Raw genomic sequence first — 116246 nt, 5'->3', positions numbered from 1 at the left:
AGGAGGGGGCAGCCGGGGGGGTCGGGCTCTGCTCCCAGGGAATCTTTTGGTTCCAGCCAGGACAGGGTTTTTTGCAGTGGCTGGCAGGGGCATGGCCAGGACCTGGAGGTTATTCTGTACCACCTCACACTGCCAGAGAGGAAGGTGAGTCTCTCAGTCGGGGTGGAGTGGTTGCAGTTCACTGTGCTCCGTGGTGACCACTTTTCACGTGAATCTCTCCCTTTTGTACACCTTTATCAGTACTGTTGCTGTTACAGTTCATTTTCTTTTCTCATTGCTGTTTCCAGTAAATTGTTCTTATCTCAGCCCCTGATCTTTACCTTTTGTGCCTCCAGTTCTCTCCAGCCACCACAGTGGTGGGGATGGTGTGAGGGGGAGAGAATGATTAGTAGTGAATACCATTCCTAAACTACTAAGCAAGAGCAAATGGCCTCAAGTTGTGCCAGAGGAAGTTTAGATTGGAAAATAGGGAAAATTTCTTCACAGAAAGGCTGTCGGGCACTGGAAGGGGCTGCCCAGGGAGGTGTTGGGAGTTCCTGTCCATGGAGGTGTCCAGGGAATGACTGGATGTGCCACTCAGTGCTCTGGGCTTGTCGACAAGGTGGGAATTGGTCACAAGCTGGACTTGATGATCTTGGAGGTCTTTTCCAGTCTAAATGATTCAGAGAGTCTGTGATTCCAATGTTAGCAGGTATTTTCTGTATCTGCTTTAAATCTAGGTGGTGGGTGCTGGAAGGCTTGCCTGGAATTTCTAGGTCTAGGTAGTCTCTTGTAGGAGACTTTAAGTTGTAGGAGGCAAGGAACTCGGGGGGAAAAAAAAGAGGGTGTATCACCTTTGGAAAGAGGGGCAGGCAACTCAGAAAGTGCTCAAGGATGTTGCTAGGTCATACAGAAAGAGAACTGGAGATGAGAAAGCCCAATTAGAACTTAATCTGTCCACTTCTGTGAAAGCTAATAAAAAATGTTTTAATAAATATGTTAATGGCAAAAGGAGGGGCAAGGACAACCTCCATTCTTTATTGGTTGCGGGGGCAGGGAATATAGTAACTGAAGATGAGGAAAAGGGTGAGGTACTTAACACCTTCTTTGCCTCAGTTTTCAACAGAAAGACAGGTTGTCCTTGGGACAGTTGGCCTCCTGGACTGGTAGATGGAGTCAGGGAGCAGAACAGCACCACTGTTATCCAGGAAGAAGCAGTTGGTGACCTGCTGAGCCACTTAGATGCTCATCAATCTATGGGACCAGATGGGATCCATCCCAGAGGGATGAGGGAGCTGGGCAAGGAGCTCATCCAGCCATTCCCCATCGTTTACCATCAGTCCTGGCTCACAGGGGAGGTCCCAGATGACTGGAGGTGCCACAGTGATGCCCCATTCACAAGAACGGCTGGAAGGAGGATCCAGAACACTCCAGGCCTGTCAGCCTGACCTCAGTGCCTGGCAAGGTCATGGAACAGATCATCCTGAGTGCCATCACATGGCATCTACAGAATGGCCAGGGGATCCGACCCAGCCAGTGTGGATTTAGGAGGAGTAGGTCGTGCTTGACCAACCTGATCTCTTTCTATGACCAGGTGACCTGCCTGGTGGATGCGGGAAAGGCTGAGGATGTGTCTATCTGGACTTCAGCAAAGCCTTCATCACCATCTCCTACAGCATTCTTCTGGGAAAGCTGCAGCCCAGGGCCTGGACAGATGCCCTCTTTGCTGGATTAAGAACTGACTGCATGGCCAGGCCCAGAGAGTGGTGCGGATGGTGCCACATTCAGCTGGAAGCCAGTCACCATGGTGTCCCCAGGGATCAGTGTTGGGCCCTGTTTAATCTCTTTACTGATGATCTGGATGAGGGGATTGAGTCTACCATCAGCAAATTTGCAGATGACACCAAGCTGGGAGTGTGGATCTGCTGGAGGGCAGGAAGGCTCTGCAGAGGGACCCGGACAGGCTGGATCCAGGGGCTGAATCAAAAAATATGAGCTTTAACAAATCCAAGTGCCAGGTCCTGCACTTTGGCCACAATAATGCCCTGCAGTGCTACAGGCTGGGGACAGAGTGGCTGGAGAGAAAGTGCCCAGGCAGAAAGACACCTGGGGGTGCTGGTCCACAGCCAACTGGACATGAGCCAGCAGTGGGCTCAGATGGCCAAGAAGGCCAATGGCACCTGGCCTGGATCAGGAATGGAGCGGCCAGCAGGACCAGGGAGGTCATTCTTCCCTGGTCCTCAGCACTGGTGAGGCCACACCTTGAGTGCTGTGTCCAGTTCTGGGCCCCCCACATTAGGAAGGACATTGAGGGGCTGAAGCATGTCCTGAGAAGGGCAACAGGGCTAGTGAAGGGTGTGGAATACAAGCCCTGTGAAGAGTGGCTGAGGGAGCTGGGAGAGGGGCTCAGGCTGGAGCAAAGGAGGTTCAGGGGGGACCTTGTGGCTCTGCACAAGTCCCTGACAGGAGGGGGCAGCTGGAGGGTGTTGGGCTCTGCTCCCAGGGAACAAGGGACAAGACAAGAAGAGAGTCTTAAGCTGCACAAGGGGAGGGCTAGGAAGAAATTCTTTACAGAAAAAGTGATTGGGCATTGGCAGGGGCTGCCCAGGGACATGGTCAGTCACTGTCCCTGGAGGTGTTTAAGAAAAGACTGGACATGGCACTCAGTGCCAAAGTCTGATTGATAAGGTGGTATTGGGGTCACAGGTTGGACTCGATGACCTCAGAGGTCTTTTCTGACCTAATTGATTCTGTGTTTCTGAGCTGCCAGCCTTTTGCCATCTGTCTCCCAGAGCACAGAGGATTCCTGTTAGGAAATCAAGGAACACATCTTCTGTCTGAGAGGACAAAACTTGGCCATTCAGCAAGAATTCTTGCAAGAGCAACAGTGAAGGGAGGCATTTTCTAGGTTAGAAACAATTGTGGTCTAGGCAAACTATAGAAGAACACCATTAGTCCCTAGGTGGCTTTTTTTTAATGTGTCAATGTTTTTGACACAGCCAGGAGTGATCACAGAAAACACACAGGCAACAACAACCACGTAAGGCAAATTAGGATGCAATTTTTATTTTTTTTAATTAGGTGATCGTGCCATCACCACCCTTTGTTAACACTCTGTGTGTATTCAGTGTGACACTCTAAAAAATTTCCATTTCCTTCCTGGTTTTGAGAGGGAACTATTAGGACAAAACTGGGCAGTGCATCACACACCATAAAACAGAAGTGATTACAACTTACCTAGGAAGTTGTCCAGAGGTGGAACAAGCTCCTTGAAGCCTTTGCCTTTACCTGTTGCAGACACAACTTGCCAAGGATCTCCAGGCAAAATCTGGCAATGATCAAAGATGCATTGGAAAAACCTGGCTGCCAGTGTTGGATCTCAAACTGTCAGTAAAACCTAGTGGGAAGGAAAAAAAAAAAATTAAATAGGGATGAGCCAGCTACAGGAAAAAATAGAACTGGCTTATTGTGAGTTTCTGCCTAGACAAAACCCTTGAACACCTTAATGGTAGCTAGGAAACTGCTGCTTTCCAATTAATTCTTTAAAGCAGGTAAAAGTGAAGCCAACTCCCAATTGCAGAAAGATCTCATGTGACCAAGTTAATTGGCAATGAAAAAGGGAAAATTCAATTCAGATAGACAGAAAAGGACACGGAGAAAAAGGTGTTTCACATGTCACAGGAACTGACCTGGTCAGCTTGAGCTCCTTGGGCTATAATAAGCACTCAGAAGTGTTAATTCAATGTTCAGAAGCAGTCAAGGTGAGAAATGGAGTGCTTGCACCTGTTAGGAAAGGAACAGGACACAAAACATTATGTACAGTCACAGCCTGTCCTTTATTATGAACCTGTGCAGTGTAGCTCTATTATCACTGTCTTGGGGTGACCTTATGATGTGTATCCCTTATCGCTGCCTATGCCCAGAAATTAATTCCTGTGCCTTTCTATGCCTCTAAAATGAGCCTGAGAGGGGGAAGGAAAAACTGAGCAAAACTTCTTCAAAGCAGAAGCAATTTGTTTTTCCCACCTGTGGCAGGGGAGGGAGAAAGCACCTGGCTTGCTGTTTTCCCGAGGACAGTTTTTTGGCCAGGGGTTCAGCTGCTTTTTCTCCAGAGAGAGACTGAGAGTTGAATTTTTCCTCCCCTGGAATTTCAGATTTTCTCCCTTTTCTACTGGACTGCTTGATTTCTTTAACATCAGAGCACATTGGGAGGACTTTCCATCGGGCACAGAGGGCCTGGCCCCGGGCCAAGCCCCAGCTCTGAGGAGACCAAAGGGAGGACTCTGACACTTTCCCAGGTGTTTTCTCCACAGCAAGACATTTTATTATTTAGCATTATTTTCCTTTTCCCATGTGTTTGTTAAATAAATAGCTTTTATCTCTTTCACTTTCCTTTGAGGAAAATTTATTTTTCCCAAACCTGGTGGAGGAGGGGTGGTTGTGCCTTCTCTCAGAGGATGTATTTCTAAATTTGGCCAAACCGGAACAATCACCAAAGCAATTACCACAGACAATGTTCCAGAAGGGGAACAAGAACAAAGCCCTGAACACACTCAGGCACCCTGGGCCCTCCAGCGTGGGAAAGGCAGCAGTGCAGTAGGACACATACAGAGGGCTAAAAATTAAACATGGAAAAAAAACCCTAAATACTCAAACCCAGCCACACAAGTATGTAAATTGTTCTTTTAAGAAGTCAGATTGCCAGTTCAGACTTTAAAAGTTGAGCATCTCTTATCTCATCACTGATTACTTGAGCAGGTACCGCAGTGATGCTTCAAAAGGAGCCACCTCCAAAATAAAACATGACATTTCCTGCAGTTTTTCCATGTGGGGAGTTCCAAATGTACCCCGTGAAGCCTCCCGATGTCACGGGATACTCCTGAAGTGCATTTTTAAACAGGAAGGAGTGAAATGGGACACACAAACAAACCCTAGTACCCGAGGAAGGGCTCTGTACCACGCTGGAAAGCTGAAGTTCCAGGGGCAGCATAAGAAGGATTATTTAATTATTTTAAAGGCAGCCTAAGGATTCACAAGGTGATGTCCTGCCACTGAAGCTCCTTGGCCTGGCACTGTGTCCTTTTAAAGCTTCAAATTGCTACTAAATTTTCTACCCTGCTGCTGCTGGTGACCAATTCTTCCTCCCAGTCTTGCTGCAAAGGAAAATCTTTATTTTAAGTGATAGAAACCCAACCTGAAAAGGAAAAGTCTGAATGTGCAGGAGCTGCCACATCTTTCTGGCACCCTCTGCTGGCACCAAAGCCTAGAGGAGCTGGCTGCCAGGAAAAAAGGAGTAAATTATCTGAACTGTAGATGTTCTGAACTGAAGATGTGCAGGACAACAGGCTGACAAGCAATCTGATAAGTATCGTGCCTAAAAACCCATCAATTTGGCTTAGAAACATGGCTACAGCTGCAAAACTCCCCTGCTTTGCCAGGATAGGTCTCACAAGTCACAGAGGTGAAAAAATTCTCCATTTTGCTCTTTTGTCCTTGCGCTCACATCCTTCAGTCCTGATGGCCAAGACATTTTCTAAGCAGCTGGGCTGGTGTATTTCCTGCCCACCACCCAGCACTGTGGTCTGGAATTAATTTTTAAAGTAGGCTTTAAATCTTCTGATTGCTTTTAAGATAGTTAAGACAAATTGGTATGTGAATAGCTGGGCTTAGTGATAAACAAATACTTTTAGGATAGAATGTATTTTCCAGGCTTTTCATGGAAAAATTTAATTTACTAAGAAAATCCGGTTATTTGAAGGCCAGAAGTTAATGTTTAAACAGTTCTAAAAGAGTTTATTTAGAAAACTCAATTCTTTCTGCTTTTTCTGGTTATTTAGGATACCCATTGCTTGTTATCCCAAAGGTTTACAGCAACGGAAAGGAGAGCAGAAAAAAAACCCCAAATGATAACTTTCCCAGAAGAAAGGTAATTTATAAAGAACGATATAATTTACCTACCCACTTACATTTTGCTATTTCCATTCAACCTTTTCATAACTTTAGAATAAAAAGCCTCCTAGAATCACAGAATTCTTGGCTTGGAAGGGACCTTCAAGCTCATCCGGTCCCACCCCTGCCATGGGCAGGGACACCTTCCACTATCCCAGGCTGTCCAGCCTGGCCTTGGACACTGTCCAGCCCTGTCCAGCCTGGCCTCAGACACTGCCAGGGATCCAGGGGCAGCCACAGCTGCTCTGGGCACCCTGTGCCAGGGCCTGCCCACCCTCACAGACAGCAATTCCTTCCCAATATCCCATCCAGCCCTGCCCTCTGGCACTGGGAAGCCATTCCCTGTGTCCTGTCCCTCCATGCCTTGTCCCCAGTCCCTCTGCAGCTCTCCTGGAGCCCCTTTAGGCCCTGCCAGGGGCTCTGAGCTCTCCCTGGAGCCTTCTCTTGTGCAGCTGAACACCCCCAGCTGTCCCAGGCTGGCTGCAGAGCAGAGGGGCTCCAGCCCTGGAGCAGCTCCGTGGCCTCCTCTGGACCCATTCCAATAGGTCCAGGTCTTTCTTGGTTTGGGTGCCAGAGAGGTGAACATAGGACTCTCAGTGGGAATACTGAGTCTTTGCATTACTGATCTAAACAACATTAGAACAGAGCTATTGTGGTTTCCTGGAACTGAATGTGAAAACACACTTAGGTGATTGCCTGTTGCACCTCTGGTTTTGTCACAGTTAGTTTTATAGCTGGATTTGATGATCTTAAGGGTCTTTTCCACCTCAAATGATCCAATGATTGGGCAATTGCAAGCACAAGTACAGACTGGCTGGAGAAAGGGCTGGGACCAGTCCCAGGAGAAGGACCTGGGGGTGCTGTAGGGGAGAGCTGGACCTGCCCTGCCCCTGAACCCCCCGTGCCCTGGGCTGATCCCCAGCGTGGGCAGCAGGGGAGGGGGGATTCTGCCCCTCTGCCCCGCTCAGGTGAGACCCCACCTGCAGAGCTGCCCCAGCCCTGGGGAACAACAGCACAAGGACCTGGAGCTGCTGCAGCCAGTCCAGAGGAGGCCACCGAGATGCTCCAGGGCTGGAGCCCCTCTGCTCTGCAGCCAGCCTGGGACAGCTGGGGGTGTTCAGCTGCACAAGAGAAGGCTCCAGGGAGAGCTCAGAGCCCCTGGCAGGGCCTAAAGGGGCTCCAGGAGAGCTGCAGAGGGACTGGGGACAAGGCATGGAGGGACAGGACACAGGGAATGGCTTCCCAGTGCCAGAGGGCAGGGCTGGATGGGATATTGGGAAGGAATTGCTGTCTGTGAGAGTGGGCAGGCCCTGGCACAGGGTGCCCAGAGCAGCTGTGGCTGCCCCTGGATCCCTGGCAGTGTCCAAGGCCAGGCTGGACAGGGCTTGGAGCAACCCCGGGATAGTGGAAGGTGTCCCTGCCCATGGCAGGGGGTGGGACTGGATGGGCTTGAAGGTCCCTTCCAATCCAAACCACTCTGGGATTAGAGGAGAGCTCTTGCTTCTTTACAAAAAAATTAAGTGGGCTAGAATTTAATCCTAACATTTCTCCATCATATCCCTGTTGATCTCAACCACACACGTTCCCTGAGTCTAAAATAAATACAGTGTAGTTTCCCACACATCAGCATCCAGCATATAAAGACATAAAACAAATTTTATGTGTGGTAGCCCAAGGCTTTTTTGTTGCTTGTTCTCTCTTTGTAATACCCTGTTAAACAGTACCAAATTATTAATTATAACACAGAAAATCTAAATGCATTTTAGGCAGTTTTGCTCATGTGTGCACTAGGAGTGCTGTATTTTTGACAACCCTTGGTATTGTGGGAATATTTTTTTTTTGCCCAAAACAGCTTCATTCTCAGGTTGTCCCTCATAGAGGAGAGCATAGTGGTATTTTTTTGCTGGTACAGGGTAAGATAGGTGAATGGTGGTCATCTGAAGCAAGGCACGTCCAGCAGGGAGCCATCAGCACACCATGCACGATATAAGAACTCAAAATACACATTGAAATTTAAGACTATTTCAGCAGACATAACAACCAACATCAAAATAAACTTACTGGATTCCATGTAGAAGGCCTTGCCTAGGGATTCACTTCCATTCCATTCCATTCCATTCCATTCCATTCCATTCCATTCCAGTTCAAAAGTCATGGCAGCCATTTGAGATTTCCCTATGACTACTTAAATATTTTAAATCTTAAAGCTATTTGTAAATTACTTATCTAGAACAAGCAATTTGGGAAAAACTATGTTTGAATTACTAAAAACCATCACTCATTGCATTCTGTTTTTTCCTTGGGCTGGTGGCTTACATTCCAGCCAAAGGTTGGGATCTTGGGTTATATTAAGCTGCTGAAAAAGAACCATGAATGTCCTTCTCTGTTGACAGCAGATTACAATACTAAAAAGAAAAAGGTCTGTGGATAGCCATATTTTATGGTTGTTCCAAACTCCAATGAGAAGGGGTTCACACACAAATCTTTAGTGACATGCTGTATATGTTACTCCGGGTAACAGACCATTCGGATTTGCTGCCTTCTACTTCTGTCCCACATTTTTCACATTGTTCTTGTTTCTAGTCTCTACAGAAAGTATGGACCTACTTTAGAAGAAGGTTGGCTTTCCTAAGGGTTAACCTGCTAAACTAAAAAAAGTTTACCCTTACACCCTTGCAATCAAATAAAAAAACAGTGTTGTGCCTTAAGGACAGGATCCAGAACTAGCTGGCACAATGTCCTCAGCAACTTCTTTCCATCTGGACTAGCGGCTGATTTGCTGAGTTTTCCAATTGCTGGATCAAAATATCCAAAGAAGATGTTTATTTTTATTCATCCAGTTTGAACTCGCGGAGTATCCACTTCCCCTGCAAATTTCCACTTAGTTATTTTTAAAAGAAAACTTCTCGAAGTTTCACATTTCAGCTGAGATTCAAATAACAGAAGGTGGCTAATTTCAGTATAGAATAGCTGCTAGAAGTCTGGGGAGGCAAAGGACGGCTTTCTGTTCATTTTTGCCTTTGATTTTGATTTTTTTTTTTTTTTTAACTGCAAACACTGACATTAACATGCATTTTCCCAGGTTGGACAGGGTTTGGAGCAACGTGGTCTAGTGGGAGGTGTCCCTGCCCTTGGCAGGGGGTTGGAACAGATGATCTTTAGGGTCCCTTCTAGCCCAAACCATTCTAGGATTCTATGATTTTTAGGCTTTTACAGGGAAATAGTCACTTTAAGCAACCTTGCTATCAAGAATTCTCCTACTCCACCCTGTTATCTGTTACAGTCTTTTGAAGCCTTGCTAAAATCATTTAAAGAAGATAAATCCTAGAGGAACCTACGAGCTACATGAATCAAGATAGGTTAATTTATTGTAAGGCACCAGAAGACAAGCAAATACATTGAACTTTCACACCTGTATAAAGCATTCAGTTAACAGCAAGCTGCATACACAACTAATAGAAAATCGAGCCCGTAGTTTTTGACAGTATCAGGTTCATTAAATTCACAGAAATACTCACTGGAATCATAAGACTGGATTTGGTCCATCATCTTGTGTTTGTGTATTAATTTTTCCTGTGCAGGCCAATGAAATCATTTAGGTTCTGAAGCTGTGAGCGTGAATCTTGTCTCTCTGCTCTCACGGAAAAGACAAAGCACACACAGAATACCTGCACGACCAGCAATTGCCTCTCTCAGTGCCGTGTTTTAACACTCAGATATTTAAATATTTTTGTTGCAGGGGCTGCCTGTGGAAGCTCAGCTCAGCAGAAGCACTTGTATGCACCACTGACATCCTCAGAGTGTCACTGTGGTATCTCAGCATGGATCTGCAGCCGTTCCCTCTGTGCCGTGGTGCTTCCTTTCCACCCCAGAGGCTTCTCACCATCTCTCTCGCATTATTTTAAGCTCCAACCGCAGCTTTCAAGCAAGAATTTCACTCTGTACAGTGGGAATATTTATTACAAAGGTTAAATTAAAACTTGAGAAGTATATTTGTAAGGCTCTAAGTAGGATCTGGAGGACGATCACTTTGTGATGAATGCTAACCGAATTGTTAGGGAACTTCCACTGGAAATTAAAATAGAGGTGGCTCATTCCTGCCACACAGATGGAACTGGCCTGACTTAAGAGTGGCTGAGATTCATCAAGTATAAGAATCAGAATAAAATCCTAGCTGAGAGACCTTTGTTTCGGTAACTAGGGTAAAGTGCAGTCAATTTCAGCTGTAAAACAAGCCAGTACAGGAAATTCCACCTGAACAAAGGGAAACAGGACTAAAAGCTGGTGAGAAAGTCTGTCTTGTACCTGTTTGCTGAAAAAAATAGTATCTGAACCAGCCCAGTTCTGACAATTCCTCACCTTAACAGCTGGACCACCAGAGAAAACTTCCAGTTGGCTTTGCTTTTTTATTTCACAATTCTCATCTGCAACACAGGAAATAATATTTGTCTTTCTATCCAACTATGCTTCCAGAGATATCCAGCACATTATGATATAATTACTGGTAGAAAAACAGAGACTTATATCTTCAGACCAGAACAAATTACATGTCCTCTCAGTCAGGAATAGCAGGAAGGCCACGTTTATTGTGTAAGTGACAGAAGCAGCAAAGTGAGGCACAGAAAGCCAATCTTCTGGCATTAAAGACCCACAGCTTCCCTTCAGCAGTTTGCCCCAGGCAAATGTCTGGCATTTGGGGTCTGAATGACGCTGAGAAACTGGCCTGAGGTTGCACATTTTGTCACTGGAGGATGATCTGCTCTGTGAATTCTCCCCTCCCTCTCAGTTGCTTTCACTCCCCAGTTGGTTGGCCTGAAATAACCTCCCCAAAAGAAAGAACATGGGACAGTGAGGGGGGAAAGGGACTGAAGAATGGCTCCTTCAGGCTGGCCGGACATCTGAACTGCCATAAATGTATGCAATTGTTTCACATCAAGGCTGGTACTCTCCAAAACTGGATTCCAACCACAGCTGAAATTTTAAAGTTTTAATGTCTTCTTTAACCATAACATTACCCACTGGTCCCGTTTCACCTTCTCCATACATGGGAATGACGACAATGATATTTTCCATGACACTCTGGTAAAGTTCCTCCAGCTCCAGCTGCAATCCCAGCAAAGAAAGGTTAATTTAGTTGTCAGTACTGGTTTGATATGTTCTGCAATAGTCTGTCACAGAACTGTCTCTGTACACAAACCCCTAATAAAATATAAGCACAATTAAAACTTGTATTATATCTGGGCAAGACCTCTAATCTACTTGATAGAGTGGTGAGTGGGAAAGTCAAACTGGTACAAAAACCATCATTCTCAGTTACACGTACTTTTCTAATGGAGGGAGAAGAGAGACAAGCAGCTCCACTCTCCAGGATTTTACTGAAAGATCAACTTTATTTCCTGCATTCCTACATTATTGCCTTCATTACTACATACATGTATTTACTCTACGTTCAACCCACAGGTTGGATATGAAATGGTACAATCCCTTAAGATACAGGAAAAACTACGGGCTGAGAATTCATATCAGAATTCATATCACTGGAAGTTAAGCTGTTAGAGAAACAAGCTTCTTCCATCACTTCCCCCCCCCCTTAAGAAGAAGAAAGTGAAATACACTGAGTTCTTTCAGGCTGAAGAGCATGTTCATCTGAAATAGTCAGTCACAACAGGGGCACTGTCAGTGACAGGAGGGCTGCTGTGACTTCAGAGAAGAAATCGACATATCCAAGGAAGTCATTGAAGTTAATAAGAAAACCCAAACCATCCCTACACCATCTGATGAAGGCCAAGGTGCTGTCTGAAAGTTTACAATACATAGAAATTGCCCTGCAAGAGAAGAAAATAATACTAGTAATAATATAATAATGTTTCATTTTTTGCCAATTTTAAAAGTTTCATTGGTCAGGCAATTATTGTGCCAACACTATTACAGTGCCAATACTTCTTAATGCACTTCAATATTCCAATTTCTAAAGTTATTAGCATCTAAAATTCTCCTTTTGGTGTACATAATATTTATCCTTATTCAAAACCAATACCCTAAGATAATAGTGACATCATGACATCACTGTGAAACACTTGTAGAGCAACAACACTCCAAGTCATATTAAAATTTATTCACTTTAAAACTTTGCAGTTGCAGACATCAAAGATAGAGGAAATTACAAGACACGGCCCTCCACAGTAAGAAATCCACTAAAAATGAAGGATACTACTGAATAATTCTCCAAAAGCATCTTCCTCCATACTGAGGAGCAGGTGAGAATGGTCAGTGGGTACCCCCTAAAGCTCTCCCCCAATATTTCCCAGATTTCACTCCAAGGACTGTGAGCTTCTGTTCTGTAGTGCACAGCTTGAGGTACATGTCAACTTAAAAAAGATCTGGCAAGAGGCAAGGCTTTCAGCAGAGCCCTTTTCTGTCTTGAGATTTTTAAAGCAAAAGAAAGGAAGAAAAGATACAAACAGAATTTATGTGGACTCGATTGTGATACATCTTTCTTGCTCTATTTCTGTGAATCAGGTTCCTCAAGCTCTGGCTGAAGAAAAGATGCTCTATGCACTGAGGACTCTGACAAGGTTGATTTGATCTGTTCTATTGTGAAATTCACCCAGAAGGGGAAGGGAAAAAGAAATAAAAATCAGCTATTGTTTTCTTTCAAAGTATACAAATGTTGATGTGAAGTTTCAAAGTTTTGCTGTCATTAAATTCACAACCTAAAGAGGAAATGAGGTTCTTCATACTTTTAAGCTTAGTATTACAAATATCCATTCACATTTTTGGCCTGTTTGTCTGAGCACAAAGAGCGAAGGAGTAACTTAAATTATAGCCCTGGTTTTGTGCCACAAAGTGTCAACCACCACAAAAAATGAAGAATCCACTGGTGGAGACAGAACAGCTCATCCCTTCCAAATGTTCCAGGAGGGTTTGGTGCACACAGCCAAGAGCCGCAGCTCTCACCAGAGCTCCTTCTCCTCTCCTCCCACCTCTGGTCCTCGCCATGCAAGCCCTGCTCCCACTCCTGCTCCCGTCTCCCAGGATGAGAGTCCTTCCAGGTGAGCCCCTCTTCCCGGCCTCCAGCACACCCTGGGTCTCCTCCTCCTTTTGGAGCCAAAACACCAGCTCTAGAAACTGGTGGTCCAGCTCAGCCAAAAACCTCTTAAAAAACATTAATGAGCCAAGTGCAGAACTTTTAGAGCCCTTCTCACAAACTACATCACTGAAAGGAATAGTTCTAATTTCCGTAATTCTTCTATCTTGTGCTAAGAATATTTCCCTTCTTTTGACTTGTAAAAGAAGAAAGGAAAAGAGAAATCTTGACCCCCAGAAGTGCTGGTAGTTACCTGTTAAGTACATGAGACACCTTAGCAAAGGCAGGTGAGATGTTACTAATCTTGGCCTGTCTCGGTCTGTCACAAGTCACCTGTAGGTCACAGGAGCACCTTTAACGTGGCTATTCCTGCAAATCCCTTTAATGCAGGACATGCTTCACAGGTTCAGGGAAAAAGACAGAACTGGGAGGAAAAAATGGTAGGGAGTAGCAAACAAACAAACAGAAACCACATATTTCAGCAGTGGTTTGTACTTGTTGATCAAGTGAAGAAAAATACACCACAAGAAACACCTAAAGAGGTTCCTTGTCTGAGCAGGAGTCACAAATGACAGAAAAATCAAATTAAAAATGCATTTCTATTGCTAAACTAAAAAAAGTTTCCAACACAGCTGGCATGGTAATGAGCACATCTTCCTGGAAGGATAAGATATTAATTTAAAATATCAACCAGCCCAGCTCAAAATATCATTAAATGTATGAGACAAAACAGGTTGTGGGTTTTTTTTTACATGAACAGATACACTGCAGATATCAATTACTGCATGTTCTTGTACTAACTTTGGATATTGAGTTCAACTTTTTAATTGTATGTTTTCTCAGAAATTGGCTCTCATTAAGATAGCCAAGTTCTGTTTGAAAATGAGAAATGTCTAAGCAGCAGCTTGGCCTCTTCATCCCAAAATGTATTATTTCCCCACAGTCCTTTTCATTTATAGTTTCTTTCCTACTTAACAGTCTGCAGAAAACAACCAACCAACCCCTCCTTCTTTCGCCACCAAGGGAAATTTAGTACAAACAAGACGATTTTTAGTGTATGTTTATACTTTTGTCAGTGATCCACCTCATATGAAGGTACTTCATTTCTGAATTTGACCCATTCGGTTATTCTTCACCTTTATAAAGAAACAATGACATTCCTTTTCCAGAAAGTTCTCAGGTATCCTGTCATCCAAAGTCTCACAGCAACATTTACATACTTCCTCTGAACCTTGAACTATTTCTTTCTTCTCTTTCTTCTCCACTTAGAGAAAGTGGCACCACTAGTTTTCTTTTCTACTTTTATAGTTTTCTCTGGTTTTATGTTGTGCTGTGCTAAAAAAATATAAAATCAATACTCATAGCAAGAATTAAGTCTAATGCTGAAAGAGTGCTATATACACTTATTTCATAATCTAAATAAATACCTAAGTGGTGAGAAATTTACCTAACTTCCCTTTGTTTTTGCTAATTATACACTTTCTTAATGGTACAAGTGGAATTCACTCCTGATAAATATTTAACTAGCAAAGATATTGCATTTTGAACTGAAACTTTTTCCATTGTCTTAAATTTTCCAACACATTTACACACACAGGCCACACTGTTGTTTTCTCTTGGGACAAGGAGCAGAGATGGCCACAGCAGCTTATTTTTATTTCATATTTTAAGCCTCCTACATGTCCATTTGCACTAATTCGAAATGTAATCATCATGGACATATTATGCCAACAGGACTGGCTGCTATCCTGTGTCAGGAACTTCAGGACTGTGTATCAGTAAATGCTATCCGCTTCCAAACATTTTATTTGCCACTTCATTTACACAAATGCCAGAACAGGCCTAGACATATGTGCTGTTCTATGAGAGAGAAAGGCACTGGCACCGCAGGTTTTTTTGGTCATACATACAGTTGGAAACACAAATTCAGATTAAAGATTAACAGTGACTTTAAATTATTTTCACTGAAGAGTTGTTACAGAATTTCTGTTCTGCTGTATCAGTCAGCAACCAGATCAAAGGTATCTTGCCATGAAATCCTTGCTGCAGAGGGGTTTAAGATCCTCTGTGTGCTCCAGCAAGCAAGAAATGAATGAGGTGAGAGCAGTGTCTGTAGATGGGAGAAACATCACGCCTTTATTGCAAACAGAACATCACTTTTGCCAAAACTCTCAAGTTTCATGGCCAGTACAGGCAAAAAAATGACATTTCTTCCTTTTAACATCTGTATTACAGTATTAGGGCAGCTCACACTGCAGTGCTGCTGATAATGCCTCCAGACTAGACTCCTTCTTCTTCTGCAGGGCATCTCGTCCTCCTAAAGATGTTGAAATTCTTATTGTAATGAACCACTACATGCTTCACCTCAGAAATAAATAATCTGAAAACCAAAGAAAAATAAGAACACTTACAGAAGCTGACATGGGTAACCAGAACGTCCAAATCAATAAAAAGTAATATTAATACAATGAAAGACTAAGAGAGTTTAAGGGAAAAAAAAAAAAAAAAAAAGGGAAAGAATTTTAATAGCATTAATTATTAAGAAATGCAAAGACATGCAAGTGTCTGTTTATCACTGCACTAGAATAAAAAACAGACTCAAACCAGGTGAAATGTTACAAGAACTGCAGCAATTTAAAATCAAAGAATCATAGAATGGTTTGGGTGGGAAGGGGCCTTAAACCTCAGCCAGTCCCACCCCCTGCCATGGGCAGCAACACCTTCCACTATCCCAGGCTGCTCCAAGCCCCGTCCAACCTGGCCTTGGACACTGCCAGGGATCCAGGGGCAGCCACAGCTGCTCTGTTCAAAAATAATGGGGCAGGCTTGCTAAGGGGAAAAATAAATTAGAAGAAAACCGAAAGACCCACCCTGCAGTGTTTCTAACTTACTGGTTTCCCCTATGAAAATGCCAATCTGATCCAGGTCAGATAATTGATCTCAGAAGTTTTTTCCAACTTAATTCTGTGATTCTTCTTCAAGATGAGTCCATTGCAACACTGTATCATACACAGATATGTGGCCTTTTCCCAGCCTCATCCAAAGCAGTGCTCTTACTATAAACACTGGTGATCAGGGTTGAACCCTAAATCTTACACTTGAACTCATGGCACACATTTGTGGGCAGAATGTACAGGAATGTTCAGATCAGGGACCTGCCCTGACCAGGTGCACTCCACCCACCTGCAAAAGAAGGAGAAAGAGAAGCAGCAACACCCTCCCTACCTGTGCACCTCCTCAGAGTCACAGCCGACTGTAAATACCTGTTCCTGGTGAAGGAGAGGGTGAGGGATGAAGTTGTTGTGTCCTGCAGTGTGCTGGGAGCTCCCGTGTCTTCTCCCCTCCAGCTGCAGGGAAAGAGGAATAGGGGTCTTACCACAAGACACTGCTCCAAGGCCTCATTCTTTCCAAACATAGAATTAAAAAATATCCTGAGCTGGAAGGGACCTGCAAGGATCAGAGCCCAGCTCCTGGCCCTACACAGACACCCCAACAATCCCACCCTGGGCATCCCTGGCAGCGCTGTCCAAACGCTCCTGGAGCTCTGGCAGCCTCGGGGCCGTGCCCATTCCCTGGGGAGCCTGGGCAGTGCCCAGCACCCTCTGGGGGAAGAACCTTTCCCCGATACCGAACCTAAACCCCCCCTGGCACAGCTCCATGCTGTGGTGTTCACTGCTCTGCTCCAAGGCCCTCCCCTGCAGTGGGTTTTCCCTCTGAGGATGTTTTGATTCCTGGCTTGGAGCAGGTAGTCAGTGCTGTAACCCCTGATTAGTTACCTTTAAAAATGTGTTAAATGACTGATCAGTTCCCTGCTGGAATGCAGGGATGGCACTGAGTCCCTTTAAAATAACTCGCTGTCATGGAAGGCACTAAAGTAATAACAGCACTTCACGTTTCTAATACAGACTTTCATCCGAAAACGTCTTTTAGAAATATTAGGTAATTAAATTGTCAAGCACAGAGTGAGCGTGTGAATGACTTCACTGAAAAGCACCAACTTCAGGGACCAAGCTAAGGGAATATTTATACACTAATACTTCCTAAGAACTGAAGGTCAGGAAAGATGACTATAAAATCAAGCATATTATTATATATAAAGCGCTGTGGATGGGATAAATGGTTGTATCAGCCATACAGAATGAAAGGTCCTTTTTAAAACCCCTGTCAGCCTTGGGGGTGGAAAAACGCTGCTGTTACTTTCCACAGAGCTGCCTAAGGAGAACTTGCAGGACTTGGCTGAATTGGATAAAGTTTAATAAAATTAGATAAGTTTAAGATAACAAAATAACAAGAGCACATATTTGGAGAGGGGCAGAATGTGGGAATGTGGAAATTCTGGCCTGCAGGGCTTTTTATTTTTATTAAATAGTAATTTCAGCGGTCATAAATGTTCAGCCAGGAGTTCAGAATTACATGTTGCCTCAAGGGCATTGTTCATTTTATTAAAAAGCAGGTATTTGTTGCACCATCTCCTCAAAGCAGTACCATAACAGAGGAAAAGCTGGATCTGAGAGCTCCAGACCCTCTTTGGCCAGACAATTAACAACTTCACATTGAGCAGGCTGTAAGCCCAGTGTGTTTGCTGCCTTGTCAGTACCTGTATTCAAGACGCAATAATCTATATGACCAAAGTCCTTTACTTGACCGAGAAAGAGAAGGGCTCTTTTATTCATCTCCTTCCCCTGAATGAGAGGAAATGTTCACAAGACACTTCTCTGTCAAGCTTTTCCTGCACAAAGGCGCATTTTTCTTTCAGCATATCTTCGAGGGGTTGTGAAGCAGATACGAAATAGCTTCCTTTAAACAACCTGGTTGTGTCACAGCAGAGGGAAAGTGCTGTTGTTTTGCTCTGAAGAGCTGAGCAGCACTTTTAGGCCCTTGCTTATGCAGTCTGAACTTCAGTTCTGTGCACAGTTCTTTGTCAGCACGAAGAGTCCTTTCTGAAGACTTGATGGCTGGTAACAAAACCAGCTTTTCCTTGTGTCTGTGTGCACGTAAGCACACCAATTTTTACACCATTTTGCAGACCTGGTGCTCAGGCATAGTCCTGTACATAAAGCTGTGTTAAATTCTCTATTTTCCTTTTACCTCTGTTTCGTGAGTTCTTTTACTCAGAGTTTGGACTAAAATGCAGGAGATGCAGGGTTCTTCTTCTAATTGATGTTTATTATTTCTTATCTATAGCACAGCTGCACGGGATGTGCCTCTTAGTTAACAAGGTGGAAAATGGCCCCTGAGAGCTCCCTTCCAAGGTCTTCTAAAGTCCAAATGACCCAATTATGGAATGTCAGCTAATTTGTTTTTACTTATAATCCAATAACTAATCATCTATGATCCGCACTGCGGGTTTTTTGAACCAATACCAGAACAGCCAGATTTGTGAAGAAGAAGGAGGAAAGAAGAAGAACTAACCCACACCCAAATTCCTCCATTTTGTTCCATGCATATTATTATATCCCAGAAGCCTAAATTCTCTGAACCCACAGTTCCAACATAACTGACATTTATTTTCCTCTGTCTTTTATTCCTTTCCAATTTACTCCAATCTGTGCAGGAAAACAAACGTTACAGAAGTGTTGAAAAGTTTCCAAATTAACAGGTTCCTGGAAAAAACCACCCAGTGTACACTGGTGTCATGGGTTAGCAAGCATAGTCTTGGAAGTGATGTTCTTGCAAAGGGATGCTTACAGCTTCCTCTGGGACCTAACAGAACCTATCAGCTGGCCAGTTTGAATATGGACAATTCTTTAAGCCACTTAAAATCGTGACCACCTCTGTGATACACACTTAAGAATAGAAACACCCCCTCCCCCCGAGCTCTCTCTCTCATTTCCGGTGCTGGGACAGGTGTGCGGGGGCCAGCGGGCCTGGCCCAGGCCCTGCTCAGGCCAGGCTGTGCTGGGCCACGGCCATCCTGGAGCCAATGGGCCCTGTTCCACCCATGGAACCCCCCACAGCCCTGCTGTGGGCAGCCAGAGCGGCTCAGCTCCTCCCCGTCTCCAGTGCAGCCAAGATTCAGCTGAAGCTGCCCTGCTGTCTGGCAAAAGATCATGTGACCAACAGCGATAAACAACATTCCAGCTGCAAGGCCTAGGTGAGATTAACCCTTTTAGTGCTGTGAAGAGCTGAAAACCTGAGGGAGAAGAAAGAGGAGATGCTTAAAGCTGAAATTCTGTTGTAAAGCTATGGTATATCAGAGTACCCGTTGTAATTTCATGAAGATAGGGGGGGTGGAGCGTTCAACTTGTACTTGAGAGCAAAAGCACCTGTGCTGAGATAAGCAGATGCTGACACAGCTGTAATTTCATGAGAAGTTTGGACAGGGAGAGATGAAAGCAATGAGGACTTTTGCTCCAAATGGGAAAGGAGAAAACCTCAGTTCCTAGAGATGCTCCCAGAGATAGTCCTAAAGATGAAGATGAGGAGGACCCTTTGCTCCCAGGGAAGGAGAAGGGCCTCTGTTCTTAGAGATGAAATGCTCCCAGAGATGGGTGAAGAGAACTTTTGTTTCTGAATGGCTCAATCTTAAAATTGTACCCCAAAAACCTTCAAGAGTGGACCCTCGAAAGCAGTTGTGGGAAAAGCTGCAAGTCGGGGGGAAGGGACTCACATGTGAGCAGAGAGACTCCTCTTCCTAAATGGATTGAACAAAGTTATTGGGAAGTGGGCGGCTGTCTCGTTGTGATAATGTGCTCATAGCATGGGCAAGAGAGACTCCTCTTTCTAAATGGACTGAACAAGGTTATTATGGAAGTGGTAAACAGACTGAACATCTCAAGGGTTGTCTTTTTACATTGTCACTGGGAGAAGGGAGAAAGGTGGGGGGAGGAGAAGAGTTCTGAAGGTGTAGTATAATTTTTTCTTCTTTTAGGTTTGTTAATAAACTTCATTATATTCTCTCAAGTTTGGTGCCTGCTTTGTGTTTCTCCTAATTCTTATCTCACAGATGGTAAACAGTAATGAGTATCTTGGACCAAACCATTACAACTGGCATGCCATTTTCATGGGCATTTTTTCCTTTGTATGACCTCCTTTCCATTTAAAAATGACAGCTCTTCCACAAAGTGTCTTTCAGCTTGTTCGCTACCTACAAAAACCTTCTTAGAGGTGCTAATCATTCCTCTTCCCACATTTGGTTTTTTTTTTTGCTACAAGCATGGTCTTTTGTGTTTCTGGAGCCATTACTGTCCTTATTCTCTCCTCCACAGCATTGCCTCCAGCCCTGGATGTGGAGAGTGCTGTACTGAACCCGCTCATGGCTGTATCTTCAATCAATATAATCATCTAAATTGTTCCTGAGGAATGAAAGGGCTGTGTGCCATTCAGCACACATTTTAGACGCAGAAGGGAAATTGAAGAGACATTATTTCTGTACCTGCCTTCTCCACAGACTTGATTTTTTTAATATGCTGGGGTTTGCTTAGGAGGAGCATCTGAAATGATTCTGTGTAAGTGATCAATTGTTCTCTGTTTAGGGCGCTGTAAATAAGAACAGACCAGCAATTTTGGGGGATTGGAAAATGTTGAAAAGAGAGGTTTGTCAAAGGGCAGCTGAGGCTTCATGAGGAGAAGCTGGTTGGAACTGTACCCAGTATTTCATCACCATTGTACAGAGGATACAAAGACCCAGAGTCCTTAGTCAGGTATATTGGAACAGTTAAAAAATTGCTTGCTAGTCAACACTTGTGTGGCAGGAGATGCCATGATGAAACGGAGGGAGCCATTTCCCACATCCAGTGTCTCTCAGGATTTTAATCCATTTTCACTTACCCTGTTTTGCACTGGATCCACCCTTTCTTGTACACGTATTCAGATTTTTCCTGTGCATTTCATTTTGGTCTAGATTCTACTTTCTGTTTGATTCAGACAGATAGGTTTTCCTTGATTTGTAGAGCATGGAGTACTTGGCTTTTCATGCCTTGTCTATTCAAACAAATTTTGATAGGATTCAGTGGTTTAGAGGGTGGGTGTTCCTGAAGTTTACTGGTACATGGGCTTGTGTGGACAGGCAGAACTCTCTCTGACTACCACCCAGGGCAGACAGGCAGAAGAAAACTCAATTATCATTACTCTGTAGTTTCCTCATCAGTGCTGCCTCAGATCTTAAGAATAGCAAGTGCATTCCAAGAGCTCAAGTCTGCCTTCAACTGCTTCTACATAAGATTTTGCCCTGAACAATTCAAATTTGAACCCTCGCTGGATAAAAATGGCACAGCCTTAGCTTAAAACATATTTTATTCTGTAAATCAAATGCATTGACTAAAATATTTTCTCATTTGCACTATTTTCTCACTTGCAGTATTAAAACACTGCAGTTAACCAAGGTAAATCTGCATCCTATTTATTTAATTTACCAATTGCATTTCTTTAAACCTACCACTAAAAACTTGGAGGGATCCTATGAAGACAGAAGGTTTATCCACATTTTAGTAGATTACCTGTTTGGATTTCTAGAAATGGTGCATGAGAACTAAAAAACCCACAATGTCATTACTAAGTCAATCTACAACAAAATCTTTCACTGTTGTAAGATACCTGATGGGGGCAACAGCTTCTCTTCAGCTGGTAATTCACATACCGACAGGGAGCAGTCCTGCAGATTTTTCATCAAGGAAGCACTGGATCTCAAAACAGTCAAAATATTTACCTCAAAAATACTCAAAATAGTGCTGTAAATCTTCTGCTTTACAATGTCTCTGTGCGAATAAAAGCCTGTGACGGATGAGTTTATGGAAGCAAAAAGGTACCTGACCAACACAGTGTTAGAAAATCTGCACAACTGATACCAGTACACCTTGTGCAGACCAGAATAAGTCTAAAATTTTTGTTTCTCAGGAGTGGGAAAAGAAAATCATGTTAGTTGTAAATTGAAATTGTATGGCAAAATAATCTCTGAAAAGTAGTGGAATTTTAAGTCCCAGCATTTGGGATTTTCCAGGGTAGCACTTTAAGTTTCCTTAATCTGTTGCCAGTTTTTTTTTTTTAAATTTGGAAACCTGATACCTCAAGCATGTGTGTTTGAACCCTTGACTACCCCATGAAACTTAATTTAATCTTGATAATCAGGGGTATATAGTTATAGATTGTGTGACTTTAACTTTTCTTTCCCTAGTAGACTTTTTTCTAACAGCAAGCCAGTCCTTTAAAGGTATTAATCAGAAAGCTGATGAATTATTTTGCTGCTTTTTTATTATTAGCTATTTCTTTTTAAATTATGCATTGGCTACAGTCAAGCAATCTCCTTGGATTTTGCCCGCACTTCAGAATCACCTCTGTCCACCTCACAAAATATGAGGCATTTGACAGAGATATCTTCCTTGGAGGCCTTACTTAGGAATGGAGAGAGACAGGCACTTCAGGACAGCATTTCAGCATCTTGTTTGCCTGTGATGTGTTGTGACTGAATGACAAGTAGCATGTGCCACATGGTATTATTTCTGCTCCTTCACTGGATGCCGTGCAAGAACATCTGATATTAATTCTAACACATAAAAGCAGTACATATGATTTTCAAAAGCGCTGCCTTAGTGCTGCATTTATTCTGTTCTCCTTAAATGTGGGATTGCTGTTGTCATTTTAAGCAGTTTGTCCCCAAATGACTGTTTTTGAAAAACTGTAAAAAAAGAGTGCTAAGCAAAGACAATTACGTGTAAATTTGAAATGGTTGGTGTGATCATTTGTGCTAGTGAAACACACTTGCTTGCCTGCCTGAACCAAATGAATGAGTAGGTAACTTATCCAAGCTCGTTTAGAGTCTTTAAAAAGCATCTGAATTTACTTGGGAAATGAATTAAAGACATTACTGAAAATTTACATAATTTCTTTGCCAAAAGGTCCCTGCTTGTGAATGAAATTAACAATGCTTCCTCATCTTAAAATAGTTCATTATTATAATAAATTTTATAATTACATATTATTATTTTAAATTGTAATATTCAATATAGTGAAATGGAAGTAGAAGTAGTTCTATTTTATCAAAGATTCAAAAGAGATTAGTTGTAGCATTCATTCTATTCTGGTTGCAAAAGACAGAATGAAAAAGAAGGGAAAGCACAAGGAATTAAGTGTTTTTCTGCTTCAGGAAGGACACAGGCAGATTTTCTACAGTGAATTAAATAAGGGCTACTACTCAGCCTTGTGTCAACTTTGGTATATTGAGAACATCTGCCAAATTGCACTGGGGAGGTCACATCTGTTCATCTGGAGCAGAATGAGTTCTGTGGTTGATTGAAAGGAGCGGTGTGGGCCAAAGTGGCCTCACGAGGAGCCTGTCCTGAGCAAGGCCCACGCAGGGGTCAACAGGTGTCCAGGGTGCTCCATCAGGAGTGAGCAGTCATGGGTGAACCCTGGTGCACAGGGCTTGAAGTATCCAAGGAATCTGTGAATCATTATTTTTCAAGAAATGAACAGATCAAGACTGAAATCTCCCAGCCTGAGCTAGGCCCGGCAGCCACGTTCCCTCAATTCACAGAAGGCATTGAGGGGCTGGAGTGTGTCCAGGGAAGGGAACGGAGCTGGGAAGGGGCTGGAGCCCCAGGAGCAGCTGAGGGAGCTGGGAAAGGGGCTCAGGCTGGAGCAAAGGAGGCTCAGGGGGGACCTTGTGGCTCTGCACAAGTCCCTGACAGGAGGAGGCAGCCGGGGGGGTCGGGCTCTGCTCGCAGGGAACAGGGACAGGAGGAGAGGGAACGGCCTCAGGCTGGGCCAGGGGAGGGTTGGGTTGGATACCAGCAGGAATTTCTTCCTGGAAAGGGTGGTCAGGCCTTGGAAAGAGCTGCCCAGGGAGGTGTTGGAGTCCCCAGCCCTGGAGGTGTCCAAGGAAGGCCTGGACATGGCACTCAGTGCTCTGGGCTGGTGACAAGGTGAGGGTCGGGCACAGCTTGGACTCCGTGGGCTTGGAGCTCTTTTCCAACCTGAATGATTCTGTGACTCAGTCGTAAAACCACTGTGAGCACTTTATGTGTGCTTCGATGGAGGAGCTGTCTCTTCAAAGCCCAGTTGGATCAGCTGCCTGGGGCAATCTCTGGTCACAGCCTGTTAAGGCAGATATGACCCTTTGAGGCAGCAGATGTCACAGGGCTAAGCTACAGTTTGGGGTGGCCAGAGGAAGGGCACCCTCACCGAAGGGAGGTGGAACAATTCCGCACAATTATTAATCCAGGCTGGTGAGGCAAATACAAAGTTTCACCATATTCCTCTCATACTCAGTGGTGGTATGGGGTGGTGAGACTTGAAATAATCAACTTTATGCAGGGTTTTTTCAAATATAGCCCTCTTTTACCGGAAGTGATCAACATACCTCTCTCTGAGCTACTGTGAAGGAAGGTGAAAAGCATTACTGCTACAATGGCATTACTGCTACAATAACATCACTGTTAAAATATTTCTGCTTACCTGAGTGATTATAGGTAGTTATAAGAGCTTTTTGTGTAGTCTCTTATTCTTACATCTTTTAACATAACTACTACTTCCCTCACTCAGCAGCAGTCATGAGCAGGTTACTGTAATATTGAATGTGCCCTCAGTAAAAAATGGAATTTTAAGACCAGCTGTAATCAGGGGTAAAAGCAACTCTTGTGGTGTTGAATACTTGCTCATGGTCAGTTCTTTACAAAGCAGTGTTTTTCATTTCATAAGCAGAAGAATGATTTTTACAAGGTCACTCTCCCAAGACACTTTTTAGTGTCCCTGCCATAGCTGTGAGGCACCAGGTTTCTGGACAGCAGGCAATTTTGTCAGTGAGGCATGAGACAAAGCAGTAGCCAAGCCATTCCTTCAAATTTTCATTTGGTCATAATACCAACAGGTCAATCGACCTGTTTTTATCATTAGTGGGAACAGATAGGAACATTTTTTTCATCCTTGGGCTGAGTATGTTTCATAATCAAATGTTCCTTTAAAGCTGGGAAATAACATTAACATTAGGAAAAAAAAAAAATAAAAAGGAACACTTTCTCTCCTAGGCACTGCCATATGTCTTTCCAGGTGGAAATACAACAGGGTGCAGTAAGGCAAGGATTGTGCAGGGCCCCTGTTGTGCTTGGCTGTTGGAAAGCATATGGTGCAATAATGTTCCAGTTCTGACTGTGAGTTTTCCTTCTCTTGTCTTCTCTGGCAAATATGATTGTTCTAATGTGTATTCAACTGTTCTGTTTGTGCCTACAAATAGTGTGCTCCTCCATCTTCAAAACTACCTGTAAGATCAGGACCTATTTCAGAGAAAACCCCAGAAGAAAAAGAGAAAATGTATGAAAATTTTTTCTTGCTAGTTGTTTGAACCACTTTTATAACGTTAAAGAGTTTTCAGAGGCTTGGATTTCAACAGCCTTAATGGAGACTTTAGGAGGCTGAAATTCCAGAAGGAATCTTTCCCCATCTTGAATGAAAACAACGTTGGTCTTGAGGCAGCCTCTGTGTCCCTGCAATAACACTGACCTGCAGTTGGCTTGGTCTCAGGGCTTGCTTCCTAGCCTTGGAGTCAATTGCTTCGGAAGTATTGCATTTCAGAATTTGTTTATTGCTCAAGTTTCTCAGTACACTCTTCAGGCCATGACGCTGCTGAAGTTTTAGCACAACCTGAGTGCCTGTCATCCTGCTCCCCTCTGCTTGGCCAGGCATGCCTAGGACTGCACAGCGAGCTTCTTTATCCCCAGGGCCTTAATTTCTGTGGGATGTGGTGAAATGCTTTGGACACGTGTGTAATCAGAGATTATGGCAAAAAGCAGAAGTAGTTGTATTCGTTTCAGCCTCATATCTCAGTATCAGGTCAGCGCACAGCACAGTTTCTGAGGAAAGCTGCTGCTTGTGGCTTCTGAGGAAAGGCATAAATCTTGGGCATGTGGCAGTTTTGAAATGAGAAACTCATGAGGGGAAGTTCCTCTGTAATCATAGCCAGTCTAATAACTGGCTTCTGTTCTGAAGATGGAGGGGGTTATATCTCTCCAAAAACATCACATTATTATCTCTAGATCTACTATCTCTAACATAACTGTGGGTATTTCCATTTTAAAAAACCCTATTAGGCTATTGCCCTTTGTGATTTCTGTCTACAGAAAATCCCTTGGAGCAAAATGAACTTCTCACAAAGTTCCCTGCACTTAGGGTATTTCTACACTAGGTTTCTGCATTGTGGTGCCCAAAGATTTAGCAGCCTCAAGGTGTGTTTGGCAGCAGGGCTGAAAGGAAATTGTGGATGCATGTTTGGGCAAGGCTGTAACCTGCCAGCTTTGCAGTGTGGTTGTAGAATGGCTGTGACGGGCGTGAAATATTGAGCTGATCACTATGCTTCTAAAAACTAGCTGTGCCTCCATCTCTCTTCTTCCTTTACTTCTCATGCCTTATCTCCTTCATGCCTGCTGTCCCCAGAGGATGAAAATGCAGAGTAATGTGAACTAGCTCAAACTCACACACAGTAGATGCGAAACAAGTACTGCAGATTCTCTTATCAATTGCAATCCGACCTGTGCTTCCAGGCAGTGACTTGTGAGCATCACCCCTTGTGAGTGGAGCACATTGTTATAAATAAAATACGTAATTCGTGCTATTATATATAAAACTGAAATATAATTAGACCCTACAGAGACCGAGTTTCTAAATCCCTGCACCAGCCTAGCTGAGAGAAAAATTTCACAACACTATATTTCTTTCACAATAAGTGAGGATTCCACCTAGGTGGGGTTAGATCTTATCACCGGGACATTTGCACCATGACGACTTGATCACCACACTCTGATATCTACATCGCATCTGATAAGGAATCGGACATTCCGGGAACTAAAAATAACTGTTCCGGGAACCTGAGATGGCCCATCCATCAGCAGAAATGGCCCACTCATCACCCAGGATGGACAATTCATCAGACCCAGGAGAGGCTTTGTGCAGCCCAACTCCGGGACAAGAAAAGTTCATGAATACGAGAAGAATAGAATTAATTCGGACTCTGCCCAAAAACTGTATAAAAAGGGACCAGCCAAAGCAGCATTCGCGAACTTGGGAGGTCTGATGCGATAGAGATCAGATCTATGAGTGTTCACCCAGCTCTGACCCCGGGCTCGGTGCTGTTTTTCTCGATCGTGGCGTTTGAAACCGATATTTCGGTCGCATAATAAATGTCATTTCTTTATTAATTTTGATTCGGCAATTTTGTTTATATTAACATGGAGCAGCCATCAGATTGCTTATCTGCCCTGCTGCAGTTGTGCCTCTGTATCCTGGTTGAAGGATTTGGGTTTCATCATCATCATCATTGCTGTGTTCTTGACAGGAAGCTTTCTTTTATTTCTCAAATGTTGAGCAGAGCAGAGCTGGCAGCATCTATGAGAATGTCATTTGTGACATTAGTAGCAAAGTGGTATCATCATCTTGCTTTCCCAGCAAGTGTGTGCTCTACTAGCACCCTCCATGTGCTGAGTGTTTATTGCATTTGGTATTTTAATGTTTTTCCTCTAGGGTCAGGGTGCTGCTCCACCACCAGAGCAAAAGAAGACAGGAAGGTTTCTAAAGGTGACAGTGGACACTGCTGTGTTGATAACAACATCCCTTGGAAGCAGTAGGACCTCATCTCGTCCCTGCTCAGAAGCACCAGATCTCTTATAGCATGTCTGAAATCAGTGCCTTTTGATCTGATTTGTTTCCTTGAGATAAAACTCTCTCTGAGTTTTCACTCCTGAGATACTCAGCTGAACTTGCCATTTCTCCTTGATCCTCAGGATCAGATGAGAATATTGTTCTCCCTTTCTTTTCACTGCCATTTCTGTGTGAGGAAACAAAATTTCATCCCTCCTATTCCCATATTTCCCAGGGAATCCTGCAAATATATCTGGTTTGGGATTTCTGAAAGCTGGAATATGGTGCAGCCATTAATTTCACTGAGTTAGAGTCCAGATTTAGTGGTGGTTTGTTTTAAACAGAGCGGGTTGTTCAGAGCTTGGGGAAGACATTCTCTTAACTGCTTTCTAAGTCAAGTAAACTGCTGAATTACTGCAGATTTGAAAAGATCTGGTACAGAATTTCAGAGACCTGGCACAGAATTTTTATGAGAAGTAGGGTAGTCCTGCAATGTAACTTCTTGTCCGCTATCTTATCTGCATGAGTGTCTGTAATCAAGCTCACACATTTACCCAGCTTTAAAACTTCAAACGTGATTTTCAGAGCAAAATGTGATAGAGAGTTGATAAGGCAGGGACATTTCTCCAGACGTCATCAGCAATCTGCTGTGAGTGCTCACTCGCACTGGAGATCCACCCCTGGGGCTTTTCGAAGGAGAAGAAAGCTGCTTTCTGCAGCGTGTTAAACAAACAGCAGCAGTCAGTCCTGGCCTCAATCAGATATTAAGCTAATACCCCAGATTCTGAAAATTTTAACCTGTTTTGTGCTGCCACTATATTCACATGAGTGGCCCCAAACAGGTCAGTGTTTGAATCAAGTTGCTCATGAGTGAATTTGCAGGATTACCCCATAGATTCAGCATTTAACTAAAAATCATGCAGGTAATAAGTCTTCCAACACCATCCTTTTTTTTTTTTTTTTTTTTTTTTTTTTTTTTTTTCTCCTTTTTAGCACTCATAGCCCTAAAAAGTTGCATGGGTTTAAAATGTTTAGATTTAGAATCATGTTATTTGAAGATAAATAATGCCCTTTTAAAAATGGTCTAAGAGTTTCTTATGGATATAAAAATAAAGTCTGATAGAAGAAATGTTCCTTAGAGAAGTTTTCTTGACTACAGGAGATTTCAGTGCTGCTGGAGTAACTGAAAGATCTGTTTCGAGGAAAGGCAAGGATTTAGCTCAAGAAAGAGGCTTCCCCCAGCACAAACAGCTGCTTCTTGTCACATAAAACAGAAAATCTGCAACAGAAATGGGGCTAAAGTACAGAGTGAATAAAACTGCTGCTTTCCTGCAAACATCCCTCACAAAGTCTGGAGCAGAGGAGGATTTTCCAGCTCGTGATGCAAGAGCCGTGGGCTGGGCTGAAACTTGACATCAGGAGGAAATTGAAATCCAGCATTGGTGGAAGCTGCCTGTGATGCAGAGGTGAAGGCTGGATCCGGCTTGACGATCCGGGGAGGTGAGAGAGGGGGACAGCCCGTGATTCAAAGAGCGAGAGAAGCAGGAGTCCATGAGTGGCAGTGGAGGAGAAACACAGAGAAAGGGGCAGCCTGGCAAAACAGGAGGGCAGCCACAGCATGTGTAGAAGGTAAATAAGTAATCACAGTAAAATAAGGGGCAATTTGATTGCAAAACGCCTGGTTGCTGCTGCTTTCCTGGTCTGGCTGGGTTTCTTGCAAAGGGTATGCGCTGTTCTCGCCTCAGCACGTTTCCTATCCATTCCTGCAAGCCTTTACAGGAAACCTGGCTCCACAGCGATCTGCATTAATCTGAAAGCTTGGTTAAAAACTGTGAGTCAACTCCAAACACAAAGGAATTAGGTTTTTTCAAATGGTAATTTTTCTCTTCAAAGTAAAATACCTTTGTTATGTCAGGAAGTGGGAGTTCAGAGTCAGGCATGGCACATCTGTAAGATGCATGCTTGCTATGGGAGGGGGGATTGAAACCTAAAGATCTCTTGCAATTATCTGCAGAACTTCACATGGACTTCAGATTGCTTCCTTTACATGTTCTAGCAAGCTGCTAACACCTGCAGGTAACAGAGTTGCCAAAAAACCTTGGAGTACTTAAATAATTCTAATAATAGTTTCATATGTTAAGAGAATGGTGTGAAGTTGTAGAAGTAGGAAATAAAGAGGGATCATAATGGAGACTGGCTGTGTGATGAAGTGTAAACAAATCAGAAGTCAAATTAAATCCTATTTAATCTGACTCAGAGATGATTTGCCTCAACGTGATTTCTGTGGGGTTGCGGGGTGTTTTCTCCTGTGCTACCTAAATAGAATTTGAGCACTGTGCAGATGCTGCCAAGTTAATCAAAGGAATGTTCATTTGAGCACGAGCATGAGTTTTCAGGGATGCGTGCTCAGGGTGTATGCGAGGCTGCAGGTCACGCGGGACCCCATCAAACAAAATAGCGGGGCAGATGATCCCGTGTGGGGTGGACAGGGGAGGAAAAGGAACCTGCGTCTTGGCACTTGACCCCACGAATGTGACACTGGCTCTGTCCTTGGAGAAGGAGATTTAAGATACTGTTCTCCAGTTTCAAGTAAATCTCTTATCTAGGATCTATTATCCACTTTCCACCAGTTTGCTGAGGGATTGGAGTAATGAATCTTTCCATCACGTGCAGGAGAGGCTGACAGCAGCACTGCACCTCTCTGGCATTACACGCTCTAATTGCAGGCCAGGTTTTCAAGGGTGCAGAGGTACCACGGAAGAGAGAAAAAGACAAAAGCCAAGATTCCAAAAAAAAGATGGGCGAGGAGCAGATCAGATAAAACACAACAGAGAAAATGCAGCTTGTTTCATGGGCAAAAAGAGAATACTCAGCTATTCCTTCAGGAGTCAGAAGCCACAAACACAGGCTGCAGTAATTGCAATTAATTGCACTCCAGAGGGATGACGCAGCACCCACGGCCTATTACAGCTTTGCTTTGAAGAACAAAATTACTCCCCAGCCACCGACTGGACCTGTGCTCAGCACTGTTTGGCCAGGAGGGTTTTTTGCATATAGCTCCTTTCTAAAACGACTTTTCCACAGGTAAATCAGATTGAAAGATTTGATGGACTAATTAAGCATAGTATTTTAAATTAACAGTAACCAAACAAGTCGATTTTTGCTCAAAAATGATCCAAATTTTAGAAAGACCCAAAATAAGCTTGGTTTAGGATGAACATACAGAAGCACCTAAACCTGTTTCTAGAATAATTCTAGTATTTCTAGAGCAAATCAATAGGTATATGAATTGTGGTTTTGAAAAACTGCAACTATTTTGGATTAAACTGTTCAAGGACTACAGGGATTTTAGACCACCTGTTTTGGTTTCCTCCAAATCTAAATCTCTGCTTTTGCAGAGTGATTTTATTCTTGGCTGGTATTATGTTTACTTTAATATTAACTTATTTTTAGGAGTCCACTTCAGGCATAAGTGTTTTTATAAAGTATTGAAAACCAGCGGTGCTTTCTTGTGAGGAAAAATGATAAAATGGGAATAGTCAGGATTTGCATTTATATAGCATCTTCCCTCACAGGATATGGAGGTGCTTTGAAAATACCAAGTTTCCCAAGATCCAGGGAATTTTCATTAAAAGGTTGTGTGATAGCAACAGAGCTGTCACTGACTACAGTGAATACGTTGAAGTAGATGCACCTAGGATCCTCAGAACCCCCGGATTTATATGGGAAAAAAACTTGGAAAAATGGAAAACAGGCTGTCTCATTAAATAAATCAACTGTTCATTCTGGGGTGCCATGCATGGAGAGAGGGACAATCTCAAGTTGTTGCAAAGTTCCCAGATAGAGCTTTGGTTCTATAGACCATATTGTTATAGGGTTGAATTAGAATAACCCCTTTTTTGTTGAGTTTGATGAGTTTACGTCTGCCTCCTCTTCCAAACAGCTTTTACTTGGAAACTTTTTTAAATTGGTGCATGGGAGGCTTGCTAGGTCACTGAAAGTGACAGACTAGAGGTGTAATCAATAGTTCATTTCTGGGAAAGAGTGAGCCAGAGGAGGTGATGCAGGACAGGTGAATTGCTCTAATGGGATTCAGAGTCACAGAACAGGAAAATGACTGTTTATTGTGTTTACACATCATCATCATCATCAGTTCTAACCCTTAGTGTTCATTTATTAACTTTCCAATTATTTCCCAAAGAAGTTGGATGCATTTGCCTTACAAAACTCTCAAGAATGTGATTCTTGCTATTTGGGATTAAGACATGCTGTAATATATATAAATTTATTGATTATAACTGTCAATGCAGTCTCTGTTAGGAAAATTATCTTTAATTAGTACAAAAACTCCACCTCACTAATAATCTCACTGAGTCACTCTGGGTCTTACTAGCAAGGATGTGGAGCCACCAAGGAGCTTCCAGCTCCCTTTTCCAAGAACAGGAAGAGAAGTACAACTTCTGAAGTGAAATCTCACACTAATGTCTTTGACCTTTAAAGTCTGAAGTTCTGGTGTGATAAGTTTAAACTCTGATAGTATTTTTGGTGTTCTTAGCTACTCGTGTGGTTTCAGCAAAATGCCACTTTTTGGACCTCTAAGACTGGGCAGATGAGCATTTCTGGTTTGTGAACTCAGTTATATATATCCCAGCTTGAAATCTCAGAAGGAAATAGCTGTTGACCTGTTTTTCCTGGCAATGTGAGAACTGTGTGCTCAGTTATCAATTCTGTTTTGCTGCTACTCTTGTCAATATCCTGTACGTGATTTTGCAAGTAAAAATTATGTGTGATCAGCTTTGTTGGAGGGACTGTATGTTCCATGTGATCCTGGCAAGCTGTCAATATTTTGTAGCTCCCAAACTATCAACTGCTGTCTTTTAAAGAGCTTTCTTATTTTTCAGCAATACTCATCTTACAGTTAATTCCAAAATTCCATTACTTTTAAGATTTCAATTCTGATTTATTTTTCAGTGTCCTAGTAATTTTTCCTATCAATAATCCATCCTTGCTAAAGTCACGTAATTTATGGCGTTTCAAACATGCAACTTTCTGTTCTGAACAGAAAAGTAGGTATTATTCAGTTTTAGTGGATGTATATGTTTGTACTTACTGGTGTAAAGGTAACCACATATGGGCTAAGAACTTCAAGTTCAATGATAACTGAATTTTGGAAGTAACGTAACAGCTGGTGGAATTTTCTTAGCATGGGCAGCTTCCTAGACCTGCAGCTGAAAGTGATGCATTTCCCAGTCAGGCAGCTAGTAAGAAAAATATCAGTTTCAAAGAGCAGGTTCAAAGCAGTGTAGATGCCTGTCCACTTCACACCTCAGTAGATCTGTTTGGCAGGAAGGTTTTATTAATGTTGAAACCAAAAAATACTGCTGTGTTATATGCTGGAGTAATTCACAGCTTCTGGTGGCCTATACTCTGGAATTAAAATCACCAAAAAAACCCCCAGGATTGTTGTTATTTGCAAAAAAAGATTGAGCTCAGCACAAGTGACACGGCTCCTTAGCTTTTTACCTAAGCTTTTCATAATTCTTAAAGCTTGGAACAGAGTGAGAGGTATAATAAGTTAAGTAAATTAATCTAATCTGCAGCACTTTTCATTTTCTGACCAAAAAAAAAAAAAAAAAAAGTTTACTTAGGGCTGAAAGCAAATTGCTCATGGTCACAGACCACAAAACTCACCAGATTTTCTGGTCCACAAATCAAACTATTTTTTATATGATTTTTTCACTGTTGATTAATTTTTGGCAGCACTAAATGGATAGAAGGAAAGAAAATCCGTCCTTACACAAATTACTGAAGTTTTGTGGAATTTCAAGGCAAATTTATTAAGTGGACTCCTGGGAGCATTCATTCAACATTACAAGAGGCTGCTGGGAGGAACTGTGGAAATTCCTTGGAGATACTCAGACCTTCACTGGAGAAGGCTCTGAGCAAACTGCCACAGTTCCAGGGTGGGCCTTCTCCAAATGACATGGAGTAGGAATAGAGGATCACCAGAATCTCCTGCCTTCAATAAATTGTCCCTGCCTGTGGCAGGGGTAGATTCAGATAGGATGTTAGGAAGGAATTCCTGACTGTGAAGATGCTGAGGCTCTGGCACAGGGTGCCCAGAGCAGCTGTGACTGCCCCTGGATCCCTGGCAGTGTCCAAGGCCAGGTTGGATGGGGCTTGGAGCAGCCTGGGATAGTGGAAGGTGTTGCTGCCCATGGCAGGGGGTGGAACTGGATGAGCTTTAAAGTCCATTGGGACCCAGCCATTCTGGGATTCTGTGATGAGTTGAGAGCTCTTGCTTCTTTACAACAACTAAGTGAGATTAAAACTAAATAAAATAGAGTATCTTCCTAACATCCCATCTAAATTGCTCTTCTTTTAGTTTAAAACCATTCCCCTTGTCCTGTCACTATCTGTCCTTGTAAAAGTTGCCCTTCATCTTTTTTATCAGCCCCTTTAGGCCCTGCCAGGGGCTCTGAGCTCTCCCTGGAGCCTTCTCTTGTGCAGCTGAACACCCCCAGCTGTCCCAGGCTGGCTGCAGAGCAGAGGGGCTCCAGCCCTGGAGCATCTCGGTGGCCTCCTCTGGACTGGCTGCAGCAGCTCCAGGTCCTTGTGCTGTTGTTCCCCAGGGCTGGGGCAGCTCTGCAGGTGGGGTCTCACCTGAGTGGGGTAGAGGGGCAGAATCCTCTCCATTGACCTGTTGTCCATATCTAAACTGGCCATTTAAGCGCTTTCCGTAGTCAATGAGGAGACACAAGCACACCCAAGGGCTGATTTGCCTGACTGGATGCCTTAAAAAGCAATGAACTTTTCCAGAGATGTCTGCTCTCCTCTGCTGTTTATAGCATGTGTCTTCTGAACAGCTTTTCTACAGATCTATCACTGAGAGAGCTAACATTCCATCGGAAGAATTCTCGCTTTTGTGCACCACAGTCATGTTCTGAAGGGTCCCAGGGCACATTTCAAGCTGGACTTAATTTTTTATAAATTTCGGATCAGAAAAAGCACAGAATATATCCTTGATTAGATGTATGTGTAATAGTGATATGAGGATAGAGCGTTAATCAGATTTTTTGCCACTTTTAATATACTATGATTTTTTTTTTTTTAAATCTTTCTGTGTAATGTGACGTCCAGAAAATTTAGTTCCCATTATTTGCAGTAAACAAAGCAGAGGCAGGTAAAGTAGTCTGCTGCCTAAACTCTGGAAGGTGAACCTGTGAAGAGGGGATGTTGCGATTGTGAACTTTAGGATCTGAGTACTTTTTTTTTTAATGCAATATTTTTTTTGTCAGAAGGTAGTCTGATAGTTTAATGTATTATTTGCAGTTTAGATATTTGAGTGAGTGGACATTGCATTACTATTTTGCATGAAGAACTATCAGTGTAAAACAAAAATAGGGCTTGTAGTTTTCCTTAATCTACATATGGGATGTTCCACTGGTTCCCAGGGAAACCATTAAGGTAGGATTTGAAGAGCACAAATGAAAAAATATGATGAAACAGTGTTGGAGGCAAAATCTCTTATAGAAGCCTCTGAGAGTGAGTGAGTAACCCTAACTGGATTTGAGGTGGAGATTCTCATTAGTGAATGAGGACCTAAGGGTTGAAGCTAAGAGAATGCAGAGTATTAAATGATACACAGAGAAGTAATTTTAGGGATGTGACGTAATGTTTTCAGCCTACATAATACTTTAATCCTCAGACCTACTATTCTAAAACTATCAGCTGGTGTTAATCAGGAATGCTCACAGCAGGGATTGAAATGGCCAGTTCACTCCTTTTATTCCAATCAAATTCTGCTCTCAACCACACTGCTGTCCTGTGTACTTGTGAAGGTAGGATTTGGTACATAATTTGATCTTCTTTTGACTGCAAGCCAAATGAAAAACTGCATTTGACTCACTTGCTGTACAGGCTGGTTAGATTTCCCTCTAGATACTCACTAGCCTGCATAAATCCCACCATTCTATAGGTGATTTAGAATGTGTTTTCAGTGTGTTTTTAAGAGATCTGGACAGAGCTGAGTCATTATTCCTAGCCTTGTCCTGCGCTGGAGCAGTTCCAGAGGATGGGGGATTTTTCAGTCTGGCTGGTTCATGGTTGTGCCTCTGACTCCCAGGTACCCTCTTGTCCTCTTCCGGCTTCTCCCACTGAGTTTTCCTTATGCAGGACAGGAGGGATCATGCTGGGCTTCTGGCTTAGTCCCTCCTGGGGACAGGCAGGAAGGCAGGCAGTGGGACACTTGCTGAGTGACACAATTTTGACATCACTGTCCTTAGGTACAGGGAAGCTACATCTCTTTGCTAACTGAAATGATGCTCACCATCCTTCCTGAATCAGGTGATCTCTTTCCTTGAGGGTGGAAGGAGCTGCCTGAGTATCAAGATAAGCAGAGTCCTTGCCTCTATCAGTAGCTGGGCTCTGCTTTTGCTCATAACAGATGACTGTCCAGACTCTCAGAAAGATCTATTGCCCCCTGACGTGAGGTCAGCTCTTGGGCAGTGCTCACAGTCAGTGGCTGTGCATTGCTGTGTGAGCCCTTTCCGAGCCACACAATGAATTATGTGTCTTATTTTTGCTGGGCAGGAACAAATCATAATAAGTTGTCATAGCCAGGACTGGCCATTGCATAACCACACTAAAGGTCCTTCAGCCCAAAGAGGGACTGAAAGGCTCATAAGCTTGATACCAGTTCTGGATGTTGAAAGTTTGCCCAGCTGGACCTGATGGATCTGGTTCTCTCTTTCACAGGATCCCAGAATCCCAGACCTGATAAGGTTGGAAGGGACCAGAGGGGGTTACATCTGGTGCCACCTCCCTGCTCCAGGAGGGCCATCCCAGAGCACAGGGCACAGGAGTGTGTCCAGAAGGGACTGAAATATCCCCAGGAAGGGAAGCTCCACACCCTCTCTGTTCAGGGCTCTGTCGCTGCCCAGGGAATTCCTGTGCAGGGGAATTCCTGGGCTCAGGCCCTGCCCGGTGCTCTGGTGCCACTGCTGGGCCCCGGAGCAGAGCCTGGGCCCTGCCCTGAGCCCTCCCTGCAGCCAGGGACACCCAGGGCTGAGGGCCCCTCTCAGCTGGGGCTCCTCTCGAGGCTGAGCAGCCCCAGCTCCCTCAGCCTTTCCTCACAGGAGATGCTCCAGTCCTTTCATCATCTGTGTCATCTTCCCTGGGCCTACTCTAGGGGCTCTCTTTGCATGGAAGAAGTGAAGAACACCTCTGTCTGCCTGTTTTCCTTTGCTGGAACATCTCTTTCTGACCCATATTAAAAATCTCTGCTGCACGCTGGCATGCCCTGGACTTCCCAGGGGATGCTGTGCACTTTTCCCTGTGAAGGGATGCTGGGTGGACACGCAGGAGCTGCAGTGCAATAGAGCTTTGCAGTGGGTAAGGCTCATAATCAGTGTTGTTCTAAGGGTTTTCAGTAATGGAATGTCATGGATGAATTTTTCACCCCCTCTAACTAGATGATATTTCATTTTTGATCAGAGATCCTTCCTTTTCAAGAGTTGATTCCTTTCCAATTCACGGTTGAAGGCTTAAAAAATAAAGTTCACATCTCGTTAGCTTATTGTCATGTTGAGAACTCATCCTCTGAAACTCAGAGTCATCATTTTGCCTGAATCCCACATTCTATAATAGGGAAGAGTTTGTGCCCTTCAGAGTGGCCTTAAGTAGCAGTCGCACAAAGAAAGCCATCAGATGCCATTAGCAGCCTTCTGCTGGATTAATGGCCAGCAAATTCTGGTGAAGATGCCTGGAGCTTTCTAGCATCACTGTTGTGACTTTGTACATAATTGCCCACGAGCAGCTATACAACATCCAGCTCTGTTACACAACATCCAGCCCAGCACAGCCCCCGCACCTCCCTCCCCACATGCCCATCCCGAGGGGACACAGCGCAGCAGCAGCTCTCCTGTGCTTAAAATCTTACATCTCTAAGCTGGTCTTGGGCTTTCTGTCCTGGACACTTGTGTGACACTTCTTTGTCCTCCTGCCTACTTGAAGTGGACTGGCTTTGTTGGAGAGCCAGCCCATGGTGTGCAAAAATAGAGAGATGTGGTGCGATGCTCTCCAAAGATTTCAGTGGGGCTTTCTTGAGAATGCCACAAATCACTTTTTCAGGCCATCACTCTGCAAACACTTTCAGCTGACAGGAAGCAGCTCCACTGCCAGAGTGTCCAGCCTTCTCACCCTTCATCTCCAAATTCCAGTGTAACATCCACACACCCTCTCTCCTGTTTTTTGGGTCTGTTTTTGTGTTGGGAAACTGATCCATTGAAAACTAACCTTTAAAATTATTTTCCTGCTGGGTTTACACTAAACTGGATTACCTCTCTGTTAATCATGGAAACCCCATGCAAACACTAATGCTGTACAAGATGAGGAGCAGTGCAATAACAAACACAGGTGGCTGAGAGCAGGACAGGTTTGATTTTTCCATTGATATTCCAGTTTAAGCCAGTATGTAGTGCTTGTAATAATGCAGCTTCATGTTTCCTTCATTAAAAAGCCATTCTGCCCTGGCACACCATGAACTTTTCCATAAAATAATGTAGTCTGGAACAGCTAGTTGGAACTGTTTGAGAAAGTGGTATATATTTTTTTATTATTATTTTTAATTAGTGCCCATTAGACCAGATGCTGCACTTTTATTAAGCAACTGTGCAGATGTACGAGAATCAAAGAAAACCCTATCTGCACCTAAAATATAATATAACGATATAATTTAGTCTCTTCCAGAGTCAGGAGATGCTGTTTTACCCTGGGGTAACTTGCAAGCAAGTGCACAGACCAGGCTGCAGACGCAGAAATTGTGAGGGGAGGAGGAGAGGCCTTTGACAACCTCCCCAAGCTGAGAGGCAAAGGTCAGAGAGGGGAAGGGAGCTACTGTACTTTGGATGTTCGACTTGTCAGGATTTGTTTAGTGAAAAAACCAGCAATATTTCCCAAAGCTCCTCTTCTGGTCTCTGGGCATATCTGTTATTTTCAGAAAATGAACTAAAATAACAAAGAGGGGAAAGTTAACTCCCTAACATCCATCACGGAGAAGGAGTCATGTCCATTTCTGGTTATCACATTCTGACTATGATGGGGGGAAACACCACCCCCCCCAGTCCACCCTGAACAAAGATGTTCCAGTAGCAAGTTTAGAACAGGATGATACCATGGAACCTTTGCAAAACAGGATCTGACCAGCTCCTGGGAATGTCTTACACCCACCTCAGTGCCTCTGATACTGATGTAACTCATCTTTAACCTGAGCAGGATTTTCAGAAGGAAACCCAGATTTTTAACAGTGATAACCTGGTTGGAACCAATGGAAATTCCAATTACCTTCCTCTCTTACCTCTCACCAAGCATCTGTAAAAGAGTGGAGCCCAAGCAAAATGAGTGTGGGGTTTGAGACACCAACAGTTCCACCAGGCCTGAAACAGGAATGGGAGCAGGGAAAACGGGACAACGTCACTTGGAAGGGAGCAGAAACTCACCTGCACTAAAAAATATCTTCTAAAGAGCACAGTCTCTTGTGCTTGCTGCCAATTGTACTTGATTAATCAGGTTTCTGTGGAAGTGTTTTCCTTCGCTCCATTCCTAACAGCATATTTTTCCATAAGTGATCTGAAACTTGTTGCAGATAATTCATTGCCTGTGAGATCATGACTCTTCCAAACCGTTGCAACATTTTGCCCCCAGAAACTAAGAAAATTCTGGTTGAAAAAAACCACATAAATACCTTTCCAAGGCATCAGTCCCACAAAGGTGTTTGTTCTTTTAAAAGTAATCATTGTATCCTCCCCACCAAAAAAGGAGGGGTTGGATTTCAACTGGATTTGCTCCTGTGGAGCTGAAGTTTTCCTGCTGGAGTCTATTAGGTAGTTCCAAACCAGAGAGCATTTCTGTGCCACACACCTGTTCCAAGAGCTCCCCCACCTCGATACAGACAGCTGCAGCAAAAAGCCCCATTCACTCTGGAGAAAACACATTTTATAATAGCATCCCATCCCCCAGCCAGACGGGATCAAGCTGAGGCAGCTGCAGTCCAGGTCCCATGAGAAATACTACAAAAAGTGCAATTAAAATAATTAGTTAATGCCTTTTTATCTGGGATGGTAACAAATAAGGAAAAGAGCTTGAAATAGCTATTCTACTTATCAGTCCAGTATGGTATTGGATGCTTCCCAGGGTTGCTCTAAGCTTTCCCTGGGGTTTTAAAAGCTTGTGGGTGGTGCTTGGCCACTTGCTGGATTAAGGATCTCTATTACTGATGGTAACAGGGGTAGGTTAAAGCCACTTGAGCAATAGATTTTGCTGTGAGAACAAAAAAAAAAGTGAGTCTGAGTTGATAATAAAGTGATTTAGATTCCCATTCCTCCCCTGGAAATCAAGATTGCCTCTCATTGATTTAAGTGTGTACTGGCTCAGGCTCTGATTAAGCAGAATTTGCCTGATGATTCAACTTTATGGGGGATGCACAAACAAAAAATACATGGCCAAATACATCCCTGGCGCAACTCAGTGAAATCTGGCATTTACCCAGTTGTTAGCTGCTTGTTGTTTGAGGGATTCTCTGCTAGCCTTCAAATGGTGCAATAAATGAAGATTTCTTTTGCAGGCATTCTAACTCCTTTTATGGAAGTGTTCAAGGCAAATAAAGTAGTGTACCAGGAACTTTAGCTCCAGCAAACTGTGTTTGTTATTGCCACAGCAGATGATATTTATTCTGCAGCCAAATGAGATGGCCAAAGGGTGAAATAAACCTAAAAAACAGGGCAGACTCTCTTAATAATCTTTAGATCCTCTGATTTCATTCTGTGATTTCATCCAGGGGGCCAAATTACGCAAATATTAGTATTTTTTCATTTTATATTCCTGTCGTCATTCCCTGTCATCCCTGTGGGGTAACCTGGAGGTTGGGCATCTTACTGAAGAACATGAAAATATGGAATAATATTGAATAATAAATGCTTCAGGTCATGCAAGCTGTCCCTGTCTCTCACCTTCTTGGCAGATGAATACAGAATAGCTGAGCTGAGGGAAGTATGAGTGGCTCACACAGTGATTTTGAGGTGTTTGCATGCAGTTTGTGAAGCTGTCAGTGATCTTTGCATGGATCATCAGAGGAGTTCTTGAATCTAAGTATTTTGCCTTGTGACAGGGAGGTCCAAAAGCTACTTTCTGTATAACTGGGCATTTCCTTTTTATAGTTTCAAATTATTTCATTTTCCTTGCTTTTAAAAATCTTCCAGTTCTTGGAGACCTGTTATTTTGAAGTATCTGATTCTCTTACGTTGTCTGGAAATGTAACACCCCCCTTCTCCTCATCCCGGCTAATTTTTTGATATCACTGAGGGGGAAGAAGTACCCAAGGTTTGCTTTGTTTTCCTTTCGTCTGTGAGTGGAGGGTTAACAGCAGAAGTAGGAAGAAGGGTTAGCAAAGGAGAGTGCTAGTCATGTGGACAGAATGCCAGCAGCAAAGCTGGCACATGTTGTTCCATTCGCATGAAGTAAGTTTTATTCATTTGCTGATGATCATCTACAGTAGCTATGGGAGAGAAGCAGGAGAACCAGAGTAAAAGTGGAAATCTGGGTAAAATTCTGCAGCTTTGTCCCCCTTCATGGTAGGTGGCTGCAGGAAATGTGATTTTCAGTGGCATTTGCTGGATTTAAGACTGGCACTTTCAGTGGATTAAATATCAAGGGGAAAACAATCATAGCTCACTTCCTAATGTTATTTACCTGACATCAGCTTGTTTCCTTGCTGTTTTCACACTTGGCCCTCTTGCCATCCCACCTGCAGCTGAAATGGTCATCCAAGGCTCCTGCTATACTCAGGGAAGAAAAAGGTGTTTTTGGGATGTGACGCATTTGACATATGTTTGGGACACTTTGGGATTAAAACAGCTGTTTTTCTCTATGGAGTGTGTTAACTCAGTCTCAGCTGGGTGCCTGGAGGGTTTTGGTGAATGTAGGCACATTCATTGATGGTGGGAGTCAGGTGCATCTCTGTTCAGTGCTATGAACACCAAGATTTCCTGGTTTCCATGGGCTGTGTATGATACTTGCCTATCTTCAGCAGGCATGTCAAGGAGTTGAAGATGGGATTGCGTAGGGAAGTGGATCCTGTGCTCAGGATCAGGTAGATCCTACTCTTGCAAGAGCAAGATCTTAGGATCTTAAACTGGCAAAATCATATATTAAAAGGCAGTGGGGTTATTTTTTTTTTTTTGCCTTTAAGCAGTAAGTGGAAATTTGTCCTTGTTCCTTCTGCAGTACACCTGCCAGGCCAGGAAATGCTATGATTGCTGGTTCAGAAACGAGGGAAGAGATGCTGAGGAGGGCAAAGCATCCACCTGCGCTGTATGTGGAGTGTGGGGTGAGCTGACTAAGTGGCAGATGACTCCCCCTCAGCATGCAGATGTCACAGTTCAAGTGCTGAAAGCAGCCACGCTATCAGAGAAGTCCTGTCCTACCTTGCCAAGCCAGCCTGGAGATCTCAGTACTGTGCTGCAGCTGTGCCTGAAGTCAGGAAGGAAGCCTGGTAAAACGTGGAGCTGAGCCCAAACCTACAGCTAATTAGCAAATGATAGTTAAGGCTGTTGTCCCCACTCCAATGAGGATAAATATGGACTAGATTTTTGGCATGCTGGGGGGAAGTTTGGGGTTTTACATGGAAAAAAAGACTGGATAGTTCCACAAAAGTACAAAAAAAATTAATGATTTTTTAATTGAAACTTTTACATTTAATAATAGTAACCTATTAAAGCCAGTGGGGTATGAAACACTTAGAGCTGTCGTTTGAAATCACCTTGGATGGATATTGAACTATAACTTTTTGCAGCTGTGTAACTTTTCTCTAGTTGCTGGGGAGATAAAACTGTTAACAGGAACACATTAAGTTCTGGAGCACAGATGTGTTGTGATGGGAGAGTGGAGATTGCAAGGACAGGCACTGGATATAGAATGCAGAGTTAATGGCTTTTCTGCTTATTTTAGTGGAGGTGATCTGCTCGTTCCAGGCAGCAGCTGGTTAACTCAAGTCTGGAACTGTGCTCTGTGTAGGGCTGATCAGAGCTTGCAGGGATTTGCCAGGTGTGTGGCCCAGAGCAAGGTGTGTATTCCTGTGCTGACTGTCTTAGCTAAGGTCATGTGTCACAGCACAGTGTTTGTTGTGAAAACACTGATTTTTGCAGTGCCAGCTGGTTCTGCTTCATCAACTGGAAGGAGACGTGCTGAGGGAAAATGGTTTGTCCTTCCTTTGCCCAGAAGGATGCTGAATGTACAGATCTGAACTGCAGCTTCCTTGGATTTCCGAGCCAAACCTGTAGTGGTATCCGAGGTGAGGGGATAGCACCTGAGCATGAGCTGCCAGAGGGGAGCTGATGACCCTGCCATAGCTCTCTCATGTGCTGGAAGGACTTGATTTTCCTATTATTTAGTGTTTGATATGGTGTATTTTTCCGATTGGGAAAGGAAAACAGAAAACCTCTACCTGGAGCAGTATATTGTGAGGGATGGCTCCAAGGAGGAAAAGCAAGAGCAACTAGGAGGCTAGAAATCTGTAAATTAAAAAGGAGTAAGGGACATTCTTCATACACCCTTTCCACTTTGCTTTTAATTCCCTTGCCTGGTAAAGCTTAGAGCAAAAGTTGAATCAGTTTATAATGACAGTGTGCGACAGTTTAGGATATATCCTCCCTAATATCTTTGCCACAGTGGGAAAAAAAAAAAAAAAGAACAACTTATTGTGATTATTGCCCCTCTTATTAAACAAGTATTTTGTCTGTGATTCCAGCGGAGGTGAAATCGCAGCATTGTTCTTGTTTGCAGCTGCTTCCATGCACTGCAAGGACCCACAAACACTACTAGTTATGGCTTTTGTTGCCGCATCAGGGAAGAGCTGTCCTCATCAATTAAGCAACTTTTGAACCTCTGAAACCTTCCAAGTGAATCTGACACTGTGGTTCAAATTCTCAAGTGCAGCAAAAGAGAAGTTCTGATTTGGGTGATCCATATATGTGAAAGGGGAACCATGATAACAACACGAAATGCAGATCTAAATGCAGACACAGTATTTAATTTTAACTGTTCATGAAAAGGAGCAGAAAGCTGATGCAGAAATGCCTTCAAGGGTGACTTTTCACTGTTTAATGTCTCAACACACTGAATTACATTTGGAAGTCGTATGCATTGAAGAATACTTTGGCAGACTCTGAGCCCAGACAACCATGGTTTTACTGTGCTTGAGCCCTAGGTTTATCTTCCTTCTTCACCCAGGTCCAATACCTTTCTCTCTCACTGCCAGTAGCCCTTTTCTTGCTGCTGTTTGCTCTTGTGAATATTATTTATTATCGATGGAAACTAAAATTGCAGTTTAGAGAATGCTTTACCAAGAGTAATTTGTTCCCAGCAAGACCTTTTAGCTACATGGTAACATGAAAGCATCAAAATGCCAGGAGAACATTATAAAAATAAACTGCCCTGGTGCTAAAATAAGCTTTAATTGATTGAGAATTGCACTGAGCCTGACAATCTGAAACATTTATTATTATTTTTCTTTCAAGCTTCAGCTGCATGTGATTTAGAGTGACTGAATTATAGTTCCCACATACCTTCCTACCCACAGTGCGTGAAAGAAAACCCACACACAAATTTCTTAGCTCCAGAGGAGCTGCTGGATACACCTGGAAGAAAATAAAAAAGCTGATTGAAAGTGAAGTTTAAATAAAGGTGATGCTGATGGGAATGTTCGGGGAAAAAAAACCAAACCCTATTCTGGCTGAATGCCATGCTGTGCTTCCCTCTCCTCATCCCCACTCTTCTGGGGGTGTCTCTCCCTGTCAAAGGCATTTCCTTAATATCTGCTTGCAGAGCACTGGATCCTGTAGGACATATGGTGTTGGATGTTAATATTGGCTGGGGATAAACTACCACTCTGTCTTCCCCGTTTTAGGTTATTAGAGAAAAAAATCACCTCCAACTGACTGTACTCAGCTATTTACATGAATGCATGTTGCAGGGTCTCCAGCAAGAGGTCAACACCACCACCAAAGACCGTGCACAAAAGTGGAAAATTTTCTGACTGATGGATTGACTGATGGTTCTGTTCTAGAGAGAAATATGTGGAATACAGCACTGGAATTAGTTGAAATATACCTAACATCAGTGGGGTCATCATAAATCATAGAATCACAACTTGGGTTGGAAAGGACCTTAAAGACCATCTTGTTTCAACCCCTGCCATGTGCAGGGACACCTTCAACTAGACCAGGCTGAGTTTAAGATCTCACTGTAAATCTCTACTTGAATCATAGCCCTGGACAAGTCATTTGCAGTCAAGAGCCAAACAAGGATTTTCATTTAACTCCCAACATTACGAGAGGAGGAAGATGCTCAAACACCCTTTTGGCTGTGGCTGTCCATCTCCCTGCCCATGCCAGCACTGCCTGTAATGGTGCTGTAAAAGGCCAAGCTTCTGGCAGAGGCCAGGGGTGATCCAGGCCCTGCCTATGGATGGAGTTTCTCCATCTGTGTGGGTGGCACTACCCTTGAGACTCTCAAAGTTGTTTGGCAGCAAAATGGACCATGGTTGTCTGGGTTTAGCACTGGTTTGCAAGCTGAGCTGTTTGCATGCTACCAAACACAGCTTCCAAATTGCAATTCCTGCTGTCTGCCAGAGGGAGTAATAAATCCCTCTCTCACCTTTCCTTCTTGCCTGCATAAATTATAAATGCCCATGGCAGGAGCTGACTCAGCTGATGCCTCGTTGCAGTGTCTGACTGTTCCAGGAATGGTCTTTGTTTGTTACCCTAACACAGGAAAGCATGACCCAGGCATTCATGGCAGATCACACATCCAAAGGAGGGAATTTGAAAAGGCCACCAGTTTTATTAATAGCCACCTCTGTGGCCACTTGCAGGTCGGACCAAAGACTGCGCAGGGCTTAAAGGCTGAATCCACGCTTCCCCAGGAGGGGTAGAAAGATGTGCCTGGTCACAGCGCCATAGGGATAGAGGTGTCTGTCTTCCAGGTTCGTTGTCCAGGTTCCAGTGGACATTTCTACAGTGCCAGAAGAGCAAATTTCAATATGCTCCATGAAGAACAGGGATTGTTGAAGACCACAGAAGCCACATGGATTTTTTTTTTTAATTAATAGTTTTTGTCATGGACTGAACTAGTAGTGGACTAGCATGGATTATTAAAAAAAATCATGATATGTTTGAATACATATTGGCTTTGGCTAGAAGAGTAACTTGTGTGAACAGGTAGACTAGCAGTTAGCAGTGTGTGTAGCCAGCTTTGTAATCAGTGCTGTTGGAGGGCATAATGAGGAATGGCTCAATGTCCTGTCTGCTTGAAAGGTCGTATGAACTGAAGCCAATGGTTAATTCAAAAGGAATATACTTCATTCCTTTGAATACAAAATCACTGCAGAACTGAGATTAAAAGTTACCCTTGTAGCTTTTCCTGAATAGTTTTCTATAATAGGTCTCTTTTACACCTTGATTATAAGAATAGCGTAAAAATTTCAAAGTTTTAATTAGCTGATAGTTCTGAGGAAAAGTTTCCTTTTCACATTTGCATCAATTTTGATTAATGCTTCTCACTGACAGAGAAAAACATATTCCAAAATCTGATACACTGTCTCTGTGAATTAATCTAACTTTATATGCCATAGTATGTATTTTTAAAAGTATCTATTAATGTTTTCAGTTATGCTGAAAAAATGTATTGTTAAAATAGTGACATAATTATTAATTATGGTTTTCAGTGTTAGATAATGCGTGATCCTTATTCTGGTCATGGGAAATATTTGCTTATTGTGGTGTTAATATTGGAATATTTTCATCAAAGAGAAGTATCAATCTTTCAACACCCATTAAAGTGAGTACCACTGATTCCAGTGCTTTCCAGACTTTCACTGGAAGGTTTTAAATGTGGATTTAGTGAACTAGGTGGGAATTATGACTTGCTTGGGATAGAGCCAGGATCATGTTTCTTCTTTGAGACCAACAGTTGGCCATGGAAAACCTTTGACCCCTCTGTTGTTCTGCCAGCATCTCAGTCCCCTTGATTTGGTGCTAAACCCAGAGCTCCCATGCAGTGCTCCAAACTCAAACTAATATTTTTTACTGGTAATTCCTGTAAATGAATTTTGGTCCTTCTTCTTTTTCCCTGAAGAGAGTCTGGGCTTTCACTGTTCTCAGTTTCTTTCAGGGCTGTGAGCCTGAACAGGACCATAACAATCACACTTAACTTCCTGTATTCTCTAGGAATCTGGAAATGTCACTGGGAAAGCAGGGATGTCCCTAGCACTGAGTTTTGCAGTTTGCTATTCATTTTAGCAGGCTCTGCTATAAGGAACTGTCAACAGTAAATGTACAGCACTGCAGCCACGGCAGCCTCTGCATCAGAGCTTCCTGCCAGAAGACCTTATTCCTTTGAGGAAGACATTATTCCTTTTCCAACAGAGATGGTGTCAGCAGTGTAAAAAAGGGGTATTTTATGCACTGGATTATTTATATTTACATATGGGGCCCTATGTGACCCATAATTAGGAGTAAATTGGTCGTGGTTCAATAGATGATGTAATGTATATCCAGTGTACAGACCATATGTTCTGTTCAGGACATGTCCTCTCATTCAGGTGTCTCCACAGGTAGGAGCCTGGTGCCAATTGGCCACTGTCATCTCCACAAGGCTGAACCCAGCTCAGAAGAAAATAAATGCTCATATCTTAGCTGAATCCTTTCAGCTTCCTTCACTGTCTCAGTTTAAGACATATGGATTTGTGGCAATGATGGGGGACTAGACACTGTGTTAAGCATCAGATTATGCTAATAAATTCATGTTTTATATCTGCAAAAGAATTAATATTGATAAGCATATGTTTATGAGTTTCATATTCAGCAGAACCTTCCAGCCATATACCTATGTGCCAGCTCTTTGCAAAATCAAGGATCTAGCAGTTTACACTAGCATTGTAGAAACTGTAAATAGACATGATTTAATTTTAATTGGGGAGGGGGGGGAATGAGGTGTAAAAAATGTTCTTCTCACACCTTTTACAGCCCATAGTATTCTGCAATGCTGGCTGTGAAGTTCTTTGGTCTGAACCACAGCCACGAAGATGAGAGTGGCTGAGCAGGCAGGAGGAGAAAGAATCCTGAAGGGGAATGTGAAGCATATCTTGTTTTACCCTGAACCTGTATGATACTGCGGATTTAACATGTTCGGTTATATGTTCCATGATTTAAACAACCAAGAGACAGATCTGCTTTCCCAGACACCAAATGCCCTTGCTTTCAGCTGAAATTAGAATGCGTGATCAGTCAAACACTGATTCAAATGATAGGTTCAGTGAAAGATGCTTATAAAAATTCCCAATCAGACCTGCCTATCAAAAGTTAATTTTTTCTTGTTCATTTGCATTAAAAAATAAACTGCAGCTCAGTAGTAAGGGCTGTGTTTTGTCCTTCCAAGACAGAGAGTGAGGTGAGCTTATTCCCTCCACAAGAGAAGTAGAGTCTGACTCCTGCCAGGTTTTCTCCTCTTACCAATTCATCTTTCCTCATGTAGAGCTTCAATAACATGGTCTTGGCCTTTTTGTCCTTGATATTTAATATTAATTTATTCTAAAAAATAAATAAATCCAAATCTGATTCATTGGGCCTTAAGAGCAAATGATGAGCTCCCATTGGAGGGTGTCACTGTAAGGAATATGTTTGTGTTTGTGTTAGAGCACTCACAGAGTCTCGCTGCTCAGGGTGGAGGAGTTTCTTGTGACAGATTATCTCTGGTGATATTTAGCAAGCAGCTCACATGCAACAAATAAAGGCCAGACATGTGTAAGACTGACTGCTTCTGGCAGCTTCATATTAGGATCCATTTTGCCACATTTGCTTTAGACTTTGAAGTCTGTGCTCCACAAAATGATGCAGGAATACCCGTTCTGAGCTTGTGTCTATCCTGCTGGACATGTTATAAAAGCAGGTGGATGCAGCACTTGGGGACATGGACTAGTGGTGGACCTGTTGGTGCTGGGGGAATGGTTGGGCTCAATGGTCTTAGAGGGCTTTTCCAATCCTTCTCAGGCTCTCAGGAGGGGATCTGTTGATGTCTGTTGCTTGTTTAAGTGCAGGGTGTAAAATTATTTTTAAAAAAATATTTTTTTTTTCTCTGCAGAGGCCTGATGCTTTCAAGGAGGCCTGTAGTTTACAAGTGGAACTCTCAAAGGGCCCCGGGAATGAGTGCTGACACTGCTCATTCATCCCTTCTGCTGTACTCTAAGGCAGTTTCACTCACAATAAATGTTGCAGGCACTTGAGCATCCTGTGAAAATTTGTCAATAGACATCCTATTTATCTGTGCCTGCAAGGAGCTGGTCTGCTTCCAGTTCTGCAGTGGTGTTGCACTGGGCTGAGGGCAGCAAACAGATTTCTTTGGCATGTGACGTCAGGAATGATGCCTGTGCAAGATCTGGCACAGAAAACCTTTCCTGTTTTTTATAGATACCTTTGTACTTTGCTTTTCGTGTCTGCAGCTCTTCTGCTCATAGGTCTCTCAGGTGCTGTATCTTCTGGCCAGTCCTGATATAGCAGAGAATGATGAGAGGACACAGAAAATCAAAGCCTGACAGGATACATGGGCTGTTTGCTGCAGCTCAGGCTGACCATCACTCCACGAGAAAGAGCATCTGCTAGGCTCAGGAATTTGGTGCATTACAGCAGACATCTCTAGAAAAAAAATCCCTTTGAATGGAGTGGAGTAAAAGTAGAAACGTTGAAAGTGTTTTCACCAAAACCTAGGTGATACAAGAATCTGAAAAATCAGTGTCACACTGATAGAAAGTCACAGGAAGCCAAATTCTACTCTCTGATACTTTGCTGTTATTGTAAAATAACTCCCAGAGCAGCTGAGGCAAATTTCTCAGAGTTTTCAAAGCTATCAGTAGAAACCAAACAATTCAAAGCATCAAGTAAATTTTCACTCACATTGAACTTATTAGCCTTGACTCATGTCCTGCATACAAATCTGCCTGTGTACTATCTTATGGGGTCTCAGCCTGGGAATTTTGATGGCCATACAGATTTTCCTTTTCCTGAGAGGATTTATGATTAGATCCATCTAAATGGTACAGTTCCTATAGGAAAACAGTCTCATTATGATGTGAGCTTACATGAACTGATCGTTAAAAGAAACGTATTTGGCCCTAGAGCTGATGACTTTGACATAGGGAATCAAACTACTTTTAGCGTTTAACTTGCAGTCCCCTGGTATGTGTATTATTCCCAGTACAGTATAAATGCATCCCACTGAGTTATTTTTCTAACCTAAATAGTGGTTTTCTTTTCTTGGCTCTGGAGGACCCTGAACCACATGGTTCAAAGAGTGTTTCCCAGGAAGTATCAGTAGAAGCCCTCTGCTTCTACTTTTCCCTGGATAATCTTTGATCTGACCCGGGGTCCCCACTCTATTTATATGCAAGGTGATAATGAAAGCATTCATCATGGTTCAGAAATAGGGGTGTGGGAGGCTGTGAGAGGCACTGGGGCAGGTCATATCAGGGGCTGAATCCCTCTACCTTCTCTGCAAAGTCAGGTGTGCCTAAAGTGCTGGTCTCCAGCCTGCGGGAGTTCAGGGTGACCAGCTTCCTACCTTAAACACTTGTGTGACTTTTGTTGCTTAAAACTAGGAAAGGCAAAGCCTGTTTTAGCCATTGTGTTTCTTGCCTAAATTTGTGTAGGTCATGCTGAGGACTAGCCTTGTTTTCAAGCACTGTGTTGAAAGCATTGCACAAGGTTACCTTTGGCCATTCTTCATGTGAAGCACCAGTTACAGCTGAAACGAAGTCCATGAACACTCCCCGTTTGCTGCTCCACACAGCTGGGCTGCTGGCACACTAGAACATTTTGCATACGCTGATTTAACTGTTGGAAGATCTATTCACACAAAAATCTTCCTATTCTTTTAGACAAAGGATTTTTTTCCCCCCTCATTTTGTTGTCAAGATCCTTTTCCCATCTGTTATTGGGTCAAGACAACCTCCTAGTATGGATGTTTCATTGGATGTTCCAAGCTTTCATTGGAACTTGTTTTATGGTCAGGGCAGATTTTGCTCGCAGTGAAATCGGTGACAAAACTCCCCATGAGCTGAATTGAGCCTCTCCTGACAATGGGGGATTTTTAGAGGAGTTACGATGGCTGTGAACAAGATCTTGTTGCTCTGCCCTTTCAAAAGAGAGCTGTGTCTAGTGGAGGAACAATCAGAATATTTGTCTCTTTAAATGAATGGTTCTTAGAGCTTGCACTGAGAGGCAGGCTCCCTCTCTGCGGCTGTGAGGCTACTCAGAGCCTCCAATAAATCAGCATGCAGGCATTGAGAGCTCTGTCCTTGAAGGGATGCACAGTGACCTTGCTTATGCTTACTCTGGAGGAATAGGGGAAACAGAGGAGCCCAAATAGTGAGCGGTGTGTGACTGAAGGCTCTGCATTCTGCATGCAAATACCACAGCACCGGAGCCACGGCACGGACGGCGCGCTGCTACACAGAATGCAGCTTTCCTGCTAGCCTGACCAGCCTGACTGCTGCCACTGCTGCTGTGTTTCTTTTCATTTTTTTTTTCCTGCAGGGTTCTGAATGAAATCCTCATGATTGTTACATGCTTGTTCAATAATAGCATGCCCCAGTCACGTCTCCTTGCGAGAACATTTCGCTGGAATCACTGAGCAGAAGCAGAGAAGAGCTGACGACTATGTGCTTCCAACGCAGGTTACCGGAGCCCCGTGTTTGCCATTGGCTGCAGTTTTCTGGTTTGTGAGCAGCTTCCCCCATCTGGAATATGAAAATGGGATTGAAGTAGATAATTGCTAGCAGCGGGTTTTCAAGAGAGGCTTAGAGGGAACAGAATGCCTCTCACACAGCACAGGCTGCCTGCGCTGAGAGAGCTCTGAGAGATGATTTTAGATGTTACCCACGTCTAAATCTCCTGGAAACTTTACCATGGAAGCAAGCCATTGCGCACAGTCCTGGAGCTAACATCCAAAAGGGGCAAGGAAGGGGCAGCAGGGCCAAACAATGGGATACCTTGTCCTTGGATTGCTCACAGAAAAGCCAGCAGGCATTCCCCTCTGCTCCCCAGCAGAAAGGGCATGAAGGTGGCGATGAACTGAATTTACCCAGTGAAGCTTCAGTGGCTTTTAAGAACGATGGGATACACTGACCCTTCGTCAAGCCGTGATTTGCTGGGAAACAGAACTTTGTTCTTCATCTTCATCTGCGCCTTTGCTGTGGTCACCTTGCTGCAGCAGATCCTCTATGGGAGAAACTATCTCAAGAGGTAAGGGGGGATTGGAGGGAATAGGAAAAGTTGTCTGATTGGACTGAGGGGAGATGGGGCTCCAGGCAAAGCATTGTAACAGTTCAGACCACTTCTCAGTGTTCAGCTAATGACAATAATATCTTGTAAGTCTGGGAAGGTGCATCCAGCATCTGTAATATCTGTTGGATTACGAATGCAGGAGAATGTTAGGCAGAATGTTTTGTGAGTTTCCTGGATTATGTTTTAATCCTCAACTGTCACAAAAATATAGGGTTTTATTCAACTTAAACAGACTTGTACCACCTGACTATTTGCCCCTGATCAAATCCTGCCTTACAGGCTTCCCACTCTGTGTAAGTTCAGGCTGAAATGGCTCAAGAGGTTGAATTAAGGTAGCACGTTCATTGCTGAAAATTCAATGTCTTTAGAAACAAACATGCAAACGCAGTTCCTAAAATCAATATTGGTGGTCCAAATAACCAAGAGAGCCCTTCATGTTTTCACTGCTGTGTTCTTATGAATTGCTGCTGAGACTGCTTCACTGTAGAACACATCAGTCTTTGACCTGAAAATGCTCTTTTCACAGCAAACACTGGTGAGGATCTATAAGTGTTTAACCTAGACCCATCCAGAGTTTATTTTACTTAAACCTAGTTTGAGAAGTTACAGCTTGCATGACTTTATGAAGAGGAGTGTTTTCCTTACATGCTTTGAGGTAAGTGTTTCAGCTGTGTAGGCAGCTGCTGTGGAATTTTTTACTGGAGTTCAGCTGCATTCTGCCAGGAAAGATCAATGGTTTGGTTCTTGCCTTGCCTGCAACTCATGTAGTTGTTTGCCTGGTGCCAAGAGCAAGCAAAATGCTGGCAAATCAGCAAACGTTTCTCTCTGGGAGGGAAAAGCAAGCATGATGTTAATATGTATAGACAGGGGTGTTGTTTAGCCGCAGAGCAATCTGTGAGACTTGTGTAGCACAAGGCCTTGTCTGGGGGACTCTGTTTGACTTTTGGGCACCCCAGCTCCAGAAAGATGTGACTTCCTCAGCTGGAAGGAGTAAGGGTGAGCAGAGGTGTAGAAAACATGGGGTTTTTTGGCTTGGAGATAATTGAGGGGAAAAAGGGTAACTGACTTGAAATACCCAAATTAAATCTTACCTGAAGAAAGCAATAAATACATCTCTGTAAAAACTCACAAGGTGTTAAAATGTTGTAGGAGGAAAGACTTGGATTTAACCACAACGGGTAACTTCTAAAGAAAATGGTTCCCTGAGGAGGTATAAAATCTCCATATTTGGAGGGCTTCAGGAACCTGGTGGGTAGACCAGGGTAGTACTAAGCTTCCTCGGTGTTAAGAATATGACTTCATGGCCATGTCGAGATCTCATCTTGCCTTATTTCTCAGTTTTTCCCATTTGTCCTGGAGGCCTGGCAGCCCTACCCATCCTTGCCTTTCCAACTCAAAATGACTGGAACATGATTAGAGAGAGGAAAAATAAATCCCAAGTACAAACTGAAATGAAAAATGGCAGAGTAAAGATAAAATGATGAGAAGATGCAAACAAAAACTCTTCCACTGAGTGATCTCTGCCTCTGTCCTGCCTCATGTCCTGGGAGCCTCTCCTGTCTTCATCAGGGAATGAAAAAAGGCTGATGATGTCCAATTCCCAGGACGGCAAGGAGAAAGTCTGTTTCTGAACCCTCTGCCATCAAAGAATCTCAAGTAGGGAGATGAGCAAGTATTTTGTCACTTGGACTGGAAAACACTTTTTTTTTTTTTTTAATTCCAGGTTCCAATTATTTGTTTCTTTTCCTTTTTTTTTTTTAATTAATCATGTGAAAAGAGTCTCATAGAGGCCTTTCCCAACTCAGTGCAGGGAAAATAAAAAGCACCTCAGCTCCTTTCTGCTGGGAATTGGCAGTTCCCATCCTCCATGGAAATAAAAATGCAGGATGTGGCAGTCTTGGGCTGTAAGTTTTTGGTGACAGAAAGGTGATTTGAGCAGCGGCCTGCATTTTTACCATAATATTATGATGAAGGTACTTTTTTTCCAGCTTTCCTTTCCCTCCCTCCCTCTTAATGCCCTGCAGTACCTTGTGGTGAGCATTCCAGGGCAGTCTGATTGCCAGTGAGCTCCATGCAGGGGCAGCTGTAACCTTTAATTACACTTGGATTTCACAAACCTCCGGTCTTAAGCCCCCTGCTAGAAGCTGATTCTGGCTACGAGGCTCCTTGGACATGTTATAACTTGTACCTGGTGGCTTTGGAGAGGCTCCTTAGAGAGGGGAAGTGGGATATTTATAGCCTTGGTGCCACTTGCCAAGCTGTAGCTTGGGGATGCTGCCTGAACCCGCAGCCATTTACTCGTTCGGATTCCATGTGCTGCTTGTTTGATGACAGCCTTTGCCTGCATCCCAACACCTGCAACAATAGCAGGCCCCATGGCCTCTTCCCAAGGCAGCAGAAGAAATTCCCATGTGTGTTTGGAGAAACCTGAAAATTGCCCTAAAGTACTATTTCAGTAAATGTACAGTGCTTTTAAGTCTAAATATAACACCAGGGTAGCTCTTTTCTCTGCAAGAAGATGGTGGATATGGGTAAAGGCCAGCAAGGCAGGGAAATGTGACCTAAAACAAACAGCTTGGGCACAATGCCAGCAACAGTATAGACTCAGGACTGGTCCCAAAAAGCAGAGTCGAGAAAGCCACTCTTTTCTGGGAGGAAGATGGAAAAGTTTGCTGCATGGCTGTAAGCTGTGCCATGCCACTTGCCCTTACAAGCGGGGAATGGGCTGGTTTGATGGCCATAAAATCCCACCTGAGGCTGTCCATGGAGGGTGCCATGGAGGCTTGGGGTCCTGCACTTGCCCACAGCCGTGTTCCCAGAGCATCTGTGGGGGTGGCAGGACTGTGGACAGGAAAGGACACTCCAGGAAATAAACTCTGCTCAGTGAAATTTGACAAGGGGCCCAGCCTCTGGTCAAAATCCTCTCTTTCCCATTATGAGATATTAATGGGCTCCTGGCATTGCTGGAAGAAGGGGACACAGTGCAGTGATTGAATTTCTAGGCATTCACACATTTTTCACCCACCGTGTAATGTTCTCCACTCCTTCCTTTGCAGTTTTATACCGTGTCATTGGAAAGCAGAATCGTGCCCACCTTTCTTTTTGCCCTTTTTCAGTTTTCTCCCAAGTGGGGTGGATGTGGGTGCTCTCACCCAGGCCAATGCCTCATCCCTGTAGTTGCAGGTGAAGTCCTAACAGGAGAGTCAAACTGCGAGCTGGAGAAATGACATCGGGAAGCTCTGGTCTCTGTAGCTTCTGATCCCAAGTAAAAAGGATGATGAAATGAGATATAGTTAAGCGACTTTAATACGGATCTCTGGGGTAATTATTTTTATTTTAGGATTAATGTGATGATTAAAAATCCACTGCATTGATCTGCTAAAGTAGGTTAAATGCTGTGGACTTCTGCTTAAATCCAGAGCTGCCACTTGCTTTTGTATTGACTCATTTTCCAATGCTCGCCTTTCAGCTGAATTTTCTTTTGAATCAGATGTTCATATGAGGGCTGGCCTTTTTTTGTCAACTCTCGTTTGGCCAGCAGGGAATAATCCTGGATTACATCAGGAAACTGCCACTACGGTAAAAAAATGTTGAAATCTGTCTTCATCTCCCAACCTGTAGCATGGGAGAGATCAATAGGACAGTCCTTCCCTTTGGCAAGGGAAAAATATCAGAGCAATACTTTGCTATAAACCAATATTCTGGCAGGAAATTCACTAAATTCTGGGTGTTCTAACAGACTGACTTCTGCACAGGGAGAGTGTCAGCTGAAAAAGGGAATCTGCACCTTTAAAACTTCTTTTTTTTTTTTTCAGCTGAGTGAGGAGAGCGCATTTCCAAATCTATTAAAGACTCTAAGCAAATATTACCCCAGGGCCTGCCAGGGGGCAAATAAAAGATCTCAAAGAATCACACAGCAAGAGTCAGCAAACCTTCCCATGCAGGGAGCCTGCATTATTTGAAAGCTTTACACCTTCTAAATGAGAATAAAACATCACTCTTATGTATGTGTGCCCTCTAATAACAGACTCTCATGACTTGAGGTAAACCCACAATTTTTGGATATCTGAGGCAGCTTTTATTCAACAGTTGCAAATCTATTCCCGGGCATCTTTTCCTCTTTCCTTACCATGTAAGATAATTTGTGATCACTTTCTGTACTGCATGGACAAATAAGGAATAAACCCAGAGAAAATAAACCTGAACAACATGTTTGAGAGATGATTTAGTCTGTACTTTAGACATGTCATACTTACAGCAGGGACAGCAGGAATTGCAATGGGGACATGGAGGCTACATGTGGCCTAAGTTGTATTTTGTCCTAAACTGGGTTTTTTGTCCTAACTACAGCCGGCTCAGGTCAGTTGAGAGCTCCTGCTCCATCCCTGTCATGTCCTCCTCCCGTCTGCTTATAACACCCTGTGAAAGTGTTAACCATAACTGAAGACCATCTATTCCTGTACTAAAAGTCTCTTTCCATTTAAATATCTTCCCCAAGAGGCGTAATCTGAAGGTCACCTAGTGAGTCATCTCTCTCTGGTCACACAGCTCTGTGCCTCCAGTCCTAACCAGAGGGAATTACTACCCCACAGAAATTACATGTATCCTGTGAGTCATCTTGATGAATCCCTGACAAGGAGCTGGGCAGGTCTGGGGTTTGTGTCTTGAGGTTTTCTTCAGAGAAGAGTGCTGGAAACTTCAGAACAAAGCAAAGCCTTCAAACTGTATAGAACAGCACAAAATGTGTCTTTACAGGATATGGACATCACCTTAAAGGGGCCAGATCCAGTCGAGAACAGCAGGAGATGATGAGACTCCATCTATGCTGTTCCTGCTACAGGGTATTCCCAAGACCACTTCAAGGGGTGCATGTTGGGAATGGGATGGAGGGGGCAGAACCAACAAGGGGCTGATAGTTTAATTCAGTTGTCTCCAAAGTCATGGAATCACAGAATCACTGAATGGTTTGCGTGGGAAGGGACCTTAGAGCTCATCCCATTGCACCCCCTGTCATGGGCAGGGACACCTTCCACTGTCCCAGGCTGCTCCAAGCCCCGTCCATCCTGGCCTTGGACACTGCCAGGGATGGGGCAGCCACAGCTGCTCTGGGTAACCTGTGCCACCACTCTCACATGGAAAAATTTCTTCCTAGCATCTACCCTAAATTTACCATTTGTCAGTTTGAGACCACTGCCCCTTATCCTGTACCTCCAGGCCCTTGAAAATAGTCTCTCTCCATCTTTCTTGTTGGCTCCCTTCATGTGCTGAAGGGCCACAGTTACATCACCCTGAAGCTTCTCCTCTGCAGGCTGAACAAGCCCAGTACTCTCAGCTTTTCCCCACAGCAGAGCTACTCCATCTTTCTGATCGTCTTGGTGGCTTCCTCTGGACTGGCTCCAACACGTTGATGTTCCTCCATCCAGAGGCTGGATGCAGTCACCCCATCCCACTGGTCATCCCATTGCATTTTTCACTGCTGCTGTTTGTTGCTTTAAGCAATACTCCTGAATCCAAAAACCTTTCCTTCCTCTGCTTAAAAGTTTGGGGTTTTTTTAAATGATAATTTTAATTTGCTTTTAAAGGAGAACATCAAGTGGCTGAAGTTTTAGTACCAGAGTGTGAGGATATGTTATTTCCTCTCTTGTGCTCCCTGGCAGTGCTCCCCATGGCCCTGATGCAGAAAACCAGCAGGGTCTGTATCCCTGCTCCCTCTTTGCTGTATTTCTAGCACTGTTTGGTTTCACCTCTGCTTTTGAGATGACAAAACCACCTGCTGGTCTGGTCTGTGCACTGCTAGTCCTTCTTCACTCTTCAGATGACAGTAAATTAAGGTAACGAGCATCCATTATTTCAGTGTTTTGCATGTGCAAATTGCATTGTCCCACACATGGGGTGGTATGTTACACCATGGTCCTTCCTGACCTCAGATCATGAGAGATGTGTCACTGCAGGGTGGCCTTCAGACACTTGCCCCTTTTATTGTGGCTGTGGCCACCCAGCACCCCCCAGGACAGTGTCCAGAAGCCCACCCTGTGGTTGGTTTGAATCGTATTGGGCTGTAGGAGCTCTCCAGAAACTTTTTGCCCTGGAGCAGCAAATTATAGGTGTCCCACTTACCAGCCAAAAAGTGGCCATCATCCTCACTGACTAAATTAAATTTAGAGACAATTGAATCCTGATTCTAATTCACATAATACCCAGTAACAGCTTCCTTCGGTCTAATTTCATTGTGTGAAGATCCAGGCTTACTTCTGTCCATGCAAAAAACTCTTCTTGTGTATTTGGCTGAATATCTGGGTTAAATCCTCATTTTACACAGATCTGTTCCCTCAGTCTGACGGAGTAATGGTTGAGTATTGCCAACGCCCAGCATTCAACACCCTTTCATCCAAAGTGGTTTAACTGCTGTGACATTTCTTTTAGAGAAGAAATGCCATCAAGTTGTTCTTTGGTGTTTTGGAAAGAATCACCTGCTTGGCCTTCATGTGTCTGGGCAGGTACAAAGTTCAGTCTTGCCTCCATTTGTAAAAAGCCAAACCCAGAGCTCAGCGTTCCCATTTTGGGTTGTGCTGCACCCACGTTCCCCACAGCCCCAGCTGTGGTGGATCACACCCTTGACCACTGACCTCTGTGGCCACTGATGATGACCTGGTAATGTGGTCTTTTATTTTTGACCCAGCTGGAGTTTCCTGATCTTTCTTACACTCGCTGGATTTGGTTTGGACATAATCATTGTGCAAAGCTTTGTATTTTCTTACTTCCACTGTGCTTCGTTCTTACCCTTGATTGCTTTTTCATTTAATTTCTCGATTTTTAATTCAAGTGTATTCATTGCTCAGCAGTCCATGTCTCCCTCAGGCAAATCATGGACTTACCCTCTCATTTCTTCAAGGCATGCTTGCCCTCTGTTGCTTGCATCCATTTTGCTTTTCCATCAGCCCTGCAGATAGTCACTGTCCTTTCACATCCTTTTTTATTTAGTTGGGTTTATGCTTTACTTCTCAGGGTGAATGCCTTAAAACAGCCTCTGGTTTTGCATTTTCCATCAGAACAAATACGGCCAAAGCTGGGCTTTTCACAGTCCTAACAGAACATCTTAGGCTGTAAATATTTTGGCGCGGTTGCATAAGTGGGAACAGAAGATTATACCATCCACTTCTGTGCGTGGAGAGAGGGAATTTTGCCTGCTCCTGTGCCTGGCACTGGGTACACACTCATTGACAGCGAATGCGTTTTGCTCATGGTCTTCAGCATGAACCCTCAGGGCAGTGTAGGGACACTTGACCTGATGCTGAATATATTAGTACTGGAAACTTGAGATGCAATGCAATTATTTCAGCTGGATCTCTTGTAGTGTGGTGAGATTTGGTACCCACGCTGCATCAGGCATCTACCGTCTCAAATGTCAGAATTTGCTGGAATATTAAAACATTTGGGATTTCCTGTGAGTCTCCATGCTCAGGGCCTGGTTGTTTTTTTTCTTTTCTTGAAAATCACATGCCTCACTATATTTCATTCTGTTGTTGGTTTTATGCTGCCCCTCAGTATTACAAATAATGATATTTCAATTATGAATAACTATAATTAATTATAATTGTGAATAACTATTACCAATAGGATTGAGAAATATTATCTATTAGTGCTTAGATGTTTATCTTCCAGGCACAAATGAGAAAAGATAAGATTGTAATGGTTTGGAAGGTATCCTTTGATGTTCTTGATGTCCTGGTCAACATTAAATCCATTTTGAGCCAACTATTTGAATGTATTTTATCTTTCCTGGGAAGTTATTTCAGACCCAAGTTTTTTCAGATATTGCTTGTGAATATGTCATGCAAGATTTAACCCAAATGTGAAATGTGCTACATGAAACAAAACCTTTTTTCTGTGTAATAATGGTTATGATCCAGAAGCTTCCCACCTATGTTTCCAATTTTGCTTTTTGCACTAGTCAAAATATACTCCTCCACCACTTTAATACTATTATTTCCCTCTAACATAAAGAGCCAAACTTGTCCCTGGTATAATTCTGTAAGGCCAAGAGTGTGGTGAAGCCAGACGTGTTCCTTTCCCACATCCTCCATCCATATTTTGGGTTTCATGGGGCCTGGGTTATCTAATTCCTTCTTTTTGCTGTGAATATACCATTCCTGCTCTTCCACATATTTTCATACATTTTCAAAACCTTTTAATAATCTTGTCCCTTTGAGATGGGAAGTGATCAGCTCAGTAATTACCCACTGTCAGTCAACTTGCAAAGCTGTAGGTCACTGAGACAAAGGTTGATCTCTATTAATGCAGTGAGCAGAGGTATGTATGTGCTTGTATCAGGACTTAAACTTGCATTTGGCTAATTTCTCTGGAGAAATAAGTATTTCTCCTAACTTGGCTGGTCAGATTCAATGTTGCTTCCACTGAAAAATATGAATTTTTTATGGACTCACATAAGAAGTGGAGCATCCTGCCCAAGTACTTCAGTTGGCCCCAGGAATACTTTATATTTGTGCCCTGCCTGGCAGGATTATGCCCCTGGATCCTGGACTGAAAGAGGCCAGCACACACATGGTGTTTTCATGGCATTACGTAGCACAGGTGAATTGGACCTGGACTGCTACAGGCAGATTTATATTTCTTTCTTTCTTTCCCCTGTGCTGCATCTTTTAACTTGTTGTGCCTTGTGCATTTATTTCAAAATGGATTGGGGTGTTTTAAAGTGATATTTAACTATTCAAGTAAGCATTTGCCTTGTTCCTGTCATCTGACTTCATTGTCCTCAGGGACTGAGTCTGACCCTTTTGTCAGGAAAGAGGTTTTGGATACAGGCTAGTCTGACTGGACACTGCTGGGCTGGGTTTGATCTCAGTGTCTCACTGTTGCCCAGCGGTAATTTTGTTCTTTTACTACTTTTGGGCCCCTCTGATGTCTTTTCAAGTGTGGTGTAAATAAACTTGCTATTCCTGGCCTGTGCAAAATGAAGAGGGGTCCTTGTTTTTCTCCAGAACTCCTCTTACTGCTGTCTCTGCAGGCTGCTATATTTCTCTTCACTCGTGCAGCAGTCTGTCACACTGGACGTTCCTGATATTCCCCTCACCCAAGTTCCTCTCACTCCCTGATCCATTTCAGTGAGTGTTTCCAATCACTCTCATCTGCAGGTCACTCATGCATACTGTGGTTTTTTGTTTTATTTTCTGTACACCCTGTGGACACAGTGAGTCATAGTTTCCTTATTTCGCAGAAAGAAGGAACTGGATCTCTGGCAAGACTAACCATCTGACTTTCCAACACCTCTTGACATCCCTGTTAATAGGCTAGGGGCATCACTTACTGTTTTCAAAGAGAGCAGAGTGATCATTTAACACTAAAGTCTTCAATTCCTCCTCCTCAAGGGCACAAGAATTACAAAACAGGGAAACTGAGGTACAGTGGAAGTGATTTTCCAGTGACCTTAGGAAGCCTTTACACGGCCTGGATTGTTGGCCATCAGGACAGGGACTAAATATGGCTTCAATATCTGAGTAGTGTGTAACAGGGAAGTGCAGCACCATGAGCAGGCCTGTGGAAATGGGATTATAAAATTACTAATGGTATATATGGAATTAATGAATATACTATTTGCTTATTACTTCAACAGGAGCTGGAGTCACAAAACCTTGATTTCCTGTCACCTCCTAATGGCCTCTTTGCTAAGGCGAGTGCATATAGAGAAAAGATTGAGAACTGCTGGAAAGCAAGAGAAGAAGAGGTGAAGACAAATAATAGAAGGAGCTCAGAAAGAAAATTAAATAATTTGCCTTGCTCTTGGGGACATTCATATCTTCTTTCCCTTCCTCTGCTTCTCCTTCCTTGCCCATCATTGTAGGTCAGCAAGCTGAGTCAGGTTTTGGCTTAACTTCACCATTATAAAATAACATTTGTTTCTGCCTGGTTTTGCTTGGGTTTGGATTTAGCCTACCTGTGGTAGATGACAAATGAGGCTAGTGGTAGCTGTCACCTTGAAAGATGAGTGGAAACAGCCTGCTGCCTGGGATTAAATGGGATGAACTGGTGGTGTTTGGGGAATAGGTTGTGACTGGAGTGGCAGGTGATGCCCCCACTGCCACTCAGTCCTTGTCACCCAGAGGTGCTGATCCCTGTGTCACTCAGCCACCTGCACCAAACTGCCCTTGTGCCTGGAAAGCACATGGATCCCTCCTGAATAAGTCCTGCTGCATACATGGTCGTGGCCCACTCTCTGGGTAGAGCCCAGACATTACCTCTGGCTGTGCTTGGAGCCTTTTGGGTCTTCATCATTTAGTAGCTCTCTTTTAAAGCCTTGCCATCTGGTCTGAAGTGAATTGTCACCTTTCCTTTCCTTTTCAGAAAGACAATAGGCACTGCTTAGGGGGGATCTCAGTGTGACAACAGCATGGATGCAAAGCTTCTCTCTGCAATTCATCCACTTGTTCATTCTTGCCTTGTAGTTCAAAAACCTCATAATTATCTGACATCCTCTTTAAATTAAAACCTTTGCTTGTGTAGGAGTTGTTTTTTGTTTGGATTGCAGCAACAGGCTTTTAGTCTTTGCTTCCTGCTGCTTTCTGACAGCCGATTTTGACAAGCCCTTCAGAGTCACTGCTGCTTTGTTAATTTTCTGGCTTTTCACCCCCTCCTGCTATTATTACTTTACGCTGATGTTTATTTGACCACACACTGATTCAACACTTACAGTTACCAATTAGGATCAAAATATTGCTTTGACATTTACCTGAAACTCAAGGTCTTTGTTGCTAAGACATCCAACTTCATGGAGTTTCTCCAATGCAAGGCACAACATTGCTCATAATTTTATTTGTTAGGGGTAAGTCCTGTGATTAGTCCTGTGATTAATGGTATCCATAACTGACGTACATCTTCCTTGATGAGCAATTTGCTTACATTCATGGGCAAAACAAAACATCTCTGCACTGGGATCGTTTCTGGTTATTACACCTTTTATGAGTTCTTTCCTTGCCATCATCAACATTACATGTTGGGGACACATACCAATTTTAGAAGTTATTATATTAGGGCAAATTGAGCAAATGGCAAAGTTCCACTATTGGCAATCATTGGTAGTGATTCCAGGCTTAAAATTAGCTTTTCTTTCTTCCTTTTTTTTCTTTTTTTCTTTTTTCTTTTTTTTTTTTTTAACTGTTTGATGTGAACTATCTAAATTACTTTGTAGATCCTATGTCTAATTTCCTCAGCTTTCCTCACCTTCTTTTAATCTTTCCTTACCCTCTTTTCTACTCTGGTGCTTTTTCTGCTCCTTTTCTGCATTTCCTTCCTGTGTGTGCTACAACTGCAATTATGATTCACAGGGCCTTAACTTGTTTACCTGTATAAATGCAGTTAGAACTGAGAGTGAACATGGCAGAATTTGACTGAAATAGCATGGCAAAGAAATACACTGATGAAGCAGTTCAAGTCTCTTTCCTGTTTTCTCAGGCTGTTTGCAGATTTAGCCAGACAATTTTTACGAATGCTTGCAACTTGAAACTGAGAGGATTAGAAAATTTTATATTTCAAAAATTAAATTCTCCCGACTCAAGGCTGATTGAAATCAATGGTAAAGCTCTCAGTAATCTTGTTAGAAACAGAATTAATTCAGTGGTTTTAAATGTCTCATCCTTGGTTTCTACTCAGTCCTAATGCTGCAAACCATTATTTATGGAAGTTGTTCTTATTGTGAGGAAGAGGTTTATTGTACCACTGCTGAAAAAATGCAGAGCAGCAGCTTGGTCTCAGTCTTGCAGACTCACAGTGAGACACACAGCCCTATAAGCTGCGCAATATTTCCTTGGTGGGGTGTTTTGGGTATTCATAAGTCTGTATTCTGTTAATCTCTGGAGAACCTGCTGGAAGAAGAGCCCTGTGTAGTCTGTCTGGTTCAGGGCTGGACACTTAGCTTTGATCTGACCCTAAGCTCAGCTCACAGCTCTGTTCTTTGTCCTTAATCACTGAGAAGTGTCATACCCACACCCTCGCTCACCCTCACTGGATATTTTTGTACCTCAATTAGATCTCCCACCCTGCCACTTCAAAGCTGGGTATATTAAGCTGGTCATCATAAGACATATCTGCCATTCCTCAGGGGTAGTCTTCCAGTCTCCCCTTGGATCTTGCCCAAAATGTGAATGTCCTTTAAACTCGGTGCCTCTGCTGCTGTGCATGCTCTTCTGCAAAAGCAGCTTGATGAAAGGGGGACATTAAAGAGTGATTTTACAATTTGTTTTGCTTGATGGACAGATTCACTCCCCTCCACCTTGGAGCATTTACTTAGATTTCCTTTCAGCTGTTACATGCGGAGTAAAGACATATGGAAAGGACTTTACTGAATGTTTTAATTCTTCGTTTAATCTGCCTGAATATAGGCTATGCTCTAGGAGAGTTCACCTCTCGAGGACACACCAACACCAGCCATTTATCTGGATTAATGCTCACAGTTCTCAAGCAAATATCTAAGCCCCAAATATAGAATTTAAATCCAATTAAAAAGCACAATTCCAGCTTGATTTTCCCACACTTCTACCCTCTCTTCCAATGTATCATTCAGTGATGCCTTTAGCAACTAAAAGATATTTTTAAGGCCATATACTTAAATGTCTTTTACAAAGATATATATTTGAAGAAACCATATTTCTATATCAGTTACAGTGTGGCAAAAAGATGTGTTAGACTGTGGTATACGGGAGAGAACCACAGTGTTTATTTCAACAAGCCTCAGAGTGAAGGTGTCCAAGTAATTTTCTCATGTTTTCTTCACAAAAATATTCTACTCAGAAGTCATACTTTGAGCAGGTCAGCTGATTAAAAACTGCCAGAGAAATACACAAGTTATGGGACTGCCTGATAATCCAGAGCACTGCATTACCCTATAGCCATTATAGTGCAATGTAGAGACACTGATATGATTCACGGAATCCAAGAATGGCTTGGGTTGGAAAGGACCTTCAAACTCACCCAGTCCCGCCCCCTGCCACGGGCAGGGACACCTTCCACTATCCCACGTTGCTCCAAGCCCTGTCCAGCCTGGCCTTGGACACTGCCAGGGATCCAGGGGCAGCCACAGCTTCTCTGGGCACCCTGTGCCAGGGCCTGCCCATCCTCACAGGCAGCAATTCCTTCCCAATATCCCATCCATCCCTGCCCTCTGGCACTGGGAAGCCATTCCCTGTGTCCTGTCCCTCCATGCCTTGTCCCCAGTCCCTCTGCAGCTCTCCTGGAGCCCCTTTAGGCCCTGCCAGGGGCTCTGAGCTCTCCCTGGAGCCTTCTCTTGTGCAGCTGAACACCCCCAGCTGTCCCAGGCTGGCTGCAGAGCAGAGGGGCTCCAGCCCTGCAGCATCTCGGTGGCCTCCTCTGGACTGGCTGCAGCAGCTCCAGGTCCTTGTGCTGTTGTTCCCCAGGGCTGGGGCAGCTCTGCAGGTGGGGTCTCCCCTGAGCGGGTCAGAAGGGCAGAATCCCCCCTCCCCTGCTGCCCATGCTGGGGATCAGCCCAGGGCACGGGGGGTTCAGGGGCAGGGCAGGTCCAGCTCTCCCCCACGGCACCCCCAGGTCCTTCTCCCAGGGCTGCTCCAGCTGCTCATCCCTATCCTGGATTGATCCCGGGAGTCACCTCGACCCAGGTGCAGCTCCAGCACTTGACCTTGTTAAACCTCATGAGATTCCCATGGGCATATTTTAACACCCCATGTCGTTCCTTCTTAATTTCCTGTGCTAATAATTGCTGCTAGTTAGACTAGAGGATGGATGTGGCCAGAGAGATTCACCAGCCCTTGTAATAAGCCTGGTTACCAGCAAAACTATCGGGGTCCTGGATGCCCTTTCTTTTGGACAAAGCATGCTGGCAGATTGCTTCCTGGCTGTCCCCATAATGCCCAACTGAGAAGTTAACTCTCAGTATTGGCAACACCAAATGTTCACATGTCCGCTTGCCAGGCTTCTGAAATAATGAAATTGCATTAAAAAGGAGAAGTTTAAAAATAACAGTCGGCACGGTACTTTTTTGTTGACTTCTGAGATAAGGGAAGGGTTTTGACTCCAGTGTTTTTAATTTCTCCAGGGTTTTAAAATTTCTACTCTGCTATTGGTGTAGTTTCCAGAAGAAACTACATTGGGGTTGGAATGAATTTATGAAAGTTTGGAAAACAGGGACTTGTGATGACTGTGTTTATGCACTGGCTTAAAAAAAAAAGTTGTCCTTCCAAACAGGCAAAAGAAGCACTATATTGTGACTTAGAGATGTCATCAGATGACACATCCTTTGCTAGCATGGCCAACAAATCAAAGGAAGGACCCAGCGCATTTAACAACTACTGTAGATGTAAAACTGAAGTTTGAAGCTTTTACTTCTTTGGCCCTGTGGTTTCGCATGACTCCAGCTTTTTGCTCTTGTGTTTTTGAGAATGAAATTTCTACCTCCTCACACATGTGCGTTGTTTACGAGCACAGATGATTACTGGCCTTCAAATTTGTAGGGGGAGCCTGGTATTGTTTTCATCCAAGGACTTGCAGAGTCTATGGGAAGTAAAAATTAATTGTTTACCCTAGTAAGGTGATGTCTTGTAGTTCTTGGTATCTTTTAATTGTTTTTGATGAATGTGTCATACTCACATTTGTATGTTAAGAAATAGGACATGAGAACTCATGCTGATAGTCTTAACTTAATGAATTATATCAAATATCAACTGCCTCATTTTCTTGCTAGAGGGCTGCAGTTTAGCTGGCAGAATGGAGAGGAATTGGCAAATTGGACCGGCACCTTTAATTTCACGGATGACGGAGCAGTGAAGAGTGGCAGTGACACAGGCACCAGGTACCAACACCCGAGGGAATGACTGTAGAGATCTCTCTCTCCTTGTATGAACCACAGATGTGAGCACAGGCTGTATGAAAAATGACATTTGCAGTGTGCTTTGGCTGCTTGGCACTGCTCCCCATGGCACACAAGATGTCAGGGATGCCCAAGCACTGTGCTGTTTTCCCCCTTGGAAGCCTTTGGAACATTTTGGAATATGCCATAAATGTACATGCAGTCTGCAAGAGGGTGGCTTCTATGTCCTGGCCTCTCCTATTTCCCTACCAATGTTATGTGTCAAGGTGTGGCAGTATGGGAATATGGGACTCTGGCAGAAAATGCCCCAACATGACAGTATTGGTGCACACAGAGCACACTGGGGTATCTGGTCTTTATAACAAAACATGTACTCCACTAAAACATAGTTTAACTTGAATTCTTTTCAGGGCCTAGCAGGGGAAAAATGTTCTGTCAAGATAAGACTGGAGTATTTCCTTTATTTACACTATTTGACAACATGAGAAACGCTGATGTGCTGCTGCACTCTTTGTACTTACTGGTTTGGCATGGGCTCAGGTGTCTGCAGGGTCATGTCCAGACTCAGAAAAGTGACAGCAGTTGTGCCTAAAGAGCTCCACAGTTACCCCAGGCCACCTGCACAAACCCAGACACGGGTATAGGGTGGATATTTGGGCTCTCTTCCTGAAACATCAGTTACAGAGGTTAAAAATCTTGAGTCGTGCGTAGCATCAAGTTCAATAAGTAGCAGGGAAATCTTAGAAAGAACTGTAAAATTAAAAAAAAACCCTAAAAACAATTGAAAGAATCTTACACTTAATACTTGTGTATAAACAAAACTCTGGGTAAATTGCCCGTTTTATTTTAAATATCTTCATTTTGTAACTGTACACTGCTACAGCTGTGGAGCTGATAGCACTTCAAAGGCAAGAAGAAGTTGCAGAGTCTAACCTGCCAGAAATCATCCTGTCACAGCAATGCTGCAGTTCCTGTTCAGGCTCTTGGTGTAATGTGATCCTGTATGAGTGCTGCCCACTGCTCTGCTGCTTGGTCTTGTAGAGGTTCTCTATAAGAGGAACCAACCTACAGTGCAGTTTTTCATTTAGAGCAGGGAAAAGAAAGGCTCGTGTGTATGTATGTGTGTATCTATCTTCTACCCTTGGTGCCTTTTCAGTGTCTGCATATATAGTCTGTATTTACAAAGTCTTCTGTTTAGGCACTTGGCATATAAAAGAACTCAGCATGACATAAAGACACACATCTTCTTGAAGGCATGAGAAAATAAACAATAGAGGATTTCCTCCTCTAGACAGCTTTGACAGAGGCAATTGGACCATCATTGATTGCAGGACTGGGAACCAAAACCCTTGAATACAAAAGACACAGTCATGAGGGGCTGAACCACAGTGCTGCTCTCAGTCTCTTCAGCCTCTTCAAAGACAAAGAGGTTCAAGGTGCAAGTGGTTTTTACACAAACAAACTGCACAAGCTAAAACGAGAGTTTAGATACAAACTTGAAAATGTTATAATGTCAATGAAAAAAGTGCATATTTCAAAGCCTCACATGGCCGTGTCTCCACTGGAACAGGCTCCCCAGGGAATGGTCACGGCCCCAAGGCTGCCAGAGCTCCATGACCATTTGGACAGTGCCCTCAGGGACAGGGTGGGATTGTCAGGGTGTCTGTGCAAGGCCAGGAGCTGGACTTTGATAATCCCTGTGTGTCCCTTCCAACTCAGGACACTCTGTGATTCTGTGTTACTGACAGTGGAGCTGAAAGCTTTTCAGTCAGGGGTAAGTCTACCTGAAACATATTTCACACCTAAGTGTTTAGAGATAATATTTATACTTTTGTCTACTGTATGAAATTCAGGGATACAGGAAAATAAAAAAGTACTGTATAAGAGTGGAGATGAAACTGTGGTGACTACTGCAGAGCTGTGTCAAAATTGTTTACCTTTGATCACCTTTCTAACTGTGTTGTCACCAGATATCTCCTGAAAGTCTTAATCTGACACTCAACTTTAGGCTGTTGATATAAAATGAAAACAAGTCTTCCTCTAATGAATAATTCTTTCCCCTGAATGGAAAACTTGCAGACTACATTTCACAGAACTGATTTTATTTGTATATATTTACAGGACTCCAGAGACATGTCTGAAGTGCACAAAACTAATTATATGTCAGCATAAGCACAGTGAATACCTTTCACTGTGTGGCTCTGCAGTTTGCTGTGCTATCACCTTCTTGTAAAAGGTGTGGTGTTTAAAGATATTAATTGAAGTAGATATTAATATGATTTCCATTAACCTGTACCATTTATATATAGAGAGAGACACGTTTATTCATGCATATGTGGTTTCAATTTGAACATATTCTATAACTACTCTTTATCTTTTAATTACATAACTTAATACAGGGTGTAGAGACACTGACAACTCATCCTGTAGGAGTGAATTTTTAGATGAAAATGAAGGATTTCCAAAGCAAAAGCACACTGAAAGAATGAGTGCATTAGAATTGCAAGTCAGCCAGACTTCATGAGAATAGTGGCCATACGAAAACCAATGAACAGTGAAGATTAAACACTGCATGAAAATGATTAAGTAAGAAAGAGATGAAGATTATCATGTTATCTGATTTCTGCACTGATTCACACCTTATATAGAAGCACAGAATAGTTTGGGTTGGAAGGGACCTTCAAACTCACCCAGTCCCACCCCCTGCCACGGGCAGGGACACCTTCCACTATCCCAGGCTGCTCCAAGCCCTGTCCAGCCTGGCCTTGGACACTGCCAGGGATCCAGGGGCAGCCACAGCTGCTCTGGGCACCCTGTGCCAGGGCCTGCCCACCCTCACAGACAACAATTCCTTCCCAATATCCCATCCATCCCTGCCCTCTGGCACTGGGAAGCCATTCCCTGTGTCCTGTCCCTCCATGCCTTGTCCCCAGTCCCTCTGCAGCTCTCCTGGAGCCCCTTTAGGCCCTGCCAGGGGCTCTGAGCTCTCCCTGGAGCCTTCTCTTGTGCAGCTGAACACCCCCAGCTGTCCCAGGCTGGCTGCAGAGCAGAGGGGCTCCAGCTCCCTGATGGCTGAGGTCTGAAGTCAAACACACTTCTCTCTCTGAGCCCTGCTCTGACAGCTCTGCCATGCTGGGGTAACTCAGCTAACCCAGGCTTTTCATCACAGAGCTGAAGACAGTTCTTCAGACTCTGTAGGAGCAGTCCATGGAAATAAAAGCATATGTCATGTATGTGGTGCACCAAGAGTGTGGATCCTCTTTATGTCATATAATATTGTTGTGAGCAGACACTTGACAGATCTCTATTTGCTGGGCCTTTTTTGGTACCAGAGTCTTCATTTTGATTCAGATTAGGTTGCTAAAGGCCTTCTAGGTAGCAAAGTATTTGTGAATACTAGCAAGAAGTAAAAGTGAAACACAGGAGCTCTCCAAAACCATAGCGATTTTAACCAAAGGAGGGCTACCCACTCAGATGCACTGACAACCAGTTGTTGAACACACTGGCTTGTTTTCAATTCTTGTGCATCACCCATTACACTACCTTTTGCATTTTACTTTGTGCTAAGCATTATTAAACCTTACCGCATCCTTGTGGAGAATCAGGTAAATGGTTCTAGCTGATACTGGTTATGAGATACATACCACCACTTCCCAGAGCCCTGACTCCTCTGCTCTCCTTTTAACATGTTTTGCAACTTACTGGGATTGTGAGTTGTCATGTTTAAATAATTTTTCACTGGCAAGAAGCTGCCTTAATGACAGAATGACTTATCTGCTATATTAGTTGGTTTATGGTGTTCTCTTCAATCTACTGGAGCTGAAGATAAGATTCAATGTAGAGCTTTAGTGGTGAGACCACAGAAACCTTTGATGGGTGAGAGGAGATTATACTTTAAGGCCTGTCAATTTGTACACTGAATTCTCTAGTATGACAAATCTGAAGCTTTGTCCCCACTGGCTACAAAATAAAAAGTAGAATCAATTGGATTTATCAAATACACATTTTACAAGAGTGAACGTAAGGGCTTGGGATTTTCCTTAAGTCACATTGCTGAGTTCCTCATACAAGGATCCTAAAATCTAAAGAACCACAAGAGGAAAAAAAAAAAAAAGAGAGAAGCAGTTGCTTGCAATGATAAGCTAAAACGTAGGTTTTGAGATGTCATTGATATATAAGGGTTGTCATGAGTTTTGCTGTGCCTTCTGGGTGGGTGGTCATATGGATAACAACATCAGCAGATTATTTCAGTCAGAGTGAATGGGAATGGGCTTGATTAAAACACCCAAACAGCAGCTTATTAAAAATCAGAGAGTTTTGAAATGAGATTGGGGAAATAGGGCTTCCTGAAACATAGTCCACCGCTGCTTGAGACGAGACAGTCTTGCTTTGATACAGTGAAAGACAAGAAGCACCAACACGTCCCTAAAACTAGAATTCAATGTTGTCTCCAATAAATCATTCACACACTGCACAGGGGGAAAACCTCCAAATGAAGATGGGCATCAGTCTGTGTAAGAGAGGACCCGGGAAGCACAGGGGGTGGTGTGCTGATGGACTGCAAAGTGGGCTTATCTCCAGGGAAAAGCAGGAGGCAGCCTGGACTTTGCTGTGCCGTTTAGGGCTGTTTCTGCTGGAGCTCCTGCTGCTACACCCACGACTGCTACAGCGGAGCTGTGTTGGGTAGAGTGTTAGGCTGAAATCATGGAGAGGCTCATGTCCCAGATCAGTGGACAGGTTGGAAGGGAACAACGTGGCATTGGCAGGAGTGGATGTTTGTTCAATTCACATTGCTAATGTGGTGATGAGTGGCAGAACCAAGCAGGTCCAAGTGACCTGTGTGTGGAGACATGGAGATGGGGGATCATAATTAGAATGGCAGTGAGCAGCCAGTGCCAGTTTGCCAGGAACTTCCACAGTTGTGATGAAAAATATATCCTCAGGGTGTCACAGCCATCATCTTGACTGCACAGACGGTTGAGATGTCTGTGGAATCACGGGACCAGGTCAAAAAAGGAATCCAGAAAAGGACCAGCTCTGGGGCACAACAGATGTGTGCACTTTCCACTATTCGTGGGAGGTTCAGTGGGCTGTTCATGAACAGTCTTTAAAGGAGAGAAATTTAAAAGCCACTCCCACTCTGTAAAACATCGAACTTAGGAATTTAGGGCTGTTTCATGGAACCACTTTTGGTTTTTTGAAAGCAAAAATTTTAACTTGGAAGACAGGCAGAATATCTTGGTACTTGTCTTCATGGATGGACATATTTAACATCATCTATTATCAAACCCCAGAAAAACTTACGTCTCTGTAAGACCAAACATATCAAAAGATCCTGAGTGAATGATCAGTGGGTTCATGAATCAATAGCTTTTAACCTCAGCTACAAGAATCTTCTGGAAAACTTGAGTCCCTATACAAGAATTCCAGATCCTGAATTTTAATTACACTGGTTCTTCCAGAAAGAAAGCCAGTCTTGAACTAAAGATGCCATTTCTATCTTTAGCTTCCAGGCATTGAATACTATTTTTCCTTGCTATACTGTATTGAAAACCTTCCTGACACTGGTAATTGCTTCCTGGTGCAGTATCTCCTTACTCAGTCACCATATGTTTAGATTAAGCTTCACACGCCTCTCATAATTTTTAGACTCCAGATAATTTCTGTAGGTCCTTTTGTAACTCTCTCCAGTGTCTCAAACCCCCAAAGATGAAATGTCAGAACTGGGTGCATTAATTCAGAAGAGCTATTACTTCACAATGTATACAGAGATATATGACCATTTTCTCTGGTTTATAATTTTTTTATATGACACAGCTTATGGTGGTGTATTTTGTTCCCACTTACAGACACATACTAGAAGTTCATGATCAGTTAGACATCTAATGCATCTACAGGATTTAAACCAGTTACTACCAGTGACATTGTCATCAGCACGTGGTAGATCAGAGGAATGTGAACTGCCTTTTTTAACATTTATTGTCCCCAAGGATGAGACAATCAAATAGTTTCATCAGGCTGTGTAAAAGAAGCCTGCTGCTTCTCCAGTCTCCTCTGTTGAGCTCACAGCTCTTTCTCTCTCAGTTCAGCCTTTCAAGCACCATCCTGTTTCAGACAAGTCAGCTCAGGCCCTCAAACAGCAGAAACAGCACAAGCAGCAATGTGATTGTTTTGTGCCACAATCCTAATGAAGTTTAAATTAGTCTCAGAGCATCAAACATTCCTGCTTCCCTTGCCACATCTAAGTCAGCTTCTTTGCCTGCCAAACAGGGATCACCCCTTCCCAATGGGACAAAGTAATCTTGGGAGAACAGGCCATGTGAAGTGGTAGGATGCTCTTTTTGAGGGAGAAAAATCCCTCCCTTGAACCTTTTGACTAAATCTTGCGGTTTTTGATGTTGTCACATAAAAATATTAACAGAAGCAAAGGCCAGAGGGATTTGGTCTCTCACAGTGGGCTGTGATGAAGTCGACACCTACTGTTTTCTACTCTGGATGAATTTTCCAGGGCCTCTGCGATAGGTTCCACCCCAGCAGTATTTTTGCTACAGGGGCCTTAAGATCCCATGCTGGCCTTGCCAGAGTCCCCTGTGCTTTGGGGAAAGTGCTCTGGCACACTTGGACCATTCCTGAGGAAGGAAGGTGAGTCTCGACCCAAGATTGCCCATGGCTCTGCCCATACTGATGAGTGCAGGCACTGCTAATTGGACAGCACTCTTAATAAGTATTTAGTAGAAGCCTGCAGGGCTTGGTTCATTTATTCTTATTTCTTAGTCACTGGATAACGTATATTTTTGGAAAGATCTTTGTTTTTCCTGCAGGGTAGGTGGAATCCTTCCTGCAATGCTCTGTGGTCTCGCCACGCAAGTGCTGCAGCCTCACTGCAAACAGTGTCGAGAACTGGCACTGCAGGAACGAGCACAATGAATGGGAAGGCAGCTTGAGAAAATGGTCCTGCTTAAAAGATTCCTGACCATTGCACTAAATTATACTTTAAAGCCTTTGTTCAATATATCAGACAAATCAGTGTCTCAACCCAAGCATCACTTGAAGGTAGGATTGAAGTCTCGGGCTTTTTAATTCATGTAGTGTGATCAAGAAAAGCTTACTTCTGATCAAAGCAGGAGCAGCACAACTGCAGATGATCAAAGACCTAAGTGTTAGCTGATGTACTGAGAAACCAAATGTGTCTCTCACTAGCGAGCTCAGTAGGCAGCTATGCTGGAGGTGAGGTTGCAATGGGGGAAGTGAAGGTTAGAAAAGAAGAAAGTTGCAGTCAGTCAAAAATGGAAAATTACAGAGTGAATAGCAACTAATTTCTGGGCACTCAGTGCAGTGAGCTGTAAACAAAACAGTCCCCTCTGAGCACTTGCAGCTTTTGTGGTGTTCAGGCGCAGGATCTGATCCTGGAAAAGTATTGTACGTTTGAAAGCTACAATTGACATGAGCGGACGCAGAGCAGTGCGTGGTGTGTAGTGTCCAGTGCCCTGGGAAAGCACAATCCTACATGCAGCTGAGCTGTTTGTTGTGATCCATTAGCAGTTGTGTTCTCTAAGGTAAAGAATCATGAATTCTTGTACTGGTTTTCCTGTAGACTTGTGACCTTTAAAGGGATAAAAGTTGTTTATTTTTTGTCAGGGGAAGTGGAAAAATGCAGGGAGAGGACATTATGGCATTGACAGATCAACTCTGTTTTATGGATAATAAAACTTGACTGTCATTCTTGTAAAGCCAAAACACAGATCCTCTCTGTTGCAAAAGGAGTAAATAGTATAGTCAGATTTGTCACTTGTCACTAATCAAGAGCATAAATCAAAATAAAATGAACTACACCCTTGTTCTTAGCTCTTAGATCAGACCGAGGAGTTTGATGGGGAGGACAGTTTCCATTTGCGCTAATAAAGCTTTCTGACAGGCAAATGTATCTTTGTTCACAGGGAACTACATGTTTTAGAGTAGGAGTTAATAGGCAGAAGGAGCTCTCAGAGACCAGGGAGTGGGTGAGACTGATGCTTCCTCTGGGAAAGTGCGGGGGCCTGATCTCCAAACACTCCCTGCAGGACCAGACCCTTGCAAGAGGAGGATGTGGGTTTGAAGGACATCTCTGGAGGTTGAGGGAACCCATGCTCCTCGTGCTAGAGCCTGGTGTTGTGCAAAAGCTGCGTTCTAGGAAAGCACAACGTGAGGCACTTCTGTGGGAAGAGGTTGTCCGGTGATCCAGGGAACTGACTCTGCTAATTTCCTGTGGTGTCTGCAGCAGGAGCGATTGCTGTGAAGCAAATAAATAGCATGAATACTCCTGGGAGAAAGCGAGGAACCCTTTTTTCCTGAGCCTATTGACCAGGCACTGTCTTGAGAAATCCTCAATGCTGTTGCAGCACCATTATTACTTGCAAGTGACGTGTGGCAGCATCCGTAGCATTTTGACTAAGGAGGTTTTAGTGGCTGGATGTCTGCTCCAGTGAGGTTCAGGGCTGATGAAGGACATCCCAAAGGATGTTTATTCAATAGCTTGGGATCACTGAGATAGCTTCAATCAAACTGACCCTACGGCCAGCAGCATCTTCTCCCCTCTCTGTGCAGAATGACACTGCCACTGGTGTCCCCTGCCTTTGCTGCAGGAGGCACATGTCCCATCAGTGATGTGTCACCCAGCCTGTCCCATGGATCCTCCCTCTGCACTTCCACAAATGGTGAATTCAATGCTCCTAGTGGCTCTGCTGGAAAGCTGAAGCTGTTGTGAGAGTTGGAGACTGGCAGGACAGTCCTGTGCTTTCCCCAGCTGTAGGCTCATGGAAAAGCTCTCCTAGAAATGCAGTGTTGCCTCATGGATTGATTTCCTTTCAGATCCAGAAGTGGTTTATTTTTTACCCAATCCTTTCCTCCTTAACCTTCTGCTGCTTTGGTAACACATCCTTTTTCATTTCTATTTTTGGTCTGTGGATTGAGTAAACAGGCAGTGATCAAAGGGAATGGCTGGGACACAGGAAATTTCATCTCCATTTCATAAAATGATGTCTTTGACTCCAGTGCCACGGGCTGAAGCCAGCTATCCCGTGCTGTGGTGCTCCCACGTGACAGCATGTGCTGTTTGACATCTGAGCTGCCACTCTCCAATGTAGCAACACAGCCAGAAGTGCACAGGAAAGATAAAAATAAATGTTAATCTAGATTTTTGCTCTGCTTATCTGTCCTGAGGCACATTCGAGGTACTGAAATGAAGTTTTAGGTGACAGGCGAGGATGAGGCTGATAGACATTGCTATCTCCTGCACACCCTGAGAAGCAGGAGGGGTATGCAGTGTGCTCAGTGTTGTGTGGGGGTGTTTACCTGCCCCTGGTTGCTGTGTAGAGCATGCACATCCAGGGTACCGGCATTGTCTGACTCAAAGAAACAAAGAAAAGGATTGATACTGCAAAAGACAGCCAGAAAAATGATTATTTCAGGAGGATGAAAATGTTGTCTGTACTGGCAGCCAAAGGGAGCTCCTTCAGCTCTGGAAAATTCTGTGATCAGTAAGAAATTGTTGTCTAAAGAAAGATTTTGGTTTAGTTTAGGGAAATTACTTGGAGTACATCCATACAGAGCTTTGGCCAGGTGCAAGCAGGTGGGCTTTTAATCCAAATCCAGCTGAAGCCTCTTTCACATGTTGCTCAGCTCCAGCTCAACAAGACAAGCACACAGGAGGTGTGCCAGGGCAGTGGCTTTCAGCTGCTCCTCAGTAAATGCTGAACGTTCCGGTGAACAGCTGGAAGGGGAATCTAAGCCTTTTGGTGAGAGCCCAGGTGACGATTCACGTTAGAGCTCCCTTCAGGAGGCTGAGGAAGTCTTTTCACAGAGTTCTCACTGATTATGGAATACTTTAACTACATAATTTTCTTTACAAAACTCATAAAATTCATTTTTGTTGCCTTGAAGCCTATGCAAACACATTTCCAAATAACCACATTTTTTAAAGATGAGCTATTGGGTTTTTCTGACTTCTTTATTAGGAATTTTTTTGTTCTCCTCCTGCCACCTTTTAAGCATGGGCTTCCTCAGTCTCAAGGTTTGAACCTCTCACTGTATCACAGAAATGGTTGGTTTGAGGTTTGGCAAAGCTGAGGTGGTGAAAACCTCGGGGAGAGGTGAAAGGGACACTTTCTAAAGCAGCACTTGATGGGACAGACATGTTCCCAGTTGAAAGCAAATGGCTTTGGGAGGCTCTTGGACTTTTTTCAGTCACATGGGGGTCAAATACGGATTTTGATATTATTTTGCAATGACACAAACCTAAAATGCAACACTTTCAGTGATGGCTTAAATTAAGCTTTTCCACAAATCTTATCTTTATATTTCCTATTGAAGATACAAAAAATAGTTTGGAGTTACAGCCTTATGAATTCCAGGATTTTACAGAATCCATCAAAATAGCTTGCTCTAGCCTTGTTCATAATACCTATTCCTCCAGGTCATCTTCTCTTAGTTTTTCATTGTCCTCTCAAGTGCTTTATGGGTATGTGCAGGTCTTAGGAATTGGATTTTAGTATAGACTTCTAACGATTAGGAGTGAAACAGATACAGAGCTTGGTTTAAACCCTATATCTTGTTTGTCATTTCAGTACAGACTCACTGAGTTCACTTGGCAGCCTGGGCTTTCTCTTTTCCCTAAACATGAGTAGCTGTGGCTTTCTTCCCCATCAGTACAGTGACTAAAGCGAAGAAATTAGCCAAAAAAATAAATATTTATGTCTATATTTTAATGAAGAATATCACTGTTATTTGTGCTGTGTCTGAGCATTCAAATCCTTTTGTTCTCAGTTTTCTTTTTTCCCCAGAAAATAATCCCTGTTTCCATTCTCTTCCAAATAGACAAAAAGAGTAAATCCCAATTAAAAGCTCAGTTGCTCAGGAGCTATGGAATAGCCTCCACAACCTCTAGCACTTTTATGGTACTGTTTTTTCCAACCCAGCACAGTCAGGCACTCAAAAGATGGGAACAGTGTTCCTTAAATGATCAGTGCTCTTGCCCTGACTTTCAGTTCCAGCTGCCAAGTGCTGACTGCTGGAAAAGGTAGCTGGTCCTTGTTGTTGCTTCAAGATAGATGAACTCCTGTAGGAATGGACAAACTGGGCATGGGTGACAGTTCTAGGATCAGCAAGGACATCTGTGCTTTCTGTGAAGGAATAAGCTGTCTATGGGCCAGGCAGTGCAGCCTCAGGTTAGGAAAAAATCATAAACAACAAATTTCAGTAAAATTCTGTTGATGTGCAAGAAAATTATTCTAGTGTAAACCTTATCTATGGTATCTTTTCTTCTCTTTCCTCAGGTATTTTGAGTTTTATGAAGGGCCATTGGAATACAACTCTACAAAATGCCTGGAATTAAGGCAGGACATCATTGAGGTGAAGGTCCTGTCTATGTAAGTATGAACTAAATGTAGAAAGTAGAGGTGTTTAGCAACAAAAGTATTGCTAAAAATGTTACTTTTGAGGCAGGATGGAATGGTATCTTGCAATGACATTGTCAAAAGATAGGCTCAAGAGATCACATCAACAGGGATCTCAGAAGGGATCCCTGACCTTCTCTTACCTGGGCGAGCAGTGTTTGAATTTCATCTGAAGTCCATTTAAAAAACATGGAAGCTTTTCCTGTACATTGGGGCATTTTGGTCACACCCAGTATTATTGTTGGGAATTAAATACAGTGTTTGTAATATCATATTTCCAGTAATTAAAGAGTAAGAACAGACAGACTGACTCATGCAAGTGTCCATCTAGCTTAAGGCTCTTTCACTGACAGTGGCCAGTAATGAAGCAAAAAGCTCAGCCCTTCCCGATAGTAAATACTGGCATGGGGACTTGTGGAGTGGTAGAAGGAGTCCAGACTGGAGTAATCAGAGTGGAAAATAGACCTCTCTATTAATTTCTTTAGATATTTTCTGAGCCCATTTTTATTTTTGACCTCGTCAAACAGCAGAGAGTTTCACAACTCAAAACCCCTCACTGAAAAGGTAAGAAAATGTGATTCTGGGAAACAACAAAAGATCTCTAAATCGTGTTTTGTGGTCCTGTAAGTATGTCAGGAAAGGAGTGGGTTGAAGGAGATGTATATATGAAACAACAGCAAAGGAATTGGGTGAACAAAGTGAGCTTGCCAGTGCGACTGAGCACAGCTGTGTAATTTTAGTGTTTCCTCTGTGCATTTTCAGCATTTCACTGAGTTTAGGTGCTTAGATTATGCCTAATCCCTCACCACATCTAAAGCCAGTGGTTTAGTAATATTACAGGCAATGCACAAGGTCTGCAAAGTGCACTGGGAATGTCAGCTCAAAGTGCAGCTGTATAGGCGCAACATTAAGCACCCAGGGCTACAGAAAATGCAGTTTGTTGCTCCAGGTCTGCATGAACCTGAGAATGTCTCCCTCACTGACTTTGTGCACAGAAAAATGTAGGTTATGTCCTTGCCTTCTGTACTGGATGAAGGATGCACGAGTAACACACTTTGCACGGCTTGCTGACTTGCAGTGCTTAAAAATAAAGAGGAGGGGTGAGAATGTCACACTTTTGCCAATGTTCTGCTGAAGATGGGGAGTTTTGAATTGCTTTTTTTTTTTTTTGCATACTTATCAGACGACACAGAGAATTCCTCACTTTTCTTCACCTCACCCAGCGGCCCAGGGAAGGTAGTTGGCTCCTGCTCAGCTAGATACGAATTACCCTTAATTCTACAGTAGATGCTATTTGACATTAAGATCTTTGCTGGTCTCTTCTGACATTCTTGATTCAAATGTGCTATGTTTCCCAAGTCAGCCCTTATGGTAATGGAAGATTTCCAAGGTAATGTGCTCTTGTGGGCTACAGAAAGTACAATATGACCTAATTCCTTCCTGTGACTTCCACAGCTTGGGAAATTCTAAGTTCTACTCACTTTAAATATATAATTATCTTAAAAGTCTTTGCGTTGTTCAAACATTAAAAGCCCTCAAGCCTGAAGAGAACTCATTAAGACCTATCAATCTAGCAGAAATCACAGACCTCCAAATTTCTTAGCCAGATTATGCAGTTGCTTCCTACCTCTAGATAGTTGCAAAGCCTTTGTTATCTCTGTTGTCCAAATGCACAAGAATATGTGCGAACTTCAGCGTGGAAGTTCTTGGAATTGGTGATAGCATCAAAAAATGAGTCATCCTGTATCAGCCTAGTTGAAATAGGAGTGGCTTTTTTGTTTGTTTGTTTGTTTGTTTGTTTTAAATGTGACTCCAGGTATATTGATTAGCAGAGGAGGAGGGAGAGATCCTTATGTAAAGAGCTTTTAATTTCCTCTTACCACCACAGGCTCTTACCCCTACACATGAGCTCATATATTGTTCATAAAATGAATTTACCTACAGTGCTATGCTGTAGGATCTCACAGATAAACTCAACCTCACCAAAATACAGCCACAGTTGGCCAAATGCACCCCCTTTTCCAACACCCCCCCTCCTGGGCCCTTCTGCTGGGTGCATCTTTTCCCTCAAACCTATCTGATAGAGATCCATTTGCTTCCCAGCAGATTTTGGTAGAGTAGATGCTTCTTGCTCAATATTGCATTTTTAATCCTGAAAAAATATGGAGAAAGCCTATCAAGGAGAAGAAATCAGTTCCAAACATCAATTCTTGCGTATGCTAGAGTGGCTATGTCTGAGCAGAAAAAGGAATAAAAATGATAAATTTTGTACTGTCTAGATTGACTGATTTGCCCCATCAATTTGCATGGTACTCTATCTGCAGCCGTTTTGGGAAATGAAGCCCTTGTAATAACCTGAATTTTAATTTTTTTTCTTTCTTTTTTATCTTTTAGGGTGAAACAAACTGAATTGTTTGACAGATGGAAGAGCCTACAGATGTGCAAATGGGAGATGAATGTCACAGAAGCCAATTTATTCAAGTAAGAATGGCTCACATTAATGAGACTGAGTAGAATTTACTTCAGTTTGAGTTTAGCTTCCTGCAGAGAGACCAAAATTTCATATGGATAGCAAGAGTAAGCATGACAACATTTGGAGTACCATCCTTTTGAATAAATGTGGACTTTTCCCCCCTATTTGAAAAAAACTCAACACCAAGAGTGAAAGAAATGTTTTTCTGGCATGTGGAACAGTCTTTCAGGAAAGGCAAGGAATGTGGTGTGGGAAAGACCTCCAGGTATCATTTGGGCAGAAGTCAGGATGGAGATGAGATTTAATGGGTGCACCTAACACTTCAACCTAACTCTCTGGCTTGGAATGGTAATATCACTGGTGATACTGCAAATTTGGCCTACAAAATACCCAAACTGCATTTTTTATGGGTGTTTTAGGGACTGTCAGATCTTGTTTATTACTTTCTTTGTTTTTGTTTTTTTTTTTTTTAATGGCTTCTCAGCTATTACTCACAGATTATCTACATATTTTTTCTGGTCTTCAGAGACCTCTCAGTTTGTTTCTGTAGTCTTCTGTCTTTCTTCATGTAACTTCTCTGCTGAAGGTCGTCCATGATCTTCTCAAGACACAGCTTTTGAAACTGGTCTTGTGAAGGCAATGGTAGATTGAAGCCAAAACAATTTTTGAAAGTTATATACTGATATATTCCAGTGCCATATTTGAGTGGGTTTTGAGAAAACACATTATTTCAGAGTAAATGCTGTAGACTAAAATCTGAAAGTCACTGGTACAATTCAGAGCTGTTGTTTAGAATAAGGCCCCCAGCTTTATCCCAAATTCTCTTGCATGATTCCAGGAAATAGCTGTCAGGAGTTAATGAGAGAATGTGAGAATGCATGTGCTGAGTTAGTCATTGACATCTTTAAAAATAACATTGTTAGTCTCAGACTCATAACAGTTTTTCCAATGTGATCTCCACACCTAAGTTTTTTTAGATGGTTTTTTTGGTCATATTTTTCCTGGAAATTACTTGATAGGCAATTATCAGAGCCCATTTTGAAGAGAGGAGTCATTCAGGATTACAGCTCATTATTTTAAAAACAGCTGGAGTGAGAGCAGTAATGATTGTGCCCAGAGAGCAAGTAGCACTTTGAGGTATGGAAAGGAGCACTTTAAGGTCTGGAGGCCAGAGCAGAGGTGGGAGCAATGAGAAAGGACTATCCAAAGACCACCAGGAGGACTGTCAACCTGTCTCAGACTGCCAACACCAGCACATTAAACAAAGAACCCCTCTTCACCCTGTGCACTGAGAGAAAAAAGAGATTAAAGACTCCAGTTACTGCCTGTACCTGCCTAACTGATACATCACTGCTTCAGAAACTCTCACTGGCACCCAGATGTAACATAACCTTTGTCAGCTGCTTTCAGGAACAACAGTTGTGTTTGTAATGAAAAAGAAAAAACGTCTATAGTCTGCTTCATTTGTGTCCAACAGGACAGAGACTTCAGTGTGTGAATGTGAGAGGAAGTTGCTGCCTCCCCTTGAAAGTAGACCAAGGTCTCTGAGTTTGGAGGTTGTTTAGAGGAGGTTAAAAGGTGTAACCCTCTGAGCTATGGGATTTTGAGCTTTGCCAGTCCTGGACCATCATGTGAGATGAGCTGAATCCAGCAGATTTTAAATGGCAGGTACTCAAGCAGTAGGGAGGGAGGAAGGGCAAAAATCACAATAGAGTTTGTATCTGGAGACTAAGGAAAATAGTTTCCTTGAGAGTCTTCTTCCATCAGATATCATTCACAATAAAGGACTGTGCCTCCAGAGAACCACCTGGACATTTAGGAAAAACATCTCTTTCAATTCCTTAAGGCTCAGCCAATGAAGAGGTTTTTCTCATATCCCAACTATAACAATTCAATTCCACTGTCTGCTTGTAATTATTTTTGCTGTTAGACATTATTAATTGACTTTTTCAGTCTCATTTGCTGCCTTGATCTGACCATCATTTTGTGCCATCCTTCATGAGTCAAGTATATGAGAGCAATTGGGCATCACTGAAATGTTTGCATAATTCTGTATTTGCTTTCTAGTGCTTGTTATAAAGCCCATAGAGTAGACTGGCTTATTCTTCCAACTTAGAATATGAGGCCGCAGACCCCAGAGGCAAGGCATTTAATCTGGGTTATTTGAGAGCCATTTGGCTTTGTCTTCATGCTTGTACATTTGCCATGACACGTATTTTCATTAAAGGTATCAAACGCCTTGACTGAGAAATAAACCATCTCTGGAATAAGAGTGAGCAAAAGTCAAGGCTTTCAGTGCCACCAGCAAAAGAAGAAAAACATTCAGGGAAAGATGGGAGCTAGGAAAGGGAACCTTATTTGCAAATACCCATTTGCTTTACCATTTACATTTCATATGAAACACGGTAAAAGCATTAGAGTTGAATATTTTTTCTCTCTTAGTGTGAATCCCATGCTTGGGATTTTATATGGTTCTTGTTTGCACTGGAATTTCTTCCATTTTGTCCCAGGGACAAAGAAAATTTCGGTCATTTGTCTGAGGTTTTGGAGTTGTAGGCCTGTTTGTCTGGCACCCATCTGTGAGGGCCACATCACCTTTCTGATGCACACATGTGCAAGGCTGAGGGCAAAACCTTTGAAAGTTTTTGTTGTAATCAAAGTGTTCTTTGATTACTGCTCCACTGCAGGCTGGTAAGTGGGGCAGTGTCTTTGGGCATAGCTGTGTTTAAGTACTGCCTTGCCAAATTTCCACATCCCCAGAGGAACTCTTTAACCCCTACATTTCCTGCCCAGTGACGAGTACATAATTTGTAAAATGTGGAAGACCTCTAAAGTGGAGAGGTACTAATTCATTAAGGTGGTTTTGCCAGGATGTTGGAGGCAGAAGCTCATCTTTGGGGACTGGAGCAGGGCTGAATTTGTACATGTATTTCCCCAGCCTAGAAGAAGCAAGTACAGGTGTCTCATTTACTCTCTTTTGTTTTTGTTTTACCAAAGTTTTCTCGATCAAGGAAAATTTCACCAGCAAACCACCATTTTACCCATCCTAGGGCTAAAAAATTTCTTTTTCGTGAAAAATACCTGTTAGGAGTAACAGCAATTGCAAATCCTGTATCGTGCCATCAGCTCCTTGATCTTATTTCTCTCTTTTTCCTGTCATAGGTCTACTCTGTCAAGGTGTTGCAACGCCCCATCCTTTCTGTTCACCACCCAGAAAAATACTCCCTTGGGAACTAAACTGAAATATGAAGTGGACACTAGTGGCATCTTCCATATCAACCAAGAAATCTTCAAGATGTTTCCAAAGGTGTCTCTGCCCATTTGCAGGATCAACTTCACTGTACTTGCTGCATTAGGCACTATCTTATAGCCAAGCATTTAGCACTTATCTGACTTTTCTACAAAATTTATTGCCTATATTTTGAAAATGTTTATTTTTGATACAATATTTTAGATGATTATCCTGTTTTCTAGTGGTCATCTGCAATATATATAGATACATACATACATATATATATATATATATATATATATATATGTACACACACATAATGTCCTGCAGAATATCACTGACTTAGGAGCAAAGTGGCTAATGAAATAAGAAAGCTAAATCAAAGAGACACTTACTGATCAGAACTCTTTTAAAGTATAATATTATGATATTATATTTTAATTAACTAAATTAATAATTATAAAGTATAATGTATATAATAAATCCAACATTTGGGGGTAGGTCTGCTTTTCTTTTTGACAAGATTATTTTATAAATCATATTCACAATGACTATTTTTATACTTCTTTCTGTCTGCAGATGATCTGTGAACAGACTTCATAATTTTTAAGTATATTCATCACAATGATTATTCAAAACCTTTCCAGCAAATAATGCTTGACCTCCAGGGGCATTCAAGGTTGTGATCAGTGGGCAATTCCCTCTGCACATAGTGACTGATGTCCAGGAATGGGCTGATGTGGCTGCATTTTTATCCCGAGGCAGACCCCTTCAATTTACAGCAGCATACTTGGAGGGGGTAGCTGAAATTGATCCCTTTTGAAAAGTCAGATGTATATTCAGGTTAAGTATTTAGATTTGTGCCATTGAACCTGTCCTTCAGGGTCCAGCCGCTTCTAATCCTTTGGCTTTCCAAGCACTGCTGAGAGGTAGGGAAGTGCTGTTATCTAAACATGCACATGGGGAGCTGGGGCGGAAGCAGGGGAAGGGCTTGGATCCAGGAAAGCACTTTGGCATCTGGGAACATGCAAAGAATGGGTACATCTAAGTCCAGGAGTATTATCCTCAAAACCCTGCCTGATTAGGCAGATGAGTGCACAACAGGCTGAATGCCTGAGCTCTGCTAGGAGTGTGTTAGAGCTGCTGTGGTGTTTGTTCAGGTATGATCAGGATGCTGTGAAGGTGTTATCAAATGCCAAAATTCCTTTGGGAGTCACTGGACAGTGGCCAAAGCCACCCTCTGCATAGGAGCCAGGCTGCAGTCTGGCAAATGTAGGAAATAAAGGGCTAAAAGCACAGCAGCAGTGCTGTAGGGGCAATAGCCTTTTGCTAAGCACGGACACCTGGCATCTGATTTCCCTTCCAGGGCTGCTGAGGCACTTTGTGATGAGAAATCACTGCATAAAGCACAGACAGCTCCGTATTTCCTTTCTGTCAGACAGCTGCTGCTTTTCTCAGACAGGTGTAATTGCATGCCCTTTTTTCCTCATGGCTTATAGATGCTGTGGAAAGATCCTGGGAATAATCACCCAGAAATGTCAGGCAACTCCGGCGTCCCTCTGTAGTTTGCAGCATGAGATTATTGATAAAATATGTATGTACCAAAAACGAGCACTCTCATGCTTATATAAGCACACCCTACATATTCATAAGGTGTAGCGTGGCTCAGTTCTGCGTCACAGCCCTCTCACCCTAACAGCCCAGTTTGTTCTCAAGATGTGATTTTCACTCTCTCTGGCTTCGGCAGCAGCTGCATGTCTGTGTGCAAAGGCAGGATTCTGCCCAAAGATTACAGGAAGATGCATCCTTCACAAGTCCAAAAAAGTGCCTGACCAAAGGCAGTCTTGGTAGTATGAATGCTAATTAATAATCATTAATACTATTAGTACAATTAGTGTTGGTAAGGACTAAAATTTCGGCTACTTTCTGTAATGTGCTGTCTGAAAGGTTTCTTGGGCTTTACTGTCTGCTCTGGAACTCTGTGTGCAGACTTCCCAAAAGCAGGACACCAGAGCCAGGGAACCGAGCAGTTTGCAGGGAGCTCAGAAAACAGTGCCTGGGCTACACTGATTTATGGTTTGTGCCCTCATGTGGAAATCAAAGGAGAAAGAAAGTGTCTAAAATTACTCCTTAAGGGAGTTACTCCTGGGGAAAACAACAGGGTATTTCTTTTTTTTCCATTTGGGTTTGTTGCCCGTGCCATCTCTAATTACACAGCAAAATATCCCATCACTTTATGTACAGGGAATATTGCACCCCACAATCAGTGTTATCATCCTATGATTAATGCTTCTGCAGCAAGGTGTAACTGCACAGACAAAAAAGGAAAAAGTAAAAAACAGACTTGTTGGACCCATGTTTTGGGGTCTTTAACCGTTTCCTTGCCGTGCTGTTACAGGACATGCCATACCACCGCTCCCAGTTTAAGAGATGTGCAGTGGTTGGGAACGGAGGAATTCTGAAGAACAGCAGATGTGGCCGGGAGATTGACAGTGCAGACTTCGTGTTTCGGTAACTGGCACAGCTCCATTTTTCTCTTTTTGCCTTTTTTAACGACAAATACAGTATTGCAAAGCTATTCTCTCTCACATGGAAACATGACATTTGCTAAATTGGCTGTGTCAAGCCTGCCTCTTGCACAAAAAGCTGTGTTTCAAAAAGAAAAACCAACCCAAACCATCTTACTTTATAGTATTTATGTAAAAATTATGCTTTGAGGAACTATTTCTCCCTAACTCCATGCGGTTAATCACTGACTCATTGGCAAAGCCTGATGCTCTCTTTCAGGACATCCCCTGCCACTCAGGTTGTGGATTTATCCTTCTATGGACATTAACCTATAAGCAGTGTCCTATGAACATGGCTGTGATTTTCTGAGGCAGATCTGAGCCAGAGGTACAACCTCTATTGAGTGAAAAGCAGCTTGGTCAGATGGTAACAGCTCACCGCTCATGTGCCTCAGAGGTGTGTTTCTGGACTGGTGCAGAGCTCAGGTGCTCAATAACAGGAGTTACAGTAATCAACAATCAATCCAGAGCCTCCAGAGTCACCAGAATAACTTTGAAGGTTTAAGTGTCTTCATTGCTCCTCACTATATGTGGAATTATCCAGGTTTTGCATAAATTAGGATGTCCCATGATGAGCGTCCCTGGATCAGAGAGTCTAGCAGCAGTTTTTTAATCCTTAATATATATGAGAAAGATTTTTTTGTTATTCATATGCATGACTAATCCCTCTCTAAATCCTGTTAAGCTCTTTGCCTGGGTCCTGGCATATGACCGCTAGCTCACAGATTCATGACCTGTTCTCTAGAAAAGAAAAATCTCTTTATTTCACTTGGCCTATTTTCTGATCTTGGGTATGCTGTCGTCCGTTTAGAATAACTGTGCATAAAACAATTAATTTCTCTGACTTCATACCAGCAAATATCAGATCAGATTTTGGTTCAGTGCAGTCTTAATTTAATTTGACATCATACGAGAAAATTTTACAACTCCTACCTTCAGTATTCATTGTTTTCAGACTCTTGTGTCTCCTTCTTATTCCAGCTTTATAGAAAACTATTATCTTAGTTTTCAGTGAAAAAAAGTCTGTGAGAAAGTCCAGGCTTCACATAATTTTTTTCTTAAAAGCCTAGTGCACTCCATATATGTTAAATAATTACTGTAGATTCCCTGCTGTTGTGTTGGGTCACAAATATCAGTATGGATGAAAGAAGAATTCATGTGACACATGAAGATGGCAAGATTTGAAGCAGAAGCTGAAATACGTCTGGCAAATCTCATTTATGTTTAAGGACTGTTTTACCACCATTACACTTCCTTGAACTGTACCAAAACTGGTAAAAAAAGTGAGCAGATTATTACAGAACTTAGATATTGGGTTGTGTTTGGTACCAGTAACAATTAAATAAAGGTTTAGGCAGAACTGGAATATGAATAAATATGTCATTACTTGTGCCAAAGAAACCCCTGGTTCTCCATCTCCAAAATGTGGAATATGCACAGAGACGTGGCAATGTTTGAAAATTCATACCGGTATTAAAGTAAAGCCTGTGTTTAAGGTCAAGTCTGAGCACATCTGCTTTCCAGTCACCACTCCAAACTCTCAGCAATCATCATCTTGGTCACCAGTGAAATAATTTAAAATATTTCACAAGCTGCCTATGAAGCCCTGATAACATTCAGCGATACCTTCAGGACACTTGGGGAAATCTTTTCTTGTGGCCAGCAGGATGCAACCAAGATTGTTCTGTGAAGTAAATTCTGAAAGCAGTTAATTATATTACGACAGAGTATATCAAATACACACCACAACTGCATTTGCTAGTAGTTATTGTCTGTCTCCATCTACTGGCCAGAGCAGGGCCCTGTGATGAAACGCTGGGTGAATTTAGAGATGGGACTGCTCTCTCGACAGGGATGAGTTTTTGGGGTCTTATGAAAAAGTACTGTTTGTGCAGATTATACCGTTTTTATAAGGCATTATCACCTTCAACAAATTCAGCCACTCTTAATCCTGGTGGGAATTTCCTGTTCGGAGGTATTGAGGCTGATTATTTGGAAACCTTCTTCAAATACAATCTGATGAGCAGAGTGCCCAGTGCTAGGTGGAACTGGGGTTGCCCGGGGACTTGAGTTCCATGATCCAGCAGAGGAAATGGTGCTAGAAATGGCATTGCCTATGAGAAGGATAGCTAAAAACCGTTCTCTGACCTGATAAAGAGGGACTCTCTGGAAGGTGGATGTGAGCTCTTGATCCTGAGAAGGACTTAGAAGGATTTTTGTGCATTCTTCTGCTCCCGAACTTGTTCTCTCTCTTTGACTGAGAAATTATCCTAACAGCTGAACTGTGGTGTTGTGAAAACACTAAGCATCTCTTACCCTAAGTACCATCACAGCTTTCTCCCTGTTTTTGCTCAGCCCTGTTCTTCAGAAATACGGAGAACTTTGGGAATTAGGCACAACAGTATTTTTGAGATGCGGGGATCTTAGGAGAAATGGCTTTTATTGAGGCTTGGAGATCACTTCAAAAAGCTTTCAAAGTGTCATTAAGTGCCTAACTCTAGCTCAAACTGGATGTAAAACCAGTTGCCAGGCCAAATGTTTTACCCCTGAAAACACATGCTGAAGGTTTTTTTCAGCTGGATTTCCTTTGGAAGAAAAGACTGTGGTAGCTTGTGAGTGTGCATTTCAATAACTTCAGCATCTCTTGAGGGATGCTCTAAATTTTGTGAGATGATGTATCTAGGACAAGGCCAAGGTGAATGGAGGCTGGGCAAAGTCAAGGCTTGCAAATCTTACAATATTTCCTCTAATAACTTTGATGTCCTGTGGCGAACCTGTAGAGTCAGAATTCCTGCTATCACACTGTGCTGGTTAAACACTTATAAATGGAAAAGGAAAGGAAGCAGATAGTTTGGGATTAACTAGGTCTGGATTGATTTGTCTCTTGTGGAGCATTTTGCCTAGATTCTCCTGGGTATAAACCAAAACATCTTAAAGGCAATGTTATAGATATATTTTATTAATTATTGAATACCTCTCAGCTACTACTGAGTAAGCCTTTGATTTTAAAGGCTGATTGGCCTTGGAGCTTCATCCCATTTCGCATCCTAAACTGCCAGAGTAAACAGGTAAATTGCTATTAAGGAAGTAAAATGAGCATTGGCTACACCTGCAAAGAGGGGTCATCTCTCACAGGTGAGGGAACAAGAGAGGTCTTCACACAGCCCCCAAGAACTTGTTAGATTATTGTGTAGTTTGGGCATCAACATGTTTTGATACAATTTTAAATTCTCACTCTGTTTTTAGATTTGTTGCTTGGCAGAAATGCTTAAATAAATTCTATATTCTAGTCCCAAAAAAGAGCAAGGAATTTTTTAACTTTCTTACTAATTTCTTTCCTTTATAGATGCAATTTGCCTCCTATATCTGAGAAATACTTCATGGACGTTGGGGTGAAGACAGATGTCGTGACTGTCAATCCCAGTATAATCACTGAGAGGTTATTTCTGGTTTTTTATATTTTCATTTCTCTTGGTTCCCCAAATCTACCTTTAATGTAATTCTGTTACACAGAATTTTTTCCCAAATCCTACTTTAAATCAACAGTAACAATCATATATTTCATTCTAAATTGAAGCTATTCAGTACACAGAATAAGTAACAAGTTGTAGAAATGTGCTAAACACTTAAACCCGCATTTTGATGATAGGAAATGGAAAGTAAATGAGCTAAAATCGAAACAATAGAGCCCTCCTTCCCCTGGAAGTCTTGTGTTCTGCTTGCAAGTCCCAGTCAAATGTCTTAGAAACATTCATGGTGAAAGAAACTGGATCCCAACCTAAATGCTGAAGTCATAGAATCAGAGTCATCAAGGCTGGAAAATTAAGATCATCAAGTAAATAAAGTAACACACTTTGTCACATGTTTTAAAGAAATGTCAGTTAAACTTTGTAGCCAGGACTGACTCAGTGATTTTAATTTTAAATTTGTTAATGTCCTAGTGGTACCTTGTGGCATGTTTGGGACCATGAGGCTCATTACTGCTTTCCTTTCTTGATGGGGGAATGTATTTCTTTCCTCAAGCAACAAAAATAATTTGTTTGATTTTTGGTTTTCTTTTGAAAGTGCTACTGTTAGACATTTTAAATACTTGCTAGCTTTGGTGTTCAACCCTTATTATACAGCTCTGCACTGCATGGTGCACTACATAGCTTGGAAAAATTACATACTTCTAACAATACCATAAGAAGTGAGATACCAGAAATGCCCACAAGGTTTATCCACTGTTTAAATAAGTTATTCTGAATTTTTTTATCCCCTGAATTTTTACCCTACATTTCATGCTCATGCTGTAGCTACAAATCTAAGTACATTCCCCTTGATAACTAAAACATCAGCTCAATTATCTCTGTGTCAGAAATATTTCAGCAAAACCCCTTGGGGGTTTCTTGCTGGGTCTGGGCTGACCATCACTCACACCCTCTCCCCTTCAGATTCCACAAGCTGGAGAAATGGAGGAAGCCCTTCTACGACGTGCTCCAGGTGTACGAGAACGCGTCCGTGCTGCTGCCGGCCTTCTACAACACGCGCAACACGGACGTGTCCATCCGGGTCAAATACGTCCTGGACGACTTTGAGTCCCAGCAGGCTGTTTATTACTTCCACCCCCAGTATCTCATCAACGTCTCGCGCTACTGGCTCGGCCAGGGCGTGCGGGCCAAGCGGGTCAGCACCGGGCTGATCCTGGTGACTGCGGCCCTGGAGCTCTGCGAGGAGGTGCACCTCTTCGGCTTCTGGGCCTTCCCCATGAACCCCTCAGGGATTTTTATAACTCACCACTACTATGACAACGTGAAGCCTCGCCCCGGCTTCCACGCGATGCCCTCGGAAATATTCAATTTCCTCCACATGCACAGCAAGGGGATCCTGCGGGTTCACACGGGGACCTGCAGCTGACAGGGACACTGCGAGAGTGGCAGGAGCTCGATGGCCTGTGTAAGGTGTAGGAGGTATTATTACACCCTGAGATTATGCAATAATTGTTTGATATAAATTTCCTCAATGCATTGCGTCCCATAAGATCTAGGATACCAGCATCTTTCCTGCTAGCAGAGTTGGGTCCATAACAGTGTAAGAGAAGCAAAACTCCTGTGCCCCAGGGTACAAGCTGTTCTGGAAAGGAAGTCAGATAAGAAGCACATTTACAATAGATTTAGGGATAAATAGAGCACATTAATATAGTTATCATTTCACTATGAAGAAAAGCACCAAACTTTTGAGGAAAAACAGTGGTGGAGAATTTTAGCATAACCTGTAAGACTTTACATAGGTTTCTCAATCGAGTACCTTGGGGTATTGCCAGATTTTATTGAACACTCTCTTCTCTGGCCTTTAGGTTTTTGAAAATACTCTTTAGCATATAGCTTATTGGGGATATATAACTTAAGATCTTTGTTCTGTAATGTCACAAAGTGTTGATCAAAAACAGCAGATAGATGTGTTAGGAATAAACAAAATCACTTTATGAATTTTTTCAGCCAGGATAGAACAGAACGTTGAACTCCCATTCACAGCAACAGGTAACTGTGTGAATCATGTTGTGATATTGTTTTAGAGATTCTTTCTCCTTCCTTCTTGCATCTTGCATTTCTGTTCTCTTCTGCTGAGTGTGCTTCCTTTCTCCTTGTCTGTGATGCTTTCCTTCTGGCTAACACATGGCAATGTGTGCACTTCCTCCTACAGCCACCATTTCAGCATCACATTGGAGTCCTTGCTGAAGAAACAAGTTCCTTCACAAGGTTTTCTTGAGATGAAGAGCAAGGGGATTACATAGTTATATTTTACAAGCTGATTTTTTTGGTTCAGTGTAAAATAGAAAAAAACCCTTTCCTTGTTAATTTTTATTAAAGACTTCTCAAAAGTATCTGAATGTTGATTCACTGTTGTGCAGGTAGAGTTAACACTTTCAGGTATCTGTAATAAGTTAATGTCAGGAAATGAAGCTAAAATACAGAGAAGATATTTTGTGGTTTAGATTATGATGCTTATTTTAAAATTATGCATTTGAGATGTCAAATGTCTTAATGTGATGTTTTTGTATATTGAGAATGTTGTTAGGATAGTAAAAGGGCTGGTGGTGTATTCTTTAAATGTCATCACTGTAGCTCTGTCAGGTATGCCAAGCCTAATATTTCACCTGCTACAGCTGGCAAAATCCTGAAGCAGAAAAGATGCCACAGGTGGCTGGAGTTTTTTGCCGTAGTAGGCTGCTGGTGTATGCCCTTTCATACTGGTATGGCTGCATACACACAGGTGAGATTGGCTGTTTCAGCTGTGCTGGCATAGTTAAATTAACAGAGTTTCCCATCTAAATTCTTAGTCTGAAGCACTCGGGCTGTTGCCTCGTCTTGTTTTATGTAGATTACAAGATCTGTGATCAAGGATTTGAAGTTTAAAGTTCTGTATGAGGGGTAATTTTTTGTGGAGGGCGGAGAGGGTTTAAATCCAAATACGGACTTGAATTTTGATTTTGTAATGCATGAATGCACAAAGCTCCTTTTAAAATCCTCTGTGCTATGCTGAGAGCTGTGCAACTTGCTCACACTACAGATAAAATGATCACAAAGGAAGTGAAGCACGATGGTCACCGTTTTAAAAGTCCCTGCTGGCCAGCATTGACCTGGATGGTATGTGAGAGTGTATTGACTTTACAGTGGACTCCTGAGGTCTGATTGCCTTAGAAGTAACCCATATCCTTGATAAAGTGTCAGAACCCACTTGGGAAAAACCAGCCAGGGGCGGGTGAAGGACCAGTGCTTAAGCTTAGTATATTATTTGTGGTGTTGTGTTTTAGGTCTTAGAGTTACACGGCGTGTTATTGAGCACCCCCTCGTATCGTCTACCTGTGAAATAGGCAGCACACTCATGAACCTGTAGGTGAAATGGTTTCCTTGATTCAATATGCAAAAGAGATCTTTGTCTTTGCTGTGTTCTGTAAATTTGTGTGCAAAGGGCTTTGACAATGAAGTGCTGTGACGAAAGTGCTATTTAGAGAGCAATGTGACACTGCAGGTTGGCCGTCTCGCTGTGCATTAAGCTTTATGATAACAGTAATGACACTGAAGCTGATACTTAAGAGCCCTTACTCCTTATTCTGCCTGAGTTTGGGACTAGTAGTGACTTCAGGTTTGCTTTGCTGCTGCTGCTCTGCTAAGGTTACCTTCTTTAGTAAGAGATTTTTCTTTACTATGGTGATCGAAGTGAACAAAATCAACTGAAAGGAGTCTGATATGTTGCAAAAGGCACTTCAAAAAAGATGGGAGAGCACTTGAGAAGCATCCATATGTTGATAGAAGTGGTGCAAATCCCTCTTTTTAGTTGCAAGGAATCCTTTTGGACAGACAAAAGGATAAGCAAAACTGTATTTACAGTAAATCTGTAATTACAGGGTCAAAGACATTTCCTTTCCATTGTTTGCTTCATACAAATGAGCAATGTAAATTCATTGTAATAAGTGCAGTTTTACGGTGTTTAGATTTTGATTGCTTATAGACCTATAGCTACTATATTTTTTTAATGATTTTAAGAAGTGTGTTCAGGATGCTTGCACATATGCACCAAAGGCCCAGTCTTGCCACATTTACCTGAATAGAGCCCCCATTCAAGTGGGTGGGTATTTTATTTGTGTAGGGACTGCAGAAATAGGCCCAGATATTTCTGTGAAGGTGTACATAGGTGTACAGTTAGATATAAGGAGTGATTTGCAAGCCAGAAAGATAATTAATGAAATATATAAAATAGTCCTCGAGGTGAAATGCATGTCACAACATGTTCACTTTCTGATTCATTTTTCAGGTGTTGCTCAAAAAATGATTGCAAAACTATGACATTTGTCAGAAATGCCATATGCAGAAGGGCTTTTGCAGAAAGAAGGACTCTCCTTGTTTTCTGCCATCATTCTTTTGTGTGCTGAGCATATGAAAATATTCTTTTGACATCAATCAGTTGTCTGAGTTTGGGGCTGTTTTGTTTTCCCTTCTCCCATGAGGTCAAAGCTCCAAATGTCCAATCTTAACCTTTGAACAACGGGATACTTGAGTGATAAGAAGTGACTACCAGGTGTGCTTGCTGCAAGTAAAAGATGCATGTAGCACGTTGTGCTTTCCCAGAGAAAAGGCTTCAGGCCCCAGAGAAATTCCCCCCACAAAATTCTGATCTGTCCATGAAGAAAGCCTGTCAGCTGTCTGGTACCACATCCTGAGACTGAGCTGTAATCCCAGCTCTGCTGCCAAGGGTATGAGGCCTGAGACAGGGAGAGAGAAAATGTGGTTTAATCCCCAATTCCTCGTATTATTTAGGAGAATCCCTTAAGAAGTCCCTGACATCTGCATACACTGGCAATGCAAGTTCAGTTGGAAAAACATAACTAGGATTTCTTTGACTTTATTGTCAGGTCAACAGAGGAGGCTTATGAATCTGCCAGTGCTTTCATCAAAGTGAAGGAAGTATTTAGCTGGAATAGTTTAGCTGATTGCTTTTGATTTATGAAATCCAACTTTGCTGTTGGACAGAATGGCTTCAATGGCGATAGGGCCATTATAATATTTTAGCATATTTCCTGTGATTGCAACAGAGTCGTCAAAGCCAGCTCATGAATTGCAAAAGGGAGAACCATGCCATGACAGCTTGTCCTGCTGCTATCTTGGGGAGGAGAGGCACCGTGCTGAGTAGGTCTGTGGTCTCCTGGAGAAGCAATGTGGAGGGAGTATAGGAGATTGCAAGTACAACGCTGCTCCAGAGCCTTTAGTGCTGTGTAATAACATGGCAGAGAAAACAGATGAAGTTTCACAGCTTGCAGCAATCAGGGGTAGCTCCTCCAGCGCTCGAAAAATCTACCCCCTTGCAGGCTTGGCTGATGATGAATTAAAGGTGACTTGGGATGGCCAGATGTAGTAAACGGAAGGAAATCAGCTCCAAGAATAGTCCCCTCTGTGGGTGTTTGGTGATTCAGTGGAAGTGTTGCTCAGGCCTTGGAGGCAGAAGCGCTGGTGGTGACGCAGCTGTGTGGGTGGGCTGCCTGTGCTCAACCCTCCCTGGCAGCAAGGAGCAATCTCTGCTTCATGTGTGAGGGAAACTGAGGCAGGGAAAACACTGAGACATGGAGCGGTGGGGAATCTGTCCCTTTTGATCTTCAGAGGCCAGGTGGCTTGTCCACTTGGATAGTGAACATGGAGGGCTCTGAAATGGGCCTTTCCCCCGATCTCACTCACATTTGAGTGTGCAGAGAGCTTTGGGGCTTTTACAAGTATAGGAAGAAGGAAACAGCAAAACTGAACAATTCCTAAAGGGCCAAGTTCCCTGGGAAACTCTGGAGTGAGCTGAGGTTTCATTCAGGAATAAAGAAGTCAGTATTTATGCTTAGGGCCTTTTCCAAAACCCAGTGAAGCATGTGGAAGTTTTGATGTGCTCCAGAAACAGGCCCTAATCATGGGCAAGAAGAGCAGCCTCTTATTTTCCCCTCACTTGGTTTCAGATACACTGTTTAATATGCTTTAGATACAGTGCAGTAGCAATACCATGTTTTTAATGGTGTGAGTAAAGGACAAGCTTCTCTGGAAGCAGAAGAGTTGTGACTGTCACTCTCCCTTACAGATTTCATCAAATCATCCTTTCAAAATCATCTATGCAAAGCATTTCATCATGGTAGTGTAAATCATACATGAGCACTCTGTACCTGGCAGTATGTATGTGAACCACAGGCCTCAGGAAAAGAGGGTTTTTTTCTGCTTGCTTTATAGTACCAGCGTGGAATTAGTTAGTGATATGAATGTGTCCAAGGTAGGATGCAGCCCACTACCTTTAAAGCCACCACAACATTCACATTTGGGTTCAGTAGAAAGAGAATTCAGGCCTTACGTCAATGCTTGTAAGTCAAGCCAATAACCTGCATCTCCCAAAAAACCCTCCCAGGCTATTACCATTTTGTGTCTTGTTATCATCCTGTCTAATGTGGGTGAGCCTGCTGGGCATCCTTGCGTTGTCTGCATGGTATTCAAAATAATAAAAAAAAAAAATTAAAAAAACCAGAATTCTATTCAAAATTGTACTTAAGTGCTTTTTAAAATAAACTTAAGGGAAATCCAAATGTACAGGAGGCATCAGGTTGAGGAAGCCTGTGTCCCAGGCTGTCAGCACCTCCAGTGCTCCCCAAAATTCTGAGCATCCAAGAAACATCGGAAATGAGGGACTGGGCTGTAGTGGGAAGCTTAAAGAAAGACAGATCTGCCTCAGTGCTTCAAGAATTGAAAGATGTAAATATGTTACCAACATGTCTGACTTTCTATTTAGAAGCCATAGATGTTCTCAGTGTTTGATCTTTGGGTAAGCTGATGTACATTTTTAACTGTATTAATCACTGTAAAATGTGTTAGCATGTAAAACGGTGACAAATTAAGCCAGAAAAATCAGATACTCTGTTGGCTGGTTCTCGAGATGTTTATTGTACCTGAAGCTGTCTGATGGACCAAGACACTGAAGTATCTCCAGTGCTCCATATGGCTTGTGAAGACTGGTTATTGCCTTCTTAGCAGTGTGGAACAGGCAGAATTAATCCCTATTTGTTAACCTTGTGTTGGCCAAGGAATATGCACTTATGTGTGCCTGAGAGCCTGCCCCCTTAGAGATGATGAAAGGATGAAAATTCCCTTCTCTGTGACAGGACAAAAATCTGGTGATTTTTGCTTCATTTCTGGGCCCTCCTTGTTGTCAGCCATGAGGTCCCTGATCAAATCTCTGCATTGAGCCCACGTAAATTGTACTGAACAGCTGCTGCCTGTTGAAAATACCCCTGGTTTTCACCTGGTGGGAAAAAAAATGCTTAGTTTGGGAAAACTGGGGTAAAACTTTGTGTCTTCATTTTAGGGCAGCTTGGGCTATGACAAAAAAAAGCTGGTTCATGTTTGTTTTTTCTGTAAGGCAGTGTCAGTGGGGGTGGAGAAATCCATGCAGAGTCATGTTGGTTTTATGATGATGTTAATCTCTTGTGTCCTTTGACTGACCTTTCTTTTGTCAACCTTACACCCTGTAATTTTGGCTTATTATTGTTTCTGTAGCTGTACTATGGTTGTGATAGAAAGCCTATCAATTGCTGTAAGCCATAACTAGAACAGTAATCAGGGTATTTTTTTTTTTGTCTGTGTCACTGTGTTTGAAAGATGATTAAATTCTATTGAATAAACAAACCACTTTAACAGTTTTCTGGGAAAAGCAATCTTTGGACCACTTATTGTGCCTTCAAACTGATTTTGTATTTTCTGTTGTTCTGTGTCTCTGAACAGGAGTAGTTGAAAGCTCGGCTGGTAGAAATCGGTTCACAAAACTAGAGAATGCCACTGTGGAATTATACGATGATATAGTATCATTTATAGATATATAAAAATATATTTAAGGTTATGCAATGATAGAAATTGAGAATTTGGTATTTTGATCACTGAATATCCAGTATATATTCTGGATTGTTGTCTATAAAATATCTAGGCACAGTAAAGTAATTTATTACTGGAAGTAGTAATCTATGCACAGATAGCCTTTGAAAAGCCTTTGCAATCCCTGGGATTTGCCTACTTACACCTTCCTAACAGCTCTGTTCTTTACTGTTTTCATCCTTCATATAAAATCATCTTCTTTGGAGCAGGTCTGTCTTATTCAGCCTCAGTCTTTGAAGCTTACACTTCCATCAGTACTCTGAGAGAATTAAAAGATAGATGTGAAAATATTTGTGGTAATACATGATAGCAGATGGAACAACCATCTATTTTTTGAAACTGGGTATTTTCCCAATTGCCATTCTATTGTTCCTAGATTTTAAACTGAAATAGGAGTAGGTAACAGAAATAATACAATCTGGGTATTAGTGCTGGTATAAGGAAAATGTAAATGACTTTCAAGATGCAGAGCCATGGTAAATGCTGGAGGAATCAGCCCTCATTCTTGCTGACATTAAAACTGATGGATGTACTTCCTTCCCCCAGATGCTTGTGATTATTGTTAGTGATTATTCAATCAAGGAGAGGAAGCATGTGGAGAGGGAAAAATGAATAGACAAATTGACACTGGATGATATAATTTCTGTCTATCACACTGCAAATTGTTCGGCTAAGCAAGCAATCAGAGAATGGTTAATTTCCTAAAGCCTGCAGCATCCGTCATTTTCCTCAGTGGCATTTGCAGCCTTGGCTCCGAGAAAGTCTCCATAAAAAGCTGTAGTGAATTACAGAGATGTTTCACCACAGTCTGACAGTGCCCAGAAGTGGGCACTTAGGGAAACAGCAGAAGAAATAGGGGAAATAATAAATGGCCCTTCTGCTGGTATTCCCTCAGACAAGCATTGACAGCTTGTATTTTTTGCCTCGGCAATGCTGAGTGGTACTGAGTGTCAGATTTCAGCTCTGTGATCATGATGAAGTGGTTCCTTCTGCTTTTATGAGCTCCCAAGGGCTCCCAGCAAGATGTGTTTGGGTTCTGGGCCCTGCCAGACGGAGCCAGGGCAGGTACTGACCTCTCTTCTCCCAGCACAGGCAGGGAGCACCTCTTGGAACGAAAAGTTTTACAAGTCTCTATTTAATTTTCTGCTTTCCTTTTTTTTTTTCCCTAGCACTGCTAGCCCAAATCTACTCCTGGGTGGTGAAGTGCTAGCAGTGACTTAATTTTATCACTTAGTTGTTTTCTCACTCTACATCTTCAGTCATCTTTTGGTCATCCCAATGGATCTGGCTAGAGGAATAAACATTGAAATCCATGAAGAAATTATTGTCCATCACAGAAGAGATTAAATACTACATTAAGTGTGTATAAAGTGCTGCCACAGGCACCTTTTTGGGTGGGGAAGATGCTGGTTACAAGGATGTCAGTGCTAAAGCTGCCGATGGGGAGGATTCCAGGTCCCACTCACTTTTTTCTAAACCTTAAAACTTTTTATTTAGCAAGTTCGTATTTTAGCCCAGAGCTGAGAGCATGAGCATTGTGTTGAAGGTGAATATAGACCTCTGCAGGCCTCAGAGACAATAACAGAACCTCTGGGTTGTACGGAGGTCCTTGCTGTTGAGGTAGCTGGTCCTGCAGGGGAAGGACAAGGGAGTCTTGGAATTCCACTGAATTCCTGGGACTCATTTCTGCCTTTTGAGACCACCAGACATGCTGCTAAATTAAGGGCCTTCCAGATACAAGGTGTGCTGCCAGGCCTGAGAGGGCATGCCAAAATTCATCAACTAAAATCAGCTTTCACTGGGTTTTGTTGCATCTTTAGAAATAATAAGGGCTAAAATCCACTGCTTTCCCTTCATGGGGCATCTTTTGTTTATTTTTGCAAGGAATAGATTTAGTCAGCTGGACTAACAGCCAGGACTGCCACACAGCCAGTTTTAGCAGTCCTTCTGCCTTGCTGGGCTGAGAGTCAGATTTTGGAGAGTGAAGTTCATCCTTCCCGCAGATGAGGTGAGTGAAATGCCATTGGGGTGTCTGAGCTGATGTCTGGAGCCTCATGAGAGCATTTTTGTTTGCTCAGTGGCACTTGGCAAAGCTGTGGGCTACACTCAGGTCAGGCAGGCAAATGCCTTTCAGGTAGTGGAGGTTAGTCTTGGTGACATCCATGTTCCTAATCATGTTATTTCCCTTGAGAAGTGCTGAGGCACTGAGGGAGCCTGATAATTTTGCAAATAATTTGCCGTCTTTCCTGCTCGACACAGACACCATCAGGTGATAAAATGAAATACTGAGTCCCTAATGCCCTGCTCATTGGGGTTTCCATGAGCATGTGGTGCAGGATGATAAATATGGAATAGGTGTCCCTTCCACCTGAAAGGATTAATGAAATTTTTGACTTCCCATATAGGTGTTTCATGAAGTACTCTGTACTCAGAACGGGTTTTTGGGGGTTTTTTGTTTGGGATCTGTCTCTCCAATCACATCTTTAATAAATCTCTCACAGACTTTCCTTCATGTGGCAACACTGGGGAAGGGTTTGCAATAGTGGTGAATTTCATTTTCTCCTTATGTGGAAACTGATTGAATAGGCTCTGTGGATGGTGGTGAGAATGAGAATTAACCACCTCCAGATATTTGTCTTTGTCCTTTATGGACAATCAGTTGCTTGTGCAGAACTAGTGAGGCCAGGTGGCTCGACATGTACGTGCCCCTCTCTCTGGCTGAGATTTGGGTGTGCAGCCACAACCCCCTGAAGGGAGTATAGGATCATAGAATAATGACTGCTGGAAAGGACCTTTAAAATCATCAATTCCTGCCATCAACCCAGCACCGCCATTATGTTCACCACTAACCATGCCCTCAAGTGTCATGTGCACACATTTTTAGAACATCTCCAGGCATGGTGACTCCACCACTTCCCTAGATGCTCTGTTCTGATGCTTTACAACCCTTCCCATGAAAAATTTATTCATAGTACCTAATTTAAACATCTAAATATCTTAGTGCAGGTTGCTATGTTCACCACCTCATTTTTCCTGTTCCAGTGGGATGAGTCTCACTGCTCCTCCTGCCATTTTCTGGGAATTTTGTTTGCATTCTCGAGAAGGTAATACGGATGTGGTTCTGCCAGAGGACATTACTCCAGAAAACTTTTGGTCTGCAGCAATCTCAAGTCTGCTATTTATGGCCTGAGGGAATCTTTCTGCTTCCTTTTCTTCCCAGAAGCAGAGGGAGACAGGAGGAAGCAGGCTCTGCACATCACCCTGCGCCACTCTCAGACCAGCCCCGGGACCAGGCTTGGTCTGACCTTCTGCAGAAGATGCATTTTTCATGTATTTCTCTTTCTCCTTAGCACTCATGGTTTCATGGCCCTTTGGTCTTTCTCGCCTTGAGACCTTATACAGTGAGTTGTATGGAGCAAGGCAGGTGTTGGGAATGGAGGGGTATCCCTGGATTTTCCATTCTTACGGGAGCAGAGAGGTCGTGGTGCCCTCTCATTGCTTCAGGATCTGCTGTGGCAGCAGTACATGAACCAGTGCTGTATTTGGTGGTAAATATAATGGAATCATGGAATAGGTTGGGTTGGAAGGGGCCTAAAGCTCCTCCAGTCCCACCCCCTGCCATGGGCAGGGACACCTTCCACTAGCCCAGGTTGCTCCAAGCCCTGGTCCAACACTGCCAAGGATCATGGGGCAGCCACAGCTTCTCTGGGCACTCTGTGCCAGGGCCTCACCACCCTCACAGGGAGGAATTTCTTCCCAATATCCCACATAACCCTGCTCTCCGGCAGTTTAAGACTAGCCCTCTGCCTTGGCTGAAATTTAGCCCAAGAATTGGAAGGTGAAAAGGCAGGACTGACAGACACTCACAGGGCACTCACAGAACCTGTTCTGCAAGAAGTCCTGTCAACAAGCACTATTTACTCCAAATATTAAACCCAAATAGATTTGCAGACATTTTACCAGGCTGGTGCTAAACTTTGTCACAGAGAAGAGGCTGATAAGACACGTACAAATGCAATTCTGTCATTCTCCGAAGAAAGTGGCGTGTATTTGCATCTTTATAAGCTCTTATCATTAAATGTTTTGGGTGGGTTTTCAACCAGCTCGCCAGATGCTGACTGTCCTCAGCAGGGTCTTTAATGCACTGAGCTCTCACCAGCTGTGTGTCTTTATGGCACAGATAATTTCCATCTCCTGTACTGAGTATTTTTGGCCACCCCTAGCGTAAAGTTTTGCTAAGTATTGCTAAGCTATTGCTTGAAAAAAGTATTTTTATGATTAGAAAACTTTGTAGCTGCAAGAGCAAAAGACTTGATTTCTGGGGATTAATTGACCTTTATCTCAACAACTTTTTCATTTTTATTAGCCTTTTGGTTTTTAATTCTATACCCACAACAAGCAGGAAAAAACAAACAAGATGCATTCACTGGGCAATGAAATATGATATTAAAATAGTTTGGGCCTGCCTCCTTATCCTAAGCAAGATTATTTTTATTAAAAGCTATTGTTTTCTGTTACATAATTTTATAGCATGATCATGGCTATTTAAAGGAGCTTGCTGTGAAGGACAGCTCTCTGTAATCCATCCATAAATCACACACACTTGGATGGGTCTGGTTGAGTTGTTAGCCTTGACTGCCTCTTTTTAGGCCCAATCATAGGCTTTGCACAAGAAAACCAAATGTAGCTCACCTCAGAGCGTCATGTTCCATCATTTTTGAGTGAAAAATGAACTTTCTGCCAAGTGGATAGCTCAGCCTGGCTTTTTCCAAAGCTGATGTCAAGATCTTGCTTGTTGAACATCTGAGGCACAACCCCAACATGAGAAGACTGTGGCAAATGCAGGGGTGAGAACTTGTCCCTTTGACCACTGATTTCCAACAGCCTGAGGAGCACTAATGAACCCAGCTGTGTGTTGTTCACATTCTCCATTTACAGATGGAAAAGCAGAGACAGGCCTCCTGCAGCAAATTCAAAGCAACAATTCTTAGTGTGAGATGAGTCTCTCCTAACTTCAGGCATGTCCAGTGTAGGGTCAGCATGTGACTCCTTGCCAAGGCTCTGTTTAGTAGAAATACGCCCCAGATTTATCAGTTTAGGCCAGGTATTGGTTTTGATCCCTACAAAAGCCATCAGCCTGATTGCAGTTTTCCTGATCATCGTCCTACCTTTGTTCTCCCTCCTCTGCACCAGCCTGGAGGCACCAGAGCTAAACAGAGATATCATCCCACACCTTTCCAGGGCCAAAATTGGGCTTTGTTCTCCCTGAAAGACGAACTCATGCCCTTATAGAGATCTGTTTAAAAAAAAATTAAAATTGGGCTGACCCTAAGCTTGGAGCTCCCTGCTGATTTGCAAAGCTCCAGGAAGAGTGAACATCCAGCTGATCTGTAAGGCTGTAATTTAGGAAGGGCATTCATCCCCACGGAGCCAGCTTGTGTTGCAGAGCAGTTTGTGCTCATGATATGGGCCCTGATATTGGGACGTAATTGCTTTTCTAATATCCATGTATTATTTACACCATGCTACTGTTGCAAACTCCTTCTGACTCCAACTCTGTTGTTGCTGTAATGTATTTATTGGAGCAATGCAAGGTCAGGCTAACCTCCACTGCTTGTCTGTAAATGACCCAACAGAAACCAATAGTTTTAGTGCTGGAACACCAGTGTAAATGAGACACAAATCAGGCCCCTGGCGTATTAATTTACTTTATTGTCATATCTTTGTAGATGGTTATTAAGTGCTTAACTATTAACTGTTAATGTTACTGCTTTATTTATTACACAGAGATATGTCTTAAGTGTTTCCTGGGTCTCTTTTCCGGAGAAGGGCTTCAAGGGAAAACAGATGAAGACAGGCACATCAAAGATGATTGGATCAACAATGAGTGGGATGACATTAGTCTTCAAATCCTAACTAGAGGTGGTTAATATCTTTGCAAACCACAGTCCAGTAATCAAAATATACATAAACATGATGCTGCAGAAAATATTTCAGATTACTCTGATTTTCTTCAATGTGAAATTACAGACTAGAGTGGGCTGAGGGGAGTGTGAGGGCTTCATTGTCTTAAAATCTAACTCAAAATATCAATGTAGTCAGCTCTGTCATGCAAAGAACAGCACAGGGAAGTGTCGTGCAGAGACATTCCCAGACACAGCTTATAATTACCACTGTTCATATTTGAGGTGATAATGTCCCTGCTCACCACCTACTCATTTCTTTCCTTGCTCTGAGCATGTTGTCCCTGCCTTTATCTTCCCAAGGACACATCCTTCACAGTTCCACATCTCCACCTGTGCTTATCATGGAGCCCTCATGCACCCAAGGACAATTGCCTCTATCACCATTTGAAGGTCTGATTATGGCTTGAGCTCACTGATGCTCCTGTGGGATGGAACCTGCTCAAAACCCCCCAAATTCTGGCTGTGTGAGATAGTTTGGGATGCCAGAACCCTCTCACAGCACTTGTGTGCCCATCACTGTGATGCTGGGCCACCTATCCTGGCTTTGCAGGATGGCTCCCCATGCTCATTCCCTCACAACCATGAAGAAAGTCTGGCTTTAATAGCAAAATGCCTCAGAAATCATCCCCAGGCCACTCAGCTGTGATAGGTTTTGTGTAAATGAGGTACAGTTGCTCTGCTCTTTGCTGAATTCCTCAGCTCAAGTTGACAACGATCTCACTCCTTCTGTGATGCAACCTCCCCACATCCTCTTCACTCCACCAGTACCTCTGCCTGGTTTGACCAAGGGTAGTCTGCATGTTTTTCCATTTTTCTGTCTTTTGGGGGAGTTTTCTCTGGTGTTGAATATATATCCAGGAGACTTATCTGCTGCCAGATCGAAGAGATGCTAAGCAAACAACATGAAAAAATACAAAAATTTCACAAGCACAGATTTTATTATTTTATGAGAATATTAATGCAATACCTGAGCAGTAGTTTTTCCTCTCATTATCACAGTCAATGAGACTGACAAGAAAACCACCAAAAAAAAGCAAAACATCCCAATCCAGCCCAATGGACAGCTGCCAGATAGGAAATCCAGGATGTGAAAGATGAGGTGGGCAGGCTGGCACTGGTCTCACGTGCTTGGAGCTGCTCCATATGCTTGGAGCATATTTGCATCTCAAGGAATGAAAAGACCTCTTCCTTCATATTGATTATTCCTGTGTTCTGTTTTTTTTTAAATTAAGTCCACATCTTTCACACACGCTGGGTTTCTATTTGATAAGCTCTGGCTCATTTACTCGCCTTTCAGCAAACCCCCTTGTCTCCTCTCCCCTGCCCAACACTTGAATCAGCCCACACCTTCTTTAGCTGATTAAGTTATTTTCCACTTCACAGCTTATTTGATAACAGACTAACTTGCAAATACATAAGAGCTGGCGCATTTTCGTTTCTTTAAAAAATAGTTAGTAATCAGAGAAAGAATTTATGTTAGTGCTGTCTGTTTCCAAAATCTACTTTACAATATCTCTTATTATTTATTGACTCCAAAGTCTGACTCAGACTGACTATTTCAGCAGGTCTCCCATTACTCTCTTAAAACAGTATTTGTTTTGGAAATAATAAGCTTTGAATTTTTGACACCAAATGTCTCAATACTTTGTTCCTTAAGCCCTTTGAAGCAGTTGAGTTCGCTAATCAGCTCCATTATTTGTTTCAAAGTCCTTCTGAATTTACAAAAGCAAATAAAGCAAAGACTACTTCAATATGTGCTCACCTAAACACAGGCACAGAGAACGGGGGCAGGTGAACTGAAATGGGGTCTAAATTCAGTTATTTCTCTGAGGTATGATTTGCTGCAGGGTGAGCACCCATGGCTGGTCCTTGCTGTGCTGTGGGCTGGCAGTGCCACCCCAGCTAGGGCTTGAGCACCTTGAGACCTCCCCTAACACCCACTATGACAGGGCTGATAAATTTAATGCCTTCAAAGTTCACTATTAAGCCTTAAAGATTGCTCTTTCAGAGAGGTTTAGTGAAATATTCCTTTGTTGGTGGCCAGATCTTCACAAGAGCAGCTCTGTAATTATGCAGTGTTTTAATTACAGCGAAAACTATTTGTTTTACAATAGAAAGTGCAGCTGGTGAGTTGTTGTGACCTGAGGAAGAACAGCAGATGGTGTCCTCGATGCAGGGTTTCTGCATCACATTTTCCTAAGAATTCCTGCACTGGCCTGATTTTCTTCCTATTGCAAAGCAGCAGTGACCTGCCCTTTGGTCAAGTTCAGGCCAAGCTAGCCATTGTGTACAGCTCTCCCCAGTCGTCCTTTGTTCCTTTTCCCAAGCAGAAAATGCTTGGGAAAGAGGGAGGGAATCTGTGCTGAGGTCTGCATGCTGAAAAGCACAAAAATATTGTAAGGTCCATTTATCTTCAGGACCAAATATCCTCAGTTAAGTAGTATAGACGCCATCAAACAAACCTGGTCTGTGCCTTGAGAAGGGGATTTGACTGTACTTTGATGCTGAAAGTCAGAAACCGCAGGTTTTCTCCACCTTTGTACAAAAGGATAAAATGGATCTGCTAGGTATTGTATGGAGAAAGTCAAAGTGAGTTAAATGGGAGAAAGGAATTTGTGGGCGAACATGCAGTGGCTGAAAACCTGATTAGTGGATTATTAATATTATTAATATTATCATTGTAATTATTATAATTATAGTTGCTATTATTATTTCATATTATATGATACATAATATATAGTATACTATATATAATACAATTCTATATAATTATAGTGTATATAATGATATAATTTATACTATATAATAAATAACAACAACAACAATAATAATAATAGTAATTGTAATAACAATAACTATAATTTGTTATCATCTCCCCACCATCTCTTAGAGGTCAATAGGTCCTTGCTGGCTTCATATTTTTTTAAAGCCCTCATTAACTCCATCAGGGCTCTCAGCTGACTTTGACATGTAAATACCCTGACTCCCCTCCTGGCTGAGCTCCTCTGGTGAGGGCACCCGAGACCTTGGGAAGAACTTTTTCTTCCCTCAGGTGGCTTTATTTAGGAATCTGCACCCAGGAGCTGAAGGAAGGAACTGGCTCAGCACTTCCAGAACAAGAGTGGACACCATGTGGTTGGGGAAAAGGCTCCAGTCTGCTGGTGGGTGTGCTGGTAGGGTAGTGGTTTTCACTTTTCTGTCTTTAATACTCTATAAGTATACAGGCCCCACTTCTAGCCAGAAAACGAGCTGAAACAATATTCAGTTATAATCAGAAGTTATAATGTGATTTTTTTTTTCCCCTGCTGTAATCAGAGAGAAAAAAAAATTACCTTCAGAATCTTTTATCTCTGTAAGGAGAAAGTAGTTAAAATACACAGAGAAAAAGCCTTCAGGCTGAAGGGATGCAGCACACTGCCATAACAGCTTCTGTTTACTTTGAGCCTGATACTGATATTTTGTAGACAGGTAAAAAAGCTACACTTTGCTGTGTTTTGTTATTGGGTTTTTTTCTCCCAAACTCTCACCATTTTATCCCCTGCAGGAGAAGACAGGTGACATCCAAAATGAGTGCTGCTGTTCTCTAGCACAGGTGGAAGATGCCTGTGAGAATATGCATAAATAGGGGTTAAGAGCAATGGAGTGCTCTGTTCGCTCCCTGCCTCAGCTTCACTCTCAAAGGAGCTGGATTTACATAAGTTAATAAGGAACTAAAAACTTAAATGATGACTTGGTAGCTTTGATTATAATAAGCTTCTCCAAATCCATATGTTTGTGGGGTGCATGAGTTAGGCTGCTGCAGCATGAGACAGGAGGTTTATTAATATTTTAAATGAAATAATGCAGACTTGAAGATCTGGGAGGGGAGGAAAGTTGACTAGATGATCTTTAAAAGTCTTTTCCAACCCAAACCATTTTATGCTCTGACCCTGACAATGAAGGTTGAGCTATATGGAAAATCTTGATGGCAAAATGGTAAATGTTGAGGAGCTTTTCCTGCTTTATTTCTCTTTATTCGCACATGAAGCGGTGTGCTAGTAAATCTTGTCAAAAGATCAATAGTTACACTTTCACAGGCTCTTTATTAATGATATATTTTAATGATTCCACTTTGTAGCATCACATGAAAGAAATGAGTGTCTTTCAAATATATGCATGATTTCTCCTTTATGTGCTGGAGATCACGTACGGTTGAATTTTGGAGCAGTTCCCTGTTCTTTGAGAAGCTTTAACACCATCAAGGAAATCCCTTGTTTGGACCCTGGAGTCTGAGGCTTAATTTTAAGCCCATCTTGGGTGTACTGCTGGACTGAACCCAGGCAGGGCATGGAGGATACTCAGTGATGCGTGGTCCTAATTACTGATCTCTGAGGCAGGGATTTTTTGGGTGGGTTTTAAACATCTTGGAGACTGTTCCCTGTTGTAGTAAGGGATAAGGAGGGGGAAATTTGTCCTTATCTCTGCCCAGAGCCCCTCAGGAGTACACAGCCTGCTCTTCAAGTGACACTGGTAGGCACTGGTGGCCTTTGTCCAAGGAAAGCATCAGCCAAGGGATGTCTGAGGAAGTTTTCTAGGAAAGTTATTTGAGTGCACTTATTTAGCCCTGGTGAAAACTGCACAAAATATGTCTCAAGATAGGACAATAAGAGTTGTAAAATTTGGCCTTGTGCAATTACTTTGTGAAGGGAATAGAAGAAATTCACAAGTGTTTTCTCTACAGAGATCTGAATGGGACTCGGCTCTCAAGTACATATGACTTCCAGGTTGTAGACACACAGTAATAACATTTTGCTTTATATGTCCTCTTGTAAAGGTGCCTTTTATATATGGGGGTTTGGTTGTTTGTTTTGTTTGGGGTCTGTTGGTTGGTTAGTTGGTTTTTGGTTTTCTCTGTGCCAGGCTATCTCATCTGCTTTATATTGTGTGTCTGTTTGACATTTCATGTCTGTCCTTCATGTGCTGCGGCCCATTGCAAAGAGTCTTAGCCGGGCTGGATTACTTTTCTCCTCTGTTTGTCCTAGTGCTTCAGATACTTGTTTACCTTCTGTGTGTGCATATATATATATGCACATTATACCAGCTCTCTCTGCTCCTGTCATGCTGTCCTTTTCCCTAAGCAAATGGAAGTGACTGTCATTCTCCTCTTTGTTTTGGAGTTCGGCTGTCTAGAATCACAGTGATCATTTAGATGGATATTGAGGGTTGATCTTAGAACTGTAATTTCAGAAATCTAATATGAAAACTAACAGCATGGAAAAAATCATCACCTCTTTGCTTCCTGGTGGCTGCATTCCTGGTGCTGCAACACAGAGTGGTGGGGAAGTGTTTGCTCTGGAGGAAAGGAGGCTGAGGGGTAACTTGTGACTCTCCATAACTCCCTGACAGGAGGCAGCAGCCGGGGGTGGGTCGGGTTCTTCTCCCAGGAAACAGGGACAGGAAGAGAGGAAATGGCCTCAAATTGCACCAGTGAAGGTTTAGATTGGATATCAGGAAAAAAGGGTTGTCAAGTATTGGAACAGATGGCCCAGGGCAATTGTTGGAGTCCCCATCCCTGGAGGGGTTTAAAAGCCCTGTGGATGTGGCACTTGGGGACATGGGTCAGTGGTGGCCTTGGCAGTGCTGGGGGAATGGTGGGACTCGATGATTTTGGAGAGCTTTTCCAGCCTCAATGATTCTGTGATTTCTGCACATGTACTTCAGTGGGCAAAGTATTCCAGGGCTGCTGCAAATCCTTCTCAGGAGTGAAAACCTTCTGAGTGTGTTGGGGTTTGATTTAGGTGCTTTTGGCTCTTGATCTACATTTTACAAAATGAAAAAAATTCCTCTGCTGATCTGTCAGTACATGCAGTGACATAAAGCAAGTCTACAAGTGTGAAAGCAAGTTAACCATGAGCTCCTACTGCAGTGGGAAGTGTACCTGTGGAAATAGAGTTCAAACAGTTATGGTGAAAAGCTTGGAAATGTGCCTGAAAGCAGAAAACTCAAGCACCTGGGTTTACCTCAGCATGGTCTCTGTGCCAGTGCCTGCCTGGGCACCCAAAGGCAGTCTTGCTTGAATTTGGCACATGCCAACACGAAAGATGTTGGAAGCTGAAGCCAGACACGGAAGATACGTGCCAGGGGAGATGGTGAACCTTTATCATGACTACGCTGAATTCTCCAATATTGGAAGCTTTGTTTCTAAAATCCCTGACATTTACCTACGGGTATCAGTGTTGGCATCCAGTCTCACCAGTCTCAGGACGGAGCAGCAAGGTGTGGAATCACCAGACTAAAATCCAGATTTTTACCATGGGAAGTGTTAGTGCAAGTTGGTGTTAAACTTGGTTTGCCCTTCACCTGGGCTGTAACAGAATTTATTGGTGGTTTTTCAGGAGGGGGCCAGGCAGGTTTTGCCTTGAAGTGCTGAGGCCCTGGCACAGAGTGCCCAGAGAAGCTGTGGCTGCCCCTGGATCCCTGGCAGTGTCCCAGGCCAGGTTTGACAGGGCTTGGAGCAACGTGGGATAGTGGAAGGTGTCCCTGCCCATGGCAGTGGGTGGGACTGGATGGGCTTTAGGTCCCTTCCAACCCAAATCCTCTGGGATTTTATGACCTGAGTGTTTGCTTCTTGCCACTCTCACAGGAGGGAGAGCATTTGCACAGCTGTGATGGAGTCACCTGTGGACAAATAGCACAGAGGGGGCTTGGGAAAGGAGCTGAGGGTACCTGGGGAGGGAACTCAGTAGTGCATTTTGGGGAGATTTATTTGCACACGTGCAGCTACCTACAGTCATATTCAGATAAGGTCTAGGAAGCAGTGAGTCCTGCTGGAAATAGCTAGATCAAGTCTGACAGCATGAGAGTAAATCCATGGCACAGACAGATGAGGGGTATTGTTGTTTCTTGGGTTAGGTTCAGATCCCTGTAACTCTGACAGCTTTTCTATTTTTTTTGTCAGCTTAATAGAAAGTTTTGTATTTATTTGCTGGTATCTGAGCAAGTTCAGCTGCAATTACTTTACTTTTATCCTTTCCCAGACACAGGTACACTTGCACTCTTGTTTCTTGGCAGCTTGTAACAACGTCTCTAGTCCTCTTCAGCAGAAATCTTTTAAACTAATGCTCTTACCACAAAAAAAAAAAAAAAAAAAAAAAAAAAAAAAAAAAAAAAAAAAGGTGGTGATAATTTTATGGCTGATACAAGAATAGAGGTGAAAAAATATCTGAGAGAGGAAATTTTGGTTATAAGTCGACTTTCAGTACCTCTTTAGAGTAGTTTGTGTGCTGCAAAGCCCTAATACTTCTTCGAGATAAGGAGCATTGGGTGGATGAGGATGGTATTATGAAAGATAGACAATGCTACCAGGGTGACTCAGAGATTTGATGTGAATAAAAAGAGAAATAAACCCATTCAGCGTGTGTGTGTTTAAGCAGACTCACAGGTACCACTTGAAATCCCATATCAGAGTTTGGATAGGGCTTGTAGGATTCATAACATTTCCAGTCAGTAAAAGAACTGCAGAAGGGGTTTTTTTGGTTCCTTACAAACATCAGGTTCTGAAAATCCTGCCTTGTTGTAAGCTTTCTGGGAATGATTAGTGTTTGGAAGGGTGAAAAGAGTAACAGACTGCAACGTTTGTACAGGATTGCAAAAACAAAGCTTTGTTGGTTTTTTTGTTTGTTTGCTTGCTTGTTTGGGGGTTTTGTGCATTTGTGGTTGTTTTGTTGATGGGGACTTTTGGGCTGGTTTTTTTAATTTTTATTTTTAATAATTTTTATTTTATTTTAAAAGGAAATAAAATCCCAGCAGCTCTGTGTCTGTTTATAGCTCTCCATCCTCTCTGAGTCTAATGCATAAGATTCTCAGCTGTGGTTCATTGATGGCTGGTGCATTTTGCTCAACATCCAAAACTTTGGGGTTTTAGTGTGTGTTATTTCTGGTGACTCAATGATTACTGAAGCAGGACAGGTGATGGAGTCAGGAGGTGTCCCCATCTCGGCTGTGGTGACCTGGTGGCCATGCTCCTGCCCTTTTCCTATTAGTTCTGTGTCCCTCCTGCCTACACAGATCCTTTGGGGTGAGAACTTTCCCTCTCAACGTGGTTTCTGCAGCATTCAGCACAGCAGGGACCCAATCCCAACTGGGAACACTAATGTCGCTGCAGAGCAACCATGAAATTACAAATAAAGACAATTTTCTCCTTATTATCCTGAAAGAGTGGCTTCTCTGGTCAGGGCTACATTGTTAACAACCATCTTAAAATCTAAGACAACATTTGCAGCACGGAAAGTATTTAAGGTATAGACCACAGGTGTGTCTGGGCACTGCTACCAGGAAATTTCTGTTCTCTGATGTGCAGGGGTGGGGCTGGGCCACACAGCTGCTCCATTCCCCGGGAGAGGAGGATCAGGGGCAGCCAGGGAGGCTGAGCAATGTTTTGGCAGGTTTCGAGGAGGCTATGGGCACATGGGAGATGAAATCAATAGAATAGTTTCAGAGGTAATTTGGCAGCATCTGAAGAGCTGAGTATTTGAGCCCTTCTGGGATTATTGAATTAGATCCTTCTCTTTAAGCGAGCAGGGCAAAGATGATTTACAGGATTGGGATGTTTGCTGCACGTTTCCGTGGATTCAACAGCACTCTGGGGACCACAGGCCTGAATCATTGGTGCTCCCTTGGTCTCCAAGACAAGGATCTGGTAGAGGAATTGGAGAGGTTGTGTCCACAAAAGCTGTGGCTGCCCCATCCCTGGAAGCATCCAAGGCCAGGTTGGACGAGGCTTGGAGCACTGTGGGGTAGAGGAAGCTGTCCCTGCCCACAGGAGTTGGGTGAACCTTAAGGTCCCTCCCAACCCAAACCATTCGAGAGTTCTATGAAATCTCTGGAAAGTCAACTCCATTGAAGCTGGAGGACATGCATCAGGGTCTGCATATTTATTGCCATTACATCAGTTATGGGTCTGAACTCTGAAAGCACTTATTCCTGCTGTCAAATGCCAACAGTGGTAGTGGCTTCACTTGGCAGCACTAAATTCTCATTGGGATCATACTGTTTAATGGCTGTACTCAGTGATCTTGGAGGCTTTTCTAAACTTAATGTCTCTATGATTCCATGTTTGCATTAAATATTAAATGTACTTGGATTCAGAAGATTGTGCATAGGTTTAAATTTAAAAAAAAATTAAAAATTGTGTTCTTTAGTTGTGTAACTTTTAAGTAAACAGAGCTGCAGAAACATCTGCAAGCTTTGATTTTAATTTAATGTATAATAGCTTACATCATAATAAATGATGTTGTGTGATTTGGATGTAATTTTGAGTTTGTCAGGAAGCTTGCAGCCAAATTGTTGAAGTTAATAGTAGTTCTGCAATCAGCTTCACTCTGCATCAAATCAGAGGAGCCATTATTGAATTTTAAAAGGCTAAATTACTGTGTTGTTTGTATTAAATCTTAATGCCATTTTGGATAACAGGAACACTTTCCCTTGGAGATATGTGCTGGATAGGATTTCTGTTTCTGGATAGAGAAATCAAACCTGGTTTCAGTGAAATTGCTCGAATTCCAAGTTTAAAAGGTTTAGGTATATCCAAAAGTAATTTCAAACCTGTCCTAAAGGGAAGAATATATTCCCCAGGTTGGATATAGTGTTGCAATACAGTCCTTTTTATGAATTAGGATAATTTAGTGGTGCACTGTTATGATGGTAATTACAGAAATTAATGTACTGAGGTGGCTTATCATTCAGAGTAAGGAAAAAATACATTTACATTTTTTTAGGGATGGAAAAGGAAGGGGAACTGCCCCGTACATGCTTGCTTTGAGGCAGTCTCACTTCCACTGACCACTGCAGGGTCCCTGGAAAGGAAAGGCTGTGACAGCCCAAGGTGCTAATGGTCAACACTTGTGCCAAGGAAGGGGGTGAGAAGGGACTCATTTGTTCATATTTCTATCCCTGTTTTGCTAAATCAGCTTGGGCACGTGGCTGTAATAAATCTGTTATCTCCCCTCACCTCAAGCCCAAAATTATCCGTTCAAGGGGTGGCAAGGCTTTTGGGCTTGGCTACTTTCTGTAAGGATTGGTTTGTCTTTCAGGTCTCTGAGACATTTGAAGAAAACCAGAGCTCTTCTGGAGTTTTTTTTCTCCAGGCTGAACACCCCCAGCTTTCTGTCTCCAGAACAGAGGTGCTCCAGCCTTGGGGCATTTTTGTGGCTTCCTCTGGATTTGTTCCAATAGGTCCACATCTTTCCCAGGCTGAGGATCCCCAGAGCTGGATGTGCTATTTGTGTGAGGGAGTACTCACGATTTCCTGTAGCAAATTGCTGCCTGGTAGGTTTTTATTTTTCCCTTCTATGGTTTTTGTCTATCTGTGTGGTCCCCAGCCCTGTGAACCTTCTCACGTGCAGGAGAGCACTGGCCTGTGGCATCCCTGCTCTGCTGGGAGAGCTTTCCCGTCTCCCTCAGGCAGTGCATGACAGCAATAGATGCAATGGACTCATTTGGATAATTTAGTACTTGCTTAGAGTATCTGGTTTCTCTAGTGACACTCTGATGTTCATGCTTGACTTCCCCACCTCTCAGATAATAAATGAAAGAGGTTTCACCTTGTTGGCAGTGCTGGCGTTGGGCCCATTATCTTTCCTGACATTGTGTACTCAAGAAATTAAATTACCTGGTTTCCTGGCTACCTCCCTAATGAATGCCATTAATTAATATGCTTTTCAAAGGAAGAGGTGTATTTATTCTTAATCCAAGAGAGAATATCTTTCCTGGCCTGCCTGTGAGCAGAGTGCTCAGGTGGGAGCAGGTCAGTCAATTTGCAGGAGACTTGCCCACATGGGTGCTCCCTAAACACGCCCTTTGGCTCATAACTTGTTTTATAGTGCTTTTTTTTTTTTTTGCTGGAAGATCTAGTCCCAAGAGCACCCAGGTTAATGAAAAAGATTATTAACTTTGCAGGTGGTGGATCAGAGTAGCAAAGATGTGCTGCTCATGATGCAGTGAGAAGATGGATGGAAAGGCAGCCTGGTCCTTTGGTAGGAATTAGCAGGAAAGTGTGGACCTGACACCCTTGATACCTTTTTACCCTTCAAATCTCCTCTCTCCAGTGGAAGCGTCAGCCCTGCATGTGGATGGATATAGAGCTGTTACCCCGAGCTGGGCAGAGATGTGTAAAGCACCCAGCTTGGAGTTCAGTGGTGACTTTGATCATTCTTCTGGATGGAGTAAAAAGCACTGAACTGGGAAGGAAGGAGATCAGGGCTGAGGCAGTGGGTGCTGGGATGTCCATCTATATTGGCCTAAGATGGCACTGGAATGAGAAGGGGAAAATTGGGGGATGTTGGGCTGGGATGGTGCTTGACCTCCACCACAGACAGTGGGTTTGACAGGGTGGTAGGGAATGAATTCATATGGGTGCAAATTTCCCCTTCTGAGCTGTCCCACTGCCTTGGCAAGGGAGAAGCTGAGTAGGACCTGGTGCTGCACCTGGTTCCTGGGGCTGTGGTGGGTGGGAGCTGTACAGGAGCAGGCAGAGTGATGCCAGGGAGGAGCAGCCCCCCCGAGTGCAGCAGGGGTGTGCTGCATGTCCCTGGGACAGAACCAAAGCCCTCAGGATTGCTGAACCTGCTCTGATTCATTTGGTGCTTCAGCATTGATAAATCCCAGTGATGTCAGTGGTTCAGCTCATGCTTTAAATCCCACTGTGCTCAATACCTCGCAAAACAGGACTCTTAGGGGTTCTTTACCCCTGCTGCACTGCCTGGAGGTAGCTGCTTCTCTCCAGGCATCCCTGCCCCTTCTGCTGCTGCTTCTCATTGCGATCTGTGGTGTTCTTCATTGCAGGGAAAGAACAGTGTCCTTTGAAACACTTAAAGCTGACGTGAGCCACGGTATTCTCAGGAAACACTGGATATTGTAGTCTTCTGGCAGAACAGTCACATCAGAAAGTTTTAGCAGGCAAGGAAGTAGGTTGATCCCTCCTGGGGGAGACTTAAAATAACCCTGCACAAGATGATGGAGGCTCATGGGTGGGATGCTCAAGTACTTGGTACAGAAGGTGCTCAGAATAACTGTTCCTATGTTTGGTGGCTGGGATAATCTATATTGTGATCAGAAGGAAAAGTGAATTGCAGTCTTGGGGCTCAGTCTCTCATTCTCTTGCAATCAGCATGACTTGAACTGTTAGCCTTTAAGGAAAGTCTCTTCAGTAGGAATCCAGGTGCAATACCAGTAGTTGTAGCTAATTCTTCAGCTAGAGCCGCCTGCACCCCAAGTTTAAATAGAAATAATGTCCTTTAAGCTGTTTAGCTGATACTTTAGTCCCTCGTGCACTGGAGTTTTCCTGCGTACACTTGAAAATCC

The 116246-nt window shown here is 42.9% G+C and overlaps 1 protein-coding gene across 6 annotated transcripts; it reads left to right on the top strand.

Annotated features, from left to right (window-relative positions):
• Window positions 1-29025: 29025 nt before the first annotated feature.
• On the top strand, window positions 29026-97712 carry ST8SIA5 (ST8 alpha-N-acetyl-neuraminide alpha-2,8-sialyltransferase 5). Of its 6 annotated transcripts, none has more exons than XM_010409656.4 (9): window positions 29026-29206; window positions 51217-51924; window positions 66692-66799; window positions 78127-78219; window positions 80641-80727; window positions 83882-84026; window positions 86350-86462; window positions 89865-89957; window positions 90952-97712. In XM_010409656.4, exons 2-9 carry the CDS (start codon window positions 51794-51796, stop codon window positions 91412-91414), a joined length of 1233 nt encoding a protein of 410 aa, XP_010407958.1. In that variant the 5' UTR covers window positions 29026-29206; window positions 51217-51793; the 3' UTR covers window positions 91415-97712. The 6 variants fall into 6 exon arrangements, with proteins under 6 accessions (XP_010407958.1, XP_010407961.1, XP_019147549.1 ...); XM_019292002.3 differs by lacking the exon at window positions 29026-29206 and adding an exon at window positions 35400-35418; XM_010409659.4 differs by lacking the exon at window positions 51217-51924.
• Window positions 97713-116246: the final 18534 nt, after the last annotated feature.

The sequence above is a fragment of the Corvus cornix genome, chromosome Z (assembly GCF_000738735.6).
Source record: "Corvus cornix cornix isolate S_Up_H32 chromosome Z, ASM73873v5, whole genome shotgun sequence".
NCBI lineage: Eukaryota > Metazoa > Chordata > Aves > Passeriformes > Corvidae > Corvus > Corvus cornix.
Note: the sequence above shows the minus strand (reverse complement) of the source record. Positions and strands in the feature narration are given on the sequence as shown.

What these genes read in the sequence shown, in the direction of transcription:
- ST8SIA5 (XM_010409656.4), top strand. Translation starts at nt 51,794, where the DNA reads ATGGGATACACTGACCCTTCGTCAAGCCGTGATTTGCTGGGAAACAGA. An exon ending in GAGGTGAAGGTCCTGTCTAT is followed by an intron (nt 78,220 to 80,640) that starts GTAAGTATGAAC and finishes TTTATCTTTTAG; the next exon opens with GGTGAAACAAACTGAATTGT. An exon ending in TCTTCAAGATGTTTCCAAAG is followed by an intron (nt 84,027 to 86,349) that starts GTGTCTCTGCCC and finishes GTGCTGTTACAG; the next exon opens with GACATGCCATACCACCGCTC.